This window comes from Lissotriton vulgaris, chromosome 7 (genome assembly GCF_964263255.1).
Source record: "Lissotriton vulgaris chromosome 7, aLisVul1.2, whole genome shotgun sequence".
Classification (NCBI taxonomy): Eukaryota; Metazoa; Chordata; class Amphibia; order Caudata; family Salamandridae; genus Lissotriton; species Lissotriton vulgaris.
This window is the reverse complement of record NC_141695.1, coordinates 677,318,959-677,463,137: the sequence shown is the minus strand read 5'-3', so window position 1 is coordinate 677,463,137 and position 144,179 is coordinate 677,318,959.

The following is a 144,179-nucleotide window of genomic DNA, read 5'->3' as shown; positions in this document are numbered from 1 at the left end:
TCTAGATTTGGGTTTAAAATTGGTTTTCACACTCAGATCAAGTGGAATGTTCTCTTGCCGTAAGTTGTCAATGGGGTCACTCTTTTCATCAACACTTTCGTTCAATACATTTAAAGTGTGTAACAGATTAACATCAGCGTTTTTAATACTGCTAGGTTTTTCCCAAATTGTCTCTTTTCTCTCCTTAACTTTGGTGGCATACCATTTGTTTATTTTTAATTTCCTCGTAAAAAGAAATAAATACACCCGACTTTGTGTATAATTAAACATGCTCGACGGGCAAAATGTTAGACCCAAAGATAAAAGTTCTACCTCAGACGCTGTCAGGGTCCTCTCGGATAGGTTGATGACCGTATTCCGTTCCATCATTTCCCCTTTAGTTGGCCCCTTGTCCGTTTTCCCACAGGGCTTCCAATATTTCCTGAGGTTGTTGCGCAGTTGTTTCCTTCGCCTCTGTTTCCTTTTCTTTGATGTTGATTTTGGGATCCTCCACGTTTGTTGTTCATTTGTCTCCCTCTCATTATGAGATCGAACTCTGTTAAAACACTGGTTTTTACCACTCCAAAGTCTCCTAAGCTTGAAAAGTCACTTCCACTTGTCATACTCCCATCCTTCTGATTTTCACTTGTCGACTGCCTAGATGTCATATCAGCATCGGTGCCAGGATTGATTGTAGTTGCTGTTGCAAATGCGTTTGTGGTGGAGCCTCTCAGTTTGTCATATTTTTTCGCAAAGGTTAAGATCTGACCTTTTTGATAATCCACAAGGTCCCTCTGGAATTTTCGTTGTTTCTTTACTTTTATATCATCCTCAATTTTGTTTAGATTTGTTTCCATTTTATCCATATCCTTTTGAAATTCTTCCTCGCTGCACATTCTTTTCAGCTCCTCAGTATATTTTTCTTTCTTCAGCACTAATCATAATTTCTATGGCAAAATGAACCCCCTCATTATGACAAAAGTATGGCACACCTGAAGTCATCTTGATTGGAATAAAGTGTTAACACTTAAAACATTTAATTTGCAAAGGAACAAAATATGAGTGGACATTTCACTCGTACAAAACCATTGAAATTAATTTGTTAAAGTTAGTTCAGCTAACTATAACTTGCGCGCTCGCAATGCACTGCTGATGACGCCACATATTACATCGCTCATGACATGGTCAGTGACATCACTCATGCCATCACTGATGACATCTCAAATGTTGCAGATTTCCTATGGAAAAAAGGTCCTACCTATAACTACCTACTGGCGACAGTAGGTAATACATATATATATATATACCACACAGGACCCCTCCAGGATGATGAGGTAGGGGCCACACGGGGAAACCTTGAAGAAATACTTTATTGGGCAGCGTTATGGCATATTGCATTTCGGCGTTATTTTGCCTTCATCAGATGCTGCTGCTCTTCGGATCTCCTCACAGTCGTGCCTTTCAAGTTTTCTACACTCACCCATTGATTGGAGTGCTCACTACCCCTGGTCATGTGTCCGCACATAAAGAAGCAGTACGATAACAGACTGCAACGCCCAAAATACATCATTCCTGGGACGATGTTGTGTGGGGCCTCCTGACTGAATAACGCCCGTATAGGCTGGAGCTGTGCAGGGTATATATATATATATATATATATATATATATATATATATATATATATATATATATATATATATATATATATATATATATATATATATATCTTCAACGAAGAACGGACACGGCCAGTTCCAATTCGCAACCAGAGCGTCCGAAGCACCACAGCACAAACAGGGCCCAAACTCGTTTTCAGGTGTTTTTTTTATTATTCTTTCAACACCATTGTGCAGACAAAAGAAGACGGTCAACGTGTTTCGGCGGTTGCCTTCGACTGGACCATATATATATATATATATATATATATATATATATATATATATATGTGTGTATATATGAAGGTCCTCAAGTTATCCAAAAGGCGGGGCTCACTCCCTGATCAACGCGTTCAACATTTAAGGAGACAAAGGCATAACCAGCGTCAGCAGAGCCTGACGCGTTTCGGGATCCTCCCTCCTTCAAAGGCTTCTCTGCTACCGAATGACAGCCAACAAAAAGAAACCGGAAATAGTCCCTCTTTTATTATAACTTTAACACTCAGGTGAGTAAACATATCCATAGATCATTCTGGGGCCGGTAGTCTTTCCAATAAAACCCCTGTGAGCAGAGGGCTGCAATTCAGTAAATAAATACTTAAGTCACGGGTGTGCCTATCATATTCTCCCCCGTTCAAGTTTGTGGCAGATACGTCTGATCCGCTGTAGATTCAACCAGCAGCAGAACCGCTATGCGTTTGCGGCAGTGCGCCCCTTGGCCGGGACAGCCGTACAAATGAAGGTCCACAAGTTACCCATATATGTATATATATATATTACCTACTGGCGGTCGCCAGTAGGAATATATAGTTAGGACCTAGTTACCATAGGAAATCCCCAACATTCTATTGGTAATAACTTTGGGGCCGATTGAGGAATCTGTGTGTAATTTTCCTTAAATTTGCTCATCTACGCTCCGCTCCTTCCCTGAAAGTTTCGGGGGGATTTGTCAAGCTGGGGCCGAAAGGGGGGGTCCCAAAACTTGTTTTCCCCATGTTTATTTCCATAGGGACCTTTAGACACGGCTACTGCCCGAACGGCTGAATGGAATTACACCAAACTTGGCAAAATTGTAGGGCCTGGTATGCATGTGTGCCTTTGCTATGTTTGGTGAAAATCCCTCCATTAGTTCTTGAGAAAATTGAATTTGAAACTTTTCAAATGGCATTTTCTATGGGACCTTTAGACACGGCTACGGCTGAACGGAATTACACCAAACTTGGCAAAATGGTAGGGACAGGTATGCAGTAGTGCCTTTTCTATATTTGGTGAAAATCCCTCCAATAGTTGTTGAGAAAATTGAATTTAAGCAAATTATATATCTATATGCGCTCACCGTACGTGCACCGTACGCGTAAGGTACGCGTACGGTATGCGTACGTGCACGTACCCTTACATGCGCGAGCGAGGTTCTGATTGGCTGGCAGTCGACTGTCAACATTCCAAACTGTCCAAACCAGGCAGTGTTGGCCACCATTGTTGCGTGTTTATCTAGGGTCCTGATCGATACTGTGACCTTATGCCCCTATTCGGCTATAAATCCATTTTATTCCCTATATTGGCATAACCGTTCAAGTGCGATATTCAGAAAGTCATCTCTGACCTCACACGAACAGAGCCACGTTCAAGGATATCTCTCTCTGCCACTTCCTTTGCGACCAATTAGTGCAATGACAGAGCAGAAGTCACTATCTGATATTCCTAGATTAACACTCCGAGTTCTTCAACAAGATAAAAACTCAGCAAACTGGGAAATCCCCCTTGCTATGTTTTGATTAGTAATAGAACTCTAATGAGCAACTGATAGCTATCACTTCCTAGTGATATCTTTAATTGACGTCTTATGTCCAGCAAACTTGCGTCAAACCCGGCACCTGTCAGGTATAAATACTACCAACGTTGCCTTAAGCAATTGTGGTCGAGAGCTGTTGTGCACCCTGTTGTGCATACCGTTGCTGTTGCCGAGCACTGTAGCACTCTGTCGCTGCAGCCTGATATCCCTATGGTGGTGAAGCTACTGATACCATTATCGCTGCTAAAGCGCGAACGATGGTGCAGTACGCTTAGGAGCCGAACAGACGTCCCTCTGCGAAGAGCCCAGCAGATCCAGCTGCCTGCGGACGCTGTCCCCCGCCTCCTCCTCTCGACACGCTGAAGAAGAGCCGCTGCCTTTCTCGTGCAGAGAAATCCAGCTCCGGCGTTTCCGGTTTACCCTCGCGGGTGACAGGGATATCGAGCTTCCCCTGAAGGAGATACCAAACCTCCATCATTCTATTCAGAGGTATGGTGCTGACTAAACCCTTAAATGAGAATTCTTGAAACAAACCTTGGCAAAACCAACTTAACTTAAAGCTACTTACTTACTCCCCTTCCACGTGTTAGGCTTAGGTCAGGTACACTGGGGTAGGCTTAGTTAGAAGCACCAGTTGAGTATTTTAGCCTATTGTATATATGACTGTATATATGTTTTATTACTTTTAACCATTGTATGGCTAAGAAACCATATCAATGATTTTACAGTATTATTTCGCAATACTTATCTTACTGTACGTACTTTTTATCATAACAAGCTTTGCAATTGTGGTAATACATTTCTCTTGTACGAGAAGAAAGACTGTTCAATAAATGTTAAACTTTATTGACAAACGCCCGTCTCTCTATTCTCTACATCTCGTGAAAGTAAACTGCACTAGACTGACTGAGTGAAATACATGTCTATTGTTTCACACAACCCTAGAGATCTACTCTTGATCTGAGGAGCAAAGTTGTCATGTTGCACGGTTGTTGGAAAACTGAATCCCTTCTTGTCTGTGCCAAGGAAGCTGATCACTTCCTATGCAGAGAAGAAAGTTTCCAGTGACCTCTGAGCTAGTTGGTAACACACCCAATTAAGTTTAACATAGTCAGTGGAGGCCTGGAATATCCGCAGTTCCACGTCGATACTACTGTTTATGTTATTCCAATGCGCAGGGCCTAGTGGGAAACTAGGAACTACACTACATGGCGCCCAACGTTTGGTAAGGCGATAAACTAACGCAAGACAGTAGAGTAACTCAGTCGTGCATATTTCACACAGACCCCTTTCTCCCGTAAATACTCCAATAGACGTCTGGAGTGGGTGAAAGGTTAAAATCCGCCCGACCTTAGTAGGAAGAGATTCCTATGTAAAGCTCTGGTTTATTCAACGTTGAAGGATACAGTGTTCCAAAATATTGTGCACCTAATCTTTGTCTCCTTGGAGACCTACTCTGCAAACCTTGCATTTTAACAAATGTCGGTAGAAAATAACGGAACCTCTGGGGCCGCAGTAGATGCGACTCAGCAAGGTCCTGAACACACAGACCCGGATGCTATAAACATCCCGGTCCACTTAAGAAGATCTATAACTTTAAAACTTATAGAAAACGGACTGACACCTCAAGGTGGTACAGTAATTTTCGTGATAGAGGTTCACGAGTATCGGCAGACAGAGGTATTCTATTCATGGATAAACTTTCCAGCGGTAAACGCTAGAACAAAAGAGTTTCACTATTACAAAATAGAGAAACCTCCGGAAGAGTACGCTCCTTTCGAGGAGATTGAAATTCCACTTAAATTTCAAGAGCACTTGCTCTGGTTTAATGGCGCCCTAAAACACAATGATCACATAACTAGGCTCGGTCCTCTAGGTAGACCAGGAGCCACGTGGCCGGTTCTAGCCAGCTACACACCACATCCTGACATTGCAAGAATGTCTAAGGAAGAGCTGTTAGCACAGCTCAAAACACTAATAAAAATACATAGGCAATTAGTCCAATATGTAATGCGGACTGCAACAGTCCAGCCAGCTGTTAATACACCACAGCTGACCCCTCATCAGGGGAACACAAATAAAATTACACCACAGAACATACAGTCATGTCTTGGTAAAACACCCGTAAAACGGGAACAAATTCCTTTCTGGTTAGCACAGAAAATCACTCAAATAGAGGCAGTATTTCCTGATACTACCCCTATTGAGAAACACAGAATCTTGACCATCTGCCTTCCTATGGGAATCGCACCACACGTGGAGGACTGTGACACTTGGGGTACAGTCTTTGCTTCCATTTACACAAAAACACACGGTGTTCCGTCTATGGCGATAATACCAGAAGTGCTAAAACAGATTCAAAATGAATTCGGTCCAGAGCCCGCTTTAAATCTAGGTATGAAATTACTAAAAGACTTCAAGCAGGTCTCGGCTATATTATTAGCCAACATAAAAGGAGAAGCAGCATCTGTGGCGATTCGCCAGAAGGTAAGGGAAACAGATATAAAAGATCCTGTTGAGCTTGCAAAAATCATAGAAAAATGCTATGAAGAATTAGGTAGAGACAGCTTGGGTGGGAAACCGGTAAAGCCCCAACTGCTCGAAAGTCCTGAAAAATTATTTATTAAAAATAATTTAAACACTCCTAAAAAGAGCTGGGATGGAAATAAACAATCCACTCCCAAGGAAAAAGTTTTCCAGTCCAGAGGAAGGTCTCCTCGACGGAGGGAAAGAACTCCGACTCGAGAACGCCAGTCTCCCCAGAGGGAGCCCTCTGAGAAAAGATATAACCTTAGAAATAGGGATAATCTGAAAAAACCTGATAGATATCAAAGTATTGATACACGTCCCTCTCGATCTTCTCCACAGAATTCGGAAAGAAGAGGACGATCAGACCCAGGAGAGCACACCAAGTCCAAAGACAAGGAACCTGCTCAAAATAAAAAATCTCAATTTCAGAAAAAGAAGGTAGCCAGTATTAGAGTAATCAACCATGCCGAGAATACTGAGGACACAGTTGAAAAACGGGGAGTGGGCATTGACAATGTTGGACAGTGCAGCAGAAATCAGTATAGCACGCAAGATCTTGATGAGTCATCTGGAGACAGTGGACACGAATGAATACATTCAGGTTGAAACTGCCGACACCAGACTTAGCGAGCCCCATAAAATATACGAAATAACATTGCGTATGGAGAGTGATAAGACTAGGAAAATTAAGGGTCTATTTTGGGATAAGCTCTCAAAAGGCTATGATATTCTGTTAGCTGAAAAAGATTGGCCCCCGGAGTTTGTCAGGGAGTGCCCTCGTGGCGAAGAAGTGATTATGCCTGCCTTCTCGAATCACATTCCGATTCACAAAAAATACACATATGAAAGGAAATGGGCAGTAGCCCAGGCACCTGCATTATATAAAAATCATGTAGGATGGGATGAGGACTCTCCTCCTCACAAAATCCAGTTAAAAAGTGAACCAACTGCCCAACGGCAGTATCCCATAAAGCAAGAAGCTAAAAAACAGGTCAGGGAGATCTTAGATCAACTTGAGTACCAGGGGGTGATTGAAACATGCACCTCTCAAATGAACAATCCTTTGTTTCCTGTCTCCAAGCCAGACAATTCATATCGTCTAGTTTTGGACTACAGACATCTTAATACATGTTGTAAAACTTTTGCAGCACAAAACTCGCATAGTGCAGCCCTAATGAATAATATAGTTAGGAAAAAATATAAAACGACATTAGACATATCTAATGGTTTCTTTTGTCAAAACATTGCTCCAGAAAGCAGATATTTGACCGCTTTCTCCGCATTTGGGTCGCAGAAAAAATTCTGTCGACTCCCACAAGGGTTCAAGAACAGCCCAGGACTATTCTCAGCTAGGGTAACAGAGTTACTACAAATCTATGATGATGAGGCATTATCTTACGTAGATGATATCTATCTCACAGACGACGACTTGGATACTCACTTGAAAAGAGTGACCACCATTATACTTGGGTTCGCAACAGAGGGTTACAAATTCAACTTTAAAAAGTCTCGAATTGCCCATCTGACAGTACTATTCTTAGGGTACGAATTATCAAGTGAAGGGAAAAGCCTAGCGGACAACTTCTTAGAGAAGTGCGCTGTACTCCAAGCTCCAAAAACGCTGAAGAATTTACAATCCATTCTAGGTTTTCTGAATTTCGGAAGAACTTACATTCTAAATTACGCAGAGAGGGTTAAACCTCTCTATGAACTAATTAAACCTGATTTTAAACAAATCAATTGGACTCAAAAACACACAGAAATTTTGAGATCACTGCAAACAGACATGTTAGCAAAAACAAAATTAGATACACGTGACAACACACGTGATCTTGTAATCCGAGTCATCCCAGGAAGATGCGGATTCACATACCTAACCTCTAATGAGGGAGAAAAGGTACCAATTTCAATTAAATCTCACTTGTACACACAAGCAGAAAAAACATTCAGTCACACAGAAAGAACTGTGAACGCAGTGCAAATCGCATTAGCAAATGAACGAGAACTAGCACACGGCAAAAGGATTAACATCCTCACAGCGGAATCCACCTTCGAAGCGCTATTCAGCCCAGTAAACCTGCCTACAGTGTCACCGGATCCGAAATGGATACAGTGCATAGATTCTCTAGGAGCGGAAGACATGAAATACTATTTCGCCTCACAATACGAAGAACTGAATGATTTAGAATATGAAGAAGAATATCCTCTGCCAATCGAAATTCTGCCTCTCCCACAATACGCATGTATAATCTATACAGATAGCTCTGTACAGCATTTCAACGTAGAGAGAAAATCCTACGATACAGCATGTGCGATCATTAAATGTCGTTGGCTGTGCGGTAAAATCAGACCGAAAGTACCAAAAACCGAATCAGTAAAGTACTGTTCGGTTCAGAGAACTGAAATTAGATGTTTAAAGATGGCGCTTGAAAATGCGGAACGCGAATTCCCGACACTTATCGTGTGCGATTCTCATTTTTGCGTCAACTCTTACAATAACAAACTACAGAGTTGGATTGAAAACGACTACAAAGATGACACAGGTGCCACAATAAAGCATAAACTGCTCTGGAACGAGGTAGCTCTTTTAAGTAAAGAACTACAAAAGACTCACGTGATTCACGCACAGAGTCTTCAACGTGATGGCGTTCACGTTGCAGGGAATTCATTGGCTAATACAGCCACCGCGGAAGCAACTAAACCGGCTTCCGTATCCACAAAAAATCGTACAGATAAATATATTGACGGGGAAACCATGCTGGCAGTAAAAACGACCGTAAAAGGCGACTGTGCAGCACTACCCGTAAACTATCCACTCAATTATGCATACATAATCGATGCAAACTCCGTTCCTTTTGCTCGAATCCCTGGAGTGGGGGATAGAGTAATTCCAAACAGGAGCAGGAGGGGCTTCCTCTTACTGGAAGCACACATGGGGTTGGGTCTGAGACACCAAACAATCAAAGCCTCTCTGAAAGAAGTACTGGTGGCCAGGAATGAGTATAGACATTCAATGTTTTGCTCAAAATTGTGAAGACTGCAACAGAGATCACAGTAATGAACAGGCCAGTGTAGTTTCAGGATCCCTGCTAGACAGCATAAGGCGGTCTATCTGCGCAATCAAAGAAGAGAAGCGCGTCCCAGTGTACACCATTAAGACGAAAAGCACTTAAAAAAATGAGGCCTCCAGCGCTCGGCTGACGCTAGAACGGTTATAAAAGATTTGCGAGTCTTTATCTGCACATACGCAATTACCACGTTCCATTCTGACCAGGGTCCTGCTTTCAGCTCTCAAGCTTATAAGGAGGCCATGGCTAGCATGGGAATTGGGTTGCGGTATTCTTGTCCGTCATACCCCGGAAGGGAATAGTGTGGTAGAAAGAAAAAACCGTGACATAAAGCAATCTATAACAGCAAAGGTATTAGGTTCAGGCGCTGGGTGGGTCAAACATTTAATAAGTGTCCAGACTAGTCTTAACAACATGCCAAGAAATTCTCTAAAAGGTTTCAGCCCATACGAACTATTGTTCAGAATTAGAATGCGAGTTCAGGACCTCGATAGTCAGATGTCAGTGGTACAAGAAGAAACAACGCACTTTGATGTAAAGGATCGTTTGGCTGTTTTACAGGAACTGAACGAAACAAGAAAATCCTTAAGCAACACAAAGTTAAAGCAACAGCCACCTACCACTGACGAGGCACCACCAGCAACAGCCCCAGCAAGGCCTGTCTGGATTCCAAAGATTGGGGATCTAGTCAGAGAAAAGATCGCGGTTAAGAAGGAATTTGGGCCTTCTTACAGAAAAGCAGTACCTGTCTTGGCAGTCACCGGAACAAGATCAGTTGTGCTACCGCCCCTTGCTGGTAAAAAGGAGAACAGAGTCGTGTCCATCGATCTGGTAAAACCACAAGCATGTGGCCTATAATCAACAGTAGGCCCAGTGGACTCCCAAGAAACAACAGAATACCCAAACTTGCAACAATCCAAGAGGTTCAAACTGAAAGACTCATCACATTCGATCAGCCTGCAGTGCACAATGAAGGACTATGCAATAATGCCATGGAACTCGTGCCTCTTGAAACACAGATTGAAACAGTTCGTCAAGATACAACACCAGTCTACACTAATGTGGCATCAGAAAGTGCTACCGAGAGACAGATTGAAAGACAAATCCCATCAATTGACAGAACTGCCTCTGGTTATTTCATCAACTTCGACAACTTCTCTGAAGATTTAAACGACCCCGAAGTGATGCCAGAAACAAAAAAGACTTTTAAAGAAAAAGCAACAGAACTCTTTCATCAACTAAAAGAAATCTACCTTGTTTCCCCTTGGCTAGAATTCTGGTTCGGTCTAGGTGTATTTTTCCTCCTGCTTTGGCTCATCATGGTACTGTGTTTGGGAAAATTCATTGAAGGAAAATATATTACAATGGACACAGCAAGTCAGAACATCAACCTAGTCCTGAAACCACACAGATCATCCCACGTGAAGAAAAGAGAACTGTCAACAGTAAATGTCACAGCAATTCCAATACCTGGTGGGGTAGTATGGGAGAAAACAGACTATGAGATCTATGGTCCGGTCGAAATCCTGAAGTATCCTCATCAACTGAAGGTTTCCTTAAGTGACTTTATGACACCAAGTACATTCTCTGATGATTGGGACTTTAACAGTATTAATGACATGATGTCTGATTTAGTAATGTCAGCTAGATTCACAGATCATGATTATTTACAAGGTTCATCTAGTTATGAGCAGTTATTCTGTTACACCCACTATGGGGATCACTACTTGCATAAATCTGCACAGCCTGGAAATGTTTTTATGTATAATCAATGGGAACATTGTGCAACACCACCTAAAAGCAGTTCTAAAGCATTTTTTGAGAAATTCAAATACTTCTCAGGGTTTAACACCAGTAATGCAGAAACGTTTTATTACAAACTGTTAGATAAAACAGGAATGAAAACAATGCTGACAAATTCTAAATTGATATATTCAGAAGCATTTTATGACAAAATGATGACATTTGGTTTTGATTATTGGAAAAATAATATTGAAACGAAAACAATCTGGGGTATAAAAGATTGGCAGGTGCAAGGCATTGAAGCACTATTTAGAACCTGCATGATACCAGAACAAATGTTGTTTTTAAATGACACAATACACCAAACATCTTGTCTTGGCCTAGCTAAGATCAAAGACCTTAAAACACCATCTATACCAAAGCCAATACCTGAAAATGCAACTGCAGATATTGAGTTAGACGTAACACAAATTTTAAATTTGAACAGAACACATCCTGATTGGAAAAAGTGGTTAATCTGGCCTACTGACACAAACAGCTGTCAAGATAGATTCCTGAATAAAACACAGGGGTTAAAAATGACCAGATTAGACTCGGGATATTCCCAGAGACAACATCCAGGGATTATAACAACATACAGTGTAGGGAAACTCTGCCTCGAATGGCTAACAACATCCACACTGGCTGAAATTAAGCAACACTTATCTTTACTAAAAGATGGTGCTGATTTGCGCGATTTCATTCTTGGACCACGCAAACAGCGTCAAAAGCGTTTCATAGCGACCAGTATCTATGCTGCTTAGAACGAGGCTTGGAAAGTCAAACAAATTGAAACTGCTGAAAAAATACGAGAAATTGATCGTATTAATTTGGAGAAATCACTTTCTGTAGTAGACAATGGGTTAATGACTCTGTCTTCCAGAATATATTCGTTGGACAATATTGTATCCTCTGCCTTTGATGTGATAGACAGAGATTTGCTTATGTTACAACATGGCCAGTCTCAATTACGCTGTATTATAGAATTAGGCTGGACGCTGCAAAATCTTCGTTCAGGCTATGTGCCTTGGCGTTTAATCAACACAACGTCATTATTTTCCAGTTTTAACCTTACTGATAAACAGATCAGTTTGGCACAGAAAGGAGCAGACTATACAATCCTGAACATCGAAAAACTCGAGAGATTACCATTGACAATGTCAGAGAGTCCTGTCATTGAATGGATAATACACGGAATTATCACAATTCCGATAACAACTTTCCGATTTAAAAAGTGCCTTGAGTACATACCTGCTGGCCAGTATGAACAATTGGGTAAAGGATATGTAAAATCTGAATGGAAATTACCATACACTCATTTATGCTATAGTGACAGCGACAAAAATGTATTTCTTAATGGTAATAACTGTAAACATTCACTAAGCGGTATACTTTTGTGTCAGGGTATTAATTTACACGGAGCTTGTGATGGAAATTCTAACAACCTTTCATGCCACCAGCTAGTCACACCTGCAACTCAGATAGAGCCCTTCTTTATGCAACTCGCAAACGGGAGTTACATTCTTAGAACGGATCACAGATGTTGTGGCCTCGTGCCAGGGAAAAGTTATCTAGTAGAAGTAACATCCATGGTCAAATGCTGTATGCAAGCATTGTTTCCGAGTGAGGCTGCAGACTCAGTGACTCCCATCTGGCCTCGTCTGAATCTCTATTCTATACGAATTGATACTTTAAGCAAAGTTAAATCTGTACTTTTACAGACAACAGTGCCTATAACGTCATCAAAAGAGACGTATGATCTTCTAGTTGCAAGGACAGCTACTGAAGTTCATGACCTTTTATCAACAAATTGCCCCGTGCATTTCGTACAAATGCTAAGCCAACTCCTTAACATGTCTAGTGCCACAAGCGTCCCAGGCATATTCAAGACAGTCTTTACGGGACTGCTAACGCCTTTTCAAGCAATTTTGGGAATCGTTCCTAATTTTGTGCACTCTGTTTTTGGCGGCATACCATTATTTTTGGGACTTGTAGCAGGGATTTTATTTTTGACCCTCCTACTTCGTTATGGCAAGCCTCAGCTCAGACATAGCTCCCATGGGAATGGAAGAGACAATCCTAGCAATGCGCTACCGGGACAGGATAACTAACGTCCTCGGATTGGCCAGGCTGAGAGATCTAAACATGACCTGGTTCCTTTCATTCAGACCTGTATGGCAAAATTGCATTTTACCTGTGCTACGATGTATGCTTTGCGGCGATGAATGCGTGTTGGACATCTGTCTTTCACTTCCATCAGCAGTACCAATGGACGTCGATACTTTGCTCAGTCCAATAACGGCTCACGCATTGTGTTGTCCCCAGCGGCTACCAATCCTGATGACGGCATTTGTGGAGACTCCTGTGCTACAACCAAGTGGTAACAGTGGAGCAAGTGACAAAAGCAACATCACCCAGGTACGGCCCTCTGTGAGCATTGCTGCTCCTGACTACGATGACAGCAATCATTCTCACACCTGCCAAGTTACAGCGCTATCAAATTTGGTTGAACTGTCACCTGAATTTGTAGACCAATTCTTTGCGAGCCTGTCTGATATGATGTTCCCACCCATACAGAAACAATAACTTTGAGAAGCTTTCCGACACACAGCGTTCCCATGAAACTCTGAATTCGGCCTTCACTTCTAGTCAACAAAGACTGCTAGCAGCGTTGGAACTCTGTTTCCCCGTTCAAACATTAATTCTCTTTGGATTGGATATTTTTCAAATATTGACCTTTTTTTGGCACAAACAAATCTTTGCTTGAGGTAAAATCTATTCTTAAAGAACAGAAGTTCATACTTCTATTTTTTACACACACCTAGAGACATAACAACTTACATTAGCCTCTAGCACACATTTTGCAAATGCATTTATATGTGATGATTTATCTCGCCCTTCTTCTGTCAGAGATACTTCATGTGTAATTTTTTATGCATAATCGTTCATTGATTTCACATGCCATAATTTTTGAATGATTTCTATGCTTCAAAAACGTACAGTGCCTAAATTCCATGTATTACAAGTACGCCTATTTCGAATGCAATTATGTATTTTGGGGTGGGCAATGTTACACATGCATCCTATTGCTTTAGTTTTAGTAATTTGATGGACATGTAAACGTGGAGTGGGTGTTGCGTGTTTATCTAGGGTCCTGATCGATACTGTGACCTTATGCCCCTATTCGGCTATAAATCCATTTTATTCCCTATATTGGCATAACCGTTCAAGTGCGATATTCAGAAAGTCATCTCTGACCTCACACGAACAGAGCCACGTTCAAGGATATCTCTCTCTGCCACTTTCTTTGCGACCAATTAGTGCAATGACAGAGCAGAAGTCACTATCTGATATTCCTAGATTAACACTCCGAGTTCTTCAACAAGATAAAAACTCAGCAAACTGGGAAATCCCCCTTGCTATGTTTTGATTAGTAATAGAACTCTAATGAGCAACTGATAGCTATCACTTCCTAGTGATATCTTTAATTGACGTCTTATGTCCAGCAAACTTGCGTCAAACCCGGCACCTGTCAGGTATAAATACTACCAACGTTGCCTTAAGCAATTGTGGTCGAGAGCTGTTGTGCACCCTGTTGTGCATACCGTTGCTGTTGCCGAGCACTGTAGCACTCTGTCGCTGCAGCCTGCTATCCCTATGGTGGTGAAGCTACTGATACCATTATCGCTGCTAAAGCGCGAACGATGGTGCAGTACGCTTAGGAGCCGAACAGACGTCCCTCTGCGAAGAGCCCAGCAGATCCAGCTGCCCGCGGACGCTGTCCCCCGCCTCCTCCTCTCGACACGCTGAAGAAGAGCCGCTGCCTTTCTCGTGCAGAGAAATCCAGCTCCGGCGTTTCCGGTTTACCCTCGCGGGTGACAGGGATATCGAGCTTCCCCTGAAGGAGATACCAAACCTCCATCATTCTATTCAGAGGTATGGTGCTGACTAAACCCTTAAATGAGAATTCTTGAAACAAACCTTGGCAAAACCAACTTAACTTAAAGCTACTTACTTACTCCCCTTCCACGTGTTAGGCTTAGGTCAGGCACACTGGGGTAGGCTTAGTTAGAAGCACCAGTTGAGTATTTTAGCCTATTGTATATATGACTGTATATATGTTTTATTACTTTTAACCATTGTATGGCTAAGAAACCATATCAATGATTTTACAGTATTATTTCGCAATACTTATCTTACTGTACGTACTTTTTATCATAACAAGCTTTGCAATTGTGGTAATACATTTCTCTTGTACGAGAAGAAAGACTGTTCAATAAATGTTAAACTTTATTGACAAACGCCCGTCTCTCTATTCTCTATATCTCGTGAAAGTAAACTGCACTAGACTGACTGAGTGAAATACATGTCTATTGTTTCACACGACCCTAGAGATCGACTCTTGATCTGAGGAGCAAAGTTGTCATGTTGCACGGTTGTTGGAAAACTGAATCCCTTCTTGTCTGTGCCAAGGAAGCTGATCACTTCCTATGCAGAGAAGAAAGTTTCCAGTGACCTCTGAGCTAGTTGGTAACACACCCAATTAAGTTTAACATAGTCAGTGGAGGCCTGGAATATCCGTAGTTCCACGTCGATACTACTGTTTATGTTATACCAATGCGCAGGGCCTAGTGGGAAACTAGGAAGTACACTACACCATCTTGTTTTTCAGGAGAACTGAGGCACAAGAGAGCCCAAAACAAGAGTGGAAAACACAAAAAGGGGGCAGGGTAGAGACCCCCCAACCCTCTAGCCCTTCTCAGGCGGTCCCAGAAGGACCCACAAGGGCAAAAAAAAATTGAAAGAATCGAGGGGTATGCACACTGTACGCATACGGTATGCGTACCGTGCGCGTACCCTGCGATTTAAAAAAATATATATATATTTTTTTGCACTTGGTGGTCCTTCTGGGACCCCATGAGAAGGGCTAAGGGGTCAGGGGTCTCTACCCTGCCCCTTTTTTGCATTTTCCATTCTTGTTTTGTGCTCTCTTGTGCCTTACTTCTCCTGAGAAACAAGATGGCTGCTCAGGTGGTCCCAGAAGGATAATAACATATATAAACATTATCCGCTTATAGAATTAGCATTTACAAAACCTTTGAAATTTATTGAAAAGAAATATGGGTTTCACGCCTGATATAGTTAGGAATTAGCATTTAAAAAACCTTGCAAATTCACTGAAAAAAACATAGGTTTCAGGACTTATATAGTTAGGAATTAGTATTTAAAAAACCTTGCAAATTCACTTAAAAAACCATAGGTTTCAGGCCTTATATAGTATTATAGTTAGGAATTAGCATTTAAAAAACCTTGCAAGTTCACTCAAAAAAACATAGGTTTCAGGCCTTATATAGTTAGGAATTAGCATTTTAAAAACCTTGCAAATTCACTTAAAAAACCGTAGGTTTCAGGCCTTATATAGTTAGGAATTAGAATTTTAAAAAACATTGAAATTGCTCCTATATAGTTAGTTGTACTAACTATATTTTGCGCACCCACAATACACTGCTGATAATGTCACATATTACATCATTCATGACATGGTCAGTGACATCACTGATGACATCACTGATGACATCTCAAATGACATCACTGATGACATCTCATTTGACATCACTGATCACATCACTGATGATATCATTCATGTGATAATACGATGCACCTCCTCACACTCTAATATAACCTTTGATACACCCCGTGTTAAATACAGACTACCATTCTTGAAACCATTGACACACCAATACCAGTTACTACATACGCACTCACTGATTCCTAGGTCTACACACACATTCACTCATTCACCCATAGAATCACTCATACATACAGTCACTCATCAATGCAACACTATCATATACACTCATACACCTATACAGACACTCACACACTGCCACTCATCCATGGAGTTACTCACACACCTAGTCAGTCATGCAAAAATCAATCACACTTCCATTTCCTCAACTATACAGTTATACACACAACACCTTGCTTATTCAAACATATACTAACACATACTTACTCTCTTATACAATCACTGATACAAGTACACAATGATCCATACAGCCACTCGCACATTCACTGGCTCTCATGCATAGTCATTTATATATGCCAACTCTCACATGCACTGTGTTTCACATATGTACTTACTTGGACATGTAGCACTGAGATATCCATTCACTCACCAACACACCCATGCACACAGTCAGCGGCCCATATAGCTGTTTCCACATGCACTCTTGAACTCATACACCTAGTGAATCAACTGCTCACACATCTATGCACAGAGTCACACACCTCCCAGCCACCCACACACACACTCAGTCTCACATTCAAATACTTGGGCAACCAATCAATAACCCATATAGCCACTCATATAGCTACTGAGCAACACATACAGCAGCTTACACAACAACAGACATACTGATGCACACATTCAGACAGTTTAGTCACTAACCCATGCATTTAGTAAGACACATTTAATCACTCACTCATACAGTCAGTCAAGCACCTACTAAATCCTTCATCCAGACACTTATACATCCACTCATTCTTCAATATGTAAAACATATTTAAACTTTACAGAAACACACAGTCACTGGATGATGTCATCAGTGATGTCAAATGAGATGTCATAAGTGATGTCATCAGTGATGTCATCAGTGAGGTCATCAGAGATGTCACTGACTATGTCATGAATGATGTAATATGTGACATCATCAGCAGTGGATTGCGGGGCGCGAAATATAGTTAGTACAACTGACTATATAGGAGCAATTTCAATGGTTTTTTAAATGCTAATTCCTAACTATATAAGGCCTGAAACATATGGTTTTGTAAGTGAATATATATATATATATATATATATATATATATATATATATATATATATATATATATATATATATCAATCAAGCATTTGTATAGCGCACTACTCACCCGGAGGGTCTCAAGGCGCTAGGGGAGGGGGGGTCCGCTACTGCTCGAACAGCCAGGTCTTGAGCTGCTTTCTGAGGGCGAGGTGGTCCTGGGTCAGGCGGAGGTGGGTTGGGAGGGAGTTCCAAGTCTTGGCGGCGAGGTAGGAGAAGGATCTTCCCCCTGTGGTCGCTCTTCGGATGCGGGGGACGGCGGCGAGGGCGTGGCCGGTCCATCGAAGCTGGCGTTTGGGAGCGTAGAAGTTGAGGCGGCTGTTGAGGTATCCTGGACCTTGGTTGTGCAGGGCTTTGTGTGCGTGGGTGAGGAGACGGAAGGTGATTCTCTTGTTGACCGGGAGCCAGTGCAGGTCTCTCAGGTGTCCGGAGATGTGGTGGTGGCAGGGGATGTCCAAGATGAGTCGTGCTGAGGCGTTCTGGATCCGCTGGAGTCTCTTCTGGAGTTTGGCGGTGGTTCCGGCGTAGAGGGAGTTGCCGTAGTCCAGTCGGCTGGTGACGAGGGCCTGGGTGACCGTCTTCCTGGTCTCGGTGGGGATCCATCAGAAGATCTTGCGTAGCATGCATAGGATGTTGAAGCAAGACGAGGAGACGGCGTTGACTTGTCTGGTCATGGAGAGGGAGGAGTCCAGGATGAAGCCGAGGTTGCGTGCGTGGTCTGTTGGTTTGGGTGCGCTGCCTAGGGCGGGGGGCCACCAGGAGTTGTCCCAGGTGGAGGGTGAGGATCCCAGGATGAGGACTTCAGTCTTGTCCGCGTTCAGTTTCAGGCGGCTGTCCTTCATCGATTCGGCTACCTCCTTCATCCCTTCGTGTAGGTTGGCTCTGGCGGTGGCGGGGTCGTTGGTGAGGGAGAGGATCAGCTGGGTGTCGTCGGCGTAGGAGATGATGTTGAGGTTGTGCTGGCGTGCGATGGCTGCGAGGGGGCTCATGTAGACATTGAAGAGGGTTGGGCTGAGCGAGGAGCCTTGAGGAACGCCGCAGATGACTTCGGTAGCTTCTGATCTGAATGGGGGAAGGCGGACTCTCTGTGTCCTTCCGACGAGGAAGGAGACGATCCACTCCAGTGCCTTCTCTTGGACTCCGACGTTGCTGAGGCGCTGTACTAGGGTATACTCAGACATGAGTCCCTTTCTCACTGCACCATCAGGATTCAAGCAAGCCGGGCCGAAGAAGGCTGAAATGCCAGAAACCGGTCCCCGGTAGCTTGTCTCCTTTCTGGTAAAGAATTGGCTTGGTAGTTTAGTCTGCCCTGTTCCTATGATGCACTGGGCCAGGGACAGACTGATTTGCATATAGCCAGGTTCTGAGCTGGGATGGTGCAGTAAGATAAATAACGGTGATGGATCAAGCCCTGATCTTTGGACTGGGTAAGAGTGGTCTGCTTAATTCAGACACTCTGTTCATCACCACCCCCTTTTCTGAATCGTTTTTGGCCACTATAGGTGTGGCAGGGTATACTCAGACATGAGTCCCTTTCTCACTGCACCATCAGGATTCAAGCAAGCCGGGCCGAAGAAGGCTGAAATGCCAGAAACCGGTCCCCGGTAGCTTGTCTCCTTTCTGGTAAAGAATTGGCTTGGTAGTTTAGTCTGCCCTGTTCCCATGATGCACTGGGCCAGGGACAGACTGATTTGCATGTAGCCAGGTTCTGAGCTGGGATGGTGCAGTAAGATAAATAACGGTGATGGATCAAGCCCTGATCTTTGGACTGGGTAAGAGTGGTCTGCTTAATTCAGACACTCTGTTCATCACCACCCCCTTTTCTGAATCGTACTAGGGTACAGTGGCAGACAGTGTCGAAGGCCGCGGAGAGGTCTAGGAGGATGAGGGCCGCTGTTTCTCCGTTGTCGAGCAGGGCTCTGATGTCATCGGTTGCTGCGATCAGGGCGGTCTCGGTGCTGTGGTTGGCCCGGAAGCCAGACTGCGAGAGGTCGAGGGATCCGTTTGTCTCGAGGAAGGCGGCCAGCTGCTTGTTGACGGTCTTTTCGATGACTTTTGCGGGAAACGGGAGCAGCGAGATGGGTCGGTAGTTCTTGAGGTCGGTGGGGTCAGCTGATGGCTTCTTTAGTAGGGCGCTGAGTTCGGCGTGCTTCGAACTCTCCGGGAAGGTAGTGGTGTCGAAGGAGGTGTTGATGATGTCCCGCAGGTGGGGCACGATGACAGCGTCGGCCTTGTTGAAGACGTGGTGAGGGCAAGGGTCGGTCGGAGATCCGGAGTGGATGGAGTTCATTGTGCGGACGGTGTCTTCGGTGCTGATCGGGGTCCAGGCGCGGAGGGTGGTGGTGGGGGCAGTGGTTCGGTCGTGGCGTGCGTCGGTTGAGTGCTGAAGCTGTTGTGTATGTCCGCGATCTTGTTGTGGAAGTAGGAGGCAAGGGAGTTGCAGAGGTCTTGCGAAGGGGTGATGTCGTTGTTTCCAGCGTTGGGGTTGGAGAGCTCTTTAACGATGTTGAAGAGTTCCTTGCTGTTGTGTGCGTTGTTGTCCAGTCGTTCCTTGAATGCAGTTTTCTTGGTGGCGTGGATCAGTTTGTGGTGTTTTCGGGTGGCGAGCTTGAGAGCAGTCATGTGGTCCGGACTTGGGTCTCTGCGCCAGGCTTTCTCCAGGGCTCTGCAGTTCCTCTTGGAGCTCTTGAGTTCGTCGGTGAACATTGGAGCTTTCTTGCTGCCGGTTCTGGTAGGCGGGGTCCTCAGAGGGGCGAGGTCGTCTGCGCAGTCGCTGATCCAGTTTGTGAGGTTGGTGGCCGCTTGGCTGGGGTTTGTTGCGCTGGTAGGTGGGTTCTTGCTCAGGGAGGTCGCGAGCTGGTCGGCAGTGATCTTGTTCCAGCTTCTGCGAGCAACCTGTTGCTGTTGGTGGTGTATCGTGGTCCTTTTGAAGCGGAAGTGGAACAGCTGTGGTCCATCCAGTGGAGTCCGGTGGCGTGGCTGAAGGCGATGCCCTTGCTGGATGAGAAGACGGGGTCTAGTGTGTGTCTGGCGTTGTGGGTAGGGGTGGTCACCAGCTGCTTGAGTCAGAGGTTGGCGAGGTTGCCCAGTAGGGTGGTGGTGTTACGGTCGTTGTTGTTCTCCAGGTGGAAGTTGAGGTCCCCGAGGAGGATGTAGTCAGCGGAGGGGAGGGCGTGCGGACTGACGAAGTCGGCGATGTCCTCGCTGAATTGTGTGCGTGGTCCCGGGGGTCTGTAGATGAGGGTGCCTCTGAGGGTGGTCTTGGGGTTGATGTGGATCTGGAAGTGCAGGTACTCGGCGGGTGCGAGGGAGTCGTCGGTGTTGGTCGTGATGCGGATGGAGTTCTTGTGGATGATGGCAATGCCTCCTCCTGTCTGGTTGACGCGGTCCCTCCGGATGATCTTGTAGCTGTCTGGGATGGCGATGGCGATGTCGGGTGCTGAGGAGGCGTTCATCCAGGTTTCCGTGAGGAAGGCGACGTCTGGGGCTGTGGTGTCGAGCAGGTTCCAGAGCTCGACGGCGTGTCTGTGGATGGAGCGGGTGTTGAGCAGGATGCACTTCAGGTGGCTGCTGCTGTTGCTCGTCGAGGTCTTGGGCCCTGCTGGAGTGGTGTAGGTCCGGATGCAGGTGAACTTGCAGGAGTTGCAGCAGAAGGGTCCGTGGGTGCGTCTTGGGGTGGCTCGGTAGCATTGAGGGTGGCGGCGTCGTACGTTCGGCGGGGGGCGGGGTTTCTAGCGCTGGGCGCGATCCAGACACGGACGGGCGCAGACGGGCTTACCTTTGGCGCACCTTCGGCGCTCATTCGGTGCTCCCGCTGCGCGCGTCCACTGCGCGGTCGCTCAGGGGGCGTCATAAAAAGGGAGCCGGGAGGGAGGGTGCGCTGGGAGGCGGGAGCGTGTGAGCCAATCGGCTCGTGGGGGGGCGGGGCAGCAGGCAGGTAGCGGCGGGAAAATCTGTGCGGGCTTGGCGGGCGGCCCTGCGGCGGCTGGGGCGCCGGGATCGGCGAGCAGGCAGCAGGAGTCTCAGGCACAGGCAGCAGGAGGCTCAGAGCAGGAGAGCGAGGAGCGTGGGGGCGACTATATATGGATATTTATATATATATATATATATATATATATATATATAATCCAAACCTTACTCGTCCAGATCAAAGAAAAGGCACTGACTCCGTGGGCTTCACGAAAAGGGATTTTATTCACCCTATACCAAAACATATAAAAAACAAAGAAAATAAAGTATAATGTGGGCCAGTGTAACTTTTCGCTTACAGGGTCCTGCGTTTACAATGTTTATTTTCTCACACAGGGAGGATTCATCGATTGATGCTTGTTTCAAGGATGGGCCTGCAAGAGTGAGCTCCGCATATCGTGCAAATGATTTTAGCTCTGTGAATTAATGGAAATAATACGCAGCGGACCTCTTTTTATGAAATTCAAGCTCTGCAACCTATGGCAAGCATTCAGTAAGAAACTTTAACCATAATATATGAATATGTAGGTGTACACACACTAGTGTGTTTATATATAAATAGATATTCAGCAAACGTATATTCCAACAACCTCCAGAATTGGCGAAGAAGGAGACGGACCACAGGAATCTTAGGCGAGATGGTTTATTTAGACCAAACATTCAGCGCATGACGCGTTTCTGGCTCAGGAGCCCTTGTTCATATAAATAGATATATATGTATACATATATCCATGAATTACTTTGCACGACAGGTCTGGCTTGGAAATGTTCATGTAGATCTTTGTAGGAAAAAAGGTTGGGGGGTTTAAAAAAGGGTCTTCTCAATTTTAGCTTCCATGTGAAATTTTTCTAACACCTACAGTCGAACGACTGAGCAAATTTACATAAAGCTTTACATGAAAGCATAACTTTACTCAGAAAGTGTGCTTTTGTTATCTTGGTGTAAAACCGGTCAGTAGCTTTGGGATGCCTCCTTTATTAAAAATAGCCAACTGGGTTTAAAAGGGTAACATTTTTGTAAATCTCTGCCATTTGGGATTCTCGAATTATTTGCAAGAATAGGAAGGAAAAAAGGTATCTGAATGGACGCGGAAAGCTTTTCTTCATTCATCCCTTGTGGAACAGTGGCTCCAATTTGGTAACTATGCTATGAAGAAATCAGATTGACTCAAAATAGCAAAACAATTCTCTTAAAGCAGCCATTTCAGGATGTGTGGCACAGTCCCTGTGTTCAAAAGAGCCAATAAGGGTTCAGGGCAGGCACACCTTGACTCCATGGCCATAATGGCAGGACTATCAAAGTAATTCCCCCTTAGTTTAAATTTAAAAAACAAAAAGTTTGGGAATCATGAGTCTGATCTGTGATTCGTGAATTCTCTACATATAAATTGGTGGCCGAGAACTGAGATACCGAAAGATATCCCGACCTGCTATTTTAGGTGTGGGATTTGTAAGTAAGAAATCCATATTGCAAACTTCATGGCATGAAGCTTGCACCAAATTCGCAAATTCAATTTAGAATTCATGAATCTCAATTAAAACAAAATTGAATTGCCTGGCCAAGTGTTAAGCACTATGGTATAACCGGCATGTGTAGGATTGAGAAACCTCCATGGCCATAATGGCAGGACTATCAAAGTAATTCCCCCTTAGTTTAAATTTAAAAAACAAAAAGTTCGGGAATCATGAGTCTGATCTGTGACTCGTGAATTCTCTACATATAAATTGGTGGCCGAGAACTGAGATACCGAAAGATATCCCGACCTGCTATTTTAGGTGTGGGATTTGTAAGTAGGAAATCCAAATTGCAAACTTCATGGCATGAAGCTTGCACCAAATTCGCAAATTCAATTTAGAATTCATGAATTTGAATTAAAACAAAATTGAATAGCCTGGTCAAAAGTTAAGCACTATGGTATAACCGGCATGTGTAAGATTGAGAAACCTCTGTTCCGCTTGATACTCCCACAGCCCCAAAGTCGACAGGCAGCCTCAAGCACAAGGCCCCTCCACCACCCCAATCACCCACTGCTGTCCGCAGCCACAACCCCGCTGCCTTAGTGGCGCCACGCTTATTAAAGTAAAAAAAAGAGAGCAGTGTCCCTGAAATTTTTCTAACACCTACAGTCGAACGACTGAGCAAATTTACATCAAGCTTCACATGAAAGCATAACTTTACTCAGAAAGTGTGCTTTTGTTATCTTGGTGTAAAACCGGTCAGTAGTTTTGGGATGCCTCCTTTATTAAAAATAGCCAACTGGGTTTAAAAGGGTACCATTTTTGTAAATCTCTGCCATTTGTGATTCTCGAATTATTTGCAAGAATAGGAAGGAAAAAAGGTATCTGAAAGGACGCGGAAAGCTTTTATTCTTTCATCCCTTGTGGAACAGTGGCTCCAATTTGGTAACTATGCTATGAAGAAATCAGATTGACTCAAAATAGAAATCAGATTGACTCAAAATAGCAAATCAATCATAGCTCCAAAACTCGTGGTTGCGAGACCTATTGCATTGTAAATGCTTGTTTAACAAGTTGCCCAGAACTCAGAAGCCAGATACAGAGGCCAGAATGAACTTCTTGGCTGGTATTTCCACACTTGCATCTGGGCATTACAAGTAAGAGTCCCTGGAAGGTGGAATAACATGCAGCCCCTGAACAAAAGATATTTTACACATGACGATTCTCGATTCTGGGGACTTTCTGTTGAGTTTCTTCCTGCTATGAGCATAATGAGCAGGTGTAATTGTCAGAGTGACCCACCTGTTAAATTCAGGTGCGAGGAAACTGTCACTCAGAATCGGATAACGATACTGCTCCTTTCCAACTGGTAATGATGGCGTTAGTCTGACACACCTTGTAAGCAAACATTTAGGAAGGAGAGTGGCATATCAGAACTTGTGTAAAGCAATTTGCAGTCAGGAAACGCCAGACAAAGATGCCTAATGCCCGAGCCCTTTCCTTCAGCGCTGCTGCTCTCACCAAGCCTTGGCTTCAGTAGATCACCCAGACGATTTGCTGCCCCGTGGGTGGCTTTGGTCGCGTGCCACAAACGTTTAGAATTTAAAGATCCGACTAACATATAGAATAGAGAATTATGTTGTCTTATTTATGAACTCTGTGAACATCCCAATTTTAACACCATATAGCATATTTTAACATTTCATTCCACCGTTGTTGTTTTTTTAATTTAAATTCCTATTCGTTTTTCGCAGCCAATGCACTCGTTCCCCATCTTTAAAAGTGCTCAGACAAACTGGTTTGGGACGAATATTTAGCATCAGCATCGGATTGGGAAGGCGGGCAGCCCGGCATTGGCCGATGGGCCGGTGCCTAAGGGTCACCAGTGGGCCGGTTTTTGTCAACCGGCCCACAGAGCTTTGTCTTCCCCACCAGGCCACAGTAAAGTGTTGGGGAGGGGGCAGCACTGTGAGAAAGGAGGCTCTGACGCGGCTTCTTTCAGCAGTGTCGCTAGGCCAGTATTGTTCTGTCCGCTGCAGACTTCATCTTGGCCTCCCTTGGGGGGCGCAGATGCCCAGAGGCAATGTCCGACTCCCTTGCTGTGGGCCATTATCACCACAGCTCCACTGTAGCAGCAGCAGCTTGTGCTTTTCATCACCCCTCGCCTGCCAGGTCATTACCCTGAGGCTTCAGTTGGCTGGGCTGGGGTGAGTAAGTGAATGGCCTTGCTGAGGGCCGGTCGTTGGCATCTCCGCTACAGTGTCTTTCAGGCCTTGGTGGTGGTGGTGGTGGGGTGGTTGGTGGTGGTGTATGTTTGCATAAACCTTGCTGTGAAGCACCTTTCCCAGAGCAAAACATGCAGATAATGTAATGTTAGGGTCAGAGCTGCCGAATGTTGAACTATGGAAATAGGTTTGAGTTCCAGCCTCACCTCAACATCCTGTGATTCTGGACAAATTACTTAATTGCGCAAGACCTAAAACAAAAACGAATTTGATCTTCTGTAATGTAACTGGTGCTCATATAATTGCGCCCCTTTGGCCGAGTTTATGCTATAAAAAAAACTACTATAAAAATCATAGCCTTCTGTTTGCTCATTTATTAAGAAAATGCAAAGGCTGGAACTTAATAATGAAAGAGGATTCTTTAATTATAAAAAAAAGTCTGTATTCCTTCTTAACATTGCTTTTCTTCCATTGTTTAGTTTTAACTATCAGTCACAGATCATTAAAGAAGCTTTAGACCACATTTTAAACTGCGTTCACATTATGTTTACTGTTCAAACTTTAAAGCCACGTTGATCAAGGGAGAAAATAACAGCTTTTTTCCTCGTTTTCGTACTGGCAAAGGGATTACAATACTGGTAATGCTCGTTTAAGAAACGGCCAGGCGGCAAACATAGCCATATCAAGAGTTGTGGCCTTTGGGCCACTTATTTCACTTCGCCCGCCCCGCCAAAATATGGTGCTTCTATTTTTCACCACTGTTTCCCGCTCTATGAGCTTTAAAATACATAATTTATCAAACATTTAAAACAAAAATGAGCCAGATGAGGCTAGCCAAATGCTGTTTCGTGAACTGGCGAGATCTAGGAATATGGGCCACTTTTTTTGGGTATTGTGATCCCAATCCGACCCTGTTTAGCATGGCGACATTTGTGACACTTTGGAAGTAAAACGTTCTTTTCATGTTTTGCTAAACCCTGTCCTCTGCACTCATGTGCGGAGCAGCGCTGGAGCGCTTCAGCACTCAGCTTGTCTGGTTGTATTTTTAGCGCTTACTCTAATAACATGAACGGGCCCTGGGAGCCAATCTAAACAACTCTGGCCAGCCAGCAGCCCGTGGCAGTGCACCCAGCGTGGCTGGAATCTGCTCCCTTCTCTCCAGTTGTACTTAAGGCACATGTAACTCAAGCACCCGAGAGCAGGAGAAAGCAAACTCACTGTGCATGTCACGTCAACCCTGCCCGAGCAGGAAAGCTACGCGGCATTTAGGCAGGTACAGCCAGAGGCCTGAAGCTGGTCGGAGCTACTGGGCGAACTAGGCCCAGAATGAGATAAGAAGGTGGCGTCATTAAATCCGTCATCGCAGTAGCGGTCGGCAGTAGGTGTTTCTATAGGGCGGTGACGTGGGCAGGAGGAGGGGCAGGGTGGGGGGAAATAATGTATGGATTACGGAGTTTTACAGGTAAGTAAACATTTAAATACATACAACGAATTTCGTTGCGCACACTGCATCACCAAATGTGATGCAGTGCGCGCAACGAAATTCGTTTTATGTATTTAAATGTTTACTTACCTGTAAAACTCCGTAATCCATACATTATTTCCCCCCATCCTGCCCCTCCTCCTGCCCACGTCACCGCCCTATAGAAACACCTACTGCCGACCGCTACTGCGTCATCGCCAGTCTCGGATTAATACTCACACATTTTTATGGGTGAAGGGGTATAGGGCAAGCCCCCGGTTGCGCTGCTCGAAGTACTAATGGGGCGCCGTCGCTTACATCGCAGGGTCCTGCCGTAAAGACTTGAGGGGTTTGGCATCGAGCACCCTTACTGTTCTCCTTCAGATGGTCCCCTTATGTACCAAACTGCCTCTGAATTGCCCCGTAAGTCCGCCAGTGCCCTGGATGTGGCTACCGTCATATCCAGGGTCCTCCACCCACCAGGCTCTATTGGGGTACCCTGTGGTGTTTGCACTAATGAGGCCACACCTTATTTATCCAAAGCTCCTCTGCTCAGTGAGCTTGTGCATGGCTCTAATAACCCTTCTTTGGCAATTATTATTATTATTATTATGTTTCTTATATAGCGCCTGAATCGACCCCCGAAGGGGTATCTCCGAGCTTGCCTTGGGAACCCGTCCTGGCTTTTCCCTGTGAGATAGCCCCTACAGGGCGTCCCCAAGGTGAAAGCCAGGCATCCCGCCGCGGGGGGCCGTTGTGGAGATTAAGCAAGCTTAATGCCCAGAGTTGCAGAGTGTGAACCCATGATTAGGTCAGGCACCGAAGCGAGAATTATCGAGTCCATGGACATTTGAGCACAAGACCCTGCCGCGTCGGGAATTGAACCCTGGTCCCGGGTCTGACCTCTGCTTCAGGGTCTGCCTGCTCTAACCAGTGAGCCACACTTCTCCACACAATGTTTGATGGCCTCTCTGGACCTGGCTTCATGCCATACCCTGTGCGGGATTATGTCACTAAACAGTATCAAGGGACCGCCATATTCTACTGTGTCCCATGAATTGCTGGTTTGGTTTTACTTAATGTAAATTTCATTGACTTGCTTAGCGTGCAGCGCCCCGTGAGGTGAGATCATTGCCACCCAGGTGAAGTTCTAAACTGTGGGATGGGGGATGGGGACCCACACCGGCTAGTTTCTGCCGCAGCTTTGTTATCCAGCTGCGCCGATGCGTGTCATCCTATCTGAGTGCCCAACGGAGCTTGCAATGAAAAGGCCATGGTTTATGACCAATGCCACTCTGCCCTGTGTACTTGCGCCTGGCCTTTTTGCCCTACTGCAGGACTGTTTGGTGCATCCTGAGGCCTGACTCTATGCCGTGCCTTGTTTGACAGCTTCAGCTAGTAGCAGTGCCTTGCGTGGACTGGCCAGAGGGGGACAGCCCTTCCCAACCAAGTGAGGCTTCCTCCCATCATAGTGGCCTTCTAAGCGAAGTGCTCTGATACTGCAGCATATCTTACTAATTGTGGCAGTAGAATAACCAATATTCACAATCAGTTTAGGAAAAAGGCACCAAGACCTGCTTATTTTATATTTCCATATTCCCACTCTGGGCCGCAGAGCCCTCGGTAAGTTAGTGTGAATTTTATCCGGGTTAAAAAATTGGGCTTCTGGGAGACTTATTTCTCGTTTCAAAGCAGGCTCCTTTCGCAGAGCGATAGTTAAATATTAATTATATGACTAGCGCAGTGGGTGGTACTTGGGTGGGGATGAAGAATAAGATTGATCTGAGCATTGACATAGTGTCAAGTGAGTTTTGTTAGTCCGCATCCCTGTAAACACCAGGTGCTACCGTTATTTATTTTATTGGTACTGCTCTTGCAGCAACAAACGACGATCTATCTCCAAGGCTTGCAGCTGCATCAAGCCCTTTAACACCTTGGCTGCTAAGGGTTTTCCCCTCCGGTGCTGACTTTTTTGAAAGCTCATTTATTCATTCACAGCTCAACTGTGCCTCATGACGAGCTGAGCTCGTCATGAGCATCGAAGGGGATAATGTGTGTTAGTTGTGCCAATTGCACAGAAACCAAGCATGGGTGGGCCAGGTACAGGCTGTGTAGCCTGGGGTCCTCCATAAATGTCCCCCTAGTATTCTGTAAACCACCGAATTTCCTGAGGGTACATTTCCATTGAAATGGCCACTAAATTTGTACAAACGCTCAATTTTGCTGCTATTGCCAAAGTAATGCGTCAGATATTCAGGTTCCAGGAATGTTTGTCTTTTGTGCATCAACAAGTAAAGTGCCTTGATTCGTTTATATGTTAAAATCATTGCTTCCATTATACTTCAGCGTTCTAAGCAACGTGCTTCATTTTTAGGTCTCGCTGAAGCAATGCATAAGCATTGTTTGGCGAGATTCTAGTAAGGCTTACGAAAAGTCTCCCTAAACTGCAGATTAGACACAGTTCATGTGAGCCAGGCGCGTGCACATCACCAGCCACATCGCACTCCATACACCATTTAACTGCGACTTCAAAGCAAGCCCTGCCCCCATCAGACTCCAAAGGAATGCGTTCCCCCGCCTCCTTCCGCTCAATGCCAAGAGCTTGTTTTTTTTCTGGACGAAAGTGAAAGCCTACAGTGCTTGCTCCTCAAATGCTGTTGCTGTGTTGCCATCTCTCTAGGGACACTCAACTTGAAAACACTCGACTTGCTGGACTCCTACTAGCTGCAATGCTACATCGGTTATGCTTTGCCTCTAGATACGTCGATCCCTCGCTGACTGTGCTGACTCTACCCCTCCTGATTCTGAAACTGACCAACGCAGTCACCACGCAGTCTCTCCGGAGTGATACCGCCGCCCAACACCAATTCCCCAGTAGGGCTGAGCCAGTTGCCGTTTCAGTGCCTATATACCTCACCGAGGCGAAACAAGTTGCAGAATTTTGTCACACTCACCTCCAATCCTCACTACTGCGTTTTTATTCATCCCATGCTTGTTTTTTTACAAATTATTCCTTTGTGGCCCGGCCAATGCTTGTCTTCTGTTGTGGCTCCCCTGGTTCGAGAACACTATTGACAGCAGAAATTAATTGCTAAGAACCACTCTTGATTTTGTCAAACAATGTTTGAGACACTGTTTAAATTGACAAAGGAGGGACGCATTAAACTCTGCATGAGGTTGAAATCTTTATGAAGCACAAAACCTGCTACAGATATATGTTGGATGAGAAGCCACGCAAACTTGACGGCCTATTGGTTTGTTTATTATCCACTTCACTAGAACAAACAGCGCTGCAAGAAAAGTCCCCAAAATGAACAGGGCTGCAGCACAAAGCTCTTCCATCAAAAGAACACCATTCTCCCCTTCTTTCCGGGCAAATCCCGGGCCCCGGATACATATTTTACAGCTCAGGCTGATAAGGATGTGTTTTCACTCGCTGATTAAGATATCCCGGCTGCGGTGATTTGTAATATATGAGATGGTGCAAAAGAACAGGGCTTTTTCCTCTCTCCCTGGAAGACAAATGGAATGCACCTTATGACATATTTTCTTTAGTGGGGGCTAGCATGCTATAAACCAATTACCGTGCATCGAAATTTTAATAATGTTTTAGTGAAAGATGTGCAGACATAGCCAGGAATGAAGAAAGCAATCCCCATAAAAAAAAACACTGCAGGCCCTGCACAGTTGCTGTCACTGTTACGCTGGCCTTCATGTCGGTCCGTCCTTATTCCCTCTCACACTCAGCGCCGGCACTTTGCCTTTCCCCCTCCCGCACCACAGAGCAGTCCTTTTACAAACGACTCCTAAATTAGAATTCTGTGCTTCGGCACGTGGGCTTCCAGTAACAGTAGATAATCTTGGGGTTTACTAAGTTAATGTTGTCATAGTGGAATCCTTTTCGCGTTTCAGTTTCAAGTACATGAGCCACTGGAAACTTTGGATTTATACCAGCAATTTACGACTCGATCTGTAAAAAAACAGGCGCTAGAGTCCCACACTTGCGCTCCCTGAGAGATTAATAAAAGCACAGAAACTTCTGGTTATTTAGAGTGCAGAAAAAATTGTTTAAACCTCTTCGCTGACACTTCCTCTGCCTGTCAATGAGGTTACTGCGTGTTTCCAGGTTTGTGCTTCACTGGAGGAGAATTAGCAGCGCAAAGGTGAAGAGTTAGCAATAAAACCAGATGGCGCTGTGCTGACAGGCCTGCACACTCAGGGGCTTGCACGGTTAGTGGCTCTTCCTCATAACAATGCTGTCTCAAAATCCTGCGTTAAATACGGATCTAATTAAACCAGGTGTGTTCATGCAGGCCTTTGTTCTCCACACACAGCTGTTGACCGTGCTCCACCCATTGCATTGCAAGCTACATTGGGGAGGGGTTGTTGACCCTTAAATCTAGACTAAAAGTACACCAGTGTCACCTTCGTTTAAAGAATGTGTTGATTACTGGATTTTAGGTTCTCTACTGGTTGAACATGAGTACTTCAAGCCGGGCCGAAAGTTGGCTCAGCTTCAGCCAATTATCCTAAAAAAACGACTGTGCAGCAGCAGGCTCTGAAAATCAAAGGAAATCATTTAATCCACGTCAGCCAGTCACACCGGTGGTTCAGGCAAAGCCGTTGCTCCTGTTTCCTTCTGCAGCTCTTTCCCTCTGTTCATCACCAAGGTTGTCCAGCTAACACCAGTACAGTGCAGGGCACCATTGAGGGTTACGGCTTAAAATCGCAGAAAGGTACATACTGGTGAGCGTGTCTGCACATGTGTGTGTGCACTTGTGTGCATGAGTGAGTGTGCACGTTGAAGTTTCAGAATGTCCAGTACTAAATCACATGCTACAAAATTACCATATATGTACTTTGAAGCTATGTATGTTTCTAACGTACGCAGATATGAAGTGTTGTACACAATAGTTTTGTAATTTATATTTTACTGACAGCTTCTGTGTATACACACACGTTTAGGGAGTCCTTTACAATCAGCAGTAGCAGTGCAGCATCTCCTCACACACACAGACCAAGTGGTACAATGCTAAAAGCAGAGAAAGTTGACCATAGCACACAAAACACATTCAGGACAAGCAGCTGTAATGTAAGCTTCTTTCACACCCAGGAGGTACACTGAGCTGAGGAGTAAATTGTGAAACTTTGCACCTCTCCATGTTTCTTGTGCTTTCTAAAACTCTTCAAAAAGAGTACAGAATTCCAAAAACTGCCGTTTTGCAAAATGAAAAATCAAAAAAATGTCTAAAGGTAGATTTCTACTGCACAATAATTATTTCCTTGTTTGAAGTGCCACAGAACCGGTTTCTAAACCCAAACAATCCTTGACAACAACTGACGGAGCAACCGGCAGCTATGTTGTGTAAACACAACTATTGTTGCGTGAAGGGGCAAGTCCCCAATGAACATTGGACACCACCACATCCACAACCACCACATCCACCACCACCATTTCCACCACCACCTCCATGTACACCACCACGTCCACCACCACCACCACACTCACCACAACCATGTCCACCACCACGTCCACCACCATCACGTCTACAATCACCACCTCCACCAAATCCACCACGTCCACCACCACTATCATGTCCACCACCACCACATCCACCACCACCACACCCACCTCCACCACCACCACATCCACCACCCACCACCATGTCCACCACCACCACAACCACATCCACCACCACCACATCCACCACCTCCATGTCCACCACCACCACATCCACCGCCACCGGGTCCACCACCACTGCATCCACCACAACCACCTTGTCAACCACCAACACCACCACATCCACCACCACTACCACACCCACCACCACCTCCACCACCACCACCATGTCCACCACGTCCACCACCACCACGTTCACAATCACCACCTCCACCACTACCACCACCTCCACCACCACCACATCCACCACCACCACACCCACCTCCACCACCACCATGTCCACCACCACGTCCACCACCACCACACCCACCTCCACCACCACATCCACCACCCACCACCACCATGTCCACCACCACTACCACCACCACCACGTCCACCACTCCCACGTCCACCACCACCACACCCACCAACCATCACCACATCCACCACCACCACCACATCCACCACCACCATGTCCACCACCACCACCATGTCCACCACCACCATGTCCACCACATCCACATCCACCACCACCACCATGTCCACAACCACCACCACCACGGCCACCGCCATGTCCACCACGACGCCATCTCAATCTATCTATCTATCTCCCTCACTCTATCTATCGCCCTCAGTCTATCTATCTATCTATCTATCTATCTATCTATCTATCTATCTATCTATCTATCTATCTATCTATCTATCTATCTATCTATCTATCTATCTATCTATCTATCTGTCTGTCTGTCTGTCTGTCTGTCTGTCTGTCTGTCTGTCTGTCTGTCTGTCTGTCTGTCTGTCTGTCTGTCTGTCTGTCTGTCTGTCTGTCTATCTATCTATCTATCTATCTACCTATCTATCTATCTATCTATCTATCTATCTATCTATCTATCTATCTATCTATCTCCCTCACTCTATCTATTGCCCTCACTCTATCTATCTATCACCCTCACTATATCTATCTATCTGTCTATCTATCACCCTCACTCCATCTGTCTATCTCTCGCACTCACGCTATCTATCGCCATTACTCTATCTATCGATCGTCCTCACTCTGTCTATCTATCTATCTATCTATCGCCCTCACTCTATTTATCTATCTATCGCCCTAACTCTATCTATCTATCGCACCATCGCAACATCACTCAACAGCACCACAGCATCACTCAGGGGCACCACAACATCACCATGCTCTACCACAGCATCACTGAACGCCATAGCATCACTCGTCGCCAACATAACATCACTCAGCGCCACCACAGCATCAAGCTGAGCAACTACTGGTTCAAATATGTTCTCTCAATATTTCAAGCTTTATTACAAAACATGTTAATATTTCACATCTGTTCTTGGATTTTCGTCACAATAAAATACACTGAACATAATCTTCACAAAAGTTACTTACAAAAGTTTAAACTACTGCCATGAAAAATTACAATAACTTTTATTTAAGTATTAATTATTTACAAAAATTAAAAGACATTGTTATTAGTAATATCAATACATATAAGTCACATAAAAACAAAACATGTTGCATTACAAATGCTATAGGTGTCACATTTCCAAAAGTATAGGCATTGTAAATGACAAAACTATTAATTACTCTATTTTCAAAACAAACACATAAATAAAAAAATGGTCAATTACAAAACCAATAGCTCAAACTTTCCTAATGCGAGACCTATTGCATTGCAAATGCTTGTTGCTTCTTGACTCTCAAGTCACTAGTTTAAATAGCTAATTAAGATTGGCAGACATTTTTCAGAAACCTGCCCTTCCTCCTCGACCTGTGTCTTTTAGCGAGGTGAAAGTGACAAGTCAAATTCATCGGTTAAAGGGCGGCATCGTCATTTAACTTGAGCTAACACTACCCATACTTTCACCGATCCTTTCAACTGAGGGGGGTGGCTCCCAAATCCACTAACATGTGGGTGTGCCCAGGAACATGCTTCGTATCATCTGAGGCCCTAGCTGGATTGTAAACATTTTAAATCAATCCTAACCGTGGAGAGGCAACCTGCATTTAATTTACCTTCAGTTAATCCCAAGGAAGGTAATGTTCCAGGTGTTCGGTCTTCCCTCATGTGTTGTTTGCTTTCTGTGAAGTGCACATCATTCTAGATCACATGTCTCAATCGGTAATGCGTGAGCTACGGGTAGCTCGCAAATGCCCATGGTGTGGCTCTCCCCATTGAATTTCAGCCTTGCTTATCATTTGGAGGGTTCCAGTACATGAAAGTGGCAGGACCGTTCATATCAGGGACCCTTCAATTGCAAGCCAACTGGACCGATGGATGGCCCTCACGCTAAGGCATGAATACTACATGGCCAGTACTGTGATGCTCTGCATCCCCACAAAGAATAAACCTGTTTAGCGGCTTTATTCTGTCGGTCAGCCCAAACTGGGGCCGAGTCCTCTGAAATGTGGACAGAATGGCAGGGTGTTTGAGTGAAAATGTTAATATCCAGAAACTGATATGCTTACACTGACGCAATGGTTGTATATCCAACTATAGAGAATCGAACAAACAATGGTGGCTAGCGGATCCTTTTATCGCACAATCACGTGTAGCTGTGAGTTGCAGAAAAATTAAGACATTTGCAGTTGCCCATCTCTAGAAATGGTTCCCCCACCGATTGGAACCACAAATAAATCAACAAATACCAGAAGAATCTGAGAGGCAACATGGATAATATATCGCAAAATGATGGCAAAGAAGCCAAACAAAGCAGATGAAACGAGAGGTTGATGTTAGATAATTAAGTCCTTTATTTCATCTTCCATGAAGAACTATACCTACAGCCCATGCATTTCACCCGTACCTGGGCTTCTTCAGGGCATTCGGAGAGATAAGCTCCCCGGTCTCAAGGCTGCTCCCAATATGTTTATCCTTAGGGAGACCATGAAGCTTTAAGGTAAACAAAGTGTTCTACACCAGATGCTTATATAATTGTCAACGCTGAGAGTCTTGCAAAGAAGTTCTGTGTTATTGAGGTTCTTAATATATGTGTCTTGTGGAGAGCAGTAATCAGCCTTCATTAAGCTGTGTCCGGGTCAGGCAGCAGCATTCAGAGGGTTATATGTCGTTACTACAAATTCCATTGCAACGCATGCGTTTTCCACGCATGTGTTACCACGGAATTCGTTTTCCCCGCATCACCTTTATCACGTCGTTCTTACGTCGTAAAGAGGAAGCAGAAGTTTATTCCGCTTCCTCTCTAACGACGCTGATTTCTTCGGCATGGCGGGTTCTTTTTTTTATGGGGGGGGGAGACCCCCCTTTTTAATACTACGTTTTTTTTAATGCATGGTAAAGACGATCGTTGAAGGCATACGCATTGAAAAGACGTTTACGTGGTAAGTGCCCCATTGAAAACGTTTCGCATGGTAATGCCTTCGTTGTTAATGATGTTTCCCCATTCTGAGGGATTCCATCTTGCTGTATGTGTATATCCAACTATATTTAAAGCAAACAGCCAGTAGGGTGTTGGAGTCAAAATGTTAATTTTCAAACCTGATATGCCGGCAAAGACAAAATGGTTGCAAATATATGTAAAACTACCCGCGTGAATAGTAAGTCAAGCTGAACTAAAGAAGTGTTTTGCTGTGGTTCTGTCCTTGTGCCAGAGGGAGTGTGGCAATTTTTACAATGATAACATTATTAGTTGCTCCAGGTGGGTTGCCTTTAGCTGGAGTATCTCTTATAAAAGAAAATTGGACCCCCCCTCCTCTGTATGGAGACAGGCTAGTGAGTCTTTACCTTATTTCCACAGGGGAAGACAGTGAACCCATGTGCCTATTGTTTATGGCACTGTTCGCCTAAGCCAAATGATGTCACCTAACAATGGAACCATGCTGCATGAAACTTTTTTCACATAAAGCCAACTGTTTTGGTTTCTAGAGTGTACACGGTACCGCAACAGTGACCATTTGTAGGGCATTAGCTGCTGGAATTTTTACATGGTGTAGCCGTTGGTTGCCTTAGCTCCACTGCCCCCTTCAAGGCCTGTTACTTCGTACACCCCATCGTAACAGTCCGCTAGGATTGTCACTCAAGGGGGCATGTGCTTGGTTGACACAGTGGCATGGTCTGAACTGCTATGCCTGTATGGCAATGAAGGCCCAGGCAGCACTGCATGATAGGCAAATCATGTGCGCGCTGTTTCCTCCTGTGACACATCGCTAACTGTGATAGCCAATATGCCCCCTATCAGTGGTAATTTGTAGTGGATAAATGCTGTTGTCAGCAGCAGAGGCCTTTGCCGGCTGTTTGAATATATTTGCATGCATGATACTTTAAGCCCAAATGGTGGTCATCCTACATTACATGCCACCCAGCTGTGACAATCTAGAAGATAAAGCTAGCTCAATTTGTTTATCCCAGGGATTAATTGCTCTAGCCCGGAATACAAGACCTGCCTTGTCCCAGAATTACTTTCTAGTAACATTGTAATTAATGATGCAAAGCATTTTACTCAACATAAAACTGCACAGGCTTGCTTTGCCATTGCCCTCACCCGTGTTATCTCCTTCTAAAAACCACCACTCACTACTGTCGATGCCTTAGGACGTGAGCATCCTGCTGGCCACATCTTGCCGCCCGCTATTTATACCATAAGGAGGCTAATCAGCAGGGATGCGCCAGTTATTGTGCGCCACAGCTCCGCCATCATGGATGCGCCGCATTTACAATGCGGCGCACCATGGTGCAAAAACGGCACAGATGCGTGACGCATCTGTGCCGTAAAAATGACGCATTGCTGGAGTTGCGTCGCAAGCGCGACACAGCTTCAGCAATGCTCTGGGGGCCATATCTCGTTAATGCTGCGTCAATCCTTACGCCTGCTTCAGGCAGGCGCAGGGTTTTGACGCAGCATGGGCCTAAAAGTGACCGAGTGAAATCTTGTAGATTTCACTCAGCCACTTTTAGGAGGCGTTCCTGCGCCGGAACGCCCCCCCCCCCTGCAATGGAACGCCTACATGTGGCGCAGGGCATTACAACGTGACGCATCTCCCAGATGCGTCACGTTGTAAGTATCCCCGCACCATGGAGCAGGATTTGCGCCGCCGCTGCGTCACAGAAGTGACGCAACGGCAGCGTAAATGAGGCGCAAGGGGCTTGTAAATCTGCCCCAAAATACCATTATACGTTGGTGACTGTCCTCAGTATGGTACGTGATGGACCAGCTTCCGGTAAGATTAGAAACATGTGGCCTTAAGCAATGTATGTCTTCGTTTAATTGCAATGCCCATTATTCCTTAAATTAATTTGGCCCATGCAATGAAATACTGTGCTGTTCAGATCACAATCTTCCTAGGGCGTTTAAATGCTTTAACGCAGTGAGTGGTACGGTTCCATTAATGTGGGAATCTAACAGCTGCAGTTTCATGTTTTAACACAACCCTATTTATTGTGGGTCCTGTTGGAACACCTCTGCTTCAATGGAAGTAAATTCGGTACTTAATTTAATATGTTTCTTGGAATGTTCATTGAATGTTCCCAGCTGTTGGCTGACTGGATCATGACGTGTCTAGTGATCGTAAATGGAAAACATGCTTGCAATCGAAGCAACTGTCTTTCAAAATGTAGAACCTTATGTAATCTTGCCAACTGGTTCCAAGATCTATAATAAGAGGCGAATGCTAAGCATTGCTGAGGCTGTATAAACATGAATGTGTGCCTCCCATAATCAGGACACAATTAGTTGATGTGAGACGTTGTGTTCTCCTGACCCACAACTAGGGTTGCCACTGTTCCTAAAGAAAATCAGTGGCGGTTCCTCCGCTACGATGGGGGAGCGCCGCCCCACTGCTCTCGGGTCAGTGTAAAAGAAAAAAGAAGAACGTGGAGGCAGCACCAATCTTGAAGTAAATCAACAAGCTCAAAGTTTTTTTTCCAAAAATATATTTTTCTTTTTAGGAAAATCCGTTGTGGGCCGTCACGCTGACATAAATAACCCTTTGAAGCACGTGTGTATTAGCAGCTTATCAAGGACTGCACATACGTCGCTTCGCATCACGATAACCCTATGGATATTAATATTTACCTAATGGGATAATCTGATATGCTAATTGTGTGAATAATTCGACGCTTTGGATACTTCTATTGTACTTGGAACCTTTTACTAGTATATGTACCATTATAGTGGCCAGCTCTTTCTTCAATTTGATTGCACAACTGTAGGAGAACTATCTATTAAAATTGCCCTGACGAAGCTCCCATGGTTGGGGAGCGAAACGCGTTGGCTGTCCTGTGCACTTTGAAAATAAGAAAATAAAAAGAAAAATATATTTTTGGAAAAAAAACCTTGGCCTTGTTGATTTACTCCAAGATTGGTGCTGCCTCCACGTTCTTTCAAATTTTCTATCTGGAATTCCAGTGGGACCAAACCACAGCAGGTCCTGGAGGTTGACAGCACAATAAGACTGAATATTCTAAGGGACTTTGGAAATTTGAGGTGCTTCCTTGTTGATCCGCTGTGGAGCTTCTTTCTTGTACTAAAAGAAAAAAGAAAATGATAATAACAGGAGTTATTATCATTTTATTTTTAGTATCCGCCAGGTTCAGTCGGGGTCTGGTCGGGCTCCTGTGACGAGGGAGGAGGAGTGGTTGCTGCACTCTAAAGTGCTCATGACGGTTTGTTGGCCATTTTTTGGACTTGCCAAACATCCATATACACTTTGCATGTTCTCCACCCAGGCTGCATTACAGTCTGGGTGGAGAACATGCCCATGCCCTTATTCCACGTCTGAGCACTGAACCACAGCATTACTAGGCTGATTTTATAGGAATTTTTTAAGTTTTCAAAACTTCACACTAAAAAGATTTTTCGAGTCAAACCATTCAATGTTATCGATTTGCAGGTAAGTGAGTTACCGGTTTCCAGGTGAGTACTGGGCTGGTGAAGTTAAGGTTCAGGGCATAGACTCAGGGGTCCCCCAGGGTCAGGTAGGTGCAGTTGGTTCACCCTCAGCGGCACAGGGGCAGCCGGGTGCAGAGGTGGTTAGGCCCAATGTTAGCCAATGAGGGGCAGGGGGCCTTCGGTTGGTTGCTGTTGGCTAGCCGGCCACGCTGCTGTGGGAGCTGGGCTCCTGGTCACTTGCTCAGGGCAAACGGGGAAGTAGAATGGGGCAAAGGTTGCACTGCCAGAGGCACTGAGGCTGCTGGGTGCAGGGTGCTTTCGAGCCATCGGGCGCTCAATGTTATTCAATAGGAAAGGGAAGAAAAAGGAAACAAAGACTGCAGACTAGGGGACGGAGATTATTCAGCTGCGACCACCACTTCGAGAGGTAAGTTGGGATCCTGGAGAAGAAGTAGGTACCCCAAAGGGAGGCACAGGGAGCCGGGTGCAGGGGTGTCTTTGGGTGTAGGGCAATCTTACCCTCGGCTGGTCGCGGTTGGAGGGGTTCCTGGTTCTGAGGCTGCAGGTGTTGTCTGGTTCGTCGAAGAGGGTCTTTGGGCACTGGACATTGGGTCCCAGTTGCCGGGGGGACGTCTTTGTGGTCTTGGATCTCTCGGGTACGGGCCGGGCTCAGCGGTTGCAGAGTGGGCAGGTCTTGAGCTTCCTGGCTGGCACGAGGGGTTGGTTTGTAGAAGCAGAGCCTCTGCTTATGGGAGTCCCAGTATTTAAAAGGGTCAAGGCAGCCAGGTCCCCATGGTGTCCCAAGGTTGCTGTCCGCAGGAGTCGCCAGGATTAAGCAGGAGCAGGCTCTAGGATTGACAGCCCGGTAGGGCTGGGGCCAAGTCAGTGGGTGTTGTCCTGTTGTGAGCTGCTGCACGGGGGGTCTTCTTCTTCTTGATCTTTTTTCTTCTTTTCTTATCAGGATCTGTGGAAGGAATGTTCAGGGAGCCCCTAAATACTGAATTTAGGGACGTTACAGGTAGGGCAAGGGCAGGGACCAATGGGGCCCTGTCCTGGGGTGGGTACACCCCTAGCCTGCTCCTCTCCTGTTGGAGGGGGGCAGGAGCCTAGCTGTTATTGGGCAAGGCTCCCCATCTTCAAGATGGCCGGAGCCCGGGGTCGTGCTTTACCTCGCCTCCCCCACTTGAGGGGTGGGGTTGGCACAGGCTGGCACACCCCCTTCCTGACGTAGGGTTTCCCGCCAGTCTTCCCGCCAGAGTGGGGGTCAGAACTGGTGGGGGCCAGTTGCTGGGTACAGAAATGATCTGGAGAAGCTCACAGAGTCTTTGAAATTTCCCCCTGCCCATCCTGGGGTAGGAGACCTAGCACCTCCCCCAGGATGTGCATTGTTGCAGGTCCAGGAGAAAACGAGGCGGCTCTCCACCCAGGGGTCCAGCAACATGTCTGCTGGGTGGCAGCCTCTTAGTCCAGACGTGGATTGTAGGTTAGGTTTCAGGGGGCATCTCTAAGATTCCCTCTGCTGCATTTTACATTAAACCTCCCACTGGCATCAGTGCGGGTTTAATGTGCTGAGCAGTTTAATACCAAACTTCTCAGTCTTCAGTGGAGCCATCATGGTGCTGTGGAGTTCCTAATGACGACCTCCCAGCACCATATCTCTTACCATATCTCACCACTTCTCAAATTCCATATTAAACTATACTAATATACTACCCAAATAACTGAATAACATATCCACTTCTCAAATTACTTCATATTTTTTTACTATACTAATCTTCAACAGTAATCCTTTATGGGTTTCGGAGTGGCCTGCTACTCGCCAGAAAAGTGCTTCAACACCCATCAGGGGTAACAAGTGCTATATGAATGAAAATCTTTCTTCCCCTTTTATCCCTCCGCTAACCTTCTCACTCCAAGTAACTGACTACTATCCACCACTGAAATTACTTCATATTTCACCATATTAATTCACCTCTAATCCTTTGTAGGCTTCCTGATAGCGTGCGTCAACAAGCGCTATATAAATACAAACCTTTGACCTCCTCTATCCTTCTGCTATCATTCCAAATTCAATTAACTGACTAACCTATCCACCTCTTAAAATGTACTTGCATGTTTCACTATACTAATTCAACACTAATCAGCTATGGGTCCTGGAAAAGCGTGCTACTCACCGAAAAAGCGATTTGACGCCTCGTCAGGGGTACTAAGCGCTATATAAATGCAATTACAATACAATATAATACAATACAATGCTGAATGCAGAATTGTGTTTGGCTATGGGGAGACTGGGTGCTTTCTAAGGTAAGTGAATTGTCATTTTATTTTTTTCCCCTCCTCCCCCATCGTCGTCCCCCCGCTTCACCACCCCTGTACCGTACCGGCCACCACAGAAGAAAATACCACTTGTTTGTTCAAATTCTAAGATTTATCAAGGTCGGACAATACTTATATCAGACTTTAAATCAATCGTCCTTATTTCTAAACCAGTCTTTGTTGTCTGTGTTATTTAACTATCCGTCATGGGTAGTCTGGGACTCTAAAACACCTTAAAGTGCTTTTCTGATTACAATTTTTATTTTATTATGCCCAATAAGATAACAGACTAAAGTGTTTTAGATAGTTTCCTTTGCCTGCACCTGGTTGGAATGTTATTCTTCTTGAAAACTGTGTCTGGGTGAAACCCATCCCAGCAACGTTGTCCATCGCTGCTGCAACAACAGACTGGCAGCAACAGAATGAGAGTCCATTCTTTCAAACCAGGCAGTGTTTAGCAATACCTGTGCATTGCATGTAACCGAAAGATGAACTCCCCCAATTTACCCTGCCGATTCTTCTATACCCATAGTTTTAACAGAATTGCATGCCAAACCATTCAGCTCCGCTTTACTATCAGAGGAGCTCTGCTGCCCTTTGCGTGTATGAGACCAGGAGTTATTCAATTAGTGTGTTGTTGCTTGAAATTAAAATGAAGGCTCTAAAACCAGTCCTGATCTGTGTCATAATCCCAACAGTGATAGCAATTAAATCAGTCTTGCAGGAACGGACAAACCGTACTCCGGCAGTAGTAGCTGCATTCATTCTTCTAATGCTTTTATCTCTTAAAGTGAATGAAAACAGGGTGTGACCCCCAATGGGGGGCACAAGAACCGTGTTTGCCAAGCAGTGAAGTCTCTAAACTCAGATCCCATTAAAATCTCTTTGAGACGTCACCTGTAGCCAAACCAGTTTGTGATTAGTCAGGGCAATAATAAATAATGAAATGGTACATGAGACCCTATTAATATGCCAAGTGGTGCAGCATAGCACCATCAACCAAAGGATCCATCTCCATGCCATCCATGCCGGTGTAAGCCCAAGGGGACGGGCCACATTGGGGAACTGAGGCACACTCTCAGCACATGACTGTGCCCCTAGGCATGACAAAGCATCAACACTATTGAGGTCTATTCACCACCCATATCAATTATGCACCTCATCTAGGCTGCCTGGATGAACAGTCAAAAATTTCCCTCTGTTCCAAAAGTACCTCTTTATAGCAATCCCCAACTACATGGCAGTCAGGCCAATTTTTCCCTTGGACCGACACCCAGCAGACACATAACGAACAAATAGGAATACACCATTAATGCCCACCCCACCTCAACCCACCTAAAACAGTGGTCCAATTCCATCCGGTAGCCCCAACACAGCAGGGCTGTACTGGGTAACAGTGTGTCCTAAAATCCTGTAACTGGACAAATCATGATACATATCCTCATACTCTCTCTCTCCCTTTTATGATACGCTGTTACCTTAACTTACTTCTGCAACTTCCAGATACCCGACAGGGCATCAATACTGTAGTTCATTACCTTGAAACAAATGGATCTAAAGGCAGTTAAAGGCATCCTTTTTCCGTATTTAGGCCAAGCCTAGAGTCAGCGTGTAAGATCTGCTCTGTTGATGATCTGCTGTAGTTCAGTAAGTGAAGGAACCCCTGCCCATATTTTTCATTGGCTTGTGTCTTTGTCCTTCGTAAATGCTGCCTTCGGATTTGTTTATAAGCTTGTTAGTCCCTCCTTATTACTGCCATGCCATCATTTGTACCCTCCCATGGCTACTGGCCCCTTTACTTCGAGTGTTAGACGGTAGGTGTTATTTAGACTGTGAGCACTATTTTCTTTAATGAGGTTCTCCTACTGTCTTCTCTGCTCCCCCCTCCCTCCCGTTGTCCATGCCTTCTCACCCCCTCCCTCCACCTGCACTCCAGTTGTCCGTGCCTTCTCGCCCCCTTCTGCCCCTTCCCCCACCCGCACTGCCGTTGTCCATGCCCCCCTCCCCTGCCATCAATTGTCTTTTTTGCAATTTTCACCGCTCCCCTGCCGGCACTCCTGTTGTCCGTGCCTTCTCCCCTCTCACTCCCATTGTCCGTGCCTCCCCCGCCCTCCTTCCCGTTGTCCGGGATGACTACTGTTTGCAATGCAATAGGTCTCTTGTAAATGCGAGTCCCATTGCATTGCAAATGCTTGTTCATTACTTGCATGGGCGCCAAACTTTGTTTTAGCACGGCACCCACATTCATTTTTTTTCTGATTGGGAAGTTTTGTTTTGTCTCCTCCTTTGTGCTTATGAACCCAGTGCTTTGCCTCCCGTTTTTGGTGCTGAAACCGGGGTCCAGCACGTCAGTTCGGTCACAAGGATTTCAGTTGGTTTAGAGGGGGCGGCCTGTGTGAAGTGAGTTGGAGGGCAATGTGTTGCAGTGGGGTTTATTATGGTACTCGAGATATTAACTGAAATCATAAGGATGTTGTTCTGAAAAACGTGCTAGTATGTTTAGGTCAAAAATAACATATTGAAAAGCACTTATTTCCTCAGTTCAAAATACAACGAAAAACACCAGTTGTTTGCCACTCGTTTACTACCTCTAGCAGTCTTCACCTGGCGCATGCCTACTAGGAAACCTGGTTGCGCTGTCCCTTTCATCTGACATCTCCCGGGCCGCATCACATTGACATTGGTGCATTGGTGTTTGCAGCGGCAAAATACAGTACTCTGGGTCTCTGTGATGGACATCCTCAAGTCTGGCAGCCTGCCACTGGTTTACTACCACTAGCAGACTTTGCCTGGCGCATACATTCTAGGAAACTTGCTTGTGCTGTCCCTTTTGTCTGATGCCTCCTCGGCCGGAGCACATTGACACTGGTGTTTTGGTGGCTGCAGTGGCAAAATGTCGTCCTCCCGGCCGCTGTGCTGGACATCATCAGGTCAGGCAGGCTGACTTCTGGCCACACTTATAGTCCGGCAACTGCTGAAGCAGCGGCAGCCGAAGGCTTCCTTCCAGGGCCTGCTACTGGACCATCCTAACTAGTCCAAAAGACCCAGGATGGGCGTTGGAATGCCCATCCACAAAATTGGTTATCCCGTAAAAACTCCAACAGTCTCCTCAAATGTGAGTCCTACAGGGGATGCTTATCAAAGCTCAGTTTTTCTGATTGCAGTTTCCCAAAAAACGTCTAGACAACCAAATCCCTGTGGCCTAATCTGTGCTATGGGAGTGGGTTTAATGGTATTAGGCACACATTGTCTTGTTTGTTACTGGCCACCTGGGCTCAGTTCATCTATAAAATGCCCTATTCTTCTTACCATCTAGAGTTGCATTCTCTCACTCATTCAACATGCATTCAGTCATCCCTAAACCCACTCACGCATCCTTCCATTCTCTTCTGTTTCTAATCTCCTACTAAACAATCATCACAACTGCACCCATACAATTGTAAATCAGTGTAAAATCACTAACATTGAAACACCTATACCAGTTGCCTTGATCTGTATGCTATTGTGTGTCTGCCTACATGTCCGTTATGTGTTTGTGTATCAGCAAGCATTTGTGCCTGTGTTTGTGTGTCTGCATGCCAGTGGTCACTAGTCTTAATAGGTATGATTGTATGTATGTGGGTGTGTGTCTGTATGTGACCTTGTAGACTCTTGTGTCTTGTCTACGCCTGTCTGTGTATTACTTTGCAATCCGTTTCATTGTATGTGACACTGTCTATGCATGTCCAGGAAGACAGACCAAGTTTTGATTGAACATGACCTCCGAATGATCCCCTCGCTTTCTCTGAGGTTGTGGGATGCACGTGATTTGCAATAAGGGTTCGCTTTAACTGCTCTTGATTACTCAGAATGTTTAGTCATTTTTAGGTCTCGCTGGTGTTAGCAGTGCGAAGCGCTGCTCCAGCAAAAGACCTATTGTTGTGGGTTTGCCGGGAATGGAGCACAGGGGGTGGTTACCCGCTTCACCTCGGCGATTTCATCTCGAGGACGAGCTTCTGCAGTCGGGCTTGCATCACGTGTGCAGACTTTCCACGGGCGCTGCAGATCTGTTTTTGCGATCGCGCCTAATGACTTCCGTGTCTCGTTTTTTTTTAGGCAAGTTGCACGTGCTTTTTTTTTTGCAGGCAAGTGGCACGCGCTTGACTCTCCAGGGCGCAACAGATCTGCGCTGCAGATATGTTGTTGTAATCGCGCCTAATGACTTCCGCGCCTTGCATTTTTTTTAATTGCAAAAAACAAAGTTGATGGACAGAATGTAGAACAATGTCATAGATTCACCCCAGTACAAGGATCTGGGCCTAAATCCATAATTTTTTGCACTCCACACCACCCTGGGTTAGACACTGGCTATATGCAAATCAGCTCTGACCCTGTGCCTCATGGGAACAGTCCAGTCCGAACTACCAAGCCATGTCTTTCCCAGACCGGAATCAAGCATCCAAGGACCTGTTTCTGGCTATCAGCCTTCATCAGCCTGGATAGCTTAACTCCAGTGGTGTGGAGAGCCTGGGACTCACGTCTGAGTATACCCAGCACACTCGGGGTGAAAATTGCAAAAAACACAGTTGATGGACAGAATGTAGAACAATGTCATACATTCACCCCAGTACAAGGATCTGGGCCTAAATCCATCGTTTTTTTGCACTCCACACCACCCTGGGTTAGACACTGGCTATATGCAAATCAGCTCTGACCCTGTGCCTCATGGGAACAGTCCAGTCGGAACTACCAAGCCATGTCTTTCCCAGACCGGAATCAAGCATCCAAGGACCGGTTTCTGGCTATAAGCCTTCATATAGCCAGTGTCTAACCCAGGGTGGTGTGGAGTGCAAAAAAACGATGGATTTAGGCCCAGATCCTTGTACTGGGGTGAATGTATGACATTGTTCTACATTCTGTCCATCAACTGTGTTTTTTGCAATTTTCACCCCGAGTGTGCTGGGTATACTCAGACGTGAGTCCCAGGCTCTCCACACCACTGGAGTCAAGCTATCCAGGCTGATGAAGGCTGATAGCCAGAAACCGGTCCTTGGATGCTTGATTCCGGTCTGGGAAAGACATGGCTTGGTAGTTCGGACCGGACTGTTCCCACGAGGCACAGGGTCAGAGCTGATTTGCATATAGCCAGTGTCTAACCCAGGGTGGTGTGGAGTGCAAAAAAACGATGGATTTAGGCCCAGATCCTTGTACTGGGGTGAATGTATGACATTGTTCTACATTCTGTCCATCAACTGTGTTTTTTGCAATTTTCACCCCGAGTGTGCTGGGTATACTCAGACGTGAGTCCCAGGCTCTCCACACCACTGGAGTCAAGCTATCCAGGCTGATGAAGGCTGATAGCCAGAAACCGGTCCTTGGATGCTTGATTCCGGTCTGGGAAAGACATGGCTTGGTAGTTCGACTGGACAGTTCCCATGAGGAACAGGGTCAGTGCTGATTTGCATATAGCCAGTGTCTAACCCAGGGTGGTGTGGAGTGCAAAAAAACGATGGATTTAGGCCCAGATCCTTGTACTGGGGTGAATGTATGACATTGTTCTACATTCTGTCCATCAACTGTGTTTTTTGCAATTTGCATTTTTTTTAGGCAAGTTGCACGCGCTTGACTCCCCAGGGCGCTGCAGATCTGTTGTTGGGATCGAGCCTAATGACTTCCGCGTCTCTAATTATTTTAGGCAAGTGGCACGCGCTTCTGCTGGCCGTGTGCAGACTCTCCTGTGCGCTTCAGTTCAGATGTTGTTAACTAATGTGCTTGGTGATTTTTATTTAACCACGGTCTTAAAAGTCGCAATGGTACGTTAAAAACCGCCTCACTGGGACTATGGTTGCTTTTACATTCCAAAGCATTACCACATCTCAAACTTCGTAACCCTTCTTGTCGCTGACACCATTACGGTTAAAAGAACGGCTTACAATATATCATTTCTAAGATAGCTCTCATGTTATGGAATTAATTAAAATTAACAAGTTATGTAAAAAGCCGCCTCACTGCCGCTTCTGCTGGCCCTGTGCACACTGTGCTGTTCACTTCCGTTCAGCTGTTGTGAACTAATGTGATTGGTGATTTTTATTTAACCACGGTGGGCTCTCATGTTATGGAATTATTTAAAATCAACAAGTTATGTAAAAAACGGCCTCACTGCCGCTTCTACTGGCCCTGTGCACACTCTCCTGTGCACTTCCGTTCAGCTGTTGTGAACTAATGTGATTGGTGCTTTTTAGGTCTCGCTGGTGTTAGCAGCGCATAGAGCTGCTCCAGCGAAAGACCTATTGTTGTGGGTTTCCTGGGAATGGCTGAGAGGGGGTGGTTACGCGCATAACCTCGGCAATTTCACCTCGAGGACGCGCTTCAGCTGGCGGGCTCGCATCACGTGTTCAGACTCTCCTGGGCGCTGCAGCTCTGGTGTTGGGAACGTGCCGAACGTGCCTAATGACCGTGCCTAATGACTTCCCTCTATCAGTCTAGCCGTCAATGTGCCCTGACGCCCCCACTCACCGGGTCTCTCATACTCCTCTCGTCCTGTCCCGCGGTAGTGGCGCTGCATGGGATTCGTAGGCGGCTAGCTCCCTTCCCTTCACAGGAGCGCGGGGTAGGCTCCCATCCGCTTCCTGTCTGTGCTAGTGCCCCCGCCTTCAAGCAGGCAGTCCTGGGCAGTCCAGTCTGGCTTCCTGTGTCTCGCCCGTGCAGAGGGACCGGAAACACTCAATCCAAGAAAGGTACGATGCTTATTGTGGTCGGCATTTGCTTGCAGCCTTTCTCAGTAGTGTCTACCAACTTTGTTTGATGCGCTCTAAGCTTTCAATTAGCTAGATAAGAATATTTACATTTTAAAGAGCTGCGAATGTTGCTGTATACAAGGAGGCACGGTAGGCCAAGAATCACACAAGCTGATGAAGTGGGGAGCCAGGATCCCAACCTAGGTTTCTTCTTTGAGAGAGACACACTTTCTGCTCTGCCCCAGCTCACCTCAGTCTGAAGTTCCAACGCTCACTCTGACCTGAATGGCAAATCTATTTACTCTTATAGCCTTAGACAAACATTACCATTTATAGACTGTTTTAGGAGGAAAAAAGATTGCCTCAGCTGTGCGAGATGCTGTCTTCCTTGGATCCACCTGTTGGGCAGACTTCACTGCAGGCTCTCTGAGCTGGATGCACCCTGTTTAGTGGCCTCTTTATGCCGGGTGAGACCACCGCCTTTATCCTCTGGGACTCTCTCCCAGCCTCTCATGGCCATTCCTGTGAGATTCAAGCAGATCTCTTCTCTGAAGTATTCAGCCCCCTCACACCCCATTGGGCCCCTGCATGCGGGCGCAAAGCCTTGAAGCACCCCATCTGAGGCTTTGCCTGTGTGGTGCTCAGTCCGATGCCCGCAGCATTCATTCTAGGCCCTGCCTGTACAGTGCAGCTCGCCAAGATCCCCTCCAGGCTCTTTGCCTGAGGGGAGCAAAACCACTGTCCCTCCATCGAGGACCCCCATTGGGGGTGCATCCACCCATTCCTATTTGTACTGCAGAGTTCAGAGCCACTGCCCCTTCCTCTTTGCCTGTGGGGCTTATAGCACGATGTCTCTGCCTGTAGAGGGCACCTGTGCATGAACCCCCCTCACTGGGCCCCGTCTGTGGAATGCAGGGGTAATGTCCTTCCATCGATGCCCCCCATGGGGTGTATTTGAGCTTATATAGCGCACAGCTACCCGCAGTGGGTGTCCCGGCGCTTGCTTAGGGAACCCGTCCTGGTATTCCCCTGTGAGATAAACCCGGCAGGGTATCTACAAGGTGAAAGCCAGGCATCCCGCCGCGAGGGGCCGTTGTGGAGACTAAGCAAGCTATTGCCCAGAGTCGCAGAGTGTGAACCCGTGAGTCGAGAAGGCACCGGAGTGAGAATTATCGAGTCCTTGGAATTTTTAGCCCATGACCCGCCGAGGCGGGGAAGTGAACCCTGGTCCAAGGCCGATCTCAGCTTCCGGGTCTGCCGCCTCTAACCCCTGAGCCACACTTCTCCACACTTCTGTGCGCATCCCCCTAACCCTTTCCCATTTGTACTGCAGAGCCAGAGTGCAGAACAACTGGCTCTTCCTCGTGGCCTGGCCTGTGGGGCTTATAGCGAGATTTCTCTGCCTTAGAAGGCAGGTCTCCATTAACCCCCTTCCTGCTCCCACACCTGCAGAATGCAAGGGGTAATGTCCCTCGGTCCGTACCGGTTCCCGCTCCCTCACAACCTGACACTTTCAGCTTCTGCTCGCCTTTCCCCTCCGGGTTGAGGGTCCTGCAGGTGGGTGCGCTGCTCGATGGGACTTGCGAGCCCTCTCCCCGCATATGCTCCCAAGTTCTGAGTGCTTTAACGCCAATCAGGGGCGGCTGCCACACAGCCCCATTGAGCACCGTCGGCCCCTGAATGCATCTGCCTAGAAATGAACACGAGGCGGGGAGTGGGTGAATGGTCAGGAGAGGGGGCTCTCCCGGAGGAAGGGGCGGGGAGCTATGATTTTCTCGAGCGCTCAGAAGCAGCGCCTTTCAGATTTATGTGCACTTAGACAACCACAAGATCTGAGGAAACCCTTTGAGGGAGCTTCAGAGGGACTTTTGCAACCTTCTCAAAGAGGGCTGGGGCTGATCTCTGGAGCGACTTGGCATCAATAGTAACGTTTGCAAATTACCATCATGACTCTGGGCAATAGCTTGCTTAATCTTCCCGACGGCCCCCAGCGCCTAGAGACCCTTACGGTGATTGTGCCGTTTTACAAATGTGGATTATCATGTCATATGCTGGGATTCCCATATAACTGTAATTACTAATCAAAGGCCGGCTGAATATCCCACCCGCATTCTGTTAGCCCCGCACAGCTGGTCAGGGGGCGTCCTCTGCAGATGGTCTGGGCTGCTGCTGCCCTCACACTGCACTACAGCTTGTGCATACTGGCCGGGGTCTGCAGGAAAACGCACAGCTGATACAGCGCCTCTCAAGAGACAACCGCGTGGCAGCTATGCAAATGTTTATAAGTGTGAATGCGGTGGCACTGGTGCCTCTCTGGTGCCTATTAGACTCGCAAGTCCTTGTGGAAAAAACAATTTTGTGTTTGTTATCACTTTGGTGCATTTAAGACAGAGCTGCACGAAACTTCATCTTAAAAGGATGCCCTCCCACGGTCTAAGGTAGCCCTGTGCCACCATGCCTCACTGCTTTTCTCTGCCCGGCCACAGGCTCTGGTGACTTGAGAAATCCGTGGCTCACAGGGCTCGGGTGGCTTCCTGACACTGTGGAACTGTTCCTTCTATGTTGTCTCAGGGATACCCGTCTCTGTCGGAATCTGGCCTTCCCCTGGCACGGCTAGCATTGGGATGCTGTGGCTCACAGTACTCTGCGCCGCCACAGGCGGGGACTCATTAGAGTCAAATCTGTAGTTGCACAGTTCATTAAAACAAGCATTTGCAATGCAATAGGTCTTGCATTTGCGAGAGTTTGAGTTATTGGCATTGTAAATGGCAACGCCTTTTATTAAAAGCGTTTGAAAACCTGCAAGCTGTGCGTAAACAATCACTTTGTAATTGTAGTCCTTGCTTATGAGAAGCAAAGCTGGCAGTCTCTTTTACTGACAGCGTTGCTTCTCGTAAGCAAGGACTATACGTACAAAGTGCATGTTTATGCATGGCTTGTAGGGTTTCAAAACAAAAGAATAAAAGACATTGTCATTTACAACGGCAATAGCTCCAACTATTGCAAATGCGAGACCTATTGCATTGCAAATGCTTGTTAAACTTGGGAACACAATGCACACAAATGCACTCTGCACCATGCCACATAATTCCAATCAGCATAATTTCACTCAATGCCACACACTCACACGCGACACAATTTAACTCTACACATTTACATTTCACACCACATAATCCAACAACAAACCACATACTTCAACTCAACAACACACTTACACAACACACCACATACATCCAATATACACTACAAAAGTCTACATAATGCTACAAAATTAAACAGCACACCAAATAATTAAACTCCACTACATATCACTCTACAACAATTTCATTTTTTTGAGGTTGTGGTGATTTAATAAGGTGCAGTGTCCTGCTGCTCACAATCTGCACCCGTCCACTCAAACTATTTCAGAGAGTTGCAATCGGACTTGTAGTACTGTAACACTGTGGTTTCTCTTGGAGAGCGAGGGTTTTGGGGGTGTAAATGTTTCTCTGGCGGCATTTTGGTGGCACTTATATGGCTGTCTTCAATTTTTCAGTCAAACTAGTCAAGTAACCCAACTTGCAAGCTGCACCCAACCTATCAGGCCGCTTCCGCAGGCTGGGCTTCAGCTTGCCACTAGTGCCTTGATTCTGCCTTGCCTGCGTGGAGAACGAAAGGGGCGGCGTGCGTTGAGCAAGTCAGCATGAGAGATAGCTGCTCCCTGAGTTTGAAGGCTACAGTAGGGACAGCAAAGCAGGCCCTCACTCCAGCGCCTTGCCCTAGAATGCCCTGGATGCAGAGGGACCTTAGACTGCCCCTTGCCCCCGCCCGCTTACCAGATTCTGCCAACTGCCAGTTCTGGCACCCACAGTGATGAGAGAGATAGCGGGTGATAGTGGCAGTGTTTCTGTATCCTGCAGTCTAGGCGGGGCAGTGGTGGCGTTTGGCAGTCCTTCTTGTTTGCTCGTGGTTCATGATCCGTGGATTGCTGCCTTCCTGTAGTGTGACGGAGCTCCGCCTTCTCCAAGAGTAGAAAGAGACTATAACATAAAGGTGCGTGGACCAATCACTGATAGCTCGAATCTGAAGGGCGAGTAAACGCTGATGCACAGTGGAAGGCTAGTAAGTACTGACATAAAATATTTGCAATGCTGCAGGTCTCGCATTTACATGAGTTTAAGCTATTGGCATTGTAAATGACAACGCCTATTATTTATGTTTAAAAAACCGAAACATAAATAAAAGGCATTGTCATTTACAATGCCAATAGCTCAAACTTGTGCAAATGCAAAACCTATTGCATTGCAAATGCTTGTTATCCCTACTCCCCCTACGTGCTGTGTGTTTATTCTGCAGCAGGAATGTGGTGCTTGCTTAGTGCTCGGGTCCCAAGGGGGCAGCACTTTTAAATTCAGGTTCCCAAACTGCAACAGGACTCGTTTGATTTGGCGTAGCACAGTGAAAATATGCCAAAACTTGAAATGGGTTCTCAGGTTTAAGATCGGCAATTCAAAATGGTATGTGATGTATTTTACCAAAAACAAGCAGAAGAATTATATTTAAAACGCAGATACATTAAATGCTTTACATTTTTGAGCAATGGATGATTCAATTCCAACCCTATTGGCTCTGTACAATGTAACATTTATTAAAAATTCTAATTTTGGCATGTCTTCTTCTGTTTAATTGTCAGCCAGGAGGTTCTTAATCAAGTGGTGTTTTTTGGGGAGCTCTGTGAGTAAATGCAAATAATTTCCAGGTGAAAGGTGGGATTTCTCATACACATGCTTTGCAGACTACAATTTCCTTCCCTAGTGCTGGGCGTTTAGATGCTACAATAACATAGGGAGACTGCTATGTTTAAGCTCCAGCCGACTCTGATTTATAGGATTTGTTTGGCTAAACGAATCTGTCCTGGAAGGCTGCTTTTCACACTCACAGACATTTAAGGGTTTGTGCTGAGCATATGAGAGTGCCTTGCCATTTTGCCAGGTGAACCTATTTATCCTCCTGTTTGATAATCTTGTTCAAGCTATATACTCTTCAGCTATTTTTGTTTTTAAAATCCCAATGCCTAATATCTAACCCATGTATTTGACGATTTTAAGCTTATTTTTTCTCCACAGTAATTGACTTCAGAAATGCCTGTGTTTTAACTGTAGAAGATACATGGGGTACTTGTATTTCTAGGCTTTCCCCAAAAACATTAGACGCATAAAAGAAATACAGACTCGAAAACTTGAGAAGGTCCTTGAAAATCTGGGGGCAGTGCTTAGTAGCAACCGGAAGGGGCATACTATCATGTTTCTGCCTGTCTGTGCCCTGGATGTCTGCCCCTTTGTCTAACACGCCCCCTCCTGTGAAACAATATTTCAAACTCACTGTCCTTTAAACCCTCCCTCACATGCACGCTCCCCCGCCTATCCTCCCACCCAAAACTCTGTCCCTCTCTTTCTTCTAGTTTCTCCTCTCCCTCACTGCTAACTCTGTGTTTATCTCTTTTAAACTGACTGCTATCCTCCAAACTCTCTGTTGGTCTCTGTCTATGCTATCCCTTGTCCCCATTTCCCCTCCTTCTACAGAACTCTCTCCTCGCCCTCTGTCATAAAGCCCAAAACATTGTCCTTAAAGTCTACCCAAACTGTGATAGCTTTTTATTCAACACAGCTGGTCTCCCCATTTCATGCCCCTACCCTAAATGTGCAGAATCGCTAACTACGTATAAGGTCCCAAAGACAAGACCGATTGCATTGCAAATGCTTGTTACCTCAGACATCGTAACGTATGCACAGGGTTGCACAACTGTATTCTCTCTGCCCGCTGGGTAAGTGCACCTTACAATATTTTGATGGCATTGTCAGGTTTCAAACCCTTGTCCAGGGAAAGCCTGTGTCACTGACCTATTGCTTATGTTTGTACAGAAAATAATGTAGCAATGCCACCTAGTAGCCTAAGGGTCACATGCGTCAATGAAAAAAACGGTCGCAAACGGGCGGATTTGCAGAATCTGCCCCTTTGCGAACAGTATTTTTGCATTTGGAATGATGCATCATCCCAACTGCAAAAATCGCATTTTAAGTAATCCCAAAATTTGCGATTACTTAAATTGCGATTGAATTTAAGGTATAGCAAATTGCATTTACTTAAATGCAATGCATTAACCCCCCCCCCATAAAATGCGATTTCGCAATTAGGAATTGCACATTACCGTCGATCTCAAGTTGACCTTAATTTGAGATTTCTTTGAAAAATGGGGCGTGTGTGTGTGCAACAGGTGGTAAAATGGAAATTTCAAGGGTGCAACAGGGTGTCCTTTTTGCACCCTTGAAATTGCATAAGCAATTTGCGAATACCTATTGGGTACATTGATTCCTTTGGGCCTATAGGCCCATAGCAGTGTTTGGGAATCACGAGTCACAATTAAGGAATGTGTAGGAATCGCAAATTGTTTTTTGGTTCCCACATGCAATAGGCAATTGCGATTCCATAATTGCAATTCCTTAAAAATCGCAATTAAAGAAACGAAATTGCATATTTTGATGCATGTGCACCTAAGTGCCTTATAGCAACGTTGCAGTATGAAGGGGTGATGAAAACTAAATGCTTTATGGATGTTGCGTGGGACTGCGTACAAAATTATCTCTACCAATGCCTGACGTAGTTCATAATGCCTCCCCCAAATTAAACTTGACCCAGGGAAACACTATGCACCACAAGTTTGAGTGACACCGCTCGGTTTAGCATCTCATTCCCCATCGCATATTAATCTTAGCTCAGTGCTTAGCTCAGTGCTCTAATTGGCCGTTTTTACCAGCAAGGCCAGTCAAACATCTGCCCCAAAGTAGAACCACAGTCCCACATACTTTTAACTTGTGGCACGCTGCCGACAAATGCCTTTGAAGAGCTGCGGGAGAAATGCATTAACCATTGTCTTCATGCTCCGCTAGGGCGAGCGGAATCACACAAACCGTGGAGCAGTGCCCAATGGCTTTAACCTGCAAATCATCGCTAGAACCGAACGGCCATTGAAGCAATTTTATGGCATCTGTCTTTAACAAGATCCCTGACATTCCAACATCATAACAGTAGCACCACTGAAAACAAACATAAGAACGATTGACTACCAACAATCTTTTCTTGCACCTCAGGGACATTCGCGGAAAACAGCAGAGTAACTGACAACTTGCAACCTTTAAAATGGCATTGCTCTTTCATGTTTGCCTCGTGCCATAATTTCTTATAAATACTGAAAGAAGACTTTATATTACACAGTCTGGCCCTTGTCAGGATCGAACCCAAAGCGAGCTGGTCTCTAACTCGTGAAATTAATGGTAAGAACCTCTGATGGTCAATAACCCCTTCCGTGCCAACGCAAGCACTACCTGCTGGGTGCTGCGCACAACCTTTGGCCGACGCATCCCTGCCCACTCCATCGAACGCCCGCACTGCGGCAGCATTGCTGCCGCTGTAAGAGGGTTACAACATTTAAATGAAATCAGTTCTCCTTGGTCACCTTGGGCAATTTCAGTAAACAGTGAGGCTTTCAACAGCAGACATTAAACGAGTTAAATGTGTCATGCTCCGCAATTGTCCCCCACTGCCACCGGCATGCCCGTCTCTCGCTCTATGTGGGCCATGCCTTGGTCCATTATGGCAGTTTCTCCTACCTCCGTTAAGGTTGGGGCACCGCAGTAAAACAGATGGGACTCAAATAACCCCATTGTTTGGCCCAGGGATTTAGGGGCATATGTATCAAGCCCTTTTCCCGTTCGCAAATGGGTCGATTCTCAGAATCGTCCCGTTTGCGAAAGGGAAAAGGCCTTTTGGGATGTATCATCCCAATAGGGCATCGCAAATTAGAAAATCGCAAAATTTGCAATTCTCTATTTTGTGATTACATTTAAGGAAACACAAATTGCGATTCCTTAAATGCGATGTAGAAAAGCACCCAAGTTGTACAAATTTGGCATAAGAAATTGCAAATTCCACCAACTGACATTTGGTGTTTTTTGCAAATTCTTGGCAAAAAAAGCACTTTTTTTGCTTTTTTCAAAGTGCCATGTGGCGCACATACATGCCCTTAGAAAGCACACATACATGCCCTTAGTATTTGTATGTGTATTTGTATTTGTATGGGGTATTTATAAAGCGCAAACTGTCACTCCAGAAGGAGCATCCTGGTGCTGAAATAGTGTACAATACAGTGGTAAAATCTAGATGGCAGCCATTACAAAACCGTCAGACAAATTGTAGATCCATGTTTTTAATTGCTTCCTGAAGACGTTCTCCTGTGCCAAGAGTCTGAGGTCTTTGGGCATGGCATTCCATGCCTTGGAAGCCAGTACGGTGAGGGTCTTAACCCCCTTAGTTTTATAGTGGAATCTAGGGATGTTAATCAAGTTACCGCCTGACGACCTCAGGCATCTTGAAGGGTCATAGCGAGTGAAGCGTCTCGCAAGATACTTCAGACTTGTCTTATTAAGGGCTCTAAAAGAGGTCAGCAAGATCTTAAACAGTATCCTCTTGTGTAGAGTTAGCCAATGTAGGGTCTGAAGCGCAACCGAAGCAGAGGATCTTCTAGGTAATTTAAGAACCAATCTCGCTGCTGCGTGTTGCACACTCTGAAGTTTTTTTAGCGTTTCTTTTTTCACCCCGGCCATCAAGCTGTTACAATAATCTAAACGCGAAAGTATCAGGGCTACTGCCACATTCTTTCTGGAATCAGTAGGCAGGAAATCAAAGAACTTCTTAAGAGATTTAATAATGCTAAAGCAGCTTCCTGCCGTATTCCTTACGTGATGATCAAAGGAGAGGGCAGAGTCAAATAAAACCCCTAAATTTCTCGCAGTTTCCACTGAGTGGGGAGGTGCAGACGAATCCTCCGGTCACCAATCCTTAGACAAAAAAGGACCTCTTTACCCAGAGGTAAGATTTCTGTCTTGTTAGCATTGTATTTTAGGTGGTTGTTGTCCATCCATCGGAAAACCTCTGTCAAACAGCTCTTAAAGTTTTGCGCCGCGTTAGTGGAGTTTTTGTCCATAGAAACCACTAACTGCGTATCATCGGCATACGATGTAACAAGTATCCCGTATAACTCTATCAATGCAATGAGGGGGATCATATAAATGTTGAACAATAAAGGGCTCAAAATAGAGCCCTGTGGGACCCCAGATGAAACCTTTTTTTTGTTGAATAAAAAAGGGCCCAAAGAGACGGTTTGGGATCTGCCAGACAGAAAAGACAGTGTCCAGGCTAAGACAACATCTGTTATGCCTATACATCTCAGCCTTTCAATCAGGATTTCATGAGAGATAGTGTCGAACGCTGCCGTGAGATCCAACAAAATCAAGACAGCGTTTCTACCCTCATCTTGCAAAAATTTAATGGAGTCAGTGAGGCTGAAAGTATCAAGTCTAGTCCACCCCAACAGTCTCATGTACCTATTCTATCTGGGGACGTGACCCAGGATTCTAGAGACTTTCATTCCTGGATGCACCAAGTCATTACAGAACGCGTCCCGCCAAAAGGACTCCCTACAAAGGGTATAAGGGGAAAACTGAATGCCCCCTTTCAGAAAATCATTTATTATGTAGAAAGAGTGAACGGAAATGGAGAAAAACCTATGACCAATCAGCCAAAACTCTTTATGTACAGCAAAGGAAATCCTATCTGGCTAGTATCAAATTGGCCAAAAAGGAATATTACATTAATGCCATTAAAGAGGCACAGGAAAAGCAAAAAACGGTCTTCTCCATCGTGAAGTCCTTCACTCATCCTAAAGATCTCCAGCCAAAAATTCCACCATCTGCAGCTTTTTGCAATCAAATTGCTGACTATTTCGAAGAGAAAATTGAGCTTTAACAGATGGATTTTCCAGCCCCTTTCCCCCCTTCCTCTTCAATCGAATTAGGGCATGTATGTGCACCACATGTGCACACAAACATATTTCAGGGGGGCAACAGGGTGTCCTTTTGACACCCTGGCACCCTTGAAATTGCATTATCAATTTGCGATTCTCTAAGTGCGAATTGCAAATTGAGAATGTCTTCCCATTCATTCCTATGGGCTTCCTAGCCCATAGGAATGAATGGGAAGGTATTCCTTAATTGCGATTTGCAATTTCCAAATCACAATTAAGGAATGCCAAGGAATCGCAAAATAATTGGCAATTATTTATTACATCCCGTTTTGTCATTCAGAAATAGCGATTATCTAAAAATCGCTATTTGAGAATCACAATGACAGTATTTGATACTTATGCCCCTTAATCCTTTTACTAATATTCGCAGGAGCAGGCAAGATTTGTCCAGTTCCCCAATTTCCAGAGCCAGCACCTCAAGCCCTTAAACCAACATTGCTGCATAATTCTCTTTGAAAGAATATATGAAGTAGCAAACACTTGTCCACTGGATGCGTACTTCACCACAGATTTATTTATTTATTTATTTATTTATGGGCTTGTTACGCGCCGGCATCACACCCGAAGGTGTATCTCCGCGCGGTGCTGTGAGGTGAACAGGTCGAAGAGCTCCTCCTAGAATAGTACAGTCTTTAGTCGTTTCCTGAAAGCTGTGTGACTCTGGCATTCTCTGAGGGAAAGGGGGAGATTGTTCCATAGACGAGGACCCATGATAGATAGGGCACGGCCTCCCTGTCTGGTCTTATAATGTCTAGGAACCTGAAGCAGCTGTTAAGATTAAGATTAACCCAATCACGAGCAGTTTCATGGGAGCGCCCAAGATTCTACCTAGTTCCCCTGATCTCCCAAGCCAATAACTCAAGCCCTTAGACCAACTTACGGCCCAATTACTTTACTAAAATAGCCAACCCACATACTTTTGATGCATACTTCACCACCTATTAAACTGTGTGAGTGGACCAACTACAAGCCAAAGCAGACAGCAGCAGACCAAGGTTTAGCACATCAACTTTTTCTGTTTCCAGATATCTAATGGTGCAGCCACTCTCACCATCTGCCGCCAAGGATGTCCGTCAAAGCAATTTTACAAAAGAATTGAGAGGTGCACTCGGTAAAGTCAACAACACAAAAAGTTCATTGGTTTTGTAAATCTTCTGTTCTTTCTTTAATGCGTTCTTTATTTTCTTTTAAAATACACAGGCACAGCCAACGCGTTTAATTCCCTTTCGTGCCTTGGAAATTTCGTCAGGGCAGCAAAAGATTTCAACATGCATAAGCGTTTTTTGCCTTCTGTTTGAATAGATATAACAATAGTCTACATAACATACAAAATTAGATTAAAATGGACTAGAGAATACACCAATAGACCTAGCCATATAAAAAGTACAAGCCAAATGGCACATTCGCTAATTCATTGTGGAAGCAAGTACACCCTCACCAGTACATTGCCTCTACAATGCCAGTGTAACTTGACATAATTAAATTTCACCGACCCGTGCCAATTGGGGAAAAAGGCACCCGAAAGGAGTTGTGCAATCATACCAAGTATAATACTCTTTAAAAACTCTTATGCATGTTAAAATATTTTGCAGCCCTGACGAAATTCCCAAGGCACGAAAGGGAATGAAACGCGTTGGCTGTGCCTGTGTATTTTAAAAGAAAATAAAGAACGCATTAAAGAAAGAACAGAAGATTTACAAAACCAATGAACTTTTTGTGTTGTTGGCTTTACCGAGTGCACCTCTCAATTCTTTTGTAAAATTGAGTGGACCAACTAGCCTGCTCAACCAGCAGTATAACAAAGAGCCACGCCAGGGAAATAGAGAAACCACCCCCTAAAGGGCCAGACTGACCATAGTATATTAACAACAAGGAACTCTGGGGTAGACCTGTGGACAGCGTGTCCAAGGGGCAACAAAGAGGCTGACAGCTCGGATGGGTTGGATTTACTATCTTGCCTCAGACCCTCAGCCTGGAAATGCCTGTGTGAGCGGCGCTGGAAGAAGAGGGCTTCCATGGTGCTCACAAGGTTGGAGTGTGGGTGCTGGTGCCGAAGGCAGTACTAAGGAGCCACACTCTTAGGAGGGCATCCTGCGTGCACCGCTGGAAGCTGCATATAACACAATTGCAGGTTGTGTATTACATGTTTCTGGAAATGTTTCTTTTCACAAAGAAATTTGCCCTGGTCTGTTAACCTTTACGATATATGTGAGCACCCATCCACCATTTGAACTTGGTAGAGCAAGCATGAAGTTCATATTTGGCAGCCCCTTGAAAGTGGCATGGTTATTGGTAGAAGAGCTCAGAACAAGAAAATTAGCATGTTGGTTTGAGGTGGATGGACTGACTTTGTTTAAAATATCAGTGATCAACACTATGTGTTGGCAGATTTACTAGCTTTTGATGCAGTTCAACAAGCACCTTTGCTGTGCTAGGCTGTGCAAGGGGGAAAACACAGCACATGGGCATCTCTAACAGGATTGGTCTGCTGCTGCTGCAATTCTTTACACTTGCATTCTAATTAGGTTACCTTGTGCAGCACACAGCCTGTGTGGTGTGCTTTGTGTAGCATAGGATTTGTACCGGAAGTATGCCAGTGGTGTATGGTGATTGCAAAACATGAAGGTGCATAAGCCCATACACAGCATTGCGCTATGCAAGCAAGCATAGTGAGCAAGCGTGATACCTGATCTTAAGAGGGTTTTGCTGGGGAGGTTCACAGATGCTCAACACATTGGTAAGGGAGGTCAAGGAACCTTCCTAACCTGAAAGGGTGGGGAAATCCTTTTGTGCATCAAAGGATATGGGGATTCATACTCACCTGAAACTGTGCTAGAAGAGACAATTTTCAAGAGGGGGGTTGACACTTGCCACACCTATACACCACCTCAGTAGTAAATAACCCTCAACCAATCTAATTGTACCATGCTTCATCATCGGGTTGACCCTGACCCCTAACAGTCAGGGTGGGCTCAACCATGTTCCAGGAAGCTTATATTACTATCTGGAGGGGAGGGGGGGGGGGGCGTAACAACTAAATAACAGTGAGGTTAACAGATGGTCATTTTTATCCGGCTCAGTAGTTCTCATTTTATCGCAGTTGAGAGAATGAAATGCTGAGTGGAGTTCCACGGTCTAAAATATGGGCCTAATACAGAAAATTACATCCTTGTTTGAAAACTTAGTGGATGCATTAGTCCAATGAGCCTTCAGACCCGGCTGAGACGCAAGAGGCCTGTAAATTACCAAATTCCCTTCAAACCTTCATCAATATTGCCAGTGATTGTTCCACCAACTTTCTCACCACAACTCATTCACTCATCCAAGCATACACTCTCATCCAACCACAGAACCACACACTCTCATTCACCAAATCAACCATAATCTCTTTCACCCCCTCACTCATACTCTCATTCACCCACTCACTCATATATTCTCCTCTATCTATCCACCCACTCATTCACCTAATTCACATTCCGTCTCCCACTCACTGCTGTACTTTCAGTTATTTAAATATGTCATTAAAGTTAGTTCATTGATTTTCAGTCAATACATGGTGTTTTAATAAGCTTCTGTTTACCAGCCGTATCCTTTACTCATTGAGCCACCCAGTAACTCACTCACCTTCTCACTTATGATTTTTTGCTTGTCCTGGCCCCTTGATATACTTCAGCAAAAACATGGTTGTCCAGAGATTTTCATTTTTTATTTGTGATTTTGTATCATTAGAGAAGGAATATAGCTTGGGTAGACATTGCTAACCTGGGGCGAATTTTTCTGGACAACATTTTTTAAAATGGTGGGTGTGTTGCAGTGATGATGTAATCTTTCCGGAAACCTGTGACCTATATGTTTAATTTTGGTGTCAAAACATATGTTTTGGAGGTCAAGTAGTCACATAGAGTTAGAAAATAACTCCTCAGAGCAAACCTTAACCATTTTCCAAAATGGCGACTCTATAATGTGTTTAGCCAACATATTGGTAATTGTTTTGAATATTGTTTTTGTTTCAGGTTTTCCCTTGATTCAAATTCATAACCATGAGCAAACCAGCTGATAGCAGAGGATCTTTACCTCCTGACAGAGTGTTGCTAACTACAAAAGACTACTTCAACAAAGAAAAATGTGTCATATGCCAAACTAACATCAACTACGGCTGGACAGAAGAGATTTCGAGTTGCGGCAGAACTATGGAAAGTTCACAAAAGATTGAAGCTGATGGGTGAAGAGGATCAAATATTTTATCATTGTAACAACAAGTGCTACAAGTCATTTGTAATGGCAAAAAGCCTAGAAAATAATTAATAAAAAAATAGCAGAAACTAGTGAATCACAACAAGAATCTAAGTCTTCTTAGAAAGAGATGACAACCAAACCCAAGAGCCATCCACTTAGATGATTGATGGCTACTCCCATCCGTGTCCAACAACTGCTCAGAAAGCAGAGGACTTTCAAAGTATTATCTGTGGCTAAGCCATAACAAGGATCAAAGGGATTGACAAAAGAACAAGATACAGAGTTTATGAGTCTCAAAGGAAAAACATGTTTTTATCTGCAGCTAGTTTCTTCCAAGATGAAGCTTTCAGCTGAGTAGCTGATCTAAACAGCGAGGTGAATGTATTTGCTATGGATTTGTATGCTCACCGAACTGAATGCCTGCATACTTTCAAAAATATGAATGTACAATGAGCTCCTAACAGCAACCCAACCGCCAGCCTTCAGTTAAGTTTGCAATCTTTGAAAAAGCAAATGAAGTTTTAAAGCCACTATTGAATGCTGGCTACAAAGTCCCACTCAGTGAGATCAGATAAATAATGGTCAACATTAATAAAACTGTATTGATCCATATTAATGAAATTAAGATTTTCTGGTGAGAACGTACAATGACACATTTCATTTTGTCAGTCTAACAAAAAGAATGAGCCAATTGTTGTGTTATCAGCTGATTTGACTCCTGAAGTTCTTTATGCCAAAATAATATCACAGGATAGAGTAATATCAGAAGGAACTATTTTAAGAAAGGTCCTGGAAGATTTAGATTTTGGACTTAATGACAAATTTTATGCCCAGAGCTACACAAATCATGGGAGTCAACAAGAATGCCTGATGTTGTCTTAACATGTTTTTACATCATTGTTTAATATTAGCAAAGCAAAACTGTTACAAGCTAAAGTTCTTGAGTTCAGATCAGAAACCAACAAAATTGATGATGGCTTAGAAGATACAAGCGAAGAGATGGAAGACAATCCCATGAGCCGTCAGGCTTATGCTGTGCAAATGTACTGTGTTTTATTAATTTCATCCTAGCAAAGAGTAAACTCTGCTACACATGATGACGACCCACGCAATGTATGACGACTGCAAAAGTAGAGAGCTAATCACTTCAATTAATAGGATTATTATAATGACATAGTATGATGCTGGAACATGTTAGCAGCTCATGCTGTAAAATCTTGTGTATCCAACAGCACACCACTTCCAAGTCCCTTTACCAAGAACGGATTTACATGTGCTGCTCTTGATAATTTTGCTTTTGAAGACAGCTCTTCTTTGCCTGGAACATCCAGCACACATGATACTGCCATGGTGCTTTTTCAGGACTATACCAATGACATAGCTGCTGGAAACCAAGTTGTGTCAGCTGTAGGCATATATAAACGTAGCTGCAAACTTATAACCCAACTGCCTTGCCAACGTGTGCAAAATTACTACAAGCCATCAACATCTCCTAGTCTACCAGAAAGTTTCAAAGTGGCTGAAGACATGGATCTTCTTCTACCTGATGCTGCTGTCCACAAAGCTGAATTTATCATATCGCTTACTTGATGCGAACTGAAGGTCGAAGAAAAGCCAGTTCATCTGTGGGCTGAAATTCATGCTCTGATCTCCCAGAACACCATTACATTGAAGAAGGTTATGTTTTTTCCATTAATACCAACTCCAATCACAAACTACACAACAGCTCAGCTTGAAAAGCAGCCTATCCTGCCATTTTTCTGTGATGATGGTGTTTTCCATATTGTAGCTGACATTTTTATGAACAATCCAGTCGAATTTGATGATCTTTATTCAATTATGCGTGTTTTCCATGTGACAAAAGTTGGGTTGTGGTGTGCAGGAAGTTATCTCAGTAGATGTAGGATAGACGATGCCCTTATTGAGGCTGAAATCTTTGGAAGCAAAACTGTTCAGTCAGTATTGATCGGAATGTAGTGTAGTTCCTATTTTCCCTATAGGCCCTGCGCACTGGAATAACATAAACAGCAGTGTAGACGTAGGACTGCCGTCTTCTAGGTCTCTACTGACTATGTTAGACTTAATTTAGGTTTGCGCCAGCTAGCTCAGAAGTCACTGGAAACTTTCTTGACTGAATAGGAAGTGATAGGCTTCCCTGGCTCAGAAAAGAAGGGATTCAGCTTCCGACAACCGCATAAACATGACAACTTTGCTCCTCAGAATAAGAGTCAATCTCTGGAGTCGTGTGAAACAATAGACAGCTATTTCACTCAGTCAGTTGTGCAGATTTACTTTCACCAGGGTGCAGAGAATAGAGAGACGGGCGTTTTCAATAAAAGATATTATTTATTGAGCAGTCTTCCTTCTCTTGCAAGAGAAATGAATTGCCACAACTGCAAGACTTGTTATTATGAAAAGTGCGTACAGTTAAAGGAGTATTACGAAATAATACTGTAAAAGCATTGGTATGGTTTCTTAGCCATAAGATAGTTAAAATGAATAAAATATATACATTCATATATACATTGGCTAACGATCTCAACTGGTGCTTCTAACTACGCCTACCCCGGTGTACCTGACCTAAGCCTAATACATGGGTGGGAGTAAGTAAGTAGAAGTTTAAGTTAAGTTGGTTTTGCCAAGAGTTTGTTTCAAGAATTCTCTCCAAGGGTTTAGTCAGCACCGTACCTCTGGAATAGAATGTACGAGGTCTGGTATCTCCTCTCAGGACCCGATATCCCAGTCACCCGCAAGGGTAGGCTGGAAACGCCGGAGCTGGATTTTCTCGGCAGGAGAAAAGACAGCGTCTTTCTCAGCGCGTCAAGGAGGAGGGGCAGCGTCCGTGGGCTTCTCGCATCTGCTGGGCTCTCTGCAAGGGGACAGCTGTTCTGCTCCAGTATTCACCACCACCGTGTACTTGCTTAAGGCAATGTTGGTATATTTATACCTGAAAGGTGCTGAGTTTGACGTAAGTTTTTGGACATAAGACGTCAATAAAGATGTCACTAAGAACTGGTCGTTCTTACAGTGCTCGCAGGAGTTCTATTACTAATCAAAACAAAGCAAGCGGGGCTTTCCCAGGTTGCTGGGGGTTTGGTATGTCGAAAGAACTCGGTGTGCTATCTAGGAATCTAAGGAAGTGGCTTCTGCTGTGTCATGGACTGTCATGGACTGCAGAGGCGAGTTACTGAAATATGGCTCTGATTATTATGCCATTATAGGGATATGTATTGATTATAGTCGTATAGGGGCATGAGGTCACAATATTATTCGGGGTCCTAGATAAAACACATCACCCACTCCACGAATTTATGTCCATCAAATTACTAAAAACTAAAGCAATAGGATGCACGTGTATTCCTACCCACCCCAAAATACATTTTTGCATTTGAAATGGTGTATATGAAATACATGAAAATGATAATAGGTACTGTACGTTTTCAAGCATAGTAATCATTCAAAAAATATTGCATATGTAATCACTTGAACGACTTTGCGAAAAATTACACATTAAATGTCTCTTAATACAGAAAAGAAGGGCAAGACTATTTCTTCACATGGAAATACAATTGCTGTAAAAATGTGCTAGAGGCTGTGGTATAATTACGTCTCTAGATCTACTAAAAATAGAAGCTTTATTCTTTATGAATAGTTTTACTTTAAGCAAAGTACGTGTGCCAGAAAAAAGGTAAATATTTTGGAAAATTTGGAAAAAATAATTTCATGGTGAGCGGGAAAAAAATAGTTCAAAACGTTTTTCAGTAGCTTTTGTTTATCAAAGCTGAAGGCCGAATTCAGAGTTCATGGGAACGCTGTGTGCCGGATTGTTTTCCAAAAGTTATTGTTTCTGTTCAGGGGAGAACATCATTTCAGACATGCTCGCAAAGATTTGGTCTACATTTTCCGGGGACAGTTCGACCAAGTTCGATAATGCTGTAACTTGGCAGTTGTGAGAATGATTGCTATTGTCGATTTCAGGATCAGCAATGCTCACAGAAGGTCGTACCTGGGTGATGTTGCTTTCATTTCTTGCTTCACTGCCGCCACCTAGTCGTAGCGCAGGAGTCTCAATGAATGCAGTCATCAGGATTGGTAACCGCTGGGGACAACACGATGCGTGAGCCGTTACTGGACTTAGCAAAGTATCGACGTCCATTGGTATTGCTGATGGTAGTGCAAGACAGGTGTCTAACATGCATTCCTCTCCGCATAGCATACATCGAAGCACAGGTAAGATGCAAGTCTGCCATATAGGTCTGAATGAAAGAAACCAGGTCATATTCAGATCTCTTAGCCGGGCTATCCCAAGGACTTTAGTTATGCGGTCCCGGTAGCGTATTGCTAGGATCGTTTCTTCCATCCTTGCCGGAGTCATGTCTGCGTTTTGGTTTGCCATATCGGAGCAGGAGGGTCAAAAATAGAATACCTGCTACGAGTCCCAAAAGTAGTGGTAGGCCGCCAAAGATCGAAAGGACAAAATTTGGAAAGATACCAAGGACTGCTTCAAATGGTGTTAACAGTCCCGAAAAAATTGTCTTAAATACATTCGAGATACCACTGGCATTTGACATATTTAGGATTTGGCTGAGCATTTCTGTGAAATGCACCAGGCAATTTGTTGATGAATGTTTATGTATCTCTGCCTTCGTCCTTGCAACTTGGAGATCATACCTTTCTTTTGATGACGAGATGGGCACTGTTATCTGCAAAAGGACAGACTTCATTCTGCTTAAAGTATCAATTCGTATAGAAGAGATATTCAAACGAGGCCAAATCGGAGCCACTGAATCTCCAGGGCCATTTGGATACAATGCTTGCATACAGCAAGTGACCATGGAACTCACGCTTAAGAGATATGCTTTCCCTGGCACCAAGCCACAACAGCTGTGATCCGTTATTAGAACGTAACTCCCATTAAAGAGTTGCCTAAAGAATGGCTCTATTTGCGCTGCAGGTGTGCCGTGCTGGTGGCATGAAAGGTTATTCGAAGTACCCTCACAGGCCCCATGCAAGTTAATACCTTGGCACAAAAGTATACCGCTCAGTGAATTTTTACACTTATCACCACTAAGAAATACACTTTTGTTGTTGTCACTATAACATGTGTGTGTATAAGGTAATTTCCATGATGACTTAATGTATCCTTTACCCAACTTTTCATACTGGCCTGCCGGTATATACTCAAGGCAATTTTTAAACTAGAAAGTTGTTGTCGGAATTGTGATAATCCTGTGTATTATCCATTCAATGAAAGGTCTTTCTGACATTGTCAATGGTAATCTCTCAAGTTTTTCAATGCTCAGGATTGTATAGTCTGCTCCTTTCTGTGCCAAACTGATTTGTTTATCGGTAAGGTTAAAGATAGAAAACAATGACGTTGTGTTGATTAAACGCCATGGCACATAGCCTGAACGAAGATTTTGCAACGTCTAGCCTAGCTGTACTATAGAGCGTAATTGGGACTGGCCATGTTGTATCATTAGCAAGTCCTTGTCTATAATATCAATTGAAGATGATACAATACTGTCCAGTGAATATATTCTGGAGGACAGAGTCATTAACCCATTATCCACAACAGAAAGTGATTTTTTCCAAATTAATACAATTAGTTTCTCGTATTTTCTCGGCTGTTTCAATTTGAGTTTCTTTCCATGCCTCGTTGTATGCAGCATATATGCTGGCCGCTATGAAACGTTTTTGACGATGTTTGCGTGGTCCCATAATGAAATCGCGCAAGTCAGCACCATCTTTAAGTAAAGACAAGTGTTGCTTAATTTGTGCCAGTGTGGATGTTTGTAGCCATTCAAGGCATAATTTCCCTACAGTGTATGTTGTTACTATCCCTGGATGTTGTCTCTGGGAGTTTCTAGGGTCTGGTCTGGTTATTTTTAACCCCTGTATTTTGTTCAGGAATCTATCTTGACAGTTATTCGTGTCTGTAGGCCAGATTAACCACTTTTTCCAATCAGGATGTGTTCTGTTTTCATTTAAAATTTGGGATACTTCTACTTCAATATCTGTGGTTGCATTATCAGGTATTGGCTTTGGAATAGACGGTTTGTTAAGGTCTTTAATTTTGGCTAGACCAAGACATGTTGTTTGTTGAATTGTGTCATTCAAGAACATTATTTGTTCTGGGATCATGCAGGCTCGAAATAATGCTTCTAGGCCTTGTACCTGCCTATCTTTTGTACCCAGGTGGTTTTTGTTTCAATGTTATTTTTCCAGAAATCAAAACCAAATGTAATCATTTTTTTATATAATGCTTCTGAATATTTCAATTTAGTATTTGTCAGCATGGTTTTTGTCCCTGTTTTATCTAACAGTTTATAATAAAATGTTTCTGCATCACTTGTGTTAAACCTTGAGAAGTATTGGAATTTCTCATAGAATGTTTTTGAACTGCTTTTAGGTGGTGAAGCGCTTAGAGACCCCTGGGTGATAAGGCGCTATATAAATCCAATATACAATACAATACAATGTTCCCATTGGTTATATTTAAAAACATTTCTAGGTTGAGCAGATTTATGTAAATAGTGGTCAGGTAATGTGTAAAACAGTACATCTGTTCATAATTAGATGAACCTTGTAAATAATCATGTTCTGTAAATTTTGCTGACAACACTAAATCCGACATCATATTGTTTATACTTTCAAAATCCCAATCATCAGAGAACGTACTTGGTTTTACAAAGTCACTTAATGAAATCTTAAATTGGTGAGGATATTTCAAGAGCTCGACCGGGCCATATATTTCATAGTCTGTCTTGTCCCAAACTACCCCGCCGGGTATTGGAATGGCTGTGACATTTACTGATGATAATTCTCTTTTCTCGATGTGAGATGATTTGTGATGCTTCAGAACTAAGTTGATGTTCTGACTTGCTGTGTCCATTGAACTGTATTTTCCTTCAATTAATTTTCCCAAACAAAGTACCATGATGAGCCAAAGCAGGAGGAAAAATACACCTAGCCCAATCCAAAATTCTAACCATGGAGAAATAAGATAGGTTTCTTTGAGTTGATGAAAGACTTCTGTTGCTTTTTCTTTAAAAGTCTTTGTTTCTGGCGTCACTTCAGGGTTGCTTTGATCTTCAGAAAAGTTGTCAAAATTGATGAAGTAGCCAGATTGTTCTAGAGGCAGGATTTCAATTGGCAGAGGACATTCATATTCATATTGTAAAAATTCCTGTGTCTTTAGGTTAGGATCAAATTCATACACTATGTATGTTGCAGCAAGAGAATTAACCCATTGGATGCAGAGCTTTAGCATTTGGAATGCTCGCTTTAGTTACCGCTTCTAAAGCAGGTATAGGTGTAACGATTATTATTCGTTTACCTTGTACTAGGGCCCGTTCTTTTGCTACAGCAGTCTGAACCGCAGTTAGAATTTTTTCCGTTGAACTGAATTTTATTTCAGCTTTTGTGTACAAATGTGATTTGTAAGCTATTGGTACCGTTTCTCCCTCATTAGAGGTCAGGTACGTGAATCTGCATCTTCCTGGAATGACCCGGATTACAAGGTTGCGTGTATTGTCACGTGTTTCTAATTTTGTTTTACCTAACATGTCTGTTTGCAGTGATCTCAAAATTTCTGTGTGTTTTTGAGTCCAGTTGATTGGTTTAAAATCGGGTTTAATTAATTTGTAGAGAGGTTTAATCCTCTCTGCGTAGTTTAGAATGTAAGTTCTTCCGAAATTCAGGAAGCCTAGAATCGATTGTAAGTTCTTCAGCGTTCTCGGTGCTTGGAGTGCAGCGCACTTCTATAAGAAGTAGTCCACTAGGCTTTTTCCTTCACTTGATAATTCGTATCCTAAGAATAAGACTGTTAGATGGGCAATTCTTGACTTTTTAAAGTTGAATTTGTAACCCTCTGCTGCGAACCCAAGTATTATGGTGTTCACTCTTTTCAAGTGAGTATCCAAGTCGTCGTCTGTGAGATAGATGTCATCGACATAAGATAATGCCTCATCATCATATATTTGTAGTAACTCTGTTACTCTGGCTGAGAATAGTCCTGGGCTGTTCTTGAATCCCTGTGGGAGCCTACAGAAATGTTTCTGTGACCCCATTATTGAGAAAGTGGTCAAGTACCTGCTTTCTGGTGCAATATTTTGGCAAAAGAACCCATTAGATATGTCTAATGTCGTTTTGTACTTTTTACGAACTATGTTATTCATTAATGCAGCACTATGAGAATTTTGTGCTGCAAATGTTTTGCAACATGAGTTAAGGTGTCTGTAGTCCAAGACTAGACGATACGAATTGTCCGGTTTGGAGACAGGAAACAAAGGATTGTTCATTTGAGAGGTGCATGTTTCAATTACCCCTTGGTATTCAAGTTGATCTAAAATCTCCCTGACTTGTTTTTTTGCTTCTTGCTTAATTGGGTACTGCCTTTGTGCAGTTGGTTGACATTTTAACTGGATTTTGTGAGGAGGAGAGTCCTAATCCCATCCTACATGATTTTTATATAATGCTGGTGCCTGGGCTACTGCCCATTTCCTTGCATATATATATTTAGTGTGAATTGGAATGTGATTTGAGAAGGCAGGCATAATCATTTCTTCGCCATGAGGGCACTCCCTGACAAACTCTGGGGGCCAATCTTTTTCGGCTAACAGGATGTCATAGCCTTTTGAGAGGTTATCTCCAAATAGACCCCTTATTTTTCTAGTCTTATCTCCCTCTATACGCAGTGTTATTTCGTATATCTTATGAGGTTCGCTAACTCTGGTGTCAGCAGTTTCTACTTGAATGTATTCATTCATGTCCACTGTCTCCAGATGACTCATCAGGATCTTGCGAGCTATGCTGATTTCTGCTGCACTGTCTAGCATTGTCTGTGCCCACTCTCCGTTTTTCAGCTGTGTCCTCAGTATTCTCTGCATGTTCGATTACTCTAATACTGGCTACCTTCTTCCTTGGAAATTGTAATTTTTTACTTTGAGCAGGTTCCTTGTCTTTGGACTTGGTGTGCTCTTCCCTTGGGTCTGACCGTCCTCTTCTTTCCGATTGCTGAGAAAAAGATCGAGAGGGATGTGTATCATTACTTTAATATCTATCAGGCTTTTTCAAGTTATCCCTATTTCTAGGGTTATATCTTTTCTCAGAGGGCTCCCTTTGGGGAGACTGGTGTTCTCGAGTCGGAGTTCTTTCCCTCCGCCGAGGAGACCTTGTTCTGGACTGGAAAACTTTTTCTTTGGGAGTGGATTGTTTATTTCCATCCCAGCTCTTTTTAGGAGTGTTTAGATTATTTTTAATAAATAATTTTTCAGGATTTTCGAGTAGTTGGGGTTTTACTGGTTTCCCACCCAAACTATCTCTACCTAATTCTTCATAGCATTTTCTATGATTCTGGCAGGCTCAATTGGTTGATCTGTTATAGCTGTTTCTTTCAATTTCTGGCGGATCACCACAGATGCTGTCTCTCCTTTTATGTTGGCTAGTAATATAGCCGAGACCTGCTTGAAGTCTTTCAGTAATTTCATACCAAGAGTTAAAGCAGGTTCTGAACCGTATTCATTCTGAATTTGTTTTAGCACATCTGGTATTACCGCCATGGACGGAACACCATGTGTTTTTGTGTAAATGGAAGCAAAGACTGTACCCCAAGTGTCACAGTCCTCCACATGTGGTGCGACCCCCATTGGAAGGCAGATAGTCAGAATTCTGTGTTTCTCAATAGGGGTAGTATTCGGGAATACTGCCTCTATTTGAGTAATTTTCTGTGCTTACCAGAAGGGAATTTGTTCCCGTTTTGCGGGAGTTTTTCCAAGACATGATTGTATGTTCTGTGGTGTAATTTTATTTGTGTTCCCCTGATGAGGGGTCAGCTGTGGAATATTAACAGCTGTTTGGACTGTTGCAGTCCGCATTACATATTGGACTAACTGGCTGTGTATTTTAATTAGTAATTTTAGCTGTGCTAAAAGTTCTTCTTTTGACATTTTATCAATGTCTGGATGTGGTGTGTAGCTGGCTAGAACCGGCCACGTTGCTCCTGGTCTACCTAGTGGACCGAGCCTGGTAATGTGATCATTATGTTTTAGGGCGCCTTTAAACCAGAGCAGGTGCTCTTGGTATTTTAATGGGATTTCAATCTCCTCGAAAGGAGCGTATTCATCCGGTGATTCCTCTATTTTGTAATAGTGGAACTCGTGTGTTGTAGCGTTTGCCCCTGGAAAGTTTATCCAAGAATAGAATACCTCTGTCTGCCGATATTCGTGTGCCTCTATCACGAAAATGACTGTACCACCTCGCGATGTCAGTCCGTTTTCTATAAGTTTTAAAGTTATAGTTTTTCTTATGTTTTCCGGGATGATAATCGCACCCGGTTTATTAATTCCTGTAACATCGGGACCCTGTTGATTCGCATCTACTGTGACTTCATTGGTTCCGTTGTTATTGCCATTTACTGACATTGTATTAATGAAGGTTTGTAGAACAGGTTTCCAAGGAAACAAAGATCAGGTGCACAATATTTTGGAACACTGTATCCTTCAACGTTGACTAAACCAGAAACTCTTCACAGGAATCTCTTCCTACTAGGTTCCGGCGGATTTTAACCTTTCACCCACTCCAGACGTCTATTGGAGTATTTACGGGAGAAAGGGTCTGTGTGAAAAAGCACGACTGAGTTACTCTAACGTCTTGCGTTAGTTTTATCGCCTTATCAAACGTTGGGCGCCATGTAGTGTAGTTCCTATTTTCCCTATAGGCCCTGCGCATTGGAATAACATAAACAGCAGTGTAGACGTAGGACTGCGGTCTTCTAGGTCTCTACTGACTATGTTAGACTTAACTTAGGTTTGCGCCAGCTAGCTCAGAGGTCACTGGAAACTTTCTTGACTGAATAGGAAGTGATCAGCTTCCCTGGCTCAGACAAGAAGGGATTCAGCTTCCGACAACCGCATAAATATGACAACTTTGCTCCTCAGAATAAGAGTCAATCTCTAGAGTCATGTGAAACAATAGACAGCTATTTCACTCAGTCAGTTGTGCAGATTTACTTTCACCAGGGTGCAGAGAATAGAGAGACGGGCGTTTTCAATAAAAGATATTATTTATTGAGCAGTCTTCCTTCTCATGCAAGACAAATGAATTGCCACAATTGCAAGACTTGTTATTATGAAAAGTGCGTACAGTAAAAGGAGTATTACGAAATAATACTGTAAAAGCATTGATATGGTTTCTTAGCCATAAGATAGTTAAAATGAATAAAAAATATACATTCATATATACATTGGCTAACGACCTCAACTGGTGCTTCTAACTATGCCTACCCCGGTGTACCTGACCTAAGCCAAATACATGGGAGGGAGTAAGTAAGTAGCAGTTTAAGTTAAGTTGGTTTTGCCAAGAGTTTGTTTCAAGAATTCTCTCCAAGGGTTTAGTCAGCACCGTACCTCTGGAATAGAATGTACAAGGTCTGGTATCTCCTCTCAGGACCCGATATCCCATTATAGTGATATGTATTGATTATAGCCGTATAGGGGCATGAGGTCACAATATTGATCGGGGTCCTAGATAAAACACATCAGGAACTCATTATGTTTGTTTTTTTACAAGGTATGCTCATCATATGTGAGACTACAGAAACATTGCTTTAGAATGCTTTCTGGAACAAGAATGACAAATAAGGTTTTACATATCTTATCTCAGAAGTGGACAAGGCATAGTGTGAGCATCATTCAAAAGACATAATGCATAGCCAGGCAATGTTCAATATACTCCAATCAAAATCATAAAACCTGAAAACCAAGTTTGTAGAGTTTGTCAAAGAATATGAAGAAAAATCAGAACTATGCAAGTACTGGGGAAATGTTTTACACATGATAGCTCGAGTGAAAAACTTGGTACATGCTGATCAGGAAGGTAATTGGGAGCTGCAAATGAAGACTATGGAGTCACTGGTAACTGTGTTTCGCAAATTCGATTGAATAAACTACCTGAGATATGTGTCCTGGTATTTGGAAAGAGTAAAGAAGCTAGAGGTTGTGTTAGAAATGGGGGTCTCTAGTTGGCAGTGGTTTGCACCCTGTCCAAATAGGGACCCATCCTTCTAGTCAGGATTAGGCAGTTATACACCCAGATAACCCCTGCTCACCTTATGGTAGCTTGGCATGAGCAGTCAGGCTTTTCTTCAAGGCAATGTATAAAGTATTTGCACATAACACACACAGAAACACAGTGAAAACACTACAAATGGACACCACACTAGTTTAGAATATAGAGTGCCTTTATCTAACCAAACAAGTCCAAAACGCCAGAAATCCAACATACAGAACTCAAAATATGACTTTTACAAGGTTTCAAGCAATTCTATCTATAGCAACAAAGTAACACCAATGTGTCAAAATCCACAAGGCAAAACAGCCGCAGTTGAAAGAAGCATCAGAAAACACAGCAAAGCTTCAGTTTCTGAGTCCTTGGGGTAGGCAATGCAACAGTTCTGCTGCACGCAGGGGAAGTGATGCATCGAATCCGGACTGTAGGGGGAAGTGATGCTTCGAATCCAAGATGGTTCTGGTCTGCGGGTGCTGCACCAGAAAAACCTGCCGTTCAGGCACCATGCATGGAAATCCCGGATGCGCTGGAGCTCGATGCAGCGGCGGCAAACTGCTGCTGCGTTGATTTCATCAGCCACAGTCCCAAAATGATTTGTTTCTTTTAGCCGCACAGCAGGGGACCTGAGTTGGAGTTGGTGCGGTGGTCTCAGACTTTGGAGACCGGTGTGTCAAACTCCGCATGCAATGGTTCTTCGGGCCAGTGACAGGTGCTACGTCGATTTCTTGGGCTGTACGGGGCTGTGCGTCTGAATTTTCTCCCGCGTGGCGGTGCTGCGTTTGAAAATACAGCCGCAAGAAGGGCAAAGCAGTGAGTTTGCAGGTTTCTTCAGTTCTTTGTTGTTCTTTGCAGCAGGAACAAGGGCCCAGAGCTGAATTTGGCACCACAAGGCAGGTCAGAACTCCCAGGAGTGGAGTTCAAGGATGCTGCAGGTGAAGACTTTGTGTCCCTGAGACTTTTTACCAGAAGGCAAGCTCTACTTTAAGCTCTTGGAAAATCTTCTTAAGTAGACACAGCAAAGTAAAAGTCTAGTCCTTTTCACTGTCCACTAAGAGAAGAGGCAACTGCAGGCCAACCCAGCAAAGCAAAACCCAGCAAAGGGGCTGTACTTTTCCTGACAGCTCTTCAGCTCTTCTTTGCAGGGTCCTCTTGATCCAGAAACATTCTAAAAGTCTTGTGTTTTAGGTCTATTACTTATTCCCCTTTTCCCTTTTAAGTCTTTGTGAGGAAAGTCTTCTTGCTCAGTAAAACCAGTTCTGTCCTCCCTGGTCCAGCCATACTACATTGGGTGGAAACAGCATTGGGCAGGGCCACCACAGCCTATTCAGGAGTTAGCGACTGCTCCTCCATCCCTCACTCCAGCACAAGACCCATCAGTATATGAGCTCCTTTTGTGTGAGTGTCTGGAGGCAATGCACAAACAAGCCCCTGACAGTCTAAACCAGACGTTGATTCCACAGGCAGACAGAGGCGCAGGATGGGTAAACAAGAAAATGCCCACTTTCTAAAAGTGGCATTTTCAAACACACAATTTAAAAAACACTTTTACTAAAAGATATGGTATTACATTCTGGGCCCTGGGAGCCCAAACTCAAAATCTCTTGTAAAATGATACAGGGCAGCTTCCAGGATAACCTATAGGAGAGCTAGTCCTTGCAATAGTGAAAAACAAAATTCACAGTATTTCACTATCAGGACATGTAAAACACACCAGTACGTGTCCTACCTTTCACATTCACTGCACCACGTGCCTATGGGGGATACCTTGGGCCTACCTTAGGAGTATCTTGCATGTAAAAAAAGGAAAGGCTAGTTCCTGGCATGTGGGTGCACTTGCCAGGTTGACATGGCAGTTAAAAACTGCATGTACAGACACTGCAGTGGCAGATCTGAGGCACATTTGAAAGGCTACTCGTGTGGGTGGCACAAACAGTGCTGCAGGCAACTAGTAGCATTTGATTTACAGGCCCTAGGCACACACAGTTCACTTTACTAGGGACTTTCAGGTTAAGTAAGTATGGAAATAATGAATAAACAGTCATAATCACAATTTCCACAGAGAGCATATGCACTTTAGCATTGATCACCAGTGGTAACGTGCCCAGAGTCCTTAAGCCAACAAAAACAGGGTCAGAAAATTAGAAGGCAAAGGGGAAAACATTTGGGGATAAACCTGCAAAAAAGGCAAGGCCTAACAGGTGGAAAACCATACCTCTCCAGAAAATTCATCCACAGACATTTTGTGGTGAAAGACAGAAAGGGAAGGTTCAATGCTGTGGCTCCAGATATGAAACTGGAACAGACAATCCGGAGATCACAGAAAAGCTCGAAGGGAATTGTTGATCAGACACATAAAAGTAAATATGTTGCTCAATGGCAGCTAGTTTATCATGAAGTCCTTTCTATTTACAATGTTTTCAGAGAGACAACAAATTCAAAATGAATGGACCATCACAAAACTATTCTTTACCATGAACTTGTGGGAACGAGAGATGAACATTTAAATAAACATGTTCACAGCCTTCTTTATTTCATGCAGCATAAAGGAAACCCTTTGAATTGACTGAGCCTGTACGATTACACAACTCTGTGACCAAACAATATGTGGATAACAATATAAAGACATGAAATGAAATGAAATGAAATGAATGAAATGAATGAAATGAAAAAAACATTTATAAGGCGCGGTAGCTACCCTTAGCCGTCCAACCGCTGCGGACAACAGGCCTAGTGAACAACAATTCGGGCTATTCAGGTTTTTTAAATAGAAGTGTTTTTATAAGTTTATGAAAAGTGAGTAGTTTAGGTTCTGATCAAAGTTGGATGGGGAGGGAGTTCCAGAGTCGGCCGAGATGAGGGAGAACGAGCAGCCTGCACATCTAGCTCTCTTGACCCTTGGTATTATGACCCGAAAAGCGGATTCAGATCTGTGCTGTCTAGTTGGCTGATAAGCTGTTACCAGAGATTGGTTGATTGCAGCACCTTTTTTCCAGAAGGCTTGGTGAGCAATGCACATAGCCTTGAATTAAACCCTTTTTCTCACTGGGAGCCAGTGGAGTTCCTTCAGTCTGGATTTGACTGGGAGCCGGCGGGAGATTTGAAGGAGGGTTCTGGCTGCACAGTTATGAATGATCTGCAGTTTGTTCAGGGTAGTCTGGGGCACGCCTAGGTAGAGGGCGTTTCCAAAGTCCAGCCGAGATAAGATCAGACCCTGAATCATAATCTGTCTGGCATGGAAAGGCAGCAGAGGGAGAATTTTTCGAAGGACCCTTACTAATCCGAAGTAGATGGCTGAGAGTTTAGATGCGTGGAAGTTAAAATTGAGGGATTTGTCAAGCCAAATGCCTAGGCTTTTGATCGTGTTTTTGTGTTCTGGGGCAGGACCGAGGCATGGGGGCCAGAAGGGGTCGATGTTATTATAGATGGGGTTGCCAAGGAGCATAAGCTCCGTCTTGTCCCCATTCATTTTAAGGCAGGAAGATGTCATCCATTCAGCGACTGCCCCCAGGCAATTGTTTAGGCCGTTGGGCGTGCCTTGCTGGGGATTGAGTGCCACCACTAGCTGAGTATCGTCCGCATAAGTGACTATCTTCACTCCATAGGGGCGGACAATCTCAGCTAGGGGGCTCATATAAAGATTGAATAAGGTAGGGCTCAGGGATGAGCCCTGCAGCACCCCACAGTCAAGGGGTTTGCTAGGGGAGATGACGTCACCCTCGAAAACCTGAAAGGAACGGTTAGAGAGGAAAGACCTGAGCCAGATAAGCGCTGTTCCTGATATTCCCTTGCTGCTGAGTCGGTGTAATAGGATGTCATGGTTCACAGTGTCGAAGGCGGCACTTAGGTCAAGGAGGATAATGGCAGCAGAGCCTACCTGGTCTAAGATTCTCCTATTCTCCTCCATCACTGCGAGCAGCGCAGTCTCTGACCAGTGTAGAGGGCGGAAACCTGTCTGTGTGGGGTCTAGAAGATTATTGGCTTCCAAAAACTCTGTCAACACTGTGTTAGTATGTTTCTCCAGGATTGTACTAAGCCAGGGCAGCAGAGAAATGGGTCGGTAGTTTGCTGGGTTGTTCGGGTCAAGGTTGGGTTTCTTAAGAAGAGCCTTGACCATGGCTTGTTTCCATGAAGGAGGAACAATGCCGATGGATAGCGAGGAGTTAAGTAGTTCCAGAATGATGGGTAGAATGTGGCTGGTGACTGGTAAGATGGTACAGGGAGGTGCAGGGTCATTGGGGGAGCCGGATTTGACTTGATGCATAATGATTTCGAGCCTGGAAGGGTCTAGAGGTGGGAAGTAGTTGAGTGTAGCTAAAGCCTGAGGCTCTGGGCTAGAGGGCGTGTGGGATTGAATCACAGGGTGGGGGAAAGAAGTGTTGATTGTTTTGATTTTTTGAAGAAAGAAGTCTGCCAAGTTGTTACATCGGGTTTGAGCATGCATGGGGTCTCGGGGTTTTTCTGGGAGTTGCAAGAGGGTTTTTGCAATGCGGTAGATTTCCTTGGGCTTTGAGGTGGCCAAGGTGATTTTTTCCTCATAAAAGGATGGCTGCACACGTTTAATTCTGACTTTATAGGTTTTGATAGCTGCTCTATATTCTGATTTTTGGGATGGGGAATAGTCAAGACACCATTTCCGTTCAGTCTTCTTACAGGCTCGTTTTAATTCCCTTAGTTCCATTGAGTACCAGGGGGCAGTTGTATTAATGCGTTTGGGTTCAGTACATGTGAAGGGGAGCACGGCGTCAAGTGAATCAGATATCCATTTATTGAAGTTCTGACTGGCCATATTGGAGTTGGGGTTGCTGGGTGGTATGGAGTTTTCCAGATTTGCCACCCATTTGGGTATGGAGAGTTTTGTCCAGTTGCGGACCTTCCGCGCCCTTGGGGGTTGAGGGGACTGTAACTCATGGGTGGTCCATGACAAGGGTATGAGGAAGTGGTCTGTCCAAGGGAGGGGCAGGGGGTTCCCAACTTGAAGATCTGTGCTGTTACTGAAAATTGGGTCAAGAAGATGACTTTTAATGTGGGTTGGTTTGGATACTAGTTGGTTAAGCTGGAGGGCTGATAAGCTTGAGGTAAGTTCTATAGCAATAAGGTTTGTGGTATCGTCAAAATGTATATTGAGATCCCCTAGTAGGGTAAAATTTGAAGGACTAAGTGCTAAACTGGCTATGCTGGTAGGGAGGGAATAAGAGAATTGTCCCGGGTATCCCGGTGGGCGATATAGGAGTACTCCCGAGAAAGTACTAATGGGGGAGAGGTCTAAAATGAAGGGGAGGCTTTCGCAGTCTGATATGGAGGAGGGGAGGCTACGGCAACCATAGCAGTCCTTATAAATGACTGCTAGGCCGCCCCCCCCGCTGTTACGGTCGCTACAAAGGATTTGGAAGCCTTGGGGGAGAGCAACATGTGTACCAGATGTCCTGAAACATGGATCGAAACTAAATGCAGAACTGAAGCAGGAGAGATTTGTATTGAAAGAGAAAAAGCTGTTTGAAATATTCACTAAAGCTAAATGCCTACCCTTAAATTGCCATAGTTTCATCCAACTAGCCACTACAAAACAGGTTACAACAAAACAACTTTCGCAAGCACATAGAGAGATGGATGTAGCAAAAGAAAGGGGTAAATTTATCAAGGACATTTTGTTGCATGATCTTTTTCCAGCAAACACATTATTCGATGGAGATGCTGCAATAAACACCAGTGAAGAACAAACTCATACGAGAGCTCATAGTAAGCCTTTCACGTGAAGCATTTCAATTTGAAAAGGTGTCCTCATTGAAAACTGTTGTTGTTGTGGACTGTACGCCACAATTGCAAATGGCCAAGATTTCATCCATGCAAAACTTCGGAGAGGTCGTTCAGACTGTTCTACAGATATAAAAGTCAGTGTGCACTTTGTAAGACCTGTACATCAGATTTGACAGTTATCTTGAACAATCTGTCAAAGAATGCAAGAGAATTAGACAAATGTCTACAACTTCAACAATTGACATTGCCTGCATCAAAAATTCAACACCTAGATCTGTGCAACTTGATAAATTCTGGCCATCAACATCAAACAGGTTGCACTTGAAGATGTTAACCCGCCAAAACATTGCTGATACTTCAGTGAATGAACACTTAATTTCCAATTATTGAATGTGGAATGATTGTCAATGAGGAGTTGGTGCCTGCAGAGATATATTTTAAAAAGTACAGGCCATAATGTTCAAGAACTAAAAATGAATTGTAGGATGATGACCTTTGTATTGTGCCACATGCTGGGCGGGCTATTCAAAATTTTTCTAATTGAGTCAGTGTAATGTCACATGACACAGATGTTATTGTGCTATTTAGATTTGTTGCAATGGTTATAAGTCAAAGATTGGGGGGCGTGGCTAGCGCCCGCAGGAGATGGCGGCATTTCTGTAGCTCTACCGGGAAGCGGCGGTGAAGGGGGACATGACGCGGCTCCCTCCGATAACTTGAGTCGCCAAAACATGGAACTAGTTGTCAGACTGCATGCAGCATTGAAGCGACCCCTTAGCTGGAGCTTTTGAGGTCAAGAAGGTCTATTTTCATCCTTCGAGCAGTCAAGGCGTCTGGTGAGGGCGCGGCCATTTTCCGGTCCCTGCTGACGGAGCTTTGCTCCTAGCGATATTCCGGTTTTCCTTTGCTTATATAAAATAGCTTTTTCCGACCCACCCTCCTTCCGCCCATGTGCTATATCGCCCTCATTTATGCGGAAGGCTAACCTATTTGATGTGCCTCTGAGGTGACGTGGTCGCCATTTTGCGAGTCCCGCTGACGGAGCTCGGCTCCTAGCGGTAACTCGCTTTCTTTGTTGCGGAGTGCACAATATGCCAGCTCCATTCCAGTTTTATTGCTGCATTCTATTATAATGGTCCTTTCTGACATTTGCTGCCACAAATTTAATTTTCTTCATTGTCTACCGTTTCACAGATGAGGTCATTCCTTCTCTCACCGTTAACACAGCCTGCATTACAACATAGCTTCTGAACTGAGCATGAGATGATGGTTTATTAATGACCTATCAGTTCCATGGATATGATGCAGTTTCCGGCTGTATATATGTTCAAGTTTACTATTCCTGCCTCAGCCTTGAAAGCTAATTGTGCATGAACTTGTAGTTAGCGCTTCACTTTCATCTTTTCATTTGAACTTTTGGAGCCCTCTGTCTTACATTTCCCTGAGCGGATGCTTTGCTATCTCTACACTCTTCATTGGCTTTTATTACAGAGAACCTCCTCTATTGCTCCTCACAAACTTTTTTATGCATTATTAACTACATTGAGATCATTTGTATAATGCTATCTAGAACATTCATGTGCAAGTTTATCCTAATACCCTTTTATATAATGTAATGATTGGTTTCTGTATTAAATGTTCGCAACTTGTTCTACTATTATGCTTTGTTGGGTTGTGACATGTCAGTACCTTGCGCATAGTAGAGCTCTGAATTTACTATATATGCATTAGTGTCATTTGCATTTTTTTGCTTCAACTTACTGTTGTATAATTATTTTCCTCACACTTTTCTTGGTTTGCCTTTAGTATATATACATATACAGTGTATTGTGAGGTGTATTACTTCATTTTTTGGACTAATTACTTCCCTCGTGAGCAGATTATCCAAGGATTTGCATAAACCCTCAACCTCTCCACGTAAATTCCAAATTTAGACGAGTTCCAGATTTCAGTGCCTTGCAATGGAGGATTCGCCGGAGTCATCATCTTAGCATACATCACCATCATCAAACTCGTCCATATCCTCAGCTACTAAGGGTTCTATGAAAAGACTAAAAAAAGATCCTCCTTCTCCCCCAAAGCAGCCTAACTTGGCTACCATGGACGTCCTATTGGAAGAAATAAGGGCGTTGCGTCCCTTCATTGACGAATCTAGAGCCACACTTCAAACGATCACGGACAAATTGTTAGCTGTTGATGGTCGTGTTAACCAATTGGAGTGAGATGTTACTTCCTTGACCTCTTCTGTCTCTAAGGTTGACCCGTTATGCGCGCAGGTTTCAGGTATGCATACACAACGCGAAAATTTGGAAAATCGTAACAGAAGGAACAACCTACGAATTTATGGTCTTCCGGAGGGGACCGAGGGGGTCAGACCCCCTGGGGTTTTTCAAGACTTTCTTACCAAAAGTCCTTTCATTGCCTGACAGTACCAATCTTAATATACAGAGGGCGCATCGCTTAGGTCCCCCTTCAAATGCAATTTCCACCTCAGCTGTCAAGAAACCAAGGGGAGTAATCATATATTTCCTTGAGTATATGGGACACAAGGACACACTTACCTGAGGAGGGGGGGAGGCGAGGAGGCCCCCACTGCAGCCGCCACCGCCAGGAGTCATTTCTTCCTGACTACAGCGCCGCCGCCCCGGGACTACACCTCCCGGCAGCCTCAGCGGCGGCGCTGCATTTGACACGTCACCACTGCGCCAGGAGGCGCTTCAAAGCTGCGCTCTGCTCGGCGGAGCGGGGGGACACACAGACACACTTACCTGAGGAGGGGGGGAGGCGAGGAGGCCCCCACTGCAGCCACCACTGCCAGGAGTAATTTCTTCCTGACTACAGCGCCGCCGTCCCGGGACTACACCTCCCGGCAGCCTCAGCGGCGGCGCTGCATTTAACACGTCACCACGACACGAAGCCCGGGCAAAGGGCGGGCCCTCTGTGGCCCTCAGAGGACCCGAGGAGGACGGGCCGGGCCACCCCACTTGGCTCCATCAAAGGAGGAGGTACAGAGACGTTTAATTCTTCCAATTTTTACCGTTTTGAACTGTTTTTTTTCTGTTGTTTCCGGGGTTCTGCTTCCCAATTACTATGTCCATCTGGGAAGAGCTGAATGCCCTGTGTGGCACAAACTATGTCCCAGATGTATCAACCCCCCCCATAGCGGGCAGAGACACTGATAAAAAATCTGTACTCCCCAGGACGCACCTTCATCCCCCGAAATAATCCGCTCTCAAATCAACATACTGCCCCGGGGCTTAACCGGTAAAAGTAATCATGACAAGGAAATAGACAATACCAATCCGAATCTATTAAATTCCGATCAAATATGCTGTAGCCCCTCATTATCCCCCCCAACCCAACCTTATTAACGTCGGATAAGGCGGGGACTCGAACAATTGACTCTGTATCCCCCCTCCAATCGATCCTACTGGCTCAAATCGAGCGACTGCTAAACTCTGCTTTATCACCGCTGGTTGCAAAAATCAATGATTTGGGGGACAGGCTGACCAGGATTGAAAAAACTGTAACAAGGACCTATCCACCAACTGAAAATACTGTCATACCCATATGCTCTACTCTCACTAACATCCATGAAAAGCCTATGACCACTGCTCCCAGGAAAGTTCAAACTTGTGACTCCCCAATTACAACACCCATTCCAAGTGGCCGCAATGTTACTTTTAATCCCAGACATGCCCCTCACAGACTTCCTAGGATTTCTCAAAAAAGAAGGCATCCATTGATCTACCCCCCGAAGCCGCCCCATACGTCACCGTTCTCTCCGAGGTCCCTGCACTCAGTCCGGGCAAACGTGAATTACACCAGGACCTGCTGAATAAAGCCATCTTCTGGCTCAAAAACAATAGACCGTTACCACCTGCCCTAGATGGCGGGATCCTGAGCGTCAGGAGCGTCAGGAAGGTGGGGTGGCTAGGTTTGCTGCCCAAAGAAATTCTGGGGGACTTGATATTAATTAAATTTAAACACAGGAACATTGCCCCTTACTTACGATCTACCCAGCCTACAGTTGGAGATGGTTCCATCTGTATCTGGGACCTGTATGACTTTTACCCTGGCCCCCGAGCACCGAATCATAATACCTGGTGAAAAGGGGACTCTGTGTATCTTGGGTTATTATTTTGAATAGTCGATCTGCTAAACCATTTTAGTCTGTTTTAAATAGTCAGTTTTCTTTTAATCTTGTAATGAACTGCTGAGTAATTTTTTGCATGTATGTATTTCTTTCTGTTGCTTTTATGGTTTTAAATTTAAAAACCGAATAAAGCTTATTTGATTTGATTTGAGTATACGGATTTGCTCAAGATTATCTCAGCTGCAAGAGCCATGAAACGAATTACATGGTCGGGCAATCCTCTTTTTTTCTCTCAAGATTACGCCAAGGCTACAGCTGACAGACGCAAGGGATTCTTATCACTACGGCCCCAATTGTGCTCGCTTGGAGCACGTTATGGTCTGTTTCATCCCTGTCTTTTTAGGGTAACTCTAAATAACAAAACCACTACCTATGAAGACCCGCTGAAGCTGAAGAGTTTTCTATATTCACATAGTTCTAATGAGATGGATGTTGCATCTGTGTCCCATTTTACTTGATGTTCACTATGGTTCACTTATGGTGTTGTACACACACTTTTCTTGCTGTGATGGTTAGTTCTTAGGAAATGTTCTGTTTGGACTTACTTTTTTGTAATATCTAGTTACTAATCCTCTTCGTGTTCTCTTTTGTCTCCATTTTACAGATCATTGCCCTGTGTGTTATCTCCTCTTCCCTCATTTTATTCCCGGAGTCTGCTGAGTCGTTTCTCCTTCCCGCCTTCCCTTACGAGTTGCGTACCCGTCATTATCCTATGCGGCCGCCATCCTTCCCACCCGTACATGTCCTGGATGTTCTGTAAGTCATATCTCTCCCTCCTTGTCTTTCTTCTTTATTTTTTTCTTCTCTTGTTTTTCTCTTCTTCTTGTCCTTTGGATTATACTCTTTTTTCAACTTTCTTCTCTTATCTTATTTCCCCCTGGACGCTCTCATATTCTCTCTATTTTTCTCTTGTTTTTCTCATACTTATATGTCCTTCATCATTCGCTCTTTTGTTTTCTTTAACTGTTTATGAATACAGTTTTTTTCTCATAGGTTATTACATTGATTGCTCATTTTTGCTTATTCTTAATTTTTTATGCATACAAAAATGTTGTATTTTGTACTGTTCTTATATCCACACTTAAAGAGTTTTCTGTCATTTATTCTTAAGATTTAGTATTGTTTGCTTCATAATCATTCTTCATTTCCTCATATTGTTGAATTGTCTTTACCAACTTAATATGTACTTTTTTGCCTTATTGAATGCCTTTAAAGATTGTTTCATGGAACGTCAGAGGTTTGCACTCCCCCATACAGAGGCAGAGAGTCCTGACACACTTAGCCAAGCTCAAAGCTGACATTGCTTGTTTACAAGAATCACACCTCTCACCCGAAGAATCTCTCAAACTTAGAAGAAGCTGGGTTGGGGAGGTCTTCTTTTCCCCAGGTGATGAAAAGCGTATTGGGGTTCTCATTTTATTTCATAAATCCCTTTCCGTCAAAATTGTTGCTGACTCAGCGGATCAGTCTGGTAGATGGGTCTTAGTTAAATTTGTTGTGGACAATACTCCAGTTTCCCTTCTAAATATATACGCTCCAACTACAGGGGACGTCTCTTTTTGGTCTTCTCTATCTCCTCACATTACCCAACATTATGAGGACAATTTCATTCTGGCAGGAGATTGCAATGAGGTTTTTGACCCTTTTTTAGATAGTCATTCTATCAGCACTTACACTCCCCATAAGTCACATAAATCTTTCAAAGAACTCATACATCAGTTTAAACTCATTGATGCTTGGAGGTTATGTAACCCTACTCTAAGAGAGTACTCTTTTTTTTTCTCTGCCTCACCACACTCAATCACGTCTAGATTATTTTTTTATCTCGCATCATCTTTCTCAATCTCTGTTTGCCTCCGACATTGGTTCTATTTTGATATCGGATCATGCACCAGTCTCTATTCACCTTGACATTTTACAGAAGTCACCCCTCACTAAGAAATGGCGCTTCAATAACTCCCTTCTTCTTGATTCTGATTTTGTTTCACTCTTTACTGCCTTTTTTCACAAGTTTTTCTTACGTAATGAGTCTACCGAGGTGCCCTTTCCTGTTGTGTGGGATGCCTTTAAGGCATCCGCTAGGGACTTTATTATTGGATATGTATCCCGCAAACGTAAGAAAGCTGAGCAAACCACCAATTACCTTTTTTCCAAGATCAAGAAACTAGAACATTTATACTTTGCTTCTAAATCTCCAGACTGCCTAAATGAGCTCATAGCTACTAAATTGCAATTTAATAAAGACACCACAAATAACACTTCCAATTATTTGCTGCGCTCTGGCGCTAAATTTTACGGGGGTCAAAATAAGGTCGGCAAATTATTGGCAAATTATTTGAAAGTTAAAAAGTATAGGACTAATATAGATAATATTCCGAGACACAAAGATGAAGATATCTTACAGGAATTTCTTCAATTTTACAAAACACTATATTCTTCAGAATCAACTTCCACAATCTAGGATATCTCTCAATTCCTCTCAGACATTGAATCACCTTTCACTATCCCTCCTGATCTCTCTTCATTAGAATCACATATCACTCAGAAAGAACTTATGGGTGCTTTAAAAGCTCTCAAAAAAGATAAGGCCCCGGGTCCAGACGGATTCACAGTAAAAAAAAATCTCCATTTTTCGGCATTACTTATCCCAAAACTAAGCTCACTTATTTCCACTTTTCTTGATTCTGGCTCTTCCTCAGGTTCCTTTTCTGACGCCCTTATTTGCATTCTTCCCAAACCAGGTAAAGACCCGCAGTACTGTAAAAATTATCGACCCATTCCCCTAGTAAATATTGATTACAACATTTTTTCCAAATCCTTGGCTCTCCGTTTGGAATCCTTTTTGCCGGACTTATTGGGGAAGGAGCAGTCTGGGTTCGTCAAGGGTAGGCTGCTTTCAGATAACACTAGATTGTTCTTCGACATTCTCTCTAAGACTTCACACTCTTCTCATTCTATTACTGCAATTGCCTTGGACGTGGAAAAGGCTTTTGATAGAGTCGAGTTGTCATATCTTTTTCAGACGTTGAAGTGGTTTGGCTTTGGCCCACGAATTTCGACCCTCATCTCTCTATTATACTCGCACCCCAGAGCTGCTATTGCAGCGAATGGTGGCATTTCTTCTTATTTCCCTCTTGCTAGAGGGGTGCGCCAGGGTTGTCCTCTTTCGCCCATCCCATTTAATCTTGCCCTAGAACCCTTCCTTCTGCGATTTCGCCAAAATGTTGCCATAAAGGGCTTTACGTTCCAACAATCCACAATTGAAATGGCGGCGTACGCGGATGACGTTCTATTATTCTTGTCTGAGCCCATGACTTTGATACCTGCTTTTTTAACTAAAGTCAATTTATTTGCCTCTGTCTCAGGCTACAAGTTGAATAAAGATAAGTGTGAGATTCTACCTCTGACTAAATTTACTTATAAATCGGATTTTATTTCTTCGGGTTTCACGTGGAACCCTAATTCTATCAAATATTTAGGTCTTCACTTTACTCCCACTCTTTCAGGTACCGTTTCACGTTGCATGGAGGACTGCCTTAAAAAATTGATGGACCTTACCACCAAATGGCATCCTTTATATCTTTCTTGGTGGGGCAGATTGGATACAATCAAGATGATGCTTTCCCCCTTGATTTTATTCACGATTTCCAACATCCCATTCTCTATCCCTTTATTTCATTTCAAGAAAATTAATTCCATCTCATCTTCATTCTTGTGGGGTCGTAAAAAGGCTCGCATGTCTTTATCTAAGTTAACGCGCCCGAAGGCTGAGGGTGGGGTGAATTTTCCGAATTTTTCTTTGTATCACAAATCTTTTTATTAAACCAAGCTTCTAGATGGTTTGATGACTCTCCCACTTTTTCTCCCCTGTGGACAACGCTAGAACTGGCATATATTTCTCCCTTTTCTTTTCTGGAGTACCTCTAATACAAAATAAGCCCTTTTTTTGGAAGTCTTGGAAAAATCGTGGTCTTATATGGGTACATCAATTATTTCATCAATCACATATTCTCCCATTTTCAGAAGTTGCAGCATCCTTCCATCTTCCTTCTTCCTTTCGTGTGAAATATTTCAAATTAACACAAGCAATTCAGTCTGCATATGACTTGCACACCATGCTACCCCCTACATCACTTCGGGAGTCTTCTAACATATCTCAATTATGCACTTTACTTACCAGAGGAACTAGGGTGTCCAAGATTTATTCTTTGTTGCACGCTCCAGCATCACATGGGTCTTTCATAGTCTGTTGAATTTTGGGATAGGCTATAGGTAAAGTTACGGAAATCCTCCAGGGCTGCAAATACTGTTCAGACTTTGTTTTTCATCTATAATCGACTCCTGCTTTCCCCATTAACTCTTAGTAAGAGATACCCTGATTTATCGCATGCGTGTTGGACCTGTTCTGCACCTCATGCAGATCTGTTAGACTTGCTTTTCAACTGCACTCCGGTTCACATGTTTTGGGTTAAGGTATGGTCTCAAATTAATAAGATTTTTTCCACTACACACCCGTTTCATGTATCTCATATAATTCTAGGTAGTATATCCCCTATTTGGGATCATTGCACTCTCAGCATAAAAATAATTGACCTGCTTCTAGCAGTGGCTTTTCAGCAGATTACCAAGGCTTGGAAAGATCTCACTAAACTCTTGTATCAGGCTTGGTGGTACGCTGTATGTTACAACCATAGGCTAGACACAACGTTTGCTTATCCACTTGCTTTGGCTCCAAAACTAAAGCAGTTATGGGATCCGGTTACTTCATTTTTTGATTCATGTGCTATTCACTCTCTGCCTAAATCCCCCTTTCAACAGGAAGTTGCTAAACCTCCTTAAGGTTCCCTTCATTGTTTTATCTATTTTATTTTAATAACTATATTATTACCCTCTTGTACATTAATGCATTCATAATTGTAGCATTTTCTTTCATTCTAGCTGGTTGTTTTTGTAATTTACATTCTATGGATTGTTTTATTTTATTTACTTTATTGTATGCTCTCTTTTTGTATTGATTTCATGTAATGATTTCTTTCAGTTGTATATTTGACTTTTATGACTATTAATAAACTATATTTTGAACTTACAAATAAGTCAAAGATTATCAGAGTTCTTGATACAATATGGAACAGTTAATAAAAGGTACTTAATTCCACTTCATATTCTGTACAAGAAACTTGCACCAGAGATACCCAGTGTTCTTATCAAGGTACATATTCTTACAGGTGATGACAATATGAGCAAAATTGGAGCAAAGCTTGCAGCTTTAACTGTTGAACCTGTGAAGTGTTTAAAAGGATTTGTTGAGACAGAAGAAGAATGTGACTTTAAAGACATAGAAAAATACCTGGGGGCAGATTTACAAGCCCCTTGCGACACTTTCACGCTGCCGTTGCGTCACTTTTGTAACGCAGCTGCGGCGTAAACAATGCCCTACTATGTGACATATTTACAACATAACGCATCTAGTTAGATGCGTCACATTGTAAAGCCATGCGCTACATTATACCTGCATCAGGTATAATGTATGCAGCGTGGGCGTTCCGTCGCAAGGAAGCCCCGTAAAAGTGACGCAGTGAAATCTACAAGATTTCACTAAGTCACTTTGACGTCCCCGCTGAGTCAAATCCTTACGCCTGCTCGAAGCAGGTGTAAGGAGTGACACAGCATATTAGGCATAGGGCCCCCCAGAGAAGTGCTGGAGTTGCATCGCGCTTGCGACACAACTCCAGCACTGCGTCAACCTTACGCTGACAGATGCGTCACGCATCTGTCTATTCTTTTGCCATGGTGCATCGCATTTTAAATGCGGTGCATCCATGGTGGTGCAAGGTTTTTTTTTTGTCAAGCAAAATAACTGGCACATCCCTACTAATATGCAGGGATGTGCCAGTTATTGTAAATCTGCCCCCTTGTGCGTGTGTGGAGAATGAATTCTGACTGTCACACATTTGACAATCTTTGGTACAGTGAGTTCAAGAGATCAGTCCTGCTAAGTGACCTTCCGCCAATGTCATATTCTGTGCGTGGACACATTTCGCAAATAGATTTTAAATTTTTTTCCTCCAACATATTTGTGTTATTTTTTTGAGCCAGCTTCCTGATCTGGTAATCATACTGGAATAGATCATATCAGGACACATGTCTCCATTGCAGAAACGATCTTGGCATCATGTAGATGCTGAGCGTATGAATGGGATCTTTTATGAACAACATCACACTTGTACACCAAATAAAATATGAACCGACACCACAGACTGAGAAATATGTAGGTTTGTAGCATCTTTTGCATGCTTTTTAAGCCCATCCTTTCCTTTCTCGTCACAGGGTGAGGTGTGGTCAGTGGAGCTCGGTGGCGACACCTTATCCTGTGGTGAGATGGTAAAGGGTGGGGTGCCGAGTGGCATCCAAACTTGTATAGCCAGGGGTTAAAAAAGCAAAACGCCTGTTGTTATTTTCAATCATCGCTTTTGGTGCGGGTGGGGATATGAAAGGGACATTACAGCGCTGTGAAACAAGTCAAGGGCTGTATGGGGGTAAGCCCTATGAGCACTGCAGCACTGAACCTGGGACATGCCCACACAGGAGCAGAGGACCTTGTTAAAATGCCTAGCTGTCTGACCCTCACTCAGAGCAAGGATCTGGCAGGAAGTCATCAATTAAGAGTATTATTTTTCAATTCATTTATTTAAGTAAGCTCACATATTGAGCAGCCATAAAAGGAGAGGGGTGCACCCCCTACCCTTAAGCAGGAGCAGCTCCTGAAGTATACCCTTCCTGTACTGATTTCATAGGCACACTTTAGAAGGATCCCACGAATTGGATGTATGTGTGGGTGCACTTCAGTACACAAGCAAAGCATTTGTTTTTTAAGAAATAAAAAATTTCTGCTTGTTACTTCATGCTTAAAGGAGACATTAGCTTTTGATGCAAAATCTGGTCAGATTATCTTCGTGGATCACGTTTTGAGTCAAAACCTAAGGATGTTGGTGCTGATCTGCCCAATTAACGCCCCAGTAACACCACCCTCAAGCAAGGCAAAACAAAGCATATTTTGCTCTGAGAACGGGCACATTTTCAACACAAAATTACCTTTTTCTGTGTGAAATCCCTTTTGTGCTGGAATGTACACACCAATATACCAATTTGTGTCACTGTGAGAACTGGGGGTCTCTAGTTGGCAGAGGTAGGTACCACTGTCCAAATAGGGACCCTTGCTTCTAGTCAGGGAAAGGAAATAACCCTCTTAGATAACCCCTGCTCGCCCTCTAGGTAGCTTGGCCTGAGCAGTCTAGGCTAACCAGAGGCAATGCGTAAAGTATTTGTACCAACACTCACAGTAACACAGGGAAAACACCACAAACTGATTCCACAACAGTTTAGGAAAATAAAGATATTTATTCTAAACTACACAAGACCAAAACGTCAAAAATCCAACATACACAGTTCAAGAATATGGTTTCAAAAGAGTTCTTCAGGTTGTAATCAAAGTTCTTTAAGTTGCGTTAAAATAATCCACAAATGCGTGAAAAGTTCACAGTTCCATCACGTTTACTCACAGTACCTTTTAGATGCAACAAAGTTCAACAAGCAGGAAGCTGGTGCGGTGGAAAACAAGCGATGCGTTGGTCCTGAGACCCTGGGGAGGCGATGCGACAACCCCGCTGCAGCAGCGGGCGTGTTGCGACGAATCCGGTCTGTATGGGGAGGAAGGCCGCTTGCGTGGATTCCGGTGCGTAGGTTCCGTAGGAAGTCGGTTCTCGCAAAGGCACGATGCGATGATCTCGTAGGGGCTGCGACGATCTCCGGGGCGACGATGCGCGGTCCAGCGGTGATCCTCTCTCTCGCAGCTCCTCGATGCGATGGTTCTGCGACGATGTTCGCAGCGACGTGATGCGGTCCGCAAGCAAGCCGTGCGGTGATCTCACCCAGCGACGACAGGCTCTGCGACGACACTCGCAGCGATGTTCGATTCTCCCACACCGGTCTGGTGCGTCCCGCAAACGAAGGATGTGACGGCTCCGGCAGCGGCGTCAGGCGCTGCGCCGATCTCGACCTTCGTAGCGGCGGGAAACTTCTCGCACTGTCGGGGATGCGCTCGACAAGCGAGCGATGCGACACTTTTCCGCTTCAAAAAGTCTCTCAAGCTTAGTTTCAAGCTTCCCAGCTCAGGTTCAACTTCCAGAGGCCCCACAGCTGGATCAAGCACTCTAGGAAGGACAGAACTCTTCTCAGCAGAGTTCAGGGAAACTGGGGGTGAAGTCCTTTTGTTCATGGGACTTCAAAAACAGGGAGCCAGCTCTTCTCAGGCCCTTGGAGATTCCTTCAAGACAGGGGACACAGCTCACAGCAAAGTCCTTCCCCTCTCCTTGGCAGCAAAGCAACAGCAGGTCAGTCCAGCAGAGCAACAGCAGGACAGTCTTCCTTCTTCAGAGTCAGCTTTCTCCTTGGCAGAGGTTCTTTCTTGATTCCAGGATGATCTAATTTTCTGTTGTCAGGGGTCCTGTACTTATACCCCTAAAGTCTTTGTTCTCTCTGTGCATGTGGGCCCTGAGCCCGGTCTGAACCAGTTCTGGGTGGATCCTGAGCACTTTGTTTTGCTGGCTGCATCTTTCCTTTCAGAGTGAGGGGCAGGGTCCTCAGCCGCCCAGCAGGAGGTGGAGCCAGCATTGTGGCAGGCAGGCACAGCCCTATTCAGCCCAGGTGCTAACTCCTCCCACCACTCAGGTTGCAATTGCATTCATTCAGCCTAGTGCTGACTCATCCAGCCTCTGGGGGAATTCCCCAGCCCCTGTCACTCACAAACCAGACAGTCAATACACAAACAGGCCCAGGCACACAGAAGGGTCAGACAAGAGAACAGCAACTTTCTAAAAGTGCTGTTCTCAAACATAGGATTTAAAAACCACCTTTCCTAAAAGATGTGTTATTAAATTCTGAGTTCAGGGATACTAGATACTTATGTCCTATATTTTTCCTATGGGAAGAAATGCTGTTAACCACTGTAGCCAGCATCCCCCATCTTAACCTATGGAGCAAGATAGCCTTACAATAGTGAACAACGAAAATGGCTGTAATTCACTACCAGAGCATGTCACCTGCACTAGTACATGCTCTACCTTTCACATACACTGCACCCTGCCCAGGGGGGTACCTTGGGCCTTCCATAGGGGTGACTGATGTGCACGAAAAGGGAAGGGTTAGGCCTGGTCAGCGGGGACGCTGACCAGGAGGACATGGCAGCTCTAAACTGCCCATAGGTGCTGCAGTGGCAGGCCTGAGACACCATTTTTAGAGCTACTCCTGTGGGTGGCACAATCAGTGCTGCAGGCCCACTAGTAGCATTTGTCATCGCCAGCCCTGGCACACCCAGTGCACTTTACTAGGGACTTCATGGTGATACAAATATGCCAAACATGTATATCCAATCAGAATAACAATTTACATAGGGAGCACTTACACTCTGGCACTGATCAGCAGTGGCAGAGTGTCCAAAGCATCTAAACCAGCAAAAACGAATCCAGCACAGCATCAAAAAATACAGGAGGCAGAGGCAAAAAGATGGGGGTAATCACGCCAAACAGTCACTTTGCATTACTTTTTGTCATCCTTTGATGGTGCAAATGCTTAGTACATTTTGGTTGTAGTGTTTTTCCATTCAAAAAGCTCCTCTCCTCTGGCATTTCTGTCAGAATAAATTAGGATGCAGAACACCTGCTTCCCGACCAGGCTTCTTCAAGCAGCGTGCACTCTGCCGGTTTCCCTCTGGTCTTGTCCTGGCTTTAGGACACTGTCGTCTCTCCACTCTTCTGAGACTGGACCGGTCGTTATGATCTTTTCTCTTGCCTTCTATTACTTCCAGTTCTTGTTGGTGTTGCGTCCGTCTCTCCGGGTCTTCTTTCGGACATTCTCCTGATCTCTCAGTTCACGGAAGTCTTCTGGCAGGACATCTTCATCCTGAATTCTTGGCAGAATACCTTCACTGCGCCTTTATGCCGGGTCAGCATTCCGGTAACCTGTTGGCAGGTCGGTTTTCTTCTTTTTTGTCTCGGGCGACCATCTGGGTGATCGGCTTTTGTTTGGGCGCCCCTCTGGCTGTCGGATCATCCTTTTCTTCTTGGGCGATCTTCTTGGCTACCAGATCGGGTGGACAGCTTCCTCATTGCGGTTACAAGTTCTTGCTTCACTTCGTACCGGCCACGGTACATCTTCAGTGAAGCTTTGTTCCTTGCACTTCTTTATCTTCTTTGGCGTCTTTGCTCTTCGCCACATGCGTGTCGCACTTTTCTTCTTCACACTTGGGTTCTTGCCTCACACGTCTTCTGGTGCTTTGGGTGTGGCTTCCTCTCTGTTAGGCGCTGTCCTGAACCGTCCGCGTCCAGGGGTACACTTGCGCACTTCCAGTAGGTTGTCCATGAATTTTGCTGCTCGCAGTAGACGTTCTTGGATCTCCCTCGCTGTCCAGCATGATGTCGTCTCTCCTGCGGTTGCGTTGAGCACCTGTGGCCACTAGGCGTCACCTCAGCAGTGATGATGGGTCTCGGTCTTCGTCCGCGTCGCTGCAGGCTTGCTTTACCTCTGTAGGCTTTCCCTTGGCTTGTCTTGTGCTTGTTTGCTGCTTGTGGTGCAGTACCACCCAGTGTCCATTAGATGGCAGTGTGGGATTGGGCTTCCATTTCTCTTACTGTCCTGGCTTGCCGGACTTGCTGTTGCCAGGAGTGCAGAGGGGGCAGGAGGGGGCTGGAGCCACTGCTGACCCAGGTAAGTCACCTCTCTTTTCTTGTGCAATTTGGGGGTAGTGGGACACCCGTGTGTGCTTCAGTTGTCTCTCTTCCTTCCCGGCTCTGACCTGCGGGTACTGTGCCTCTGTGCTTGCTGCCATTCCTTTCCTCCTCGGTTGCAGCAGGCGTGCAGGACGCTGAGGGGTATGGAGGGGCAGGGACAACCACTCTGCTTTCTTTCTTCCTTCCCCGGCCCGCAACAGTAACTTCATGCACCCGCTGCGCGGGGTGGGGGCTGTCTTCGTACATGGCAGGGCACCTGCAGGCCTTTCATTCTGCTGCCTGGGACACCGGAGATGGGGCACCTTGCTGTTCGCCGGCGGTGGCGATTTTTCACATTTTCTGCACCCTCCCTGCCTGCCTGATGCGGTCCTCGCGTGGGCAGGGGGGCCATATACACTCTTGGGCAGCGGCGGGCGTACTTCATCCCATGTAGTGCTTGGGCCCCCACACCGCAGTCTCTTATCCCTTTTTGGCGGCCCTGGCCGCATGCGGACCTTTTTTTTACTCTCTTCGCCTCGCAACAGCCATACAAACTCACCGGCTGCGGGGAGGCATGAGGGGGCGGGGAGATACGGCACTATCTCGCGGGTGGGCTCCGCTGTGGCAGTACAGCGCCCGGCAGCTCCCCACACACTGCAGGCATTTTCCTTCACCCCACCGCGGCACTTCACAAACGCGGAGCGGCGGGTGGACGCTGCAGGCTCCTCTGGCCTTGCTGTAATCAGTGTTCGTAGGGGGGGTCGCCTCGGGCAGGCCGCGGGTGGGCTCCACTGGCGCTGCTTTATTTAAAGTTTATTTTTGGCAAAGCGCCATGTCATGAGGGTGGGCTCCACTTCTGTGCAATCGATGAGGGGGGTCGCTTCTGGCATGCGCGACCCCCGGGCCATTCACATCACCCGGGCTCACCTCAGGCTTACGGGCCACTCCTTCAGCTGCGGCCGTGGCGGGTGGGCTCCGCACGGCCTGTTCTCTTTGGGCACAGTCACGCCGACACATGTGGGCTCCGGTCGGTCCGTTTGCACGTTGGAGGTCCTCCTCACGGCAGGCCGTTCGCCGATTGTCAGCGCGGTGCGGGGTGGGCTCCCGGTCACCTTGTGGTGCACCTCCGGGCCCGGGCACACGCCCCCCACGGGCCACTCTCAGCGGCCGGCGCCACCTCCCCAGGGGGTGCCCTTCGCACGGGCAGCTCTCTCCCTCTTTTTCTTGTGGATGCTGCTCTTGGGGTCTCAGCACCCTAGTCGCCAAATGTTGCGTTCTGGGCCATAGGGTGCAGAACACCTGCTTCCCCTCACAATTATGGTTTCCAGGATCTGCACAGAACTGAGACATTCTACAGTTTCTAACACGATAGCTCTGGCTCTGTCCCTAAAAGATGGCTGATTAGATGTTGACAACTAGTCGAGCTCTGTAGTAACTGTTGCGTTCTGGGCCATAGGCCCGCATTCACATATAACTGCGACACGGACACAGGCTTACTGGTGGGTTAGTGAGCCTCGAGCACGTGCGCTCGGCTCCTTTTATTGACTGTGTCACGTGACTCATGACACAGTGGTGGGTGGGTGTAAAGTGTGTGATCACTTCCTGTGATCAACTAGAATGTGTCACGCAGGACACAACAGCAACCAGAAAGTACGGAAGCTTTGTTTTAAAACGTGGATGTAATGAAAAACAAAACGTTATTTCTTAGTATGTGAATGAAATCAGAGCACTCTTCCACTGTCATATATTTCACCTCAAGCAAATTCGAGAAATATTACAGAGAAACATTAAAGCCTTTGTCAGACATGTTTAAAAAAGGAATCAACGTAGAACACAGATATGTATTACTTCTGTAAGTGGGTCGGAAGCTGGTGACAGATTGCCGTTGCTCTTCACACACAAGACTGTCCAAAATACTGTAGCAATATCAGTCATTCTTCTCTTGGCTGATAACTTACAGAAAGAGGAGAGGTGTGGCATTTTGCAACAGACAGCCTCTTGTACAGGCAACATGGGACATCTTTTGATGCAGAGATTCCTCATTTTGTTGATCTCTAACAAAACTGTGATCTTGGATGACTCTCTGACCCCTCTGTTCCATGTCGTCATTAGAACGTTGGACGCTGGATGTCTCACCCTTATTAACAGTGGCTTCTGTTGCTTTAATCAAAAGAGCTGGTTAGTGATACAGGAGAGGAATTGTGTTTGCTGAGCAGCAGTAATACAGCTACTTTAACACCTCATGCAAGACAGCCTTCTCCTGCTAAAATAAACAGTGTGGACTGCGCAAATCCCAGTATATTGAAGAAGTTGGGAAGGGGGTGTTCCTGACCTGTGCTTGCTTAGTGGGAGATTCATCATCTAGGGCAGCAGGATATGGGACTTTCTCCTCCTCCCCGAAGCACGGCTACGTACTACACCCAGATCCTGAAACTGCTATCCCAAAAGTTTATATAATTGTGTTCTGGAATACAGAATCCTACCGAGGGCTACAGGTAGCCAATATATGTATAGAGAAACTTAACATTTACCCCGTGGAATGCTCATGGCCCTGATTGGCTACTCTGTCCCTATCAGATCACCATAGAGTTAACAATGCATAGTAACTAGCCGTAAACTCGATTAATGACCTTTGTATCGTCTAAGCCAAGAAGTGACAGAACAGTGATTGCAGCATTCTATAAATAATTTGATCATTCAGTCTGAGTGAATGGTTCAATAAATGATTGAGAAAGGACATTGTCAAGTACAGGCAGAAGTGAATAGCATATTTGATGTCTGCTCCTCCAATGCTTAGAAACAAAGATGTTCCATTTCCGGGACGATGCTCTAAGTTGTATTTTATTAGGTATCATGTAAGTAACGTTATCAGGTATCTTCATAATCAACATTGTGGTTATTTCAAGGTCTCCAAAAATGGATATTCACTTTGATAATCATGCCTAAAATGAGCTATTCTAATTACTCAAAGTGCCACACAACCATCTAAATATAGTGCCGGGTCTGTAAAAGATTAATCCCTGGCTCTGCCTGAAAATTGCTGGTGTCGTTTGTGGTGACTTGGGAGAGGATCAAGGTGCAGTGAGTTAATGTTGTCATCTGCCACACTGAGAATGCACCATACGCTGATGCGGTCACCTCTGCGCTCTAGGCAGTACCCAGTGGAGCTTGGTGAAGCCTTGAGAGGAGCCACCCAGTAATAGCTATGACAGATCCTGTTCTGGAAAAAGGTGTTGACTGCTGCTTCTGCAGCTGGTGGAGATGCTCGGAGGGTGCCTGCCTCCTCTGAATGCTTTCGGTGGCAGCTGCTGGCTTGTCTAGGTGTGTGAGGTAGCTTCCAGAAGGAGCTGCAGCATTCTTTCAAAACGAAGATCACAAAAGCTTCCATTTCTAGAGTGCCAACAGCAGGGGTTGGTCACAGCGCCCAATCTCACTCTGCACATGGCATATGGCTAGATGCCTTCATGGCGATGGATGCACGCATGGGGTTGGCTGCCCACGAAGGGTTTGTTGCAGGCCAGGCCCTGCAGCAAACCCTACCCCAAGGCCGTTCGCAGAATGGGGTTATTATTATCTATGGTAATAAATGTTACTTTACAAAAAAAGCTCTAGGGGCCTCATTCTGTAATACGCTAGTGCTGGCGCACACGTAGCACTGGCGCTATCATGAGCGGGCATTCCCTCATTTGCATAGGGGTGTGGCCTCATGCAAATGAGGGAATCGCTCTGACTCTGCGACTGTGCATGTATCACATTAAAGATGCAGTACAAAAGGGGGTGGTGATGGATGGAGCATCTGAATCAATCAAACACTCACACCCAGTCAAAAGATCTGGGTTTAATCCAACACCGTTCTTTAGCCCACTCTGCCACCTCAGTTCAGACATGGCCATAAGTGTGGCAGGGTATACTCAGACGTGAGTCCCTTGCTCACTTTGCCACTGGATTCAAGCAAGCCGGGCTGAAGACGGCTGGAATGCCAGACACCGGTCCTCGGAAGCTTGTTTCCGGTCCAGGGAAGACATGGCTTTGCAGTTCGGGCTGGACTGTTCCCATGGGGCATAGGGTAACACTGATTCGCAAATAGCCATGTTGAACTGGGGTGGCAGAGTGGGCTAAAGAACGGTGATGGATTAAACCCAGATCTTTTGACTGGGTGTGAGTGTTTGATTGATTCAGATGCTCTGTCCATCACCATCCCCTTTTGTACCGCTTTTGGCCGCCATAAGTGTGGCAGGGTAGGCTCAGACGTTAGTCCCTTGCTCACTTTGCCACTGGATTCAAGCAAGCCGGGCAGAAGACGGCTGGAATGCCAGAAACCGGTCCTCGGAAGCTTGTTTCCGGTCCAGGGAAGACATGGCTTGGCAGTTCGGGCTGGACTGTTCCCATGAGGCACATGGTCAGACTGATTTGCATATAGCCATGTCTGAACTGGGGTGGCAGAGTGGGCTAAAGAACGGTGATGGATTAAACCCAGAACTTTTGACTGGGTGTGAGTGTTTGATTGATTCAGATGCTCCGTCCATCACCACCCCCTTTTGTACCGCTTTTGGCCGCCATAAGTGTGGCAGGGTATGGTCAGACGTGAGTCCCTTGCTCACTTTGCCACTGGATTCAAGCAAGCCGGGCTGAAGACGGCTGGAATGCCAGAAACCGGTCCTCGGAAGCTTGTTTCTGGTCCAGGGAAGACATGGCTTGGCAGTTCGGGATGGACTGTTCCCATGAGGCCCAGGGTCAGACTGATTTGCATATAGCCATGTCTGAACTGGCGTGGCAGAATGGGCTAAAGAACAGTGATGGATTAAACCCAGATCTTTTGACTGAGTGTGTGTTTGATTGATTCAGATGCTCCGTCCATCACCACCCCCTTTTGTACCGCTTTTGGCCGCCATAAGTGTGGCAGGGTATGCTCAGATGTGAGTCCCTTGCTCACTTTGCCACTGGATTCAAGCAAGCCGGGCTGAGGACGGCTGGAATGCCAGAAACCGGTCCACGGAAGCTTGTTTCCGGTCCAGGGAAGACATGGCTTGGCAGTTCAGGCTGGACTGTTCCCATGTGGCACAGGGTCAGACTGATTTGCATAAAGCCATTTCTGAACTGGGGTGGCAGAGTGGGCTAAAGAACGGTGATGGATTAAACCCAGATCTTTTGACTGGGTGTGAGTGTTTGATTGATTTAGATGCTCCGTCCATCACCACCCCCTTTTGTACCGCTTTTGGCCACCATAAGTGTGGCAGGGTATGCTCAGACATGAGTCCCTTGCTCACTTTGCCACTGGATTCAAGCAAGCCAGGCTGAAGATGGCTGGAATGCCAGAAACAGGTCCTCGGAAGCTTGTTTCCGGTCCAGGGAAGACATGGCTTGGCAGTTCGGGCTGGACTGTTCCCATGAGGCACAGGGTCAGACTGATTTGCATGTAGCCATGTCTGAACTGGGGTGACAGAGTGGGATAAAGAACGGTGATGGATTAAACCCAGATCTTTTGACTGGGTGTGAGTGTTTGATTGATTCAGATGCTCCGTCCATCACCACCCCCTTTTGTACTGCTTTTGGCCGCCATAAGTGTTTCAGGGTATGCTCAGATGTGAGTCCCTTGCTCACTTTGCCACTGGATTCAAGCAAGCCAGGGCTGAAGATGGCTGGAATGCCAGAAACTGGTCCTCGGAAGCTTGTTTCCGATCCAGGGAAGACATGGCTTGGCAGTTCGGGCTGGACTGTTCCCATGAGGCACAGGGTCAGACTTATTTGTATATAGCCATGTCTGACCTGGGGTGGCAGAGTAGGCTAAAGAACGGTGATGGATTAAACCCAGATCTTTTGACTGGGTGTGAGTGTTTCATTGATTCAGATGCTCCGTCCATCACCACCCCCTTTTGTACCGCTTTTGGCCGCCATAAGTGTGGTAGGGTATGCTCAGATGTGAGTCCCTTGCTCACTTTGCCACTGGATTCAAGCAAGCCGGGCCGAAGACGTCTGGAATGCCAGAAACTGGTCCTCGGAAGCTTGTTTCCGGTCCTGGGAAGACATGGCTTGGCAGTTCGGGCTTGACTGTTCCCATGAGGCACAGGGTCAGACTGATTTGCATATAGCCATGTCTGAACTGGGGTGGCAAAGTCGGCTAAAGAACGGTGATGGATTAAACCCAGATCTTTTGACTGGGTGTGAGTGTTTTGATTGATTCAGATGCTCCGTCCATCACCACCCCTGTTTGTACCGCTTTTGGCCACCATAAGTGTGGAAGAGTATGCTCAGACGTGAGTCCCGTGCTCACTTTGCCACTGGATTCAAGCAAGCCGGGCTGAAGACGGCTGGAATGCCAGAAACCGGTTCTCGGAAGCTTGTTTCCGGTCCAGGGAAGACATGGCTTGGCAGTTCGGGCTGGACTGTTCCCATGAGGCACAGGGTCAGACTGATTTGCATATAGCCATGTCTGAACTGGGGTGGCAGAGTGGGCTAAAGAACTGTGATGGATTAAACCCAGATCTTTTGACTGGGTGTGAGTGTTTGATTGATTCAGATGCTCCGTCCATCACCACCCCCTTTTGTACCGCTTACACACAAATGTGTCTTTATGTCTGTAAAGTCCCACAATACGGCTAACATGGAAGGTACAGGGTGTCTCTAACCCTATATTCATTCACATTTGCACACATAAAAGATGGTGGACATGACGTTTTTTTTTGAAAATATGAATGTTTGTTGTACATTCAGTGGAGTGTTGTAACTGTAGTAATACATGGCGGTGAAAGGTTTAAGTTGCAGTTTTTGGCACATGAAAGGCAGATAATATATATTCTTATTTGGTCATTCAGGTATACTGTTGAACTTGGTGCTGGAAATCAGTGTTCGAGGTTCGGAGTTGCATCCACATCCTATTATTGTAGAGTAATGATGTAATCTACGAGTGCCTGAAAATGTACTGTAAATATGGTGCTCATGTAACTTGCTGATATAGTTTTGGGTTGACTTTGCACTATATAAATATGCTAAAAAAGGAGGAATAGCCCACACTTACTGTCAGAGGTAATATGGTTGTATACGCTATTTATAGCACATTATAATGTGGTAGGGCGCAGGAGCAATATTTTACAAACATAATAAATACACAGACACAGATAAATAGTTGAAGTGCGTATGGGCATGTGTGCTCAACTCCATTTTATACCGTTGCTGTTGGTAACAAGTACAATAGAAATCATGATATCATAAACATATATTCAATCGTAAACGGTTTATGACTTCTGCTGTACAAAGGTAGGAGCACTACATGTGAAATAATACACAGAAGATTCTATCGTACAGGGTTCATGAGTTGTGGTGCACTAAGGTAAGGTCGGTTTGTGTGGTGGTTCAGGCAGACCATACTGGTAAGAATGTCTTTTGGCTACCGAATTTTGCCTTAATAAGGCCACGTGGCGATTATTTATGATGCACTAAGTGGAACGAATGGTACTCAGCGTGTTGCCTACTGGACTGCATGATCTGTAACAAGATTGAAATAAAAGATGAAACATGTATGAAATACATTGTCGATATATAATTTTTTTAGAGATGTTATAGTTCAAGTTGTGACCTGTGCTGTCCGCAATGTAGACTACCATTGAGTGTGCTTTTTCACTTGCAGCGTGAATTTTGTTTTTCAACTAAACCTAGAACTGATATAAAAGAAGTTTTTATAGGAAGGCTACTAAAGGGATATTGTGTAAGTGTGAGGAACGTTATACTTTGTTTGGTACTGCACTCTATAAATAATGAATAAAGAATCGGTTGAATTCTGACTGAATACAGCCATGTAGCGAGGAATTATGGTGCAATGATTTAGTAGTACCTTTGGGACTGAGCGTGTACATAACCTGTGATGATGCGTGGTCCAGGCAGGCCGTACTGGGAATAATGTTTTTTGAAAACGGAATTTCACCTTAAAGCCTTGTGGTGATTATTTATGCTGTACTGAGATAGTGGTACGTCTGGTGTTTAGCATGTGCTCACCCTGCGATGATGCGTGGTCTGAACAGGCTGCACTCAAAGTATTGACTGTTGCATACTGGATTGCATGTACTTTGAGAGGAATAAAAAAATACCATGGATGGTTATAAATTCTTCAGCAACAAAATGATCAGAATCAGATGATTCTTCCAGTGATGTAGCTATTTTTGTCTCCATAAAAGAAATTCAGGTTTCCAAGGAAGAAAAACTGAGGTTCAAATTGTGGCATATGCTGTCCACAGTGTAGACTGACATTAAGTGAGCCTTTGCACTTGCAGCGTGAATTTTATTATTGAACTACATCTATAAGTGATATAAAAGAAATTCTTAAAGGAATTATACTAAAGGGATATTGTATAGGGTTTGATAAATGTTATACTTAGTTTGATATTGTACTCTGCAAATATTGAATCAACAGTCTAATTAATTGTGAGCTTTAATGACTGCAGTGTAGGCAGGAGGCAGCAGTTAGCAAGAGCTCACGGCCATGTGTTGTTGAGTAGAGCTGCACGGTATTGGGAATTTAGTGTGTGTGCAGCCAGCGATGATAAGTGGTGCATCAGAGTTAGTGGCACCTGAAGCAAAAAGGTTCTGTGGAGTCTGCGATGATGCGTGGTCCGAGCAGGACGCACTGGTAGCAAACTTTTTAAAATCAAGTTTTCTTATAAATACTGGTTGTCCTTTTACGGGAGTAAGTTGCAGTAGATGTCCAAAAACTATGATATGTTTTCTTCACAATAAGACATCTGACTCAATACAGTCATGTGGCGATGAATTATGGTGCACTGAGTTAGTAGTAGCTTTGACACTGAGCGTGTACGTAGCCTGCGATGATGCGTGGTCCGGGCCGGCCGCCCTGGGAACAATGTTTTTTGCTTAGTGAATTGTGCCTTAATATTGCCACTGGGAGATGACTTGTGGTGCAGTGAGTTAGTAGTACCTGAAAAACTCAGCGTGTGTGCACCTCCGATGATTCGTGGTTCGGGAGAGTCACACTGGTACAATATCTCTTGCCTACTGGAATGGGTCATGTTCAATCACCATTGCGCCTGAATCATGAGCCCTCACAATGTAGATCGAAGGCAGTAGTCAGCACAGACATCGAGAAATTCTTTTTGTCATATCCTTTAACAAAATCTGAAGACATAAAGTACAATTATCTCTACCTTAAAAAAATCAAGGCTAAATTTCATGCTGTCCGTAGTATAGATTGAAAGCTGAATTGAAGTTGTAAACCCTGCTGTCCGCACTGTAGATCGAAGGCAGTACTGAGCACAGATATGCACGAATTATTTTTGTCTCTTATTTTTAAAAAAGCTGACCACATACAGTACAATTGTCTCTGCATTAAATAAATGAAGGGTTAATTTCCTACTGTCCTTAGTGTAGATGCAAAGTTGAATTCAAGTTGGGAACCCTGCTGTCCGCAGTGTACATCAAAGGCAGTAGTCGACACAAACATCGATGAATGCATTTTTGTCACAGTCAACACAATCTGAGGACACAGTACAATTGTCTCTTCCTTAAATAAATCGAGAATGAATTCAATATTGTCTGTAGAGCTGATGCGTTTCTAGTATCAAGTAGTGAACTCTGTTGATCACAGTGTACATTTGAAGGCAGTACTCAGTACAGACATTGAGGAATGTTTTTTGTTGCATCATTTAACAAAATTGTCTATGGCTACATAAATCAAGGTTAACATCAATGCTGTCCGTAGTTTACATGGAAAGCTGAATTCAAGTTGTGAACCCTGCTGTCCGCAGGGTAGATCGAAGGCAGTAGTTGACAAAGATATGGAGGAATGCTTTTTTGTCACATACTTTAACAAAATCTGAGGACATAGTACAATTGTCTCTGCCTTAAATAAATCGAGACTGAATTCAATGGTGTCTATAGTGCATATCCGCAACTGGTATCAAGTTGTAAACTCTACTGACCGCACTGTAGATCAAAGGCAGTAGTCAGCACAGATATTGACAATGAATTTTTGTCACTTATTTTAACAAAGTCTGAGCACATAGAGTACAATTTTCTCAGCCTTTCATAAATCAAGGCTAACTTCAATGCTGTCTGTAGTGTAGATCCAAAGCTGAATTTCAGTTGTGAACCCTGCTGTCCGCACTGTGGATCGAAGACAGTAGTTGATACAAATATAAGTCTGCGGTGCTGTGGCGCTGAGTTCGCAATGGACCTGTATCGAGGAGGCACGTCATCATGGTGGCAGCCACGTGGCAGGGTGAGGACGTTTGCTGTGGTGGAGTCTCTTCTCTTTGCAGAAGTGAACCATGCCCAAGGCGCAGCCTAATTATTTATAGTCCTACGCTGACGTTGCGTACTTTGGACCAGTCCACTCCGCTTCTGCTTCAAGCGGGGGAGAACACAGCTACATGACCGAAATATTCCCCAGTGTCTTAGATAATATGGTTGTGTCCACTGTGCCGTACAGTACACGTATCAATAATATATCTACACGTGTAAAAGTTTTTTGTTTCTATAGTGAGTTGTGTATAGCATTTTACCGGTAGTCTTAGCATTGTGTAAATTATTGTTGCCGTATGAGTTCCTTCCCTTATACATAGTTGGTTGCCACATCTCTGAACATTGAGCTAGTGTGCTGTTGAGGGGATATATTATTTTGGGAAGGTCCGTTGTACTGTTTTGCGCTGCCTCTGAGGTAGTAAAGGGGGAGGGGTCAGGAGGGGTTATTGTAGTGGTGGTGGGGCTGGGTATTGTGATTTTGTTGGGTGTCGGAAGTGTATAATTAGTACCTCTATCACACATTGCTCTCTAAATATGGGTGTGAGTTGGATGTAATTCACGCAGTACATAGTCGACGTCCTTACACTAGTTAAATGTTGATGTTAATTTGTTAATGGTAAGTGGAACTATTGCCTGTTTTTTTAGGTAGCATTGCAGATTTGGTTTCTTTTTGAAGATAGGGGGAAGTGGTCAATATTATGATTAGGAATTGTCATTTAAAAAACCTTTGAAATTCACTGAAAAAAACATAGGTTTCAGGCTGGTTGGAGTTAGGAATTATCATTTACAAAACCTTAGAAATTCACAAAAAATCATAGGTTTCAGTGGTGTTATAGTTAGCTGGACATTTCACTCAGACAAAACCATTGAAATTCCTCCGTTATAGTTAGTTGTACGAACTGTAACTCTTGCACCCGTAATCCACTGGTGATGATGTCACATATTACATCATTTATGACATGGTCAGTGACATCACTGATGACATCACTGATGACATCTCAAATGACATCAGTGATGATGACATCATCCAGTGAATGTGGTTTGGTTCATTATTTAAATATGTATTATATATACACTAATCTGCATTGAAGAATCAGTGGATATATAAATATCTGGATGGAGGATTTAGTAGCAGTGTGATTGCGGGCGCGAAAGTTACAGTTAGTACAACTAACTATAACGGAGGCATTTCAATGGTTTTGTATGAGTGAAATGTCCAGCTAACTATAACACCCCTGAAACCTATGGCTTTTTCAGAGAATATAAATATATACAGATGTGTATATATATTCACTGAAAAAAACTATAGGTTTTACAGACGTTATGGTTAGGAATTAGCATTTAAAAAACCTTTGAAATTCACTAAAAAAACATAGGTTTCAGGGACATTATAGTTAGTTGGACATTTAACTCATATAAAACCAGAGAAATTTGCCCCTTTAAGTTAGTTGAGCTAACTATAATGTGCGCGCCCACAATGCACTGTTGATGACGTCACATATTACATCACTCATGACATGGTCAGTGACATCACTGATAACATCTCAAATGACATCACTGATAACATCATCCAGTGAATGTGTATTTCTGTAAAGTTTAAATATTTTTCATATATATCTATGCCAAGGTGTATTGAAGAATGAGTGGATTTACAAGTGCCTAAGGGATTATTTAGTAGGTGCGTGACTGACTGTATAAGTGAGTGATTGAACGTGTCTTACTGAATGCATGGGTTAGTGACTAAACTGTATGAAAGTCTGCATTAGTCTCTCACTTGGTGTGTAAGCGGCTGCATGGGTTGGTGAGTAGCTAAATGAGTGTCTATATGGGTTAATGATTTGTTGTCTGAGTATCTGTATGGGTGCCTGAGTGTCTGTGTGTTGTGACTCTGTGCATAGATGCCTGAGTGGGTGATTCACTGGTTGCATGGATTCAAAAGTGTATCTGGGAAGGGCTGTATGGGTCAGTTAGTGTGTGCATGGAGGCAAACCATTAGGGGATATATTCCATTGTCAGAGCGAAGGAGCAAAAAGAACAAGAAACGTCAGTTATATGCTGAACTGCATAAACTGAAGCAATAAATCCCCCCCCTGTACCTCCAGATGCCCACGAGGCTCCTCAACAACTCCACATAAGATCACCAAAACAGAGATAAGACTCCCTCCCAGCAAGCTAGAAACTGGGCTAGCTCGAATAGAAAGTGAAACTGCCCTTCCCTGCTCTCAAAGCAACAACAACTAACAGAGGACTAATGTCTCTATCCCCACTATTTGGCGGCCATTTTAGACTAGTCTCTCTCTTTGGTGGCCATCTTGGACTAGTCATTTTCATTATTTAAGCATACCCTAAGAACTTGTCGTTTAAGACTAATCTCAACTATTGCGCGGCTTACATAGCTATGTATCTACACCTTCTTGTGATAGAGTGTCTGCCTTTTAGTGCAGTATTATACTTCTACCTGTATTTTGTACATTTTTGTAACCTGCACCCATTTCACTTTTTCTCCTTCTTATGATAATGTGTCAGCCTTTTAGTGCAGTATTTTACTTCTACTTGTATTTTTTACATTTTTGTAACCTGCACCCATTTCACTATTTCTCCTGTAATGCACCGATTGCTACCTCATATACTTTGGTTGCTCACTAGTCTCACTTTTGATCCATGTAACTTACTGTTTGCACTCTTATTTTGTTCCTGTATTTCATCAGTATTATACTTCTACTTGTATTTTTGTACATTTTTGTAACCTGCACCCATTTCACTTTTTCCCCTACGCTGGTCATTTTTGTAACCTGCACCCATTTCACTTTTTTTCACGCACACTGGTTGCATTTGTATTTTGGTCCCGTACAACATCAGTATTTTACTTCTACCTGTATTTTGTACATTTTTGTAACCTGCACACATTTACTTTTTCTCATGTAATGCACCGATCGCTACCTCATATATTTTAGTGGCTCACTAGTGTCACTGTTGATCCAGGTAACCCACTGTTTGCATCTGTATTTTAATCCCTGTGTATCATTATTGTTCACCCTCCCGCACCTACCTTCACTTTCTTCCCCTACACTGGTCATTTTTGTAACCTGCACCCATTTCGCTTTTTTCACGCACACTGGTTGCACTTGTATTTTGGTCCCGTACAAAATCAGTATTATACTTCTACCTGTATTTTGTACATTTTTGTAACCTGCACACATTTCACTTTTTCTCATGTAATGCACCGATCGCTACCTCATATATTTTAGTGGCTCACTAGTGTCACTGTTGATCCAGGTAACCCACTGTTTGCATCTGTATTTTTATTCCTGTATATCATTATTGTTCACCCTCCCGCACCTACCTATACCGCCATCCCAACATGGATCCCGTCGGCAAGCACAAATATAAAATCAACTACCCACCCGTACTCACCAAAAAAGCCATTAAACGATTTAAGCACAACTTCCTGAGGTCCCACCCTGAAACCCCCTTTGCTGACACCTACTTCTCCCAGGTCAATGGTTCCTTGAACACCGATTTCATCTTCCACACCATACGCAGAGCTCAATGGAGAAAGCGTTCCTCACCTTACTCACCGTCTCCACCACCAGGAAATCCGCTCATGGCCTAACTCTCTACATCACACCATCCCAAATCTTCCCAGGCAGAGCCACCATTACTATCTACAATAACGGGATTGTCCTAATTCAATCCACAGACAGGAACCTGGAACTATTAGACAACCTGTTCCCCACCTTCAAAGAGCACCTCTTCAATCCACGGACCTACACTCATATCACCTCCAGTCCTACCACCCCTGACTTCACAGCTCCCACCCACAACCCTTCTATCCTAGTTCAGCACCAAGTAGCTGCCACACACTCCCCTAACACAGACACAGATCTCTCCCCCTCATACACCATTTGCACCCCCACCCCCCTACCAGCCCTCGGACCTCCACGCATACCTTTACCACTCCTCTCACCCCTGACATCACAGCTCCCAGCCACAACACATCTAACCTAGTTCAGCACCAGAACGACACGCACAACGACAAATCCCACCCTTTATCCCCCCCATTCTCAGTCCCCACTACCCTCTAACTAACGACGCAGAACACACCTCCTTTCTTAATTTAACTCCCACTCCACACAACAAGACCATCTCCAATCCCATTTCCCCCCTCCATTCTCAGTCCCCATTACCCTTCCTGCACCCCCACCACCACTAACATACACCCATCCTCCACCTTGCTCTCTCCGCCTACCACCACTGCCCTCACTCATACCACCAACCTCCTCCCTACCTCATCCACACCCCTCCCGCCCAATCCCTCTCTCCTCCCTAACACCATCCCGTACACTGACACAACGGAGCCCTGCACGTTGGACAAGATTATGGCCACCCTCATCCAGGTCAAAGAAGACATGCACATCATCAAAGAACTACTCTCCACACACCCCAGACACCCCTCACCCACCTCCACCTCCCCTCCCAACATGTCCCCCACCCGTCCGGTTGACTCTCTCACTCAACACTCCCCTCACTGGACTTCAATCCCTGTTCGCAATCGCAACAACCGCCCTCGTCGCCCCTGCAACCCCCTTTCGGACCTTGACACACTCACCCTCCTTCGCTCCTACGACCCAGCTCCCCAAATTCACACATCTAACACACACCTCACCATTCCCACGATACACTCAAATCCCCTTAGACCCCCCACACTAAACAGCAGAATCTCCATCCCTAATAACCTTAGAAAAGTCCCTCTCTCTCTAGAACCCTCTTCCACCCTCAACACACACCGTCTCAAATGCACTCTCCACAACTGCAGATCGGCCGCGAAACATTCCGCCGCCATCACTGATCTCATCTTAACACTGGACCTTGACCTAATCATCTTGACTGAAACCTGGCTAACTGAATCTTCTACACCTATAATGGATATTCTGGTTCCTCCCAACCAACACATCATTAGACTTGACAGGTCCAGCAAAATAGGTGGTGGAATCGCATGCATCTACAGGAACAACCTCTCTGTTCTGAAAGTCAACTCCACCATCCTACCATCCTCAACATCCTGTGAATACATCTACCTCGACATTATCAGTGAGGGCAAACCGATATGCTCTCTTCACGGCATTTACCACCCACCCAGGGACAACCTCACCTTTTCCCAACAAATCATGGATATGATCTCAACCAATTCTGGACGGCGGCTCACCCAAATATGCCTTGGCGACTTCAACCTCCACTGGAACGATCGCAATGACGCGGTGGTAAATAGTCTTAAAAATGTCCTCAATGCCCTTGACCTCACCCAAATATGCAACAGCCCGACCCACGAGAAAGGCTCTATACTCGACCTTATCATCTCCAAAGAGGACTCTATCCAACTCGAGTCCATCCAACCATGTGACTGGTCAGATCATCATATTGTCACATTCTTCATCAATGAAAAAGTTAAATTTAACCCAGTCCAATCCTCCAAGTCCAAAGTCTGGAAAAGAGACCTGAAAAAACTCAACCCAAGCTCTCTGCCTCCGAACAGCAGCAATCTCCTACTTCCACCGACCGGCGCTACGGACGTTCAATCCTTGACTGACCACTATCTCAACGCTATGTCCTCAATAATTAATGAGGCTGCACCTATGCAGCTAAAAAGAGTCCCCACTAAAATCTCCAATACATGGTACGACGGGAGTCTCAATGAGGATAGACGAGCCATGCGAATGGCAGAGCGCACCTGGAGATCAGCTCCCTCTGCACTACATCTAAAAACTCTGAAGAAAAAGAGAAACGCCTACTTCAGGAAAATAAAACGCTCAAAATCAGATTTCTTCAGCCTCCAGCTCGACCAAGCACCCTCCTGTGAAGACTTCTCCGCTTTCTTTATCCAAAAAACTGACAACATAAAGAGCGATCTCCTCATTGACGCAAGCCTCTACTCCAAACCCCACAGCATAGCTCCCACTGAACCAAAAAACAATGCTACATGGTCATCCTTTGGCACCTACTCTGAAGAAGAAATTGGCAAACTGCTCAGCACCTTGAAACCATCCAATCACCTCTCGGACCCCCTTCCTGCTAACGCTGTAAAAGACTTTACCCCTTTGCTTCCCCCACTCTGGACTAAAATTATCAACAGCTCACTTCAACAAGGAACTATACCTGACTCCCTCAAAGTTGGATAAGTCACACCTTTACTAAAGAAACCTACAGCCGACCCCTCTGATCTGAACAAATACCGTCCCATTACCAATATTTCCACTTCCCGCCAAACTGCTGGAAAAATGCGCACAACTACAATTGACTAAACACATTGATCAGTTTGATCTCCTCAACCCTCATCAATCAGGCTTCCGAGCAGGGCACAGTACAGAAACTGCTATGACTCACATAATTGACGGCGCACTTCAAATCCTAGATCAAAACGACACCTGCCTCCTCATCCTTCTTGATCTCTCTTCAGCATTCAACACCGTTAAACATGAGAATTTACTCGAACTATTAAACACAAGAATGCGTATATCTGGAACTGTTCTCAAGTGGTTCACTTCCTTTCTACACAACAGGTCGCAGAAATTCAAGAGCAACAACCTGATGTCCTCGCCAATACCTGGATCGCTAGGAGTCCCCCAAGGATCCTTCCTATCCCCAACTCTGTTCAACCTAGTTATGGAACCTCTCACCACCTTGCTACAAGCATCCAATGTACACTTTCAAATGTACGCCGATGACACCCAACTTTACCTCAAATTACAATCCCCCAAACACATTTTGCTCCTGAACTCAACGATCAGAAGCACCCAATCCTGGCTTGCCGATAATCATCTCTGAAGGAGCTCTGAAAACTGAGTTCCTTCTGATCTCACCTCCAGCGAAGATCTCTACCACTCAAATTTGGCTTAAACACCTAACCGCACTCAATGTCCAACCCACCATCGTGGACTCAGCAAAATCTTTAGGCATAACACTCAACACCAATCTCAACATGCAGCAACATATCAGCAAAGCAACCAAGGGAGCGAACTTCCAAATCAATACCCTGAGGAAACATTAAACCCTTCCTCCCAGCTAAAGATTTCCAAACTGCAGTACAAGCACTAGTCATCCCTCGAATAGAATATGGCAGCATCGCCCTCTGCGGACTCCCCCTAACTACTACCGCACCCCTAAGAGCTTCTCTAAACGCTGCAGCGAGACTCATCACTGGATTAAAAAAGCACTCACATATTTCCCCTGACTTGAAATCCCTGAACTGGCTGCCTTTTGAAGCCAGAATACATCTGAAAATTGCCTGCATGACACACAAGGCGGTACACCTGAACTCACCCGGCTACCTCACTCAGAAGTTGACAATTTCTGGCGGCTCTAGAAACACTAGAGGCACAAACAATCTTCTGCTGAAGCCTCGAAGATTCCGGAAGAAAAAAACTTATAAACGCTCCTTCTCAGGAATGGCACCCAGGATCTGGAACTCACTCCCTCCCGAAACCAGGCTCATCTCCTCCACTACACTTTTTAAGAAAGAAGTAAAAGCTATCCTCATGGCTAAATACACTTGAACTATTATTTCGGACTCTTTAAAGACTCTGCACCGATCTGTACTACTTGTTCGATCCTTTTGCTTATTTGTATTACTTGTATTATCAAATTACATGATTGTCTTTGCTCCCACCTATTTGTACTGTTAGCTTTATTGACTAACCTATTTGACTATGCTCCCTCATGTACCTACCCCACCCCACTTATTACCTACAACTACGCTACGCCTTATTGGCCTGTTAATCACTCTCCTGTTCGCACCCCTTCTTTGTAAAGCGCTCTGATATCTGCAAAGGTCTTGTTAGCGCTATATAAAACTTTCAAAATAAAAATAAAATAAATAAATAAATGCCCAGTTATTAATGTTGAACACCACCTGCAGGTAAAGGGCACAATGGGACCTGCACCAGCCACTAGCATCGATATATTTAATAGCCCACACAACCTAAAAAGAAAGGAAAATGATTCCGACCTTAATATTATGAGTTGGAACATAGCAGGCCTTGAGCCAAGATTAGCCGATGTAGACTGGATGCATATAATATCTGCCTATGACATTATAATGTTTCAGGAAACTTGGGCAACACATGATTTGTATATAGAAGGGTATCACTGCTTCAGCCAGACAGCATCTAAACCAGATTTTGGGCGCGCCTCCGGAGGCTTATTTATTGGGATCAGGATAGCCTCTGGAAGAAGCATTAGGTGATATCAACTAATAGCCCTAACATACAAATACTGGAATACAAAAGACGGATCTCATTATACTTAATTAATTTTTATAATAATGATTTTTATTCCGTTCCAAATAGGAATTTTATTGAGCTTTTTAAAGTTATCTCAAACCTAGAGAAATATCAAGGGGCAGATGACTGCAATGGGATACTCTTAGAAGGGGAATTTAATGCTAAAATCCAGATGGATCACTTAGGTATGGCCAAACCATGCGCAGATCCAGCAGCACGAAGGCAATTTGAATTAAACACTCTCCTTAGTGAACAGATGCTATGCAATGTAATGGATTTGATCCAACCACCCACAAACCAAAGGGTACCGACCTTTAGAGGCAGGGACCGCTTTTCAATCATTGATTACATCTTTGTCTCTCTATGCCTAGTAGACCGCTTAATAACCGCCAAGGTCTATGTAACAGATTTTGGGGATTATAACCCCCTGACAGTGGTATTAAGATTAGCATCCCGTCCAGTATATACCATCTTTCACGGGGCCATCAACAGACAATTTGAGGCTGAAATAGAGGGGAGTAGAAAGTGGTAAAATAATGGAGACAGTAATAAAGGAGCACTCGCATCTAATCACTTTATGCCAATTAACTGACCAAACAAATATAATTGCAGATTTTACTAAACTCTGCTCTGTGATTAGATCCCTTCTGTTAGTGCCATTGTCCCAGATCGACAGAGAACCAAGATGGTTTGACCACAAATGCTCAGAGGCAAATAAGAACTTACGCAGGGCATTAACATCTAAACCTAGGTGTCCTATGGATGTAAGGTTGGCAAGGAAAACGTGTAAAACCGTTATTAGAGAACGGAAGGATACTCTTCTGGGGGAGTGCTGGGCAGTACTAGCAGACTCAGCTGGGGGGAAAAATGGTAACTTATTCTGGCCCGCAGTTAGGGACCTCCGCAACATGGGCAAACAGCTTACACCTGTCAGCTGTACCATCTCGAGCGACTCATGGGAGAATCATTTCTCTAAAATTTACGAAACACCATTGCAAGGCATAGACTATTATACGTATGGACATCCCAGCTGCATACAGATCGAGCTGTCGGAGGTAGAAGTGGCTATTGGGTGTAAATGTAAATGTAAATGTGGGTGTACTTGCAAAGTGCACTGCGACTCCATGGAGTATCCTGGCGCTGAAGACGGCTGGGGAACCCGTCCTGGTTTTCCCTGTGAGATGGTCCCTTTCTGGGTATTGCACAGAGCTTTGGCAACAAGGCTCCCGGCCCTGATGGGTTACCCATAGATATAATAAAATGGAAACCGGAATTTTGGGCACCAATTCTTTTGAATGTTTTTAATAGTTTACCCCAAGCCCCCATCGTCCCAATTTACCAAAAGGGGGATAGATCGGACCCAATTAATTACAGACCAATTTCATTACTCGATATTACACTGAAGATTTTGGGCCGCGTAATATACAACAGGGTTCTTGAATGGACAGAGGAAAGTGGAATGCTGGACCCATGCCAACTGGGTTTTAGAAGTAAGGTTGGCACGATAGAACAGTGCCTAAACCTTAATCTAGTCATCAGAAAATATAACATCGCCCGATCCGCCCCTGTGTATTTAGCATTTATGGACCTATCGTCCGCTTTCGATCTGGTCAATAGGTCCAAACTTTGGTCTATATTGTTGGATTATGGTCTAGATGAATCCCTAGTACATTTAATGGCATTTCTACATGCAGACTTAAAAGCACAAGTCAGGATTGGCATGGGTGGGGAGGTTTCTGGTGCCATTAAAGTAGGAAGAGGAGTTCGACAGGGGTGCATTTTAGCACCCCTGCTTTTCATTATTTATATTAATGGGCTGAGCAATTCCCTGAAACAGATGACCCCAGACATCTTGAAAATTTACAGGAAATTATTACTGGTACTTCCTTATGCAGACGATGTTGTCCTTATGGGCCGCACTCCTAACTCACTGCGTATTTTGGTTAAGAATTTTGTAAAGTACATGGACAGTCTGGATCTACGTGTGAATTTTAAAAAATTGTTTATCATGTCATGTGGGCCCGGGAAACGCCAGCTTAATTCCATATTACTGGGGGATGACAGATTAATTTCCACTGGCACATTCCCATATTTAGGGATGGTCTTTGCTGCGAACGGCTCGTGGACTGGGCATACTGCCCACTCCACGAGCAAGTACTCAAAGGCCATAAATTCAATTCTCAGTCTTCCCCGCCCGAGGCAAGCGGACGCTGTCAAGGTTATTTTAAAAATGTATGAACTGCAATGTGTTCCAGTGGCCACGTATGGGTCAGAGATATGGGGCCTGGCGAGAGGTCGGTTCATCCAACAGGTAGAGAATCGCTTTTGTAGGAAGCTGTTGGGTGTACCGATTTCCACCTCTGAGTTGATCTGCCATAGGGAATTAAACTTGCATTTCATTTGTGACTTTATTAGGGCAAGACCAGCGTTTTTTTGGCTCTCGGTTTGGAGGAATAAATCAGCCAGCCTGACGCAAGAAATTATAAGTGACTGTCTTAAGTGTGACAAAGGAATGGATATCCCTTGGCTTTTGGGTGTCTATAAAAGCTTATGTAGTGTGGATAAAGGATATCTCTTTTTTTAACCAACTAGAGCTGATCTGTCCCATAAGAATGATCTGAAAAAAGCACTCTATGCACTTTATAACTCAGACAGGACCAACAAGGAGTCTAAGAAACCCACAGTCTCTAGCTATATGGTTAAGGAGCTGTATAGGTATCCATTACCATAATACCGTACCTTGCCGATGCCAATTTGGGAAAAAAGCCTTTTATTTAGACTAAGGGCAGAAACCGTAACATTCCTAATGAGTTTTCCCCTGAGGTATCGGTCAAATCTGGGACACCCACCTTGCCCTTGTGACGGAGCAAGCACACAAAACGATTTGCACTTTTTCTTCTTTTGTAAATATTATTTAAAATATATAAATTGGTTTTTAACCCCATTTTTAAAAGACACAGACCCATTCTTTTGGGGGAATCTTATCAAATGCTGCTTTCCTTGGAAACTAATGAAATCGTTTTTTGCACCAACACTTTCCTGAGAACTGCTATTCGAGCTATTAAAACAATGGATAACATCTAATTCTCTGCTTCTCTGTTTTATATCAATTGTATAATCATCTGACGCCCATCATGTAAAGTTTTTAAGGATTTTAGAATACTATTGTGTTTACGTGACTTGCTTTTATGAATTTTTGAAATTCGAATAAAGTTCTAATAAATGAATGAATGTGTGCATGGGTGTGTTGGTGAGTTAATGAATGTCTCAATGGTATATGTGTGAATAACTACTTATGTTTTAAGGCAGTATATGTGAGTGTTTGAGTATATAAATGACTATACGTGAGAGTAAGTTATTTGAAGAGTGGGTGTATAAATGAGTGTTTGCTTGTATCAGTGATTGTATAAGACAGTAAGTATGTGTTAGTATCTGCATAATAAGTGATGTGGTGTCTGTATAAATAACTGAGTTGGTGTGCATTACTGTATACATGAGTAAATGGGTATGTGATTGATTCTTTGTATGACTGACTAGGGGTGTGAGTAACTCTTTGGATGAGTGGTGGAGTGTGTCTGTATGTATAGGTATATGAGTGCTTATTATAGTACTGTATTGATGAGTAACTGCATGTATAAGTGACTGGATGTGTGTGTAGACCTATGAAATAGTGGGTGGTATGTAGTATCTGGCATTGTTGTGTATATGGTTTCAAAAATAGTAGTCTTTATTTTAGAGTGGGTGTATCAAAGTTTATATTAGGGCATCAGATTATCACGTGGATGATGTCATCAGTGATGTCATTTGAGATGTCATCAGTGATGTCATCAGTGATGCCACTGACCATGTCATGATTGATGTAATATGTGACGTCTCATGAGCAGTGCATTGCTGGCGCGCGAGTTATAGTTAGCTCAACTATCTATAACGGGCGAATTTCTCTGGTTTTATACAAGTCAAATGTCCAACTAACTATAACGTCCCTGAAACCTATGGTTTTTTAATGAATTTCAAAGGTTTTTTAAATGCTAATTTGTAACTACAACGTCTATAAAACCTATGTTTTTTTCAGTGAATTATGAAAGTTTTTTTAAATGTTCAATTCATATTTTAATATTTAAAAAAATATATATTTTTTCTATTTTTTTTGTAATATTTGGGAACTCTATTATCCTTTTTAAAAAAAACTTAAATAATTATGTAATGGAGGAGGAGCTTCGAGCGCATCCGAGATGGCCGTGTGAGCACAGGGCTCCCGAGACCCTCGCCGCCCTCCGCATAAATCCTGAACGATATCCTGATTACGAAGACGGGTTATTGGAGATGAAGTTTAGCTGATGGAATAGTCGCTTTCAAAACTTGAATTGGACTTCGGGAACCGCTACTACGACATCCTGAACTTTCGAGGCCCACCCCATGGCGGCGCCTGGGGCTCGAGTCGCAAGGATGCCCAGGCAGTAGTTGAACAACAATGGCCCGCTGGGCTCAGCTTGCTGCCTGGAGTTAGCTTTCGGTTTCGCTTTCGGTCACTGGCCCTGTCCTGTCTCGAGATCTATCTGGTTTGCCCGAGATCTAGCTGAACTCTGTGAATTCACTGTGTGCCGGCAGTCGCGGGTGTTTGTGTGCTGGGACACAGCTGCTGGCGCCTGCTTCTGAGGACTCCGGTGGGTTGACAGCGAAGGGCCATTCTCACCAGGTCTCACAGGCCCCTCGGGGGCACCCTGCCCAACATGGCGGGCAGGCCCGATAATGAGAAGCGGAAAACTAAGACGCCTCTCCGGGGGGAGAAACTCAAACAAACGTCATGGATTGGTATACCCAGCCTAAGGGGTCCCCCGGTGCTCCGAGTAAGACTCTGGAGGAGGCAAGGGAGGACCCGGCTGCGTCGATCGAGTTTACCCTGCAGGATGTCATGGGCGCCATTGCCGGTATCAAGACCTCCATCGGCCAGCAATATGAGGCTCTCGCCCTTAAGCTCGACACTGTAGCCATTGACGTCAATTTGATTAGAGCGGACTTATCGAAAACGAATGAGAAGGTCAAATCCTTAGATCTAAAGACCTCCAGCCTTACGGCCGATGTATCCGACTTACAGACCGAGGTCGGCAACTTGCGATCCTCCAAGGATCTCATGGCTCGTCGACTTGAGGATTTTGAAAACAGGGCCAGACGTAATAATGTACGTATTATTGGGGTCCCTGAAAAATCGGTCAATCCTGCTGTAGATCTACTGGTGGAGGACCTCATTTTAAACCACCTCGCCCCCAGAGGCCTAAGTAAATTCTTTGCAGTGGAACATGCGCACCGGGTACCGGGTGGGAAGCCGAAGCCGGGTGCACCTCCGAGGCCGATTATCGCCAGGATTTTCAACTTCAGAGACGCTATCCTGCAGGCGTCGCGGGTGGGTATCCCGGTGAAGTTTGAAAACACAACGGTGAGCTTCTACCCGGACTTCACCCAGTTCGTACGCTTGAGAGATATGTATAAATCACCATGGGGTGACCCAGTATCCCTCAGAACCTGGGCAATACAATATATTATCAACAGTGCTTATGTCGGGTGCAAAAACTGATTTCTTCAAAACATATCTAATAACCTTTTTCATTCGGTTACTTAATCACAAAACGAGCTCGTCTAACCATTCAAGCTCTCTTCTCCTTTTTATAATATAAATCCACACTAAGAAACAAACATCAGTTTATCAAATAGTTATTCATTGACAGATGCTTCACATAATTTTCATTTAATTTTAAGTTCAATTCACAGTTCATGAAAAATTTATTACAATGGCGCATTATTATTAGAAGAAAAGGTGACCAAACAAGTGACACAATAAGTGCAGTGGTAACATTCAAAGTGTACTATATACAGTGAATCAAGAAAGAAAGGAAAGGAAAGAGATAAATAGTTTAAATGGCCAGAATATATCTCTATTACGGATTTTACAGCGTATATTTTAATTGGAAATATTTAACAAATGGAAATCCTGTACTGGTCCGAACAAAAAGCGTCGACGTTTCGACCCTCTGGACGCCTTGACTGTGGGTCTAGGGCGGGTCTTCTTCAGGGCATAGGGAGGGGATTGCGCCTAAAAAGTTAAAATATGTACAGATTTAGTGTGGATTTAAAATTAGTGTGGATTCAGACATGTGTAGTAATATTTACATACACTCGCCAAGTTGATCTTTCCACAGCTAGGGCCTATGAAGTGGATATTGTGGTCGAATTACTCACATCTGAAAATTTGTAAGCGTATGCATCTAATTAGTGTACAACGCTCATAGAGGTTTCAACTCTTCATATCACTACATTGTAAATGAATACTTATCGGTTATAATTCACTCACCCAGTTGTGTGTGAGGCTGAGACCAAACAAGTTGAGGCTTCCTTAGTTAGCCGATCCTAGACAATATATTGCAATTATCATCTGGTGACCTGTAAATTTAGGGAGTGAGTTTAATTAGGAGCTTCTCCAATAATGGAAAAATTCATTAAGCGTCTGAGTCTGCTCGTATACAGCGCTTGGTATAAAAGACTTTAAAACCTGAGCAATAAGGATTCTCAAGACATCTGATTCCATCATAGTTCAGTGTTATTGAAAAATTCAAAGGGAATTGGGCTTGTAAACTCACCAAAGGTGAGTCGGATTCAGTTCATATAGCCTTGCCAATTTGGATTCTTGTAAGTTCAGGGCAGTGTTTTGGAGTCACACGACCTAAGAGATAATGGTTATGACTAATTAGAAATCACCTCGTTTTTCATTGAAAAACACCAATGCGCATTAATTCTAGGTTTAGTGGTAACGTTCTTATGCAACTCACCGAAATCGAAAGTTGTCTTGGATCCGGTCGCATTCAGCAATTATAGTTATCCGGAGTCTAGTCGGTGTACAAATCACGCGACCTGCAGATTAAATTTCCGCAAGTGAATCAGGGAAGGGTCGTTAGATGTCGGTACACTCCCTACTGATACAAGACATACCTGAGAACGAATTCTCGGATCTGTCCCCGGTTTCTGACTCACCCTCGACTCTCCCGCAAGTGGTATAGACCGCTGTCTTCGTTTGTCTTCACGGAAGTAAACGCCGTCACCGGCCAATACTAAATCACTGACAACGTGCGCGAGGACGCCCAAGCACATAGGCGTTCTCTCGTTGCTAGGTAACCCAACGTAGTGACGTTGTGGCATATCAGGATTCTTGCACCCAAGCACGTAGGCGTTCTCTCGTTGCTAGGTAACCCAACGTAATGACGTTGCGGCATACCAGGATTCTTACACCCAATTCCGTAGCCGAAGTTACTTCAAAGGGGTAACTCATGATATTTCTGAGGCTGCTTAACATAAGAACCTTTCATATTATACATGTTCTCATGGAAGGTTTCTTGTTATTCTTATTTGATAACAACTCAGAGTCATGTACCGACGCAGAGGCTCTGAGGGATTTCCTAACTGCTGACTAAGCCCACGTTATAACGCTGTGTCCTAACCACGTATGAAAATTAGTCTTTACAATACAACAAAGATAAAAATGAAATTAACAGCGATCATTGTATGAAAACATCACACATGACTTTGACATACATGCATAAAAGATACAGTTGTTAGCAGTGTTTACATAAATCCGCATTCAGGCAGATTAAGCTATACATTTTTTTAACACTTCAGGCAGTTTACTTATTTTATCTAGATTGCAACAGAATAAATGCAATGTGTATGATTAATATATTCATTGGCAGGTATTTACAATATACACATATACACAGTCTCCTATTTGTATGTGTAGAATGTTACATGATCTTTCAAAGTGTAGTAATGATTGAACAACACACACTCACATTGTGATATATTCAGAACTGTCAAAATCTATCAGACCTATTTATAACTGGCCCATCTGTTTTGCTGTTTCCTCTCGTTCATTTAGACCACCTTGCACAGCATTAAGGGAATGTATCCATCTACACTCTTTGTAATTAAGTGATTTTGTGATGGAACCACCCCTTGGGTTTTGTATGAGTTTCTCTAGAACCCTCCATCTGATGTCTTCCGGTGGGTGGCCATGGGTGAGAAAATGTTCAACTAATGGGGCACCTGTTGTGTTACAGCGGATCCTACTCATGTGTTGTAGGATCCTAGTTTTAACTCTCTGTTTGGTTTGTCCCACATATATAGAGGAGCAAGGGCATGTAATGGCATAAATAACATGCGTACTGTTGCAGTTAGTGAAGGATGACAAGGTGTACGTTCTGTTATTATGTGTATAAGTCGGTCCCTCAAGGCAGTAGTCACATGCTCTACATGAGCCACACTTATGATGACCCGTCACCGGTGGCAGATTTAATAAACTCCTTAAATCTGGTTGTTTCGGGGGGTCTAGAAAGGCCTTCACCACAGTGTCTTTTATGTTCTTATCCCTTTTGAATGCAAAAAGTGGTTGTTGAGTTATTTGAAGTTCTCCTTGTACCAAGTTACAATATTTTTTAATGATTTTTTGTACACCATGGCTCTTGGTATTGAATGTTGTCACACAGACGATCCCCTTTGTTTCTTCAGGCTTATTTTTTGGCTCCAATAGGTCTTCTCTGGGATGGTACCACACTCTTTTTCTAGCGCGTTTCAAAAGGCCCTTATGGTAACCACGATTTCTCAGTCTCTTGGTTAATTCATCCGCTTCGGCGAAGAAATCCTTTCTCTTGAAACAGTTCCTTCGAAGTCTAAGATACTGGCCGAATGGTAAGCTGTCCCTTAGATTTCTCGGGTGGTGGGAGTCGTACATCAGTAGAGTATTTCGCTCCATTGGTTTGCGATATAGGTCACTGTATATCAAACCATCTTCAGCTTGGAAAGTAAGGTCCAAAAAATCAATCGATTCCCTGCTGTTAGCCATAGTAAACTGGATATCGCTGTTCCTGGCGTTCAGCCAACGCCAAAATTCATCTAGTTCCGCCTCATCTCCCGACCAAATCATTAAAACATCATCGATGTAGCGTTTCCAAACATCGATTTTGTCTAGGAATGGGTTGGTCTGGTCATACAAGTGTTCCTCTTCGAATTTATCCATGTAAAGGTTCGCCAAACTGGGAGCATAAGTAGCGCCCATGGCCACGCCCTTGCACTGATAGTAGAACTGCCTCTTGAAGATAAAGTAATTTTTCTTCATAGCTATCTCCAATAGCTTAATCAGGAATTCTGTTGGTATCCAGTGTGGCCTCATTCTTTGGTCCAATGTAGTTCTTATAACCTCAGTTGCACTGTCCTGTGGGATGGAAGTATATAGGGATGATACATCCAGCGTTACCAATATCTGTTTTTCACCATCAAAGGCTTGACCTTCAAGCAATTGAATAATATGTGTACTGTCTCATACAAACGATTTTGTAATTGGTACCCACGGTTGTAAAAAATAATCAATAAACTGATTTAGTGGTTCAAGAATTGAACCACAGCCCGACACAATCGGTCTTCCAGGTGGATTTTGTAGCCTCTTATGGACCTTTGGGAGGGTATAAATGGTTGGTATCATGGGTTCAGATTGATTCAGAAAATCACGTTCATGCTGGCTCAAGAATCCCTCATCCACTCCTTCCTGGGTTGCCATCTCTATTAATGTTTTTATCTCATTTGTAGGATCTCTGCTGATCTTTAAGTAACTGTCTTGGGCCTGCAACTGTTGCTCAATCTCAGTAGTGTAGTCAATCGTGTTTTGAACCACAATTGCACCCCCCTTATCTGCCGCTTTTATCACTATGGCATCATTTTTGGCCAAACCATTTAGGGCTAGTTTCTCCTCCTTGCTTATGTTGTATTTTATATATTGTTTCTTCTCCATCAATTCCATTGTTTCCTCCAGGACTACCTTCTCGAATGCCAAAATCCTATCACTCATCATAAATGAGGCTGGAGTAAAAGTAGATAGTGGCCTAAAGTTGGTTGCAGCTCGTGATGGTGTAAACGTATTCTTAGTAAAGAAATACTTTAATCTGATTTTTCTAAAGAACCTTTGTAGTTCCAATCTCATTTGAAAAGCGTCAGGTGCCCTTGTTGGTATATAAGATAGGCCCTTTGCTAAAATACCAAGTTCTGTTTCATTCAACTCGTAGTCAGATTGTGGTTCAAAACACGATTGACTACACTACTGAGATTGAGCAAAAGTTGCAGGCCCAAGACAGTTACTTAAAGATCAGCAGAGATCCTACAAATGAGATAAAAACATTAATAGAGATGGCAACCCAGGAAGGAGTGGATGAGGGATTCTTGAGCCAGCATGAACGTGATTTTCTGAATCAATCTGAACCCAGGATACCAACCATTTATACCCTCCCAAAGGTCCATAAGAGGCTACAAAATCCGCCTGGAAGACCGATTGTGTCGGGCTGTGGGTCAATTCTTGAACCACTAAATCAGTTTATTGATTATTTTTTACAACCGTGGGTACCAATTACAAAATCGTTTGTACGAGACAGTACACATATTATTCAATTGCTTGAAGGTCAAGCCTTTGATGGTGAAAAACAGATATTGGTAACGCTGGATGTATCATCCCTATATACTTCCATCCCACAGGACAGTGCAACTGAGGTTATAAGAACTACATTGGACCAAAGAATAAGGCCACACTGGATACCAACAGAATTCCTGATTAAGCTATTGGAGATAGCTATGAAGGAAAATTACTTTATCTTCAAGAGGCAGTTCTACTATCAGTGCAAGGGCGTGGCCATGGGCGCTACTTATGCTCCCAGTTTGGTGAACCTTTACATGGATAAATTAGAAGAGGAACACTTGTATGACCAGACCAACCCATTCCTAGACAAAATCGATGTTTGGAAACGCTACATCGATGATGTTTTAATGATTTGGTCGGGAGATGAGGCGGAACTAGATGAATTTTGGCATTGGCTGAACGCCAGGAACAGCGATATCCAGTTTACTATGGCTAACAGCAGGGAATCAATTGATTTTTTGGACCTTACTTTCCAAGCTGAAGATGGTTTGATATACAGTGACCTATATCGCAAACCGATGGAGCGAAATACTCTACTGATGTACGACTCCCACCACCCGAGAAATCTAAGGGACAACTTACCATTCGGCCAGTATCTTAGACTTCGAAGGAACTGTTTCAAGAGAAAGGATTTCTTTGCCAAAGCGGATGAATTAACCAAGAGACTGAGAGATCGTGGTTACTCTAAGGGCCTTTTGAAACGTGCTAGAAAAAGAGAGTGGTACCATCCCAGAGAAGACCTATTGGAGCCAAAAAATAAGCCTGAAGAAACAAAGGGGATCGTCTGTGTGACAACATTCAATACCAAGAGCCATGGTGTACAAAAAATCATTAAAAAATATTGGAACTTGGTACAAGGAGAACTTCAAATAACTCAACAACCACTTTTTGCATTCAAAAGGGATAAGAACATAAAAGACACTGTGGTGAAGGCCTTTCTAAAACCCCCGAAACAACCAGATTTAAGGAGTTTATTAAATCTGCCACCGGTGACGGGTCATCATAAGTGTGGCTCATGTAGAGCATGTGAATACTGCCTTGAGGGACCGACTTATACACATAATAACAGAACGTACACCTTGTCATCCTTCACTAACTGCAACAGTACGCATGTTATTTATGCCATTACATGCCCTTGCTCCTCTATATATGTGGGACAAACCAAACAGAGAGTTAAAACCAGGATCCTACAACACATGAGTAGGATCCGCTGTAACACAACAGGTGCCCCATTAGTTGAACATTTTCTCACCCATGGCCACACACCGGAAGACATCAGATGGAGGGTTCTAGAGAAACTCATACAAAGCCCAAGGGGTGGTTCCATCACAAAATCACTTAATTACAAAGAGTGTAGATGGATACATTCCCTTAATGCTGTGCAAGGTGGTCTAAATGAACGAGAGAAAACAGCAAAACAGATGGGCCAGTTATAAATAGGTCTGATAGATTTTGACAGTTCTGCATATATCACAATGTGAGTGTGTGTTGTTCAATCATTACTACACTTTGAAAGATCATGTAACATTCTACACATACAAATAGGAGACTGTGCATATGTGTATATTGTAAATACCTGCCAATGAATATATTATTCATACACATTGCATTTATTCTGTTGCAATCTAGATAAAATAAGTAAACTGCCTGAAGTGTTAAAAAAATGTATAGCTTAATCTGCCTGAATGCGGATTTATATAAACACTGCTAAAACTGTATCTTGTATGCATGTATGTCAAAGTCATTTGTGATGTTTTCATACAATGATCGCTGTTAATTTCATTTTTATCTTCGTTGTATTGTAAAGACTAATTTTCAAACGTGGTTAGGACACAGCGTTATAACGTGGGCTTAGTCAGCAGTTAGGAAATCCCTCCGAGCCTCTGCGTCGGTACATGACTCTGAGTTGTTATCAAATAAGAATAACAAGAAACCTTCCATGAGAACATGTATAATATGAAAGGTTCTTATGTTAAGCAGCCTCAGAAATATCATGAGTTACTCCTTTGAAGTAACTTCGGCTACGGAATTGGGTGTAAGAATCCTGGTATGCCGCAACGTCATTACGTTGGGTTATCTAGCAACCAGAGAACGCCTACGTGCTTGGGTGCAAGAATCCTGGTATGCCACAACGTCACTACGTTGGGTTACCTAGCAACGAGAGAACGTCTACGTGCTTGGGCGTCCTCACGCACGTTGTCAGTGATTTAGTATTGGCCGGTGACGGCGTTTACTTCCGTGAAGACAAACGAAGACAGCGGTGTATACCACTTGCGGGAGAGTCGAGTGTGAGTCAGAAACCGGGGACAGATCCGAGAATTCGTTCTCAGGTATGTCTTGTATCAGTAGGGAGTGTACCGACATCTAACGACCCTTCCCTGATTCACTTGCGGAAATTTAATCTGCAGGTCGCGTGATTTGTACACCGACTAGACTCCGGATAACTATAATTGCTGAATGCGACCGGATCCAAGACAACTTGCGATTTCGGTGAGTTGCATAAGAACGTTACCTCTAAACCTAGAATTAATGCGCATTGGTGTTTTTCAATGAAAAACTAGGTGATTTCTAATCAGTCATAACCATTATCTCTTTGGTCGTGTGACTCCAAAACACTGCCCTGAACTTACAAGAATCCAAATTGGCAAGGCTATATGAACTGAATCCGACTCACCTTTGGTGAGTTTACAAGCCCAATTCCCTTTGAATTTTTCAATAACACTGAACTATGATGGAATCAGATGTCTTGAGAATCCTTATTGCTCAGGTTTTAAAGTCTTTTATACCAAGCGCTGTATACGAGCAGACTCAGACGCTTAATGAACTTTTCCATTATTGGAGAAGCTCCTAATTAAACTCACTCCCTAAATTTACAGGTCACCAGATGATAATTGCAATATATTGTCTAGGATCGGCTAACTAAGGAAGCCTCAACTTGTTTGGTCTCACCCTCACACACAACTGGGTGAGTGAATTATAACCGATAAGTATTCATTTACGATGTAGTGATATGAAGAGTTGAAACCTCTACGAGCGTTGTACACTAATTAGATGCATACGCTTACAAATTTTCAGATGTGAGTAATTCGACCACATTATCCACTTCATAGGCCCTAGCTGTGGAAAGATCAACTTGGTGAGTGTATGTAAATATTACTACACATGTCTGAATCCACACTAATTTTAAATCCACACTAAATCTGTACATATTTTAACTTGTTAGGCGGCATCCCCTCCCTACGTCCTGAAGATGACCCGCCCTAGACCCACAATCAAGGCGTCCAGAGGGTCGAAACGTCGACGCTTTTTGTTCGGACCAGTACAGGATTTCCATTTGTTAAATATTTCCAATTAAAATATACGCTGTAAAATCCGTAATAGAGATATATACTGGCCATTTAAACTATTTATCTCTTTCCTTTCCTTTCTTTCTTGATTCACTGTATATAGTACACTTTGAATGTTATCACTGCACTTATTGTGTCACTTGTTTGGTCACCTTTTCTTCTAATAATGCGCCGTTGTAATTAATTTTTCATGAACTGTGAATTGAACTTCAAATTAAATGAAAATTATGTGAAGCATCTGTCAATGAATAACTATTTGATAAACTGATGTTTGTTTCTTAGTGTGGATTTATATTATAAAAAGGAGAAGAGAGCTTGAATGGCTAGCCGATCTCGTTTTGTGATTAAGTAACCGAATGAAAAAGGTTATTAGATATGTTTTGAAGAAATCAGTTTTTGCACCCGACAGAACCACTATTGATAATATATAGCTTGAGAGACATGGGCTTGAAATATGCGATGCTGTTTCTAACCAGGCTCCGTGTCGAATATGAGGACCGGATGTTTTTCTTTGACCGCCCTGAGAGCGTAAGTGACTGGCTGGACACATTACCAAAGCGGAGCGATCAGACGGAACACTCGGGTAGAGCGGAGGGTGGCGTGCCGGAGCAAGAATGACAATGTGGTTCCTGATTTCCCGAACATTTAACATACCATACAGCTTGGTTTGATATCTTTCATATCTATGTGACTTATGGCGGCATACCCGAGGGTGGTGTGCAGAGCGGAACTCTTTCCTCCCCTGGGTTTCTTTTTGTAGACTAGTTTAATGTTAGGGCGACAGGCACAATGCAAGTTGGGGATGTTTTTGAGTTTAACGCAGGGGTGCAGGGTGGGGGGTGTTGTAACAGGATCATGTTGGCGGGTGGAAGGGGGTGTTTGGGATTGTTTTATTTTTTTCTCAAGGCAACATCGATTCTTCTTTCTGGGCACTGTGTTCGCCATGGGGTGGATTCTGCATTTGCCGCTGGGATGGGGGGTAGTGGGTTGAAACTGCTGTGTTGGAATGTCAATGGGTTGGGGGATAGGATAAAGCGGGGAGTAGTGTTGCAACTGTTGAGGCGCCTCTCCCCTGATGTTGTATTGCTGCAGGAGACGCACTTGATTGGAAACACCTGTCATGCCATGAACCGGCGAGGATATCGTTTGGCTGTACACTCTGGGTTCACTACTGGCTCTAGGGGCGTGGGCATCCTTGTCAAGAACTCCCTCCCTTTGGAAATAGACAACGTGGTCCTGAACGATAGGGGGCGTTATGCTGCGATCACAGGGAGGTAGGAGGGGAGGACTGTCTCGCTGGTTTCTGTATATGTCCCGCCTGGTTTACAGACCTCGACCTTTGCTGATCTTGGGTCTATGATACTGGGGCTCCCAGATGGAATTCTGGTGATGGGCGGAGATTTTAATTCAGTTGTCTCCAGTAGTGTAGATCGCTACCCCCCCAGAGACCGCACCAAGTCACAGTCCTGGTTAAGTGGGTTTTTGGAGACTCTGGGCTTGGTAGACTGTTGGAGGTTGATGCATCCGGGACAGACACAGTACACTTTCCACTCTGGGGCCCACGGCAGTCTCTCCAGACTTGACTATGTCCTTGTGCTGGGGGCGCAGGCCTCCTCTGTCAGGGAAATTAGACATCTAGCTCGGGGTATATCAGATCACTCCCCCTTGTGGCTCCAGATCGGCATTAGTGTGAGAGTTGAGGGACGGGTTGCCCCGATCAATCCCTGGTATCTCCGTGACCCCAAAACTCGAGCTGACTTGATTAAGTCCCTGGACCAATATTTTGCTGAGAACGAGGGGTCCGTGTCCTCCTCTGTGTCATTGTGGAAGGCATTTAAGACGGTCATCCGAGGACAGGCATTTTTGTTAATTGCTGGTGCCAAGAAAAGTAAAAATGAGGAGGTGGTCCGCTTAGAGACTGAAATAACTGAGCTAGAAAGGAACCTGGAACTGGGTGTGACTCGTAACAAACTTCACGCCCTCAGCCTCAAACAACTGGATTATAGGGCCCTGGTGACGGATGCCGCTAAGGTCATGAGTAGAGAGCAGCTGGGCAGACTGTATGATGTGGGTGATAAGGCTGGGAAACTGATCGCTTGGCTGGCAAGTCGTGTGGTTCCTATGATTGAGAAACTTGATGGAGTGTGTGTGACTGATCGGGCTGAGATTGTCGAGTGTTTTGCTGACCACTTCCGTAAGGTGTACTCCCCAGTCTCCGATAGACTGGAGGGAGACTCCCATCTGTTGCTGCGTGACATTGTTTTGCCTCGCCTGTCGGATTCGGATAGGGACCTAATGGATGCGGTATTCTCAGCTGACAAAGTGGCCCTCGCTATTCACTCTGTGCGCTCAGGCAAGGCCATGGGCCCTAATGGCCTGCCGATCGAGCTCTATAAGCTGCGTCCTGACAAAATGGTGCCCTATCTCCGTGATATGTTTCTAGAGTCGCAAGACGTTGGATTCCTTCCTCATGATCAGCGTCTTGCTACCATTGTGAGGATCACAAGGAAGGGAAACCGCGAGATCGATGTGCGTCATATAGGCCCATCTCGCTCTTAAACGCCGAACCAAAGATTCTCGCAAAGTTGTTGGCAAATTGCTTGATAAAAGTAATTAGTGACTTGATTCATCCGGACCAGTCTGGTTTCATCCCACACCGCAATACAGCTCTTAACCTGAGGCACTTGCATGGTGTTCTCGCAAGGGCGTCGTCGATGTGTGAGCCGGCCATTTTGGTTTCTCTGGATGCCACAATGGCTTTTGATACGGTGGAGTGGCCATACCTCTGGGCCGCTCTTGCAAAATTTGGTTTTGGTCCTGGTTTCATTAGCTGGGTGAAACTCTTGTATGAGGAGCCGTTGGCACAAGTGGTTGTGAATGGTTGAGTCTCTAAGCCTTTTGTTTTTGGGAGGGGCACACAACAGGGCTGTCCTTTGTCCCCCCTTCTGTTCGCCCTTGCCCTGGAGCCCTTGGCTGCCTGGCTGCGATGGGAGCCTTCCATGAAAGGTATTCAGTGGACCCCGGAGTTTGAGGATCGCATATCGCTCTACGCTGATGACATTCTCTTGTACCTTACGTCCCCTCGTAAGTCGTTGAATGTATTGTTTGATGTGCTCACATTGTTCGGAAGGAACTCCGGTCTTGTGATCAACTGGACTAAGTCCTGTGTCTATGTGCTTTCGGGTGGTGCCCCCCCTTTGCCGCGCCGTTGTCCTATCCAGGTGTCGCAATCGGGATTCAAGTACCTGGGGATTTTTATAACCTTAGATCCTGTGGCGCGTTATGATTGTAACTTGCTCCCTCCCCTCCAGAGGTAAAAAACTGACATTGCGGGCTGGCTCAGGCTCCCGCTTTCACCGCTTGGCCCCGTGGCCCTCTTTAAAAATGGTGTCCTTACCTCAATTTTCATAAGCGCTCCAGAATACTTTTGATGTTTTCCGGCGAGTTATTTTCGGGAGGTGGAGAGTTTGCAGAGGCGATTGATTTGCAATGGACGCTCGCGTATTGCCCTCTCCAAGCTTACGCTTCCTTGGTACGACGGAGGTATAGCACTTCCGGATATCAGGCGATATTACTGGGCCGCCCAGTCGGGAGCGATTAATCATGGAATGTATGGACCTGCCGCTAAACCTATATTCGAGATGGATAGGTACCTGTTACCGGGTGGGGACTACATCAGGGCCCTTTATTCCAAAGCAGCGGGTAGGGAACTCTCGGGACCTACCAGGATAGCGGTGCGAGTGTGGTATGATGCAAATGCAGCAACGGAATGGGGGGACCGCCTGACCCGTGAGACTCCGCTTTATGCGTCTGAAAGACTGGGTTCCCTGTGGAAGACTAAAGGATTTGAAAAATGGGATATGATTGGCATTAGCAGGGTGAGTGACATGTGGGTCAAGGGTAAAATCAAGACCTTCGAGGCACTGAAGGTAGAGTATGAGCTGAGTGATAGAGAATTCTTCCGTTATGCCCAGATTGCCCACGCACTGAGGTCGTTTTTTCCTGAGGGCACTGATATTCCCGAATCCTCCCCACTGGAAGATCGGGTTCTTGACGCCCATGTGCCCAACAGCACCATTTCTTTGATATACAAGAAATTGATTAATAATTGAGCGGATCTGTTGGTGCGGCTTCGAGAGGTTTGGACTAGCGATGGTTTGGAATTGGATGACAAGGACTGGCAGTCAGCGCTATCCTCGCCGAAAGAGGTTGCTATTCCAGCCCGTCTTCGTTTCGTCCAACTTAAAATCCTACACCGAATATATGTCACCGGCCCGCGCTTGATTCACATGGGTTATTCAGTAGATGGGTTATGTAAGCGTGGTTGTGGATCGGTTGGCACCTTCCTCCACATAATTTGGGAGTGCCCGGGAGTAGTGGAGTTCTGGTATCAAGTGCATGCTGTGATGGAAAGAGTTACGGGGGTGGTATTGCTGCCGAAGCAAGGCGCTGCCTGTTGAATGTCTGGGAACCGAATGACTATGACGTGGCACAGACTCAGTGGGCGACCCTTGGGAATATGATTGCTAAGAGAGACATTGTGCAGTTGAGGGGCTCCCAGCGGCCGCCCACGGTCTTGGCGTGGAAGGAGAACATGGATTGGTGTATGTTTAGGGAGAAGACGGTGTATGTGGCACGGGGTAGACCCAAGAAATGGAATAAAATTTGGAGCCAGTGGAACTCCTATCGTGGAAACCTATGCATGCCTCCATTCGTGGAGACCCCAGAGGTTTCTCTCTCCAGCTGATCCAACATTCCGAGTACTTGTAACCATTATGATCACTGGTATTGTTTCCTCTCTGGCCCCCCCTGTGCAAATGACGTCTGTATTAAATTGTTTTGCGGTCCCCTTCCTTACTGAACACATGTCCTAATGTGATGTCTTATTGCCTTGTGTGCAAGTTCTTTTTCTTCAATAAAATAAAAATTATACCCAAAAAAAATGAATATCTTTTTTTTGGGGGATAAAACTGGAGTCCCGTACCGGTAGAGTACCAAGCTCCATCAGCAAACTAATACTATACGCTATATTGCTAAACTCATAAATGATGCGCATTTCGTATCCGACGGGTTTGTGGCACCGCGTCATGCGTAACATCATATACGTATGTGGTCACGCCAGCTGCTACTTTGGTATGCGACGGGTATGCAGTACCAAGCTGCGCTTACGTCATGTACATATGGGGTCGCACCCCCTGCGCGTTGCGAATGCGACAAGTGCACGCTGCCAAGCCCTGTGTTACTTCATAGACGTATGGTGTCGTGCCGGGTATGCCATTCCTTCATTTTTTTAATGTCTCAAAACTATATCTAAATAAGTTTAAAGTGTATATGAGAGCAAGCAATAAAGTAAAATATTTTATTTAAACATTTAGATATTTCTAACTGTAATAAACTTATATTATGGTAAATATATTTTCTCAAAATCGAGTTGGGTGCGGCCTCCTTGCGCGCTCGGTGCGCGATTGCCATGTGACCTTAAAAATAAGCATTTGATTGGTTCATAACATTTCCCATTGTAACAGGTGGATTAGGCATGAGCGGATTTTGCGGATTGGCAATCCGCGAATTTGCGGATTTGCGAATTTGCGGATTGCGCACAGGTTTCTGCAAGTTCGCGAGGGTTTTGTACAATTTCGCAAATTACGAAATTGTACAAAACGCGTGCGAACTTGCAGCAACCCGTGCAAACACAATTATATGAAGAGAAAGAAGCTCCTGGTCACAGGAACAGCACGGGGATTGCGCTCATGAAAGTCAAGGATGCAAAGGCCTCTACCCAGCATCACAGCTGATTTTCCACAGTAGATTTGGGAAGAGGCACACCTGTCCAGCCTCGAAGACGCTCATGATTGTTTTTGGGCTAATGAATGAGTCACTGATTTTGAGCATCAACTAGTTCGAGCGACCATGCAAAGGCCGCCCTCTACCCAGCATCACAGCTGATTTTCCACGGTAGATTTGGGAAGAGGCACACCTGTCCAGCCTCGAAGACGCTCATGATTGTTTTTGGGCTAATGAATGAGTCACTGAATTTGAGCATCAACTAGTTCGAGTGACCATGTGTGTGTTACTATGCAATCGCCCTGAAGGGCGCAGGGGTCCCTTGAGTGACCTGTGTAAGGCTGTAACTATTTTACAATGGCGCCAGCAAGCTGCTAGCACCGTTGTAAAATAGTTACAAAGTTAGCTTGCACAGGAAGCACCTGCTTCGTTTTATCTAGTGGTTCCTGTGCAAGCTAACTTTGTAACTATTTTACAACGGCGCTGGCAGCTTGCTGGCGCCATTGTAAAATAGTTGCATGAGTGGGGGTTCAACTTTTGAACCCGTTACGTTCGTGGATTTTTTTTTGCGGATTTTGCGGGAAATCCGCAAAATTCGCGGATTGCCCAAAAATCCGCAAAATCTGCGAGCGTAACGGATTTCCCGCTCATGCTTAAGGTGGATGACCCCACCCATTTTAATTATTCTCCCTACAGCGTTTGATGATAGACACCTCTTCTGCTTAGAGAGCGTTTTTCAAACGTTTTTTGTTGTGTACACATGTCTTATACTACACACAACATGCAACAATCATCTTGATCAATATTCATGGTCTGTACAGTAGCCTTCCACGTGAGATGGCCATGCATCTGAAACGTTACATAAAAAAACAAATGTGTGTTACACAGTGTGTGTGTGTGTGTGTGTGCATTATTGTGCTGCCTTTCGGCCTGGGTATTGGTGGCTCGAAGGGGTATCATCAGCAACGGGCAGAGTGCACATCCTAGATCACATGTGACAAACAGTAAAGAGTAATGTGCAGATTTGTGTTGAAGTATGCTCTGTTGTCAGGCTTTACCAGTAGAGTAGTATGTCATATGTGAGACTTTCAGATTCACGTTTGACATGCATTACTTAACTGTAATGAGCATTATCACTGTGTATGACGTAGCTGATCCTCCCTTCATTGGAGCACATTCACATGTGTGCGCTTCGCGATAGCAACACTTTTAATAATACAGCACACCATTGACATGCGTGTCTGCGCATATCCACAATCTTGACAACAACATGTGATGTTAGCCATTCAATGTTTTCAAACAGCATCTCATTAGCGATAGTTGCCGTCCTCCTGTTACATGCTACATTAATGTAAATTGTGGATTGTGCGACGTCAAAACTGCAACAGGGACACACACATAAGTACACTTCCTGGCCAGGCAAGACTGAACAACGCCCAGGTACCCGGAATAATTATTCACACCCCTATGCTGGCCTGGCATACACAAGCCCAGCCCACTTTGTGTACTTATAAATAGGATAACGACGATGGCACATGTGCCAGTTCTTCCATACTGCCTCAGGTGATATGGCTGCATTCATCTCGCATATCACAATGCACAATTAAAAAAAAGGGATCCATGAGGTGTACACCATCCTGTCAATCAAAACTCGATTTGAATTGTGAACTCTGCTGGCCGTCGTGTTTGGACACACAACAATGACAGCAGGTGAGCAGTGGCGCCTGGGTGCACAGGGGCTGCAATTGAGCGTGGTGTGGAGGGAGGGGTGGGGTGCATCAGCCTGGGTGCGAAGGTGCAAACAAGCGATGTTGCCGTGCGTAATGATGTGATCTCCGACCTCATTCCGTCACATCTCTGTCTCATTTTAAGGACCTGCTGGACCAAACTGTAGGCCTGAGTCAGCGGGCAGTGCTGCCCTAAAGACACGTGGTGTTGGCTTATGAGGCACTGTAGTGTGCTGATTACTAAGTGTACATGCACACAGGCTTGCACCACTGCATTACATGCGCACATTATGCTTCTAGCATGCGCTTTGTTCCTTTGTATGTGAACGTTGGCATAAAATATTATTTTTTAACCTTGTGTATTCTCGTGCACTCCAACTCCTCTTTGAACCACGATTACCACTAACAGTTGGTAGATCGTACTTCAAGAAGGAAGGATGCACTCAACTGGTGTTCTCTATTAAGCTTGAAATAAACCTTCATTTACCTCAAGACGTTTCCAGCATTATAATATTTCTCCCTTTTCAGACACTGAGTTGGTTGCGCCAAATGGGTGGAGCGGGTGCTCAGCCCGTGAACATGCTCTGGCCCTCCTGATGCCTTCCGTCGTGGTATCAAGACACTGTCACCGACGGGAAACCTGCTCTGCCACCCTGAGAGAGGCACCCCGGAGTCGGAGCTCGCACTGGCACGTCGTTGGACACACCGGTGGTGGCAGGTGAGCAGTGAAGCCTCGGTGCGCAGGAGCTGCAATTGAGCATATTGCGGGGGAAGGGGCTGGGGTGCAATAGCCTGGGTGCACAGGTGCGGGCAAGCGATGTTGCTGTAGATAATAATGTAATCTCTGGCCTCATTCATATCTCTGTTTCAATTTAAGGACTTGCTGGACCGCACTCTTTCTCGCGGACCCCAGGGTCCCAGAGACACAGGTGATGGGAGGTGAACAGTGAGGGCTGGGTGCAGTAGGCCAACGCTCTGTCTCCTCCTCCCTCTGTTCTTTTGATTCTCCGTCCCCTTCTCCCTTCCAGCCACTCGCTCTCTGTTCCATTCTCACTTTCTTCCATTCATTCTAACTACCTTTCTTTTTCTCTTGGACATGGCACACATACTTATGTTTCTTTTTTGTCTTGCAGGTTTTGTACGCCCGGAGGAATCCCATCCACTTATTTCATTTTATGCTGTTGTTTGTTCGAATAAAGTTGCGTTTCCATTTATTTGTGTTCTTTTAATAAAGGTTATTTTTTTACCAATAAATAAGTGAGTGTATGGGTCTTCTTTTTCTGACAACACTTGTCGGTAGTTTATTGTGAAAATCGGCGGTTGATAAGAGGTTATGAGGGAAAACATTTGTAATTTCGCGGTGCACCTACCAAATATAAATTAGCAGACTATTACATAATAGAATCCTGGGTAATTCTACAACTGCAAGGGTTCTATGAGTGTATCACTTTATAACACCATGAGTACTGCCCGTGTGATTACAGAACTAATAAGACACTGCCTAGGGCCACCGAGGCTTCAGGGACTGGCGAGGCCAACCCTGCATATTTAAATTATGCCCCGAAGGGTGGCGATCACCGGACTTGAGTTGGCCTCGAAGCCCCCCGAACAATCAGTAAACACTACCCGCGGACGTGGCGATCCCTTAGACTGCAAAACGTCTCTGTGCCTTCTGCGCCTAATTTACATGTGAGATTAAGGTCCTGATTGCTGCAGGGACCCCGCAATATAATAATAGGATTGGCCCCCGAACATTACCCACCTGGTGGTTCATTTTATCATCTGGATCCACTGTATTGAAGCGATGCGAGGTTTTTCTCCTCTCGCTTCAACGAGGCAAACAAGGATTTGCTATCACAAGGTGGAAGCCATGCAATCCCGCCTGTAATAGCAAACATGAATGTCCCGCGGCTGCACACCCCGGGATATTGTATGAGCTGCGCCTGGGAGGTGGCGCTCCAAAGAGCCATGATGCATTGTTTATTGCATAACTACAAAATTAGTATAAACCCATACTAACACTACTTGCACATGTGTAGTACAGTGACCAGAGTGTAGTGAAGAGGCAGAGGGGGCCCAAAATCAAAAAATATAAATCCTACCAGAGGTCAGATGACATAGTACGATGAGCAGACGACCCTGGGATGAGTAGAAACAGCTTCATGAAGAAAACAAGTCTTCAGCAGAAAGCAAGGAAGCTCGATATATTGGTGAGTGCTGCCTTCTTTTTACCTTCTCCCGCTCGTCGCCAAATTTATGTAGTGAAGAGGCAGACAGCAGTGGATCCGAGTAGATTTATTGCAGGAAAATAAGACAGCTTAAACAGCCACCAACAGGAGCAGACAGCAAGTCAACCGTCTTCTCCAGCACCATGTGCAAACTCCCCATGATTCCCCTCATGACAGCCCTACATTGTAACAGTACATACTTACAATCTAGTAGCATTACATACTAACATTCTATTATGACTTACATTGGAATACTACACAGAGCACATAACTTTACAGCAAGGAGCTCAGTGTTTCGTCCACAAGTCTTGAGACCGGTAGGGGTGAGTAGTTCGCTTCCCACTCCCTGTATTGTATAAACGCAAACTAACACTACTTCCACAGGTATGCTACAGCACCCAGAGCACATCACAGCAATGAGCTCACAGTTTAGGCTCACGGTTTAATCCCAGAGTCTTCAGCCCAGTAGGGGTGAGTAGTTCGCTTCCCACTACCTCTATAGTATAAACGCATACTAACATTACTTACACAGTTATACTACAGCGGCCAGTATGCTACACCGCCCAGAGCCCATCACTTTACAGCAATCCGCTCGGTTTGATCCCCGAGTCTTCACACCGGTAGGTGTGAGTACTTCGCTTCCCACTTCCGGTATAGTATAAACGCACGGTAGGGATCAGTAGTTCACTTCCCACTCCCTCTATAGTATAAGCTCCTACTAACACCACTTGCACATGTATGCTACAAAGACCAGAGCATATCACTTTACAGCAATGAGCTCAGGGTTTAGGGTCTCGATTTAATTTCCGAGTGTAGCAGCATCTCATCTCAGCACCATGTCACTCTGAGCAACACCGCACTTTCAGACCTGTAGGAGTGACTACTTCGCTTCACACTCCCCCACAGAGGTTACAGTGCTCCTATCCTCCTGTTTCCTACTCTTTTTGCCCTTTTTTCCCCTTACTCGTTTCAACGGAATCACAAAATGGCTGCCAACACTTCTTAGTTGGAACAGCTCACAGCCAATAAGCAGCAAGCTTGTGCTCGTAACCCATCAGCCAATCAGATGACAGAATTCCCAAATATCGATATCAGTAAATTTCAATATTTCTCCAAAACTACTGAACGGATTTACACCAAATAAAAAAAAGTGTGCTTTCTAAACCAAGACCCTTCTACCTACCAAATTTGTGGTATTTCCGTTCAACCGTTCGACCTGTAGCCTTGTCTAAAATTTCCTATGGAAATTGCATGCAGAAAACATGTTTTGGAGCACCCTTTTTTCTCGCCCCACCTTGACAAATCACCCCCAAATGTTCAACATAGGAGCTGATATGAACAAAGAATTAGTTTGGAAAATTTCATAAAGATTCATCAAACGACACCAAAGTTATAAGCAAAATAAAAAATGCTCTTCCTATGGAAACTTGGTCCTAACTATAACTACCTACTGGCATCTGCCAGTAGGTAATATATATATATTTTGACTTGTTGTGTCACATGACATGAGGCAGCACGCGCTGTGCTTCATTACCCATATGCCCCAAAGCAACATTAATTTCGTAGCGTGGCGCTGTCGATATTAAATGAGGATGAAGTCATGATTTGTCAGACTCTACACATCTAGCCAGGTGCATATTTAAAATTCTAGCAATAACAAAAAAGTTGGCAGAAAAGAGACAACGCTTGCGCTGTGAAATGTGTGGCATGTGAAAGACACATTTTTTTTATATACATCTTTTATTGTTTTTAATAGGGAAAAAATAATACAAACAAAAAAAACACCAGCCATCCCCAACTATTTGACATTAGTTGGTCATCACAGTTCACGCCCTGGAATTTTACCGGCACATCATACCCAACACAAGTTAGCTCTGTTTAGCATATGCCAGGGTAATGGTTAACATTACACAACAACAATATAGAACGCTAGTTAATGTCTCTGAATAAATTGGGACCAAAGCGGGAAAATGTCATCAGCTAGGGTCTATGGCATACCCTCGCTCATCAATTATGTAAACGGGGTATGTATTGCACCAGTAGCATTGACTTTTCCCTCATGCCTTATTTGTAAGAGCCTCTGTGTTCAGAGTGACTGTCTGCACTGCAAGCTTCCGGATCCTTCCCTTCTGTATTATGACCATCCCCGTGCTAGTTTAGACTTGCATTACTGCAGGTGTTCCTATACATTTGTAAAGGCAATTTGTGCATGACACTAACGGCCACATGCATCATCGTTGCCGTTTGCGATTCCTAAATTGCGAAAATTAAGGAATTGCAATTTAGAAATCGCAAACGGCAATGCATGAAAAAATTGCATTTTTTATTGCGATTCGGTATTTTTCCTTCATTCTAATTCACAATTTGCGAATCGCAGTTAAGGAAACCCTTCCCATTGATTCCTATGGGCCAAAAGGCCCATAGGAATGAATGGGAAGGCATTCACATTTTGCGAATTTCATTTTGCGAATCGCAAAATGTGAGTGCAATTTCAAGGGTGCAGGGGGGGTCCAAAGAACCCCTCCCTGCACCCCTGAAATTTAACTTTAACTGCAATTTACACACACACATGACCCAAGGACATGAGTGTGTGTAAATTAAAACCTTCAAATATGCAACTAGTGCATGTTTGAAAGTTTTCGGTAAATTAGCATGAAGTTCAACTTCATGCTAATTTACCCCTTCCAAATTGCGAATTCACAATTTAAAAATATTTACAACAATATTGTGCCGCCCTTCATTTCCCCTTGCACTGGCGCTAAATTTAGCAGCCTAGCCCCAACGCAGGCACTCTTGCGCCATACTGCAAGGGTGTCTGCGTTGAAGGAAAGATTATTTATGTGCAGGAAGTTCTCCCTTCCTCCACATAAACAAACTTTAAATGGCGTTTTGTAACTTTTATGTGTGCTGCTTAATGCTGCACACGTAGAACTTGCAAAACATCTTTATTTTGTATTGTTTATGTACAGGAAGGGACACCTTCCTGCACATAAATAGTCATTGACGTTTTTCAGTTTCTGTGGGTGCTGCACAATGCAGCACACATAGGAACAGCAAAAACAAGGCGAAATAAAGCATTTCTCGTTTTGCCTGTTTAAGACCAGGTTTACCCTGGTCTTAATTTTGGCACTGCCTCCTATTTACTCTGCTGTTCTAAATAGGGGGCAGCGTCAAAATCAGTGGGTGTTGCAGTGGAACGCCCACTGCAACACCCATTGCCCTTCCCGTTCACTCCAGGTAGAGCATCAAAGGGTGCCTTATTTACAAAGCGGCATTAAGCCACGTTAAGTGGCTTAACGCTGCCTTGTAAATAAGGTGGAGCCCCTATCGCCATCACAACGTAATTTGTGGAAGTCATCAATTCACCCAAAACTTTACAATTTTCCATTGCAACAAACAAATATGCGCACATCAGCATTGGTGAGCCATTGGAAATAATTTGTGCCTAGCATAAAGGCGTGATCAAAACAAAGCCATGCTGTATGAGTTAAAATAGTAACATCTTAATCACTCTGAGGCAGATCTACACGAAACTAACTCAGCGTGGTGCAGCAAGTCATTTTGCTGCGGCGAGGTGCGTTAGTTTCGAAGCACAGGGATGCAACATATTTACAACAATATGTCACATCTCTGTGCTTCCCCCTGCGCTGGAGCACAAACTGCTGCAATGCGCCGGCGCAGGCACCCTTGCACCATGGTGCAAGGATGCCTGTGTCATGGGGAGATTGTTTTTGTGCAGGAAGGGGCACCTTCCTGCACTAAAAACAATCAATTGAGGTGATTTCCTCTTCCAATGTGTGCTATACAATGCAGCACGCCTTGAAGGAGGAGAAATGAAAACATTTCTCCTCATTGCACCTCCCTATGCCACACGCATTCCCAGATTTACAATTTCTCTTAAATCTGGAAATGCATCAGTGGACATGGGTGTTGCGTGGGAACACCCACAGCAACACCCATGTCACACCCCTAATACGCAATATGTTACGTGAACAGGGGCGATATTTACAAGAACAGGTTAAGTCACGCAGGGCGACTTTACCTGTGCTTGTAAATATTACTCAGCAGAATGCGCCACCAGTGCATCACACAACGTGATGCACCGGTGGTGGTAGGGGCTTGTAAATCTGCCCCGTGGGGCTTCGCCGCCAGTGCGTCGCTTTCTATATGGGAAAAAGTGATGAAAGTGGCGGCGCAAGGGTCTTGTAAATAAGCCCCTCTCTTCCTTCGGGCGTCAATCAAGGTTATTCAGTGTCCAAAAGCAAAACTAATGATAATAAACCCCCTTGAGTTTAGACACTTGCTGCAAGAATGGCCACTATGGAGATGTGTCTTTGAAGTTCTTCGTGCACTTCGCCCCTAAGCAGGTGTGTTTACCTTTTTAAATCAAGGTGGCATTGTAAGATAGAAATGAAACCGGTGACAATTTGAGCGCTTATGTAGATATGGGGTTTACTCAGTTGCAGACACTACCAGCCTTTGGTATTTTATGCCATCCTGCCGTTGACAAGGTACGTCCGTCCTGGAGCTCTTGTCGCCTGGCGGACTTAAAACTCTCTTGTGGACAGAATGTCAACGCCGCCTCGATCTCGAATGACAGCTGGAGCTGTATTATTCAGTGAGGCCGATTAACTTGCATGAGAGAAATCCTGCCCTTCACGGCGGCTGCGAATTATGCATGCTTTAAAGGGAGGCCTACAAGAGTTCATACAATTATAGTAATTTCATGTCAATTAGGGGACACCGAGAGTTCACATCGAATGAAGGATGCACGTATCAAGTTCATTCTAAAGCAAAACTATTATTATATTTGCATTGACCAAATGTGCGATTATTATTTAACTATAACTGAGAGTATGTAGTGAAGGTTTGCACACGTTTCCCTCACCATTGCTTCCCAGAAGCAAATGCTTCATCTTTTCTTTGTTTCCATTGGCAAATTGGGTTCATGCTTTATAGTGGAAGGTCCACTTTTGTACTGATATACTCTATTCAGAATAGTCAGTTGGTGATGGAGGCAGGTTTTTGTGCCAGAGGGGGCTGAATGCTCCGGGAGAGGCGCCATGGTCAGTCAAAAAGGTGGGTGCTATAAATTGCAGCAGTGGACACTAGTAGATAAAAATTGTCTGCCAGCATTAAAAACACAGTACAATCTGCAAACAGTAAGTGAAGTGAGCCAGCCATAATTGCTCCTGAGGCGTTGTAAGTGTTTGCCCTCAAACAGTGAGCACAGCCTGTTCCTCTTAAATGTGGAAAAAAAGCTTAAATATCTAAAGGGACAGTCCTATTACAGTCGATTACTGTCACTGTATGCCAAGCAAGCCTGACTCTTTGGGTTTTAGCCATCCCAAGAAAACTTTGCAGAACCGTGGGAAAAGTGTGCATTTTCCAGCATAAATGTAATAGAAATTGGATAGAAACCTGTAGACATTAGAGGCAGTACAATGTTGACAAGTACAGATGCAGAATATTTAAAACCCCTAAGGATATATGCTCTTGAAGAGATAAGTGATCTCCTCAAGACTCCTTGACATCCACCCCCTTGGTAACCCCTGAATGATAATCAAGGGCATTCAAGAGGAAAGCAAACTCATGAACCCCAATGCAGGAACCCTAATTAGTGAAGGGACAAGACCCCCATGGGTGACACCACCGGTGTATCTTGCCATTGACTGAATTCACCACCCATTGCTTATATAGCCGCTACCAACTCGCTAGACCATCATTCACCAACACATTTCTCTACCACCCTTCAATGTTCCAAATGGGCGGTAGATGGCCTCCTTGCATCCTTGTGATGCATTGGTATACCAAGTCAAACAGCCTAAAGAGCCTCGGTATTCTGGTGCACCTCTAAGCCACTAAGGTAGCCACGCGCTTGTGGTGAAGCAGCGCTTGCAACATACACTACTGAGCAGTAGTAACTCATTCCACAGCTTCTCAGCTCCAACATCAGATCATTTGTGTTGGAACAGACCTCATGCCTGACTATGAGCGTAATCTCTGAGATAAGCATGTGGGCTGCCTAGCAGTGTTCTCACTTTTGGTGTATTGATATTTACTGCCTATTTGGTTTTTTTCAGCATCGCCTCAGCTTACATTGTTGCTGATAGCCTCTGTGCTTGACTTACCATCTTTCTTCATCTAATATTTTTTCAGTTCTGGCTCCTTACAGCTGTCAGGTCCAGGTACATCTTGATGCCTCATCCATACATCTTAGTCAGACTAGTAGCCTGAGAAGCCGGGGAACACCTGTAAAGGACAGAGACTGATGAGAGAGGCGGGCTGAAAATGACTTTGTGCTACAAAGCGCTTCCTAGTAGCCTGCTGCGCAGGACACCTGAGAAGCCTGTGGGGGACCATGACTACCAGGGAGCTCCTGTAAGGACAGAGACCACTGGGAGAGGTGGACCGAATTTGACTGCGCGATACAAAGCACTTGCTAGTAGCCCACTGCTTGGAAAACCTGAGAAGCCTGCGGGGACCACGAGTCCTAGGGAGCTCCTGTGAAGGGCGGAGACCGCTGGGACAGGCGGGGCCAAAATTGACTTTGCACTACAAAGCGCTTGCTAGTAGCCCACAGCATGGGATTCACATGGGTCACCCCCAGGGGTCAGCCAGGTAAAGTCTGAGTCCAGAGTGGGCCCATCAGTGCTTGTCCGCACCTGGGCGAGGTTTGGCCGGACCTACTCTCTTTGGCCTCTCACCTTCAAAGGTATTTCCGTTTTGCTGCTATTTCATTTTTCCTTGGCTCTTATTAAAACTCTTATTCTGTCAAAGAGGGGAGAATGAAGTGGTCCTCCCTTCCCTGCTGGTTGATTTTTATCAATAGCTCATATTATTATTCGCTATGGG